General features: G+C 41.1%; 7 protein-coding genes across 16 annotated transcripts in view; 2 read left to right on the top strand and 5 right to left on the bottom strand.

Moving 5' to 3' along the window:
* trib1 (tribbles pseudokinase 1) overlaps positions 1-5,512 on the top strand; it is a 7,303-nt gene extending 1,791 nt beyond the window's left edge. Inside the window, exon 3 of the mRNA XM_065470904.1 lies at positions 2,933-5,512. Within this exon, the coding sequence (XP_065326976.1) occupies positions 2,933-3,407 (475 nt within the window). The 3' untranslated portion in view covers positions 3,408-5,512. The remainder of the gene's footprint in view (positions 1-2,932) is intronic.
* Positions 5,513-49,471: 43,959 nt separating this feature from the next.
* On the bottom strand, positions 49,472-51,571 carry lratd2a (LRAT domain containing 2a). The gene has a single exon (XM_065469459.1). The coding sequence runs from the start codon at positions 51,117-51,119 to the stop codon at positions 50,295-50,297; it is 825 nt and encodes a 274-aa protein (XP_065325531.1). The 5' UTR covers positions 51,120-51,571; the 3' UTR covers positions 49,472-50,294.
* A 2,371-nt stretch (positions 51,572-53,942) lies between these two features.
* fam91a1 (family with sequence similarity 91 member A1) lies at positions 53,943-81,327 on the bottom strand. 3 transcript variants are annotated; one of them, XM_065470903.1, is made up of 24 exons: positions 80,828-81,327; positions 79,633-79,717; positions 78,648-78,799; positions 77,209-77,266; positions 74,752-74,819; positions 74,000-74,113; positions 73,234-73,324; positions 72,715-72,777; positions 71,294-71,400; positions 71,115-71,153; positions 68,686-68,798; positions 68,281-68,390; positions 67,691-67,803; positions 67,206-67,292; positions 66,880-67,009; positions 64,059-64,207; positions 63,274-63,408; positions 60,850-60,963; positions 60,558-60,630; positions 58,914-59,060; positions 58,313-58,411; positions 57,981-58,104; positions 57,801-57,870; positions 53,943-56,340 (listed from the first exon to the last, which is right to left on the bottom strand). In XM_065470903.1, the coding sequence occupies exons 1-24, from the start codon at positions 80,897-80,899 to the stop codon at positions 56,155-56,157; spliced, it is 2,499 nt and encodes an 832-aa protein (XP_065326975.1). In that variant the 5' UTR covers positions 80,900-81,327; the 3' UTR covers positions 53,943-56,154. The 3 variants fall into 3 exon arrangements, with proteins under 3 accessions (XP_065326975.1, XP_065326974.1, XP_065326973.1); XM_065470902.1 differs by having other exon boundaries at positions 58,313-58,414; positions 67,691-67,800; positions 80,828-81,326; XM_065470901.1 differs by having other exon boundaries at positions 58,313-58,414; positions 80,828-81,325.
* A 3,952-nt stretch (positions 81,328-85,279) lies between these two features.
* Positions 85,280-91,072, top strand: klhl38a (kelch-like family member 38a). Its single transcript, XM_065469447.1, has 4 exons — positions 85,280-85,400; positions 87,843-89,199; positions 89,301-89,406; positions 89,587-91,072. The coding sequence occupies exons 2-4, from the start codon at positions 87,844-87,846 to the stop codon at positions 89,874-89,876; spliced, it is 1,752 nt and encodes a 583-aa protein (XP_065325519.1). The 5' UTR covers positions 85,280-85,400; position 87,843; the 3' UTR covers positions 89,877-91,072.
* A 2,568-nt stretch (positions 91,073-93,640) lies between these two features.
* Positions 93,641-127,375, bottom strand: spire1a (spire-type actin nucleation factor 1a). 4 transcript variants are annotated; one of them, XM_065470894.1, is made up of 20 exons: positions 126,862-127,375; positions 122,598-122,629; positions 109,469-109,735; positions 107,605-107,730; positions 104,831-104,905; positions 104,496-104,660; positions 104,280-104,366; positions 102,938-103,067; positions 102,094-102,135; positions 100,710-100,757; positions 100,242-100,396; positions 99,650-99,731; positions 99,416-99,558; positions 98,218-98,241; positions 97,428-97,457; positions 96,650-96,787; positions 96,468-96,538; positions 95,911-95,938; positions 95,649-95,800; positions 93,641-95,557 (listed from the first exon to the last, which is right to left on the bottom strand). In XM_065470894.1, the coding sequence occupies exons 1-20, from the start codon at positions 127,205-127,207 to the stop codon at positions 95,296-95,298; spliced, it is 2,403 nt and encodes an 800-aa protein (XP_065326966.1). In that variant the 5' UTR covers positions 127,208-127,375; the 3' UTR covers positions 93,641-95,295. The 4 variants fall into 4 exon arrangements, with proteins under 4 accessions (XP_065326966.1, XP_065326969.1, XP_065326971.1 ...); XM_065470897.1 differs by lacking the exon at positions 97,428-97,457; XM_065470899.1 differs by lacking the exon at positions 102,094-102,135.
* A 1,616-nt stretch (positions 127,376-128,991) lies between these two features.
* On the bottom strand, positions 128,992-132,299 carry si:ch211-215i13.3 (brain and acute leukemia cytoplasmic protein). Of its 5 annotated transcripts, none has more exons than XR_010573287.1 (4): positions 132,005-132,299; positions 131,624-131,768; positions 130,159-130,312; positions 128,992-130,067 (listed from the first exon to the last, which is right to left on the bottom strand). XR_010573287.1 is itself a non-coding variant. In XM_065469438.1 (4 exons), exons 1-3 carry the CDS (start codon positions 132,141-132,143, stop codon positions 130,187-130,189), a joined length of 390 nt encoding a protein of 129 aa, XP_065325510.1. In that variant the 5' UTR covers positions 132,144-132,299; the 3' UTR covers positions 128,992-130,067; positions 130,159-130,186. The 5 variants fall into 5 exon arrangements, 4 of the variants coding, with proteins under 4 accessions (XP_065325510.1, XP_065325514.1, XP_065325517.1 ...); XM_065469438.1 differs by having other exon boundaries at positions 131,644-131,768; XM_065469442.1 differs by having other exon boundaries at positions 130,163-130,312; positions 131,644-131,768.
* A 1,046-nt stretch (positions 132,300-133,345) lies between these two features.
* Positions 133,346-143,279, bottom strand: atp6v1c1b (ATPase H+ transporting V1 subunit C1b). The gene is made up of 13 exons (XM_065472131.1): positions 143,116-143,279; positions 141,009-141,189; positions 140,819-140,886; positions 140,551-140,636; positions 140,331-140,425; positions 140,033-140,124; positions 139,268-139,366; positions 137,556-137,624; positions 136,408-136,500; positions 135,996-136,089; positions 135,659-135,756; positions 135,438-135,561; positions 133,346-134,238 (listed from the first exon to the last, which is right to left on the bottom strand). The coding sequence occupies exons 2-13, from the start codon at positions 141,138-141,140 to the stop codon at positions 134,140-134,142; spliced, it is 1,149 nt and encodes a 382-aa protein (XP_065328203.1). The 5' UTR covers positions 141,141-141,189; positions 143,116-143,279; the 3' UTR covers positions 133,346-134,139.
* Positions 143,280-144,179: the final 900 nt, after the last annotated feature.

The following is a 144,179-nucleotide window of genomic DNA, read 5'->3' as shown; positions in this document are numbered from 1 at the left end:
CGTCAGATTCACCTGTCACGATTCTCGAATTGCTCTCAGTCCTTAACACTGATCTCAGCTATACAGATTTATTTGAATGCTCTCAAACGTCTAGTGTAGTGGTACATGCCAGTGAAAACACAGAGCGAAGACAGCAGCAGCTGATACACACACAGGCCATGTGTGCAGATATCAATGTGGGCACAGATAGAGTAGGAGGTTCTGTACTTGTGGAGGAAGACTGCTTAGCTTCCCAGATTTTCGCCCTCTCTGTCTGTCTCCCTATTTCACTCTCGATGTGTCTCTTTGTATGCAGTGTTGTGTGTTTGTTTTGCATGCTTGTGTGTGTGTGTGTGTGTGCGTGTGCGTGTGTGTGTGTTCGCGTGCACAGGCAAGCATGTGTGAATGTGGTGGGTGGCAGTTTGGCAGAGCTGCGAGACAAGGCTGCTGAATGAGAAAATCATACCTTCTGTGGTCTATATCTTAGAATGCATTTATTACTCATCATTTATTAATAAATTACATCATAGCAATGCTGCAGGATAACTGGCGTGTCCAGCAAGATTTCATTCACTTACATCCATGAAGTAGTATGCTTTGAACCTGCTCCCACACACACACACCTACACACACACACACACACACACATCTAAATGCCTGCATCTCCCAGTGCCAGATATAGTTCAGGAAGATACACAAAATCCATGCTTGCAAAACTGTTTGTCGCCTCTTTGCCCTTGCGTCACTCTCTTTTCTGTAAGCGTCCACTGATCCCCTCCACCCCCCCAATCCGGCTCTCCAAAGGGTCTTTTTCATGGAGACTTTTGAACAGTAACATTCTTCAGTCATGACCTCTGGGTTAGCTGGGTTACAGTCGATGAATGAGAGCAGGCAGCCAGTGAGAGAAGTTGAAGTTAGTCGCGTCCCTCTGATAGCTATATGGCTGCAGAGCGATGAGTCACTGTGTATATGGGCAGAGGGGAAGAGGGGAGGGAGGGGAGTGTTGCACAGCTTTTTTCTTTTTTTCTTCGTGCGTGTGCATGTGTCCGTACATGCATGTTCGCGCATTCAGAGCTGTAATGCTGCGGTCCATTGCGAGTTCAAGTGGCTTGTTGCCGGCAATTCAGTATTTCATCAACGGAGCGACGGCACTGCAACATTAATGTTGGTAGGTTGACCCGCTCGACCCATGAAGATGTGTGGTGATGCCATCTTTTTTTATCTCATGCAGACTTCTCTGTGCACTTTTTGTGGTAACATTTCAAAGAGCCACTACAAAAACAAAAAAACCTAAAAAGCATCCTGTCGTGACTTTGAAAAACTAACATGCAGGCTTTACTGATAACGTTAAACGGCTCTGTGACATAATGGAATTTGGCGGTATTCGTTTCCAGAAAATCAGCTTTGTTCACCCTGAGATCACCTCTTTTGCTCTTTTGTCCAAACACAGACAGACAACAACTTAAGGCTCACTGAGCTCTTACGATTCTGCATGACCTCATTTATTCCGTCATCCATTCCTCCAAAATTCACAATCAGGCATCTTTCAAACCCCAGCGCACAAGCCGTGATGCAATGTCCTGGCCAACAATGCAGCGGCCGAGCCAGCGACAGAGAAAGTCACAACATTTTGACAAATGCTAGCTGCATTCGCACACACTCTCGCACACACACACACAGACATACACAGTGCAGTTGGGAGAGCCAGTTTAGGAAAGGTGACTAGCACTCTGAAGCATGCAGAGCTTCACAGTCAGGCCAGCCTTCCCGTGCGTCACTGATGTGGCAACAGCCATTTGAGGGTAATTATGGGATGGCTGGCGCCGCAAGTGTGGGACCCAGGTGCAGATAGCCTCGGCTCTAGAAAGAGAGAGAGAGACAGAGAGAGCGAGAGGGGAGGAGGAGGAGGAGAGGAGATATGTACTCTCAACAGTAGGATGAGTCATTCTCTCCACCCCTCTAACTCTCTCTGTTCTGTTTCCTTTTCTGTCTCCATCTCCTTTCTCCTCTCCTGACATATCTCCTCCACTATCTCGCTGTTTAAATATCATTTGCTTTTCCGTCTTGGTCCTTCTGGCTGTCACTCTTTTCATCCTGTCTCCGTGGCTTTTTCTTTGTCTGCAGTCAGTCCATCTGACATCTCAAGTGTCTCACTGGGGCAAATCGCCGAGACTGAGATACAACAGAGCTCTTTATGTGCGTTTCACTTGATGAAATCCCCCCCAGTCATTATATACAAATTAAATTAGAACTAGAAACAGTCTGTATCTGCTGCTGTAAAAAGAAAAAAAAAGTAGAAAAATGCATGACATATTTTTTTGCCCATGGAAATGGCAAAAGTTTCCCATCAAATGTTCTATCTTTGCGCAAGAGCGTTTCAGTGGTGAGTACCTCATCCTGAAAAAAAATATGCTCTCACAGTCTTAGTTGCTCTGCTGCAGGACTAAATGTACGTCCTGTCATTAACTTGGCTAAATATAGCATTGTGTGTGTGAGAGTAAGGAAGGAGGGGGGGGGGGGGGGGGGGGGGGGGGGTGTTGGTGTAGTGTATTTATATGTGTGTTTACATGACCATGTGAGTGCCAGGAAGTCATTGGAAATTTGCTTAGGCAGCTCTGCTTCTTAAACAGGAATCACAGCGGCGCATTTGGGTTGTAGTAAGTTCACTTCTGTGTGTGTGTGTGTGTGTGTGTGTGTGTGTGCGTGTGTGTGTGTGTGTGCGTGTGTGTGTGTGTGTGTGTGTGTAAAACTGTCTGTCCATCTGTCTGTTGCACAGATTAAAGCTAGAGGAAAGAAACAGACTGTACTTATCCTGCTTTACAGTAAAATTAAAGCCCTCACTTGTGGTTATTTTTGTGGGATAGCGGTTTGGCTCAAACATACATATATTGACATTTTGCACTACTGAAGTCCATTTCAGATATGTTGACCTTTTTTTTGACTTCCTTTGCAGGACGCAGGTGAGACTAGAAAGCCTTGAGGACTGCCGCGTCCTGGAAGACCCCAAGGATGACTCTATGTCAGACACCCACGGCTGCCCTGCCTATGTCAGCCCAGAGATCCTCAGCGGTTCCACGCCTTACTCCGGCAAGATGGCCGACATGTGGAGCCTCGGGGTCATGCTGTACACCATGCTGGTCGGCCGCTACCCCTTCCATGACCCAGACCCGGCCACACTTTTTTCCAAAATTCGCAGAGGCCAGTGCTGTTTGCCTGAAGGTTTGTCTCCCAAGGCTAAGTGTCTCCTCCAGAGCCTGCTGAGGAAAGAACCCTCTGAGAGACTCACAGCAACTGAGCTGCTCGCCCACCCGTGGTTCCACATGCCGCCGTCGTCCCGGGAAGCGGCGCTGGGTGACCAGGAAGTAAGCTCGGCCGAACAAACGGTGCCATCCTTTGATGCGGAAGAGGACGACGACCTCTTCTGCTGACGGATTCGATTTGAGTCTGACTGAGGGACCAAAACAAACTATGAGGGATTCATTGTTGTTTTGTTGTTTTGTTTTGTTTTTTACATTGGCACTTTTTAGAAACCCATTTGTGTACTGTTGTGTGTACATACACCCTCAAGCTTTCTACAAAATCTTACTGTACTGTATTTTGTTGTCGTATACATGTTACTCGCTAAGGGCATTGTTCACAATGATCACTCATTGTGTTTCTGTATGTGTGATTTGGAAATTATTTGGTGCTAGAAGAATTAACCATGACAGAAATAAGCCAGATCGTGTTTTTAAAAAAAAAATCTCCACAGGCTTCTCCGAGTGTGTCACAGGAATTTAATACCCAGTCGGAGAGCAGTCATCGATGTTTGCTCTCAGCGTGAACTCATGAGGCTTCATAAAGCATTAGCTGAATCTCGAGCGGGAGGCGAGGAGACCAGGATGTTGTTCCTCTCACTCTCTGACCAGACTGCAGGCTTCACCAGCTGACTCACCGATCAGCTCGAGGACGGCCAAGCACGAGCTTGACGTCTTGAAACAGACAGTGACATAAAGTGAGAAAGATGGATAGCAGAGGACTGATGTGTCATCCTCAGCGGGACACTACAAAGGTGTCTCACTGCCAATCTGGCACTGTCTCTGCGAATGGAGCGCATTTACAAATTTCACACCACGCACAGAAGGTTGAGACAGACAGGGTGTTACTGGTGTAAGACTGGCAGAAAAATGGTAAGAGCTCGTCACACACACACGATGCTGACACAAGTCCTTGTTAATGGCTAACAGAGAAAAGTACATCTCTGTCATTTTATCATTTAGAACTGTTAAGACTGTTTAACATTTATGGCACAAGCTCAAAGCTGAATATCTTGCCTAAAGGTTGAATCCGAACACAAATATGAGCATCAGTCCATCCAGCATGTCTGAAATCCTGCATATGTGCAATTGCCATCAGCTAAAACCCAACACTAATGCTTCTGGTTTAACTACCTAAATGCTGGGAGCAACTCTGGTTTTAAACACTTGGCCACATGAATCAGCAGCATCAGAGATTACTGAATAATTCCTGAACCTGATGGCATCAGTGGGATTTCAATCAAAGAAAAAAAAAGGGAAAACAAGCACCGATGCAATCAAAAAAAAATCTGCATTTGTTCATGAAATGTGCCAAATATGCACTTAAATTAGAAACCGACGCATTGCAGAAAAATGAAGACTTTCCCAGCTGAGCAGTTGAGCCTGTTTTGTTCATTTCTGTCGGAACATTATGTGAACCTGTTTTGCTTTAACAAAAGCCGAGCTGTGTGCTGAGTGTTGTGCCCGTATCACTGTGTTTCATAAACTGAATGACTCTGAATCAGTCGCAGTCAGGCGATATTTGATGTTGGTTGTCTGTTGATGACTCAACACTTGAGCGTGTCTGCAGAGAATGGTGATGACCTTGGCTGGAAGAATCTGTTCAGACTGTTTCACCTCTTTAGTGGTACTTTTTTTTTTTTTTTTTAAATCTCCCCCCTTTCCTTTTTAAAAAAAATTTCTCCTTGTTTTGAAAGCTACGGATCCATGGAGACTAGTCCTCACAGTTGGTGACATTTTGTACCACGCTCTAAGATACACTATGTTCGTTTGTGAAAAGCAAATAGAGAGTTTCAGCCACATTCAAGCTATTATAGCCAGCTGTTTTGCTCTGGTACAATTTATTGACAATGGTACTAATCTGGCACATCAGAGAAGCGTTGTGCATTAATTTTTCTTTCTTTTTAGTCACGCAGTAGGCTAATAGAGCATCTCGCGGTTCTTTCTTTCTTTCATCTGCTCGAGAAGACCAGATGGAAGGAGACTCGTGACAATCGCAATTGTCCTTCACAGCGAAATTAATTTAAGAGGTTAACGATGTTGTTTCTGTTTCATACATGTAGAGTGAGTCACGCCTTCATGTGACATGTAAACTGACACGGGTGCACAATCTTCATAATGCACTGTGAATTATGTATTTGTGACACAACCTAGAGGCTATTTTTAGTCCGGATAGGTTACACACAAGAGTTATATTCATTGTATAAAATATGTAAATATGTATATTTGAAATATGTGTGGAGTTGTTGAATAAAGATCACATTTTTCATATTCTCACAGCATGTTATTATTTATCACTGCCACTTGTCTTTCACACACACAGCCATGCTAACGCCTGCCCGGCTCTGATGCGTGCCTCAGAGGTTTTCCTGGAAGAATTCTTTCAGCGCCGCTCTTCATCACCGTGAGGGAGAACAATGCGATTTCCCTCAGCGCTTTCAATTTCATTTTTGCAAGAGAAAAGAACCAAGGAAAAAAAAACTGCCTCTCCCGCTTTCTCCATCTCTGCCTCTAGCCGTTTACTCTTCTCTGACCTTTGTGTAATGTAACATTTAACTCCTCAAACACACAAATGTCAATAGTGGGTCAGTGTTTCTTTCCTGGAACACACAAGGGGGAGCATAAGCGCTGCTCTCATTCTCTTTTTCTCCAGCTTCAGCAGTAACCAGGGGAACTCGAGGTCATCTCATCAAACAGTGAACAACAGCACTATTTGAAGTCAAATACTTACATGCTTTCATATCCAATCCTTGTTTGCCTGTGAATCATTTGACCTATAAGAGCTTGGCATATCTCCACCCTCTGTGTGTTATGACTACCTTAGGCATGGCTGGCCGGGGCTTGCGTAAGCGTTGTTCGTGTGTGCGTGTTCATGTGCATACCTGCCTGCATGTGTGTGTGTGTGTGAGTGTGAGTGAGAGAGAGCGAGAGAGAGAGCAAAAGAGTCAGATTAAGTATCAACAGGGTAACTGGAGTGTCTCAGCTGCTGGGAAGCTGCCAAACGATTGCTTAACACATCAGAGCCGGGCTCCTCCAGGAATGACAACAGGGCCCCTGAAAAGCAGACTAGTAGAAGGTCAAGTAATGAATATCTGGAGACGTGTGTTGGGGGACTGTGTGTTCGAGAGGGAATTTGATTATGTGTAGCAAGCGACAACCTCTGGGGCTTAAAAATGAAGCCAACGCGGAAGTGCCGAGTGCACTTCCTGCAAAGGCCACCTCAGGTTAGCTCCAAAAGAGAGTACATCCCTGTAGACTGCCATGCTACAACATCCCTTTTACAGCATTAAAAGGGATGTTTACAGTCTGGTGCAAACATAGACGGTATAAAAGATGGACGTAGCTACCATGATGTCATCTTCTGCTGTCTAAAATTCCATTTTGAAGCCTTGACGTAAGCGTTTCTTTTGCGTAGCCATTTGCAAAAAACAGATGTGACTGACAAGTAAACTAAACAATGAGTGTTTAGTTTACAGGTAATCCTTCAAGTATGACCAAGATGTACTAAATAGACTTAATTTTTTGATTCAGTGTGACCTAAAATGAGTGTCTGAGCCCATAAACCCATCAGCAAAGTGTTTACAGAGGTTAAAACTGAAAGCTGTTTTCCCTTAGACTTCTATGAAAGTGGAAGTCTTTTTGGAGCCACGGCTTTTGTTATCTGTTGGCCTTAAGATAGAATGCAGGTTTGAGGGAGTTCTAACTTAATTGTAATGACCCGTAAGATTCATTCTTGTTTTCTTCTGTCTATGAGTACAAAGGATTGCATACCAGTAAGGCTTAGAGCAATGCTGATTGACAGCTAGGGTTGAATGGCAGGATGTGCCAACACAGGGAGCTGTAGCCAGTGGCTACAATGTCAATGTCAAGCATTGTCAAGAACATGTCAAAGTAACAAGTGACGATATAACCCCGATTATATAAAATGTTGCTTAATCAGAAGCTCACATAGTCTGACGTCTAAAAGGAAAATAAAGGCATATGCCTGATAATGCATAACAAAAATCTTTGTTTTCTGTATGCACTTCTAAACAAAGACAATGAATTCCTGAAAATCTCCACCCTGGAAAGAGTTTTAGAAAAGGTCAATTTTCAGTGACCTAACAAGCCGTTTGCATGTTGCCAAAACACTAAAATGCATAGAAAAAGCTACGTTTACCAAAATACCCATACAGGTGTGGACAGAGCTTGGATTTTCCTAAGGTTAAAAGTTAGGGTCATGGCTACTTTGACAGGTGTAGCAACTGTCTGCAGGTCATCAACGCCATTGATTCAAACTCCAGAACTGCATTGGTAACTCCAGTTCGGTTGTCAGTGTCTTTTGGAGCACTTTAATGGATTTCTCTGTTTAATATAGCTTCAATTATGGTGGGTCGAATTTTTATATTTTATTAGCATATTGTCTAATTAACAGCATCTGTGGCTGAACAACAGAGATTTCTCATGTCATGTTACGTGACCATCACGTGAGAGTTGTCCACTATATTGAAAGTGATACAACTAACAGTTGCCAGGGAAAAATTAGTTTTTCCTGACTGGTTACTAGAAGAAACTAGTGTCAATGAGAGTGTTCCACCAAAAACGACTTCTTTGGTTGTTAGCAGACCGAAGCCGTTACTGGTAGTTTGTATGGAAGACACATCTTGTCTTCAAATGCTCGCTACTAGCTCCGAGCCGCGCGGTTCTAAATGTACAATGTTCACCTTCAAAATGAAAGTTGTGCCTCAACGCAGCAGCCACCACATTTCAAAACATGTAACTTTGTGTTATACTTTTCACAAACTATACATAGTTTGTTCTGGTTGCTAGCTCTGATTACTAGCGAGCTGCTAGCAAACTGCGTTAAAGCCAAGAATGTCATAACCACCCATACCAGTCTCTGCAAAAAGCTCAGACTGTAAATTATTGGTGTATGTTAACTGTTCAGTTGGGACCCTGCTTATGTTACCCTAGCACCTTCATGTCAGACAATCATTAGTTTCACTTTTAACATTGATTGTCTGATCTAACACATGGCAAGAAGGCTATTTAGTGCATTTATTGAAATGAAAGTCACGGTTAACAAAAGTTTTTGTGGTAAATATTAACTTAAGGTGAGGTGTTTTGAAATGGACTAAGGCACACTGTGTGGCTGTGTGAGATCATCCTGCCACAAGTGTAAACTTTATCCTTCCTTTTATCCGGGATCATTAAAGTTTCCCAACCACCTAAATGTAAACAGCAGACTTCACAAACTTCCCCAGAGCATTATAGCTGTCTTTGTTGGATATTGCACTCACCAGGGCATTATCAGATACTTCCTTGATTATCTATCGTGCCATTTCATAAAATAAAAATGACAACAGGGTAATTTATAGTATTTCAGTGGATTTTTAGAAATGATTTTAAGGTTTGTGAAATACATAAATGACAGAATGGCCTTTTCCAACATTATCTTTCATTTAAAAACTATATGCTTTGTTTTTCCATGTAGCTCATACGGGAAAAGGGTGTAATTTAGGAGTCATTCTGATCTCCTTATTACAAAAATGCCACATGAGGAAGTGAAACGGCATATCTGAAATATAACAGTAAAGCACCTGCTCTGATGATAAAAGTGTTATGCCTCTTCCTGGAACTTGTTGGCTCGGTTGACCACTCCGGTGATGCAATGGAAAATAGCCTCCTCTGTTTAAATGACTCGTCGACCTGATTTATTTCATAATACGAATCCCCAGAGGAATGCGGGGTATTGTGTTGACGTCGTTCTGGAAGGAGAAGGAATGCTTTTAATAAGGCTGGTATTTTCGCCTTTTCATCTTAGATCACAAAGGCATACCTGGAATTTATGTGACAAGACAAAGCTGTGATCTCTGCTGCGATCTTGTGGAGAAACTGTAAACTGCAGCTTTGCGTCAGTAGCCAGCTGAGTATTTCCTGCATTTTATGACACTGTTGGGTACATACCTCTTTCAGAAAGAAACAAAGAAAAATACTTACACAATAAGACATATTAGACTGACAATTTATTAGCATCACTATTCCAAATTTGATAAATAATATAAACAATTTCAAAAACAATTGTATGCTAATTGTATGTGTTCATGATTCATGTTGTTACTTAGCAGACATACACATCTAATGTTAATATTAATAATATTAATAATAATTAACATAATAAATAATAATGAATAATATTACTAAAAGATTAGTATTGATCATTTATTTATTTAAGGACACCTCAGATTATGTAAAATGTATGACTTCACTTAAATCTTGCCTTTTAAATACAGAACTGACAAAAATGAATAAGAACTCTGTTCATAATAAGTATATTTTAAAGCATTAAACCCAATCATTCTCATTCGTTGTCTGCTTTCCTCTTGTTTATATTATAAGCGCATCGAAGCTGAAGGACCAAAAGTCTCAAGCCACAACAAGGCATCCATTTGTCCACAATTCACAACAATCACTGCTCCCTCTACAGTGTTGAGGGAGCAGTTAATAAATAAATAAATACATGAATAAATACAATTTACACCCAAAATGTTAACTTTAAGTAGTTAACTTCATATGTATTTTATGTATTTTATCAGAGCAAAAGAACTGTTTTTGTGTAAAATTTAATTCAAATTCATTAAACACAGTGATCACCTAATGGGTCTTCTCTGTAAAATAATGTAAAGGTCAAGGGCACATTTAACATTGTCCTGAGCTAGGTTAGGGCCAGCTGAGATCTAGGGTCAAACCTTTGTTAGATTAAGATTCTTCATGTTGATTCCAGCCTGTCTCCATATTTATCATGCACAGTATGATAAGGAAAGAATTTTACCAAGTGATGTGATGGTTTAAAATGTCACTTTGCTGCACAACTTGCACATGTTAGCTGCGTTGGTGGAGGGAGTGGTCATATTAGCTGGTTCCCACATTAGGAGTGCCTGTTTGGGGCCTTCCCGTCACCATTGCGCTAACATTACAGTCACTGCTATGGCATGCTGATGTGTTTCATGCTTTTTATGGACTTTGTTTACAACTGACCATGTACTCATAAAACTCCTGAACTCAAACACTTGTATTTGGTGTTGAAGGAGATTAATTTGTCCTTGATATGATTGTGGTTTTCTGACAAGAAAACTTTCTTTCTGTGCCTTACACATTACAGCAACCTGTGTACTGTGATGGATCATGAGCTGAATGGGCTACTAAATCATTGATGGTGTGGTTTTATTGCTTTGTTTGAGCAAAACGAGAAACTGTAAATCATCAAAACTGAAACTTGGGACTGTTTTCTGATGTTTCACAGACCAGACCATAAATTTTTAGATCCAATTTATGTTTATTGTTCATGTTTCTAGCATTGTTTTTCCCATCCTATGCATCTTATGCACTCTTCCTTGTACATATAAGCATGTTTACTTGACATGAATCTTATTTATTACCGTTATTGGGGCATTGCTGTCTCATCCTTGCATGCTACCATCATGAATGGTAAGAAATCAGCTGCAGAAATGTGGTTGTCACACACAAAATGGCAACCACCTCTTAAAAACACTGCTCCATAGCTGCTGGTGGTCAAAAGTACAGCGGGGTAATCACAAGAATAATCAGCAAATTAATCAACAGCGACAAAACTCGTTATCCTTGGAAGTAAATTCATTTTTACAAGAAAACATGGAAAAGTGTAATTATCTTTTTCTGACAGCATGAACCTCCACTGGAGGTAAATGGAAGTGTTTGGGTGTTGTCTGGGTCAAAACCTATTAAAAACATGGAGGAGCAGGATCAGGGAACATCTTTCTGATGAGGTTATGCCCCCTGGGAGTGTGTGTTATGATCATGATTGTTTTCTATTCAGAATGAAAAACACAAAAACATTATTAGGACATTAAAATATGCTGATGACATGGCAGTAGGAGGTCCGGTTTACACGATTGTTTTTATTGTGGCTGATCTACAAAAATAAATCAGTTCAAGTATCATGAATCTATCTCTCCTACTGATCAACAAGCTTGTTGTGAACTGTGTGAACCTGTTCTACTTTTCCTCATTATCTGTCATTTATGCACTCCAGTGGCACATGCTCCTATTGAACATGGCCAAAGTTCAAAAAATGAAATCAGTGTATGTGCAAATAATAATAAAAGTTCAGGCTTCAGACAGCCAATCAGAAGAAAGTTGGCTTAAAGGGAGTGTGAGTTACTGTGTGCTGTTTGCACCAGTTTCCAATATAAGACTTATATGCACCAAAATGATGAGTTTGATGTTAGTATGAAGTCATACATCTCTACAATACTCCCAACAAAAATGGCTCTGAATCAGTGACGGGCAAGGTTAGGTGTTCCTGAGCTGCCTGGAAAAAAACATGATACATGCACTCATCAGACTCATTAGGTACACTTGTTCAACTTCTTCCAGCTGCTCTCCTCCTGAGATTATTGCCTCCTCCTGGCAGCAAATTAGGAAATTTTAAGTGTTAAGCAAATATATATATATATTGCTTTTACCATATGAACCCTCGCGGACCCTGAGGTCCTCTGGTACTGGCCTTTTGATTGTCCCTAAAGTCAGGACACATACTCACGGAGAGGCAGCTTTTCAGTGGTATGGGCCTCGTCTGTGGAACAGCCTGCCGGAGGAGCTCAGGGCCGCAGAGAACGTACATGTTTTTAAGAACAGGCTCAAGACCCACCTTTTTAATTTAGCTTTTACTTAACGTTTATTTATTTTATGCTTATTTATTCTATCCTGTTATTCTATTTATATTATTAATTTAGGTTTTACCTAATATTTATTGATTTTATTCTTATTCATTTTTTATCTTCTTACTCTATTTATATTTATATTGTATCCCATTCTTATTTATTTTATTTTTTATTCTGTATATACTCTTATTAGGTCATATCTCCAGTGTTTCCTCGGAGGGGGCTCTCTGCACCGGCTGTGATCGACCGTGGCTGCTGGGGCTCTGTGGGTCTTCTCAGCCTGGCTGGGGGGCTTCTTTGCCTCCCTCCTGCTGTGTGCCCAGCCTGGAGGCTCCCTGTGCAGACGGCTCCCTGTGATAGTGTTTCCTCACCTGGCTCATGTGTGCCCAGCCCAATTTTACTCTTTAAGTGTGTGTGTGTGTGTGTGTGTGTGTGTGTGTGGGGGGGGGGGGGGGGGGGGGGGTATGTATCCATGATCGTTTATGTTAATGACAGTGTGGGGAGTGAGTTGGAGGGCGGGGTGGGGTGGGCCGCTTTTAACCATGTAAAGCACTTTGTGCTACATCTTTGTATGAAAAGTGCTTTATAAATAAAGATTGATTGATTGATTGATTGATTGATTGATTGATTGATTGATTGATTGATTGATTGGTTGGTTGGTTGATAAACTGCAACACTATGGAGCCACTAACTGTTCAACTCCTCATTATGACAAATATATAATCAGCCAATCACATGGCAGCAACTCAGCGCATTTAGGCATGTAGACCTGGTCAAGACAATCTAGTGAAGCTTAAACTGGACATCAAAATGAAGAAGAAAGGTGATTTAAGTGACTTTGAACATGGCGCATTTGTTGATGCCAGACAGGTTGGTCGGAGTATTTCAGAAACTGTTGCTCAGCTTGGATTTTCCTACACAAACATCTCTAGAATTCATAGAGATTGGTCAGAAAAAGAGAAAATATCCAGTGAGCTGCAGTACTCTGGACAAAAATACCTTCCCTGATAGATTAACTTTGGCATGTGGTGGAAAATCATAGATGTCCTGCCGACAAATCTGCAGCAACTGTGTGGTGCTCAGTACCTCAAAGATATCAATATTTGAGATATTTATATATAAAACATTATTGAATCTGAATAATTCAGGCAGTTTTGAAGGGAAAAGGTGTCCAACCCAATACTAATGAAATATAACTAATGAAGTAACTAATGAGTACTACATATCAGAATGTAATGAGCTCAGATGTAGTCAGATGTAAAGACAGATAAGAACAGTATAAACTTGTTTTCATTGTTGTAATCTTTTATTTCTATACAATGTTACAAATTATCTGCAGGTTAAGTGAGTATGGACTTTGGCTTAACTGATATTGGGGTTATGTTGTTACTCGGAATGAAGCACTACGCACTATGCAGTGCAAACAGACGTCAAGAATTTACAACGCAGATAACAGATTCGCAAATTGAGGTTGATGAAAACAGATCGTTCCACTGGGAACAATAGTTAATTACATTTTTCTTTATCTCCCTGTAGTTTGCATTCTACAAAACCACAGTTTAGATAAACTGTTGATTGTTGTAGCACTAAGACCCTATATATGGGGAGTTGTTATTTAGCAGCAGAAAGTTTTAAAGAGATTATTAAGCTGTAGGTCTTGAGGCAGGAATATGTGTTTAAAAAAAAGAAAGAACGAAAGAACGAAAAAAGAAAAGAAAAGAAAAAGGAGGGAGAGAGACATTTATTAACCAAAAATAATGAGAGCAATGAAAATTGCACTAGGAAGCAAAACTAAATACAAGGAAACTTAAACAAAACTTCAGGGAAGCGCAGTCTCACTGCTCTCTCAGTGTCTATATGCATGCCCTAGATGTAAGAATATATATATGCACTGTGCATCCATATGTTTGAAGAATGACACATGGTTATGTGCACTTGCTCACTGCTCTGAACCAAATCATGGGGTTTTCCCATGATGCACTGAGTGTTTATTCCTTTTTCATTCACCTCTTTTCACTCTCTGTGTTTCTGTCTCTGTGTGGTTTAGTTATTATTAACCTCTGGCTCTCTTCCAGTGTTTCTTTTGTCTCCCCCCCTCCGCTTTGTGGCAGATGGCTGCCCTTTTAACAAGAGGTTTCTTCTTGTTAAAAGGGAGTTTTTCCTTCCCACTGTTGCCAAGTGTTTGCTCATAGAGGGTAATTTGATTGCTGGAGGGGGGGGGGGTCAGCATTTTTGTAGGCTCTTTACCTTACACTATAAAACACCTTGTGGTGACTGTTTACCTTGATGCTTTAGAAATAACATTTAATTGAAATTATTTGAATTAATTAACAGCTGATATTCAGAATCACAGGTGATCCACAAATAAGGAACAAAAGTTAAAATATTGAGCTCAGTCTAATTAACAGATAAGCTCATACATCAGAATAACTACAAAAAGTCATTAAGTGCTCAGCGATCACTCACTCCACTGATAATATTTGGAAACAACATGTTGTGAGAAGAGGACAGAGTCAAAATCCTTTTATAATCTTAAAAACCAAATTTGAAACATTATTCACTTTAATGCTGTGTCATTACAGTGAAAAGGCAAACATAATGTTAATGTTACATTAAGCATAGTTTACTAGGGATTAGAACCCGTTGGAACATTTCATATGTCAATTACAATCAAATTCCAGAAGAGGGTGGTGTTTTCATGTATCTGCCACATTGTCCCCTTTGGCTGGAGGAGTGTTAGGTTAGGATTAAGGTAAACAGCAATGTTAATGTTATAAAGAAAACCATTTCATTATGAATGAACATGTAAGTCTGCTGAAATCTACCAAACAGATGCATTTCTAATTTCCCACCACGATCATGAAACATCATGAAACATCATGAAACAAGATCCGATCTGTGTTTTAGGGGGTCTTAACCCTTTATTGACCAGCCCTTCAAATTTACCTGTAAAATGGGCCTGCCGGTGGGCCCATGGTCAATAAAGGGTTAATGCACAGCAGACCAGAACTGTTTGGTTGCTAAAGTGATCAAGTCTGAATCAGTAACGTTCAATGTGTCGTCACATTAGTCATAAGGCTGAAAAAACTCTTAAATTATTTACAGTGGCACCTTAAAGGCTTCTTCTCCTGCGCACGCCGTGGTTATTATCTTGAGAGCATCTGCATGTTATTTCACAGTTTCATTAGCATTTGTTCCTCTTAGCCATAAAGAAGATTACTAAGTGTCACATGAACCTAATTTATGTTTCAAATACTGGCAGTGTATGATGAGTTCTTTCCAATAATCTTCTTTGAGTTCACGCCGGAGAAGCGTGCTTGAATTAAAATGGTGGGCAGAGGGTTCAACTTCTAACAGCTGTGGAACAGGTATAAAAATATATTAAAGTCATCTTCTCATCAAGTATTTAGTTGAAATGTACTTTAATTTATTTGCACTTTGTTTGTCAGTCCTAACATATTAGTTTCCATGTTTCATATAAAAGCGCAGCATTCTTTAGGTTCATACAGGCATATATGCTCTCATCCAAGAGGCTCCTCCAGTACGCTTGGAGGTGGTCCTGAGGTCCTGACTCACATTTATCATGTGAGTCATCATAAGCCAGGCCACGACAAGGTGTTAAATAGGCATGCCATAGCTGGGGCCAATGAGAGCTATTGAGGTCACCTGAGGCAAGGTATCAGTAGGGACTGCAACACCTGGGAAGGCCAGACTGCATTATATAGCTGGTGTCATAAGCCACCGCCTCTCTTCAGCTGTGGTCATTCACAGTGGATGTTGTTGCCTCATTTACTCCTCTCTCAAACCATCAGTCTTCTTGGCTGTTTACATAGGAGAAACCAAACAGTGGCCCCAGTGACAGTAATCACCCACACCTCATGTAAAGACTGATTAATAATGGTACGAAGACCTTAAGGACCACCTCCAAGGCTCCCACTGTGGGTTTAAATACCTGGAACTCTCTAAGATTTGTTTTAGAACTACAGAAGAAACTTCTTCACAAACCCAAACAAGTCCAACTGCCTTCTTTCTAAGAACTCAAAAATAGCTGGCGTTGCTTGCCTTAATTAAAGCAACATTCTTCATCTACTGCTATTTTCCCCCAGTTGTGCTGCTCTTTGTCTTTCTTACATCGTGAGACACTGGTGAACCTGCCTTTTCCATTAGACCACATGTGTCTCTTGCAGTGCAAAAAACAGAAAGAAAGAAAGGTTTAATTCAAGCTGCCAAGCATACAGTGCATGTTCTACATCCCACAAACACTCATCATTGCATCCATTTATCTCTAAAAGCTGCAGCACAATAGGAAATAGGCTCTATGTCATTTCAGGCATGGAATCCACTGTATGTTTCCCATGCAGTTTCCTAGAAATGTATTATTCCACCGCCAGCTCTGTGCACTCAGGCTGTGGTGTTGACACTGACATCACTGACTCATGCCTGCTGCTAATGGAGACAACGAGGTGCACCTGAGCATTCGTGTCATTCATGAAACCCTGCTGACACAAAGCTCTGAATAATTCTTTATTTTTAATGCTGACATGCTGCACTTACATTTCCAATCCTGATTATTTCTGGTCAAAGTTATGATGGCCTCGGGTTCCCCACAGCATGTACTGAGTTGAAGACTATTGTTATTTTATGCGCTCTAAAAGATGTTGGAGAAACACAGGTGCAAAACAAAAATCAAAGTGTGGAAAGCAAATTGTCCCTTTATTCTCTGACTCCCTTCGAGATGCATCGCGTTTTTCAAGAGTGACAGGAACTTCAACAAGAGGCCTCGAAACCTCTACAAATAACAGACAGAAAAGAACAAAACAACAAAGTGAAACAAGATGTTCAGCTACCTCTTTACTCCTCGAGTACAGTGGTGTCTTTGTCTTGTTGGAGATACTGAAATGAAGGGGTGCGCTGCTGTCATCCTGCAGAGTGTTTTTACTCAGAATCGCCCTCTCATGCATGTCACTCATGCTTCAAAGGGCACGTGGTATCTTGTGCTTTCAGGGCTCCCTTGTTCAGAAGCCACAGTGTCGACCACCCAAAACCTGACTTTTTATTTTCCCCCTGCAGACCCAAGAGCTTGAACACAATCACCGCCAGTCTCTCCGCCATAGACCCGCATCTGTGAGGAGAATAGAAATTAAGCAACTTTGTGTTTTTCATCATTCGTGGCATAAAATGTAATCTGGCCTGGTTAGGAGTTGATTATTTCTTATTGAAAGGTACAAAACAGCTTCCAAAATGTGAAAGAATATAAATGAGAAATTAAACACTGAACAGTAAGAAACTTCTCGAGGATTAAAATATGTCCATTAAAATACGTAAGCAGTTCTCCTTGAAGCCCTGATATGGTTTTTTTTGTGTGTTGCATGAAGTTGTGTGTTGGACAAGCTGCTTCATTCCCACCCCCATGTAAAAAGAAAAATCGATAAATCAGCAGTTTCCCAACTAATGTGAGAGGAAAAAACATTGCACTGACCAAAGGAATTAGCTCAAAATGAAACAAAGAGCACAGTGTAGGGGGATTGGCCCGGGCCACACGGCCCCGTGTTAGCTAAATGAGTATACTGTGGCTGTAGCTGCAGCCTTTCATGTCACTGGGCTTTGTAATAACTCTTGTTCTCTAAAAATGCCCATTAGCCAACTTGCTGCTCATTTCATTTCCAGGATTAGAAGTGGAGCACATAGGTCCCATTGTACTTTGGAGGAAATACACAGATCAGCTGTACACAGCAGTGGCATTAACCCCTCCCCTGCTCCTGTACTTACACCCTAAACTGCACGCTTGAGAGGACAGTAGTGAAATAAGAGGCAGGAAATACATTTAGAGGAACTGGAGTATCTATCAATTTTATACTATTACACTAATAAGCAGCTACATTTCAGAGGATTGCACTGCTGTAATTCCAAAAATATAGAGTTAAATTACCTCTGTGTCTCCATATGGCTAATTTGAATCCAATTTAAATGTAAATGTAAATGTTAATGGAATGATGATCATCAGTTAAAAGAAAAATCCAGTAATAAAATAAATATATTTGCAATTTTTTTAAAAGAGAAAGGGATTCCAAGCATACTACTTTTCTATAGAAAGTATAAATTACTTTTGCACACAATGACAGAATTATTTCAGAAAAAAATAAAAAACTAGCAAGTTTCAATATTATTAGCCCCATTTTATTGAGCCATAGCACAACCACTGCTGAGCAATGATGCATTTTAACTTTGTGATGCTCTAGCCTTGTAAAACAAGTTAAAACTGAGGGTTATCTACCAGTTTACACACAGTATAAAACTTCAGCGAGGGTTTGAGCTGTCACTCAAGAAAGTATCGTGCCGAAAACAAAAGAAGTCTGTTTAGACTTAAGAAAAAGAATTATTGATGCTCACAAAGCAGGAGATGGATATACAAAGTTATCACTGCATTCCCAAGTGTCAACTGGAGTGAGGAGTATCATCAGAGAATACCACACAATAAACTGGTTAGAGATGTGGCCAAAGACCCCAGAACCACTGCCAAGAATCTACTGGATAACTTGACATCACTGGAACACTGAACAGGACTGGACTGCGAGGTTGCAGACTGAGGAAAACTGCTTCAATCTAGAAGGATGTATGGTAATGACAACCTGGAGAAAGATTATGTATACTGTAACTGTTTCTGTTGCCTTTTGCTGTAATCTGCTTTGATACCTTGTGTGAAGCACTTTGATGGACACTGTCCTGATACTGATTCATAAAGATTATGTGTTATTATTCCTGTGGGGATACTTCAGTGTGTCTGGAACTGGAAATCTCGTCAAGACAGAAAGAATCGTGAAGAAAGAAGGAAATACGAAGACTTTCAAAGAAAACTTCAACCAGCCAGTTGAAAAACTGGGTCTGAGTCATCTCTTTGTCTTCCAGCACGACAGCGATCCAAAACATACGTCACTCCTGGTGAAAAACTACTTCCAGAAAACCAAAGTGAACATGAGTTCACATGACATGAGTGGGCTGCATAAGGCCCTGACATGAATCCCAATTAAAATCTGTGGGATGAATGACGACAAAGCTAAATGTCAGACGACCATCAAATCTGGAGAAGCTTGAGAGATCATCAAAGAAGAATAGACAGGGATCGCTCAGGAGACGTGTGTAAACGACTAGCATCAATAAAACTACCATGCTTAGAAAAGCTGAGCTAAAAATTCATTTGTCATATCCTTTTTGCGTTATTATGGCAAACAATTGCTTTTTCAATCAGCAGACACATAGCATTTATCATTTACTTGAATATCAATCAAATATTTACTCTCTTTTAGCTTTGTGCTTACCAAACCATGCAGAACAATGCAGAAAATCTCTCTTCAGATGCTTCGCAAGCTTGTGGCCAGCTGTCTGCCTGTCATTTGGTGCCAAACAGGTAAGGCAATGCAGGTTTTTAACACTTTTTTTGACATTTTCACTGAAAACACGTTTCTTGCTGCATCTAAAAGCCGCAAGAGTCATGAAGGAAGTTGAACTGAGACTTGAGAAACTAAGTAAGAATGAAACTTGCACACTTGAATTTACTGTGCAGAAATGTGGGGCATAAAATCGGCCCTTAAAAACAATAATAATAAAAAAACAGTCAGCTATACAAGGATTGTGAAATTAAAGAAGGAGTGAATAGATATTTTGTTACACCGTGAGTAGCTTTAGGGTTATTAAGCAGGAACTGAAAGCTTGTTGTATAGCAGTTGTAGGCTTTAGTGTTGTGTGAGTGGTGAAGATTAAGTTTTTGAGCATTATGTTATATGTGAAAAACTGTGGAAAGCTGCATGATAACAGAGTTGTATTAAAAAAGAAGACATGCACTTTTTACTTCTAATGTTATTATTAATTTAACAAAAATGCAAGTATGTAGCAATAATAGAATAGAATAGAATAATCCTTTAATTGTCCCACAAGGGGAAATTTGGTTGTATCAGCAGCAAAAACACACATATACAAACAGAACAGGACACAGAACAGAAGCACAATTTTTACATATTTACATCATGGACAATAGCTACCAGAGCAGAGTACTGTACAGTTATTTAAATTAGCGTACACATAGTGTGAAAACAGAGCAGGATACTGAAAGATGTTTAAATAGTTAAGAATATTTAGAATAATTAGAAAAGTGCAGATTGTTTATTGTACCTGTGCATTAAAAAGTAGACATGTAACTTCCAATAAGTTAGTGTATATATAAGCTGAGAAAAGTAATGTGCAAGTTATAACAGTAGAAGTTATTACAGCGCTGATGTAGACATCTGTGTTTGTTGGGAGCAGTTCTGATTGTACAGTCTGACAGCTGCAGGGAGGAAGGACCTGCGGAAACGCTCCTTCATGCTCCTTCAATAAGTGCACCTCGTGATTCAGCAGCTTGCAAAACCACCATTAGCAGCAATAACTTTAAGTAATCCTTTTCTGAATAACTTTATCAGTCTTTCAGAGCATTGTGAAGAAATTCCTTCAAGCTCAGCTTTCTTAAGGTCCCGCTACAGCATTTCAATCAGGTTGAGGTCTGGACTTTGGTTCATTGCAATATTTTGAATCTTTTGTTTTCCAGTCATTCTGTAGTACGTTTTCTGCTGCGCTTGGGATTGTTTTCTGTTTGGGCCAAGCTTTAGCTGTCAAAGAGATGGTATACAGAGGAGTTCTCTCAGTGATTCTAAGACTCTCAGGCCCTGCGATTACACAGCAAGCCCAAGTATGCTGTGTTTAATTTTCACTAAACGTGGTGCTGTACATTATTACCAGACATATCCACTTTGGTCTAATCTGGCCAAAGGACATTATTTCAAAAGTCATGTGGTTTGTTCTGATGCTGTTCTGCCATTTTCTTCTGAAGACGCTGTCTCTTGGCAACCCTTCAGTCCTTTTTGCAGTTTCTCTGATGCACAGTCTGACTTTAGGGTAAATTTCCCGGGGCATTCACTCCTGGAAAGAATGGAAACTATTTTCAGTGTTTTCCAATTGCGAATAATCTTTCTCACTGCAGAATAATGGACTTCTAATTGTTTGGAAAAGGCAATATAACCCTTCCCAAACTTGATAGGCAGCAGCAATTACTTCATTTTACTAAAATCACTGCTGATGTCTTTCCTCCTTGGCATTGTGTTAACACACATTTGAATGCTCCAAACCAGCAAACTGGCAAAACTTCAAGATCCAAGTCTTGCCACTTGGCAGCCATCATGGCAACACTAATGTTTTTATGGCTGAACCCGCCCCCCTTTTTTAACTTTTCTCAGCATCATTAAGTATATTGGTTTGCCAACAGCACAAACAGGCCCAACAATACTGTAGCATGGGCATGCACTGCAGTAATGATTTGGTATGCCTGCCAGCACACAGCTGAAAGTGTTATCAACCTCAAAGGTCCATGTGCTTCATGTTTCCAGGTTTCATTGTTGATGGGTAGAGGCGGGGCAGGTGCTATCAAAAGCATTTAGGAATTCTCCTTTATTTTTCTGTTTGGGATTCTTTGAGTGCCACGGCTCTCTCATATAATTTGCCTGATGGGAATTTATTGGAAGGTTAAAATACACACATTTCTTGACCTTTATTCAGGATTGTCCTTTAATCCACTAGTTGTTCCATAATCAGTGGGTGGATAGCTTGGAGAAAGTGAAAACATTTAATTGAGTAATAATATTGTTCACATTCTGTGATTAGTTCCATTGCCGGGGGAGACTGCAGGCCACATACGGTGCCTGAACTGTGCCAAAAGGGGGGCGGGGGGGGATGGAGAAGGGATTAAGTCACCAATCCACATACTTGCACAATGGCCTACATCTCTGTTTCTCCATTTATTCTGAGCTCCTCATCGGTGAGCCAGGGGGCTGTGAACGGGGGAGCAGTACGCAAGGTAATCTTTCACTCCTTTGCATAGCACAAAGGCTTAGCTGGAGATAAGCTGCACGCCGCAGCATGAAAATAATATGAAACACTGCGTACTTGGAAAAAAAAAGTTTGAGAGATCTTAGAAGATGTAGACGAGCTTATACACATTCAGGTATGCAGGATCGAACATAAAGAGAAAATATGTATGCATACATTACTTTTAAATGTAGCAGCATTATGACTTAGGCTGTAAAATAAAAGCTTCGGGTAAATTCAGCGCTGGAACATGTGGGTGGTACATGGTTGATGGGATCCTGTGGTTCATTTACTCACTTCTTTTTGCACATAACAGGTAGCTGCTACATTCATGAATCAGCAGGTGATGGATGGAGAGGGGGAAAGCACTCGAAGGCTGGAGGAATGATGGACACATGAAGAGAAAAGCGAGACAGGAGTCGAGAGGAAGACGGCAGAGCGTTAGGAGGGAGACAAAGGGAAGGACTGGAGCGGCGGGATGTGAGAGAAAATAAAGCAAGACTGAAGATGGAAAAGGAGAGGGAGAATAATAGAACAGCGAGAAGTCAAGAAGGGGTGTTGCAGCAAGCTGGGAGCGCAGTTTGCATTGCTCCACTCTATGGGGGACTTTAATTACTTTTCAGCGTCACTGCTTCTCCTGGTCATGAGCTACATGCTCCGATCACCAGCCTCTGATTATCAAGCCTTTGTGAGGGCCTCCACCCGCTGTCAGGCTGTAATTACGTTTGCGCTGGAGAGCGTCTCAGCATGTCAGAAAGCTTACAAAGCCATTATCCAAGTGCTCTCTTTTTCTGCAGGCGTGAACTCCTCTGTGCCGAGGAACTCAAAGGTGAAGGCCTTTACATACATCGAGTGTGTTAAATGTTATTTGCAGATTTTTCTTTTTTTTTAAGGGGAATTACTTCAGTTTCCATCTGTTAGCACAGGGTTGAGGTTAAAGAAAGTAAGTTTTCAAGGCTAACTTTGAAAGAGTAGAGTAAAAATGGGAACTGATTGCGAGAATAAGTGAGATGATTCATAATGAGACTGCATTGTTGTGAAACTCTTAACTATGCTCAGTCACTCTTCTAACAAAGGGAACTGCTGCCTCACGCAACCACCTTTCTTCACTGTCTAGTTTAAAAAATGCCTTAAATATAAGAATAAAGTCATTTCAAACACACCTGTTCCCGTGGTCACGATGTGTGGATACATTTGCAGAAGGCCTTGATCGGTCTCCAACACACTACACTGTGATTCACCAACTTTCCTCTCTTATCACCATTTACACATTTTTTAACTTTATTTTTATTTGCGCTCTTAGACTTTTCTCGTCTCTGTCCTCATTCAAGCATGCTGTTTTTCATCCTCCAGCTATACTCAATGAAGTGTAACACCTACTGCACTTAGTACTGTCTTTAGAGTTTGAAGTAGAAAAAAAAAGCTATTTTCATTTTGTTGCACCTCTGCAATGCATTTAAAAAAGTCAGCCTTCCTCTACTCCAGGATCATCTGAAACATAAAGTGAGATTTCAGGAAGGGTTTTATGTTTCAATCAGTGAGTTAATGGCATTGTTTTGTTATGTTGCATACCCCAAGTATCAGCAGCAGGTCCCATTTAATTTGCTGTGAAAAGGCGTCTAATGCACTGTGATATATTTTAGAACATACATCTGTAATCTACACTGAAAACGCACAACTATGTTTCTCCTTAAAACTGGGGGAGCACATAAACCTCTCTTTTATTCTCTTTCATGACCTCATTACTCAAATTGGGGTGTAACCACAGACTGTATATAAAAGATGGATGGGCTTCGGGCAACATCACCTCTTGCTTCGTGGACTCCTCATACTGAAGTCTCAACGGTAGCTTTAAGGCCACCTAGATGTTGACTTTTTGTAGCCAAATTTTGCCATATTTGAATGTGAAGGTGTTACGTTGCGGTACGGTACGGTGAAAAACAAAGCACACGCCTCTTCAGGTCTAAGGTTTTTATATATTGGGAGATAATAAAACAATGCATAGCAGGCCTGAAAATTGGGTAAATGCAACCTCAGATAAACAGCAGCATGACATATTACACCATGAAATCATTTTTTAAACAACAATTAAGGTAAAACGCAGGGGAAGTAACAGCCAGGTGCTGAAACTCAAACCCACTTGGTTAATACATCATCACCAAGTGTGAGCACTTCTATAAAAACAGAAGTTTTGATCATTTGTTGGCCTGGAACATTCGGGCGTGTTAACACAAAGCCAATGAGAAAAGTCATCCACAGTGATCTTAGAGAATCGACAAGCACTGCTCGTCAGTGTAGGAGGGGTTATAGTCCATCATTCTACAGTGAGAAAGATTATTCACAAGTCACCAATCTGCCAATGAGCTACTAAACTAACAGAATGTAAAACAACATTTGATTGGTCGTCTCTTACGTTTCAAGACCTGACGATATTGAATTTTGCTACCAGAAATAAAAAGACGAAGGGATCGTATAATTCTTTAAAGAAAAGCCAATATTATGACTTAAACAAAAGCAGATCTGTGATCACAGAAATGGGTCTTCTGCCATTCTTAATGATCATTCTTAAACAGTTCTACATGTTTGTAGTGCTTCCTGTTGCTTCCTATCCTGGGAAAAAGGTCAGTTTAAATTCACTGTGTATCCCTGTCATATAAACAAACACCATCCAGATGTATGAATATAAAAAACTAAATCCACCCACACACATCCATTTTCTTGACTGATTATCCAATGCAGAGTCATGGGGGTGGCACTGGAGCTGCTCCAGTGGTCACTGAGCTAGTGCTGTGGTACACCCTGGACATAATATACTCACTGTGCAGTTATTATGAAGGGGAAACTATCCTCAGAGGTCCTAACTTATTTTGTACCAAGCTGTACACGTGCCTTGAAATGCTATGAAGTTGGGCGAATTCACATGCGAGTCTACTGAGTCTGACTCACTTTCTGAACCCGCCTTAAGTAGCGATCTGCAGTTTTTGGATCATTTTTCAACCTAAGAGGTTGATACTTGACTGTAACCCATGAGCCTTCTTCTAATTTCCGACAAAGAGATAAACCTTGCTCGACACCTCACAAGTGTGCTGTTACCTGCACTTGTCTGAAGGGCACACCTCTCTCGGCCATGTCATAAATCTGCACAGGGTCTCTGAGCCCCGTCCTTACCTTACAGTCCAGGGTCTGCATGCAGAGGAAAATTAAAAGTGCCGGACACTGTGCTCCATCCCACCAAAGCCAAAACGTTTAAGCTTGTTGCTCTTCTCAAGATTAGACAGATATGCATTATTTAAAGTAAAGTTACATCATGTGACTCACTGAACTTACTGTGAAAGGAAAGCACAATGCCACAGTTCACTTTTAATACTTTTATGCCAATTGTATTCACTTCAGGTCAGATTAAACCAGTTCAGAAACTGATAGACAACTGATGACAACATCTACATTTAATTCTAAAGGCCGAAAGCCCTTTCTACGAGACAAAGTTGTGACGTACCTTTAATTAAACAAGTTATGACACTGACATGGTTTAGGACAGCGTGTCTTTTAAGGTCAGTCACTGGCACATTATAAATCCCAAATGCCAGTCTCTTTACAGGAGCTTTAAAGTGGAGAAATGAACTTAAGTCTCACAGCGGACCTTGAGGTAATTTTACCACTGAGCACACACCGCTGTGAGGATTAAAAGGTGCAGGTCTGAGAGCCATACAAGCTAGGCTGTATACGGAGAACAAAACCTGGCAACCCAGACAAAAACTATGTCTGTGTTCAAGATGAAACAAAACAATGCAGTAAAACAGCCCACGTCACAAAACTGCAAAACACATTATGACCCTAGAGAATTATTTTAAATAAAATATTTATTTGAAGCGTTAGAAACGTCACAGTTGTGGTTATGGCATCCTGCGATGGGGATTACAGCACAGGATGGGTTCAGATTGTTAAGCTGCACATTTTTTATGGATTACAGTCATGTGGAAAAAGAAATTAAAGAATTTCTGCAGCAGGTGCAGAGAGGAAATAAGCATCTTAAGGCTCTGTGTCAATACAGCAGGAAGAGGCGCTTTGTTTCCGCAATTGCATGTTTGAACAGCGATTCACTAAAACAGACCAGTCTGTAACACATTACATGATGATATTCATCTGAGATTATATCTACCTAATTTTAATACCTCCTAAGGGCTTGATGATTTTTATTAAGTCCTGACACCTTAGAACTGATAACACGTCGGATACTGACAGACCCTTACTCAGACGTTAGACATGGATCTATGCTCTCGCACAGCACACTGACATTAAACTTCTCACATTTGCTTCTTGCCTTATGGTTGGTGAGCTGTATTATCTGCACTTAACAGTTTTTAACCCAGTAACATGTGCGGTGCCTCCCCGACAAAGGTTAGTCTGCTTTGCTGACTCACTGTTTTGTTCAAAACGAGCATACAAAATAATGCAAATAAGGAAATGATGAAAACCTTCTCTTGTTACCTAGTGTTTCACCATCACTGTCATATTAGACCAAGACCATAATCTAAAAGTTCCTAAAATGCTTAGTAAAAATTAAATAAAGAGGTAGTAGGGGTTACAATTTTCTCTCATTTTGAACCAAGAGATAAAGTAACTGTCTTCGTTAATGCCAGTGTCCTCGCCAAGTTTCAGCTCACCACTTATCAAATCTCCTTTGGCCAGTAGTCCAACTTTCAGCTGAGTGTCACTGTCTTCTAATATATCCTGCTAATCGTGAAGGAAACAGACAAAAGGGGCAGGAACATAGCTTCCTTGGCACAGTTAACACAGGAGATTTAGAAGGAAGACGGTTAACTAGCTCCCTGATTTCCACTACTTGGCTCAGCTGTCTGTTCGTAAAGCCTGACTGGAACTACTGCTTATGTGAAGCTCTGTATCCTGGCAACCATAGAAATGGCCAGGAGATGTGATTGGGACTTATCTCTGGCCTGAAGCTAAAACATCTCCGGGGGTGATTTCTAAGGCACAAATATGTCACATTTCAAACCACCTCTTCGGTCAAACACGTCCATTGTTAAGAGCAGTAAAACTCCAGGCCTGGAGTTCCTTTAAATACGCTTCATTACACCCACAATTTACATAGCAAGTAATATCTTCTCTGGACACATGGGTGGCAGATATACTAAAGGCTCCTCGTATGAACTGTTTTCTGGTTTGTTTTTTCTTTTCCCATCAAGAGCGAAATGTGTCAGCCACCTTTGATTGCTCTCATGCGTGATAGTGGCCATGTGCCTCTTTGTCGCGTTCAGCTTGTGTGCTTGCGTCTCAGCAAAGGCAACCATCAGAGGAGGCTGCACACCCTGATCAAACCTCCCTGACACATGGCAAGATTTTTGTCAAGCTTCTCTTATAAGGCGGCAATGCTACCAATTACCTTCGTCCAGCCAGCCAGCCAGCCATCTCGACAGTCTGACAGATGACTTTGACCTCAGCAAACACAGAAGGCTTCTTGTGGTTGACACATGCGGCCGCTGCTGAAGGGAGAGGTTGATGGGTTGCAGCGCGGGTATGGAGGTTGTGAAACTTATTCTCACACCGAATCCAGTACAGTACAAGCCTCCAGGCAGGCAGGCAGGCAGGCAAGGACAGGTGACTTACCTTGATGCCGGTTCCGTTCGACCCCCTAGAACAAATGCACCCCCTATGTAGTCTTTTCACAAACACACACACATACACACACAGTGACATATTCCCTCTAATGATAGGGTTCATAACCTTCTTCCTGCTGGGGCTTGAGAGCTCACCCATACTGTTACAGAGCCGTGAGCCATGCAGTCTCCTGTGGGAAGAAGTGTTGAATGTGACGACTGCCTCGAGGTAGAAATGTCAATGTGAGGGCAATATTAACAAAGTTCATTCATAGAGCTACCCTTAGCAAAAACACACTGCAAACCACCTCACATAAAGCTGAAATAAAAACCAAATTGCAAAATGCTCAACGCCAACAAAGAAAACAATAGCAGGACGTTTCCTTCTGACGGACTGTTTAGCTCTGGAACCATGCAGGCTCCCTTGTGTTTTTTGATAAGTGCATACCCACTCATTGTGCTTCAATGACTGGCTAACAGTTAAGATTTTTAATCTCCATTCCACTAAAAAGCACCAGTATTCACTTGACTGTGTATCTTGTATGAATTGTGAGTTCTGGAAAGCATATGCCCCAAATCCTGACTCCAAACATTGTTATTAACACTTCCTCCGATGGCACACGCTGTTAAAACACCCTCGTGTTAATCAGAATAAGGCTCTCCAGCATTACGCTCCCCACGCAAAGACTTTATCCTTTGTTTTTTGTTGCTGCTGTTATTATCATAATCAACCCTCTTGCAGCAGTGGAATTTCCTCTCCTTTGGCTGACCCACCACCGGGCAGAGAGTGATGAAAATGCACCTCATGAGTGTGAGCTCATTATTCTGAGCTTTAACCACACTGTGAATACAAAAACAGAGTGAACTTACCTGGGTAGGAAACATCATGCCCAATAAATAACAAAAGAGAATTATTTATGAAGAGGAGGGGTGGTTTGGTTTTGTTCTAGCTCTTTCCAGTTAATGACTATGTGTTCACTGCCACACTTCTTAAAATCTGCATCAGACTGGATGCTTAAACATCTAAAATTAGCTAAATATTTTCCTTCAGCAATTAGCAGGATTACTGTGTGTTAAATATTTGGCTCTAATTTTCTTTTTTCTTGAGCTGCACAGATGAATAAAGAAAACAATGCAGTCATAGCTCACTAACATTTTACAATGATTGTCTTTAAATACTTCTAACTTGAAGTTGTAGCTCATAAAATATTTTCATAAAATATGTTATATCAGCAGGGACCTATGGATATCAATTAAAGCCTGATGCTCACTAGTGCTCTCCATCATGCCGGCCTTGGGTTAGTATTGTGTTTCAAGGTTAGAATTTGAAAGTGGCTCTTGCATTTGCCTGGCAACACCTGCAGCACAGGAGGTGGACCACATGGTGAGTACCTGACACACACCTTTTCACTAATATGCTTCAGGAGGCAGAGCAGGTCAGCCATAAATTGGAAGGTCAGCGGTTCAATTCTGCCTCCTCCAGTCAGCATCTCAACGTGTTTTGGGGCAAAATACTGGAGTCCGAAAAGGGATTAAAGTGGTCAAAGAGATACAAAAGCATGTTGTAAATGTTCATTTACAATCTCTTGACTCAGTTTAGATTAGGTTAGGGAAAGTATATATATATATTATATTTTGGTGTTTTCCCTGCTAGGTTCGTAAACCTAGATGGTAAACCTCATGTTTTTAGCTTTTGTGTGCACATTGCTCTCACAGAGCTAGCCGCCATATTTAACGTGATACAACCTCCTGGAAACTGTTGCCTCTGAAACTGGATTAAAAGAAAGTACTGCACCAAAAGCAAAAGCCTCCTTCTGTTTTGCCTATAATTTTTCATGTTTGTCTACAAATACTTGCTAATTACTGGCCAAGCGGTAGCACAACTTGCGACGCATACAGGAAATGAAGAGGGTTCACTTTCAAAGTTAAAGTTGTGTCTCAGAACTGCAGCCAACATGTTTCGGAAAGTGAAGCTTTTGTTTTGAAAGCAAATCCCACTTTAACCCTTTAGAGCCAAGCGTATCGTACATGATACATGTTTTTGTGAGTTTTTGAGACTTCTACATCATCAGCGTGACTTTTTTACCCTCAAAAAAATGATATAAATTGCATGACACATTTTTAATGACTAAATTGCAAAAATATGGCAAATGTAGAAAATGTGATACAAATTAAAACTCATATATGCAGATTAAAGTTTGATATATTTTTTTATATATTTTGTCTAAAGGTTCAACAAACACTCCATTGTCAAAAAATGGCAGTCATGTTAATGACATATGGTTTGTGGTCATGTGTCCGCAAAACGTCAGTAGTTTTTACTTGCATTTCTGTATGCAGCAATAAACAGTTTTCACTTGAGCTCATGCAATGATTTCCACAACAAATTGTCTTGTTTAATGCAGTGTAGCCTGAGGCCTGTGCTGTGAAGCAAATTCAACATACCCAGGATATTTTTGCTTTGCCTGCAATCCAGCTGAGCTGTTACACAAAGGCGGTTATTAGCTCAATAAGTGATACAAAGGTTTTCCAACATAACAATAAGTGTGTTCACATGAAAGGGGTCACATTGGTCCATATGGCTAATCACAAAGATGTACAGACCCACTGGCAACAGAAAAGCTGATTCTGTAATAATAAAACTGTTTTATTAGGAAAACATGAAGAGGGTTAAACATAAAACCCAGACTGAATGCAACACAGCTGCTGCAGACACATCAGTATAAATATGATCACCCTATAAAAAAACTGAATTATTTAAAAATTGCTTGCAGCCTGAAAAAAGTAGGAATAAAGTTGCTTATAATAATTTATATTTGGCACCAAATTATGCTGTTTAGTGGAAGACATAAACTTTAGACCCTCTAAAACTTTAGCTCATCCTAATTTCCATGTATTGAGGTCTAAGAGATCTTCCAGGAGTGCTGACACGCTGCTCAAGAGTATTGATTAGTTGGTGATTGGTTTCGTGCATGTTGAGCTCTAAACTTGAATATAGTCTGCTCTAATGAAAGGATTTTACCTTATAATATTGTGGCACACCCAAAATGTGTGACCACTTTTGTGTTAATCATCTAATTTAATTTGTTTATTTATTTTCTGTGACTATAAATATTCAAAATGATTTTGGAAACATGACCAATTTATGCAGTATATTATTTTGGACTGTACAGAAGGACAGGAAAATGGAGCAACACCTCAGGTGGAACTATTATTTCAAGGCCGGTGCACCCCAGTTGCGTTAGGGGGATGGACTTCCGCCCACTATTCAGATGCAATCTGAGAGGCAAACCGAGTGCACTGTGTCTTCATTGCTCCTGAACTTTACCTGTATTTGCAGGGATTTCTTCTTTGTTATTGTGGCACCATTCGTGGGGCCCGTAACAAATTGTGGGGGCTCGTCCGGGATCCACTTCCTGTTGAATCTTCTAAGGAAGAGGGTCCAGTGATACTAGAACCATAAAGTCAACGCGAGATGGCATCGCTGTAACCGAGACGACAACTGGTGGGTGTCCACAAAGAGAAGTCAAGATCTGTACGAGGGTCTTCACTCCACCAACGGAACTGCACCTCTGTGTCTCATTAGTCGAAGCTCATCATGGCAGCAGCGCGCAAGGAGCTGGTTTGGAGCATCAAAAAGAACCTGTATAAGCTTTCAGGTGCAGCAGCCTATCAGCTCGCAAGGGACCTGGTCACAGACAGCCAGAGTAGTGAATTAGAGTCCACTGATGAAGAAGGTTGTGTGGATTGCATTATCAACTATATGCAGTCAGATGCTTTGTTAAATTCTGAGGATGAGGGAATGAGTCAGTTGCTGGTGCTAAATGATCTTGCATGCAGTATGGTTGAAAATTGTGGCCTATTGAACACTGCTAATGAGGTGGCGCAGCCACTGGAGTCACCAGTTGTTAGTGCTGAGACAGTCGAGTGCACTACAGTAACACATGCAGCAACATCTCACCCCTCATCACATGTAACCACTGAGAGAATGGTTTCCTTAAAGGACCTCTCTTACCTTCAACGGAGGGAATTTAAGGTACATGGTGGCCAGATTGGGGACCACAATGCTGACATAACTTATAGCAGCATGTGTAAACAGATAGATGAAGGCATTAGAGAGGGTTTCACAGAGACTGAGGTTATCCGGGGTGTACTGAGAGTTGTAAAACCAGGTGTCTTCAAGGATATGCTCATCAACAAAGATGAAATCACTGTGAATGAACTCAAGGGCTTTCTCAGATCACACCTGGGTGAAAAGGCCAGCACTGAATTGTTCCAAGAGCTTATGTGTGCAAGACAGAGTGAACAAGAAACCCCACAACAGTTCTTGTACCGCATGATTGGACTCAAACAGAAGATTCTGTTCCAATCAAAACAGGTCAGTACAGACATTCGTTATGAACCCAAAACTATTCAGGAAGTCTTTCTTCACAGTATCTACCAAGGTCTGGGCACAAAACATACTGACATCAGACAGCAGCTAAGGCCACTCCTTTCAAACAGTGATGTCACTGATGAGGAGATTCTCAGCCAGGTTATGAAGATGATTAGCGATGAAAATGAACACCAGCGTAGGTTGGGTCATGCCCCCCGTCAAAAAACAACACATACACATAGTGTCCAGGTGGAAGGAGGAGATGTGAGTGCAAACAGTGGGGATAATGATGCGATCCAACAGCTTAGTGTACAAGTAGAGGCTTTGACTAACATGGTTGCGACTTTAATGGGCCAACAAGCGGCAGTTATTCAAACAACCCAATCAAAGACTGCACCTGTCCAAACGCCAGGCCAGGACCAATTCCATGGCACCCAACCTCTTGTTAACCAGGCACCCACTACTCCACCAAGTCAACCTTCAGCTGCAAGGAGAGGTAAAATACCCAGTTGCACCAAATGTATGCAGCAAGGCTCAGAAAACTGTAATCACTGCTTTGTGTGTGGGGATGCCGGGCATAGGGCAATTGGCTGTTTAAAACGAACCAACCAGCCGGGAAACGGGAGCCGGTCTCTGTTGAGGGGCAGACAGAGACCATCCCAACTCCCCAGTCCCACTCAGTAAAGCCCATTAGCAAACTAAGACATCTGAAGGAGAAGGAAAGAAAACGCTGCAAAAAGGAGAGCCAGCCCTCCCCACCGAAAAGCCAAGCAGTTACTGACAGTACAGCCCGAACAGTGCCATTGATTGGTAAAAAGAGCCTCCTAAATTGTTTTGTCAACGGCTATGCTGTGACAGTACTATTTGATACTGGCTCACAAGTGAGCATCATTGATAGATCCTGGAAAGAGACGTTCATTCCCCAATATGCAGTGAGGTCCTTAAAAGAACTTCTTGATCCTGGGGAAAGCCTTGACCTGTGTGCAGCAAATGGACAGCTGATCCCATATGATGGGTGGGTGGAGCTAACAGTTAATCTCCCGGGGAACACCAATCCCAACCTTACAATGGAAGTACCCTTTCTAATCAGCCAGCTCCCCCTCCCCCAGCCACTACTGGGAGCCAATGTCCTCCAAGGGATGATTAACAGTCATGAGTGTGATGCCGATGCACACACTATGATCCTCAGCCTTCTTCGCAAAGCCCTAGGAGTGGAGGAAGAACAGGCGAGGGCCATGGTCAACTTTATCAATCTGCAGAAAGAGTCAAACCACAGTATAACCACCATTAGGGTGGGGAAGGAAAATATTTATGTTCCACCTGGCAAAACGGTAAATGTCCGATGTAAAGTACCGTCTACCTTTGACATTTCGAACCCAGTTGTCCTGTATGAGCCACTAGAGGATAGCGCCACGCTAGAGCAGCTTAGTGTGGGAGAAGGCCTGCTAGAAGTCAGTAACAACAAGCAACCATTTGTTAGAGTGCCAATTTCCAACCACACTAACCAAGTCATCACTCTGCCAAAGAGGTCCCAACTTGGCTGCATTCAGCATGTTGCCAAAGTTCTTGACCTAGGTGAGCAGGACATTGGAGAAGGGAGTCCAACACAAGCTAGTGTAGTGAAGGCTAAAGTTAATGTGGCCTCTCCTGGTACTCCCTGTGCTGACTCGTGGCAGCCACCGGTTGACCTCAGTCACCTTAGTTCGGAACAACAGAGAATAGTCGAGAAAATGCTGAATGAAGAATCGGCTGCTTTTGCAAGGGACAGCAGTGACATTGGCTGTATTCCCTCTCTCCAAATGTCAATTAGACTCAAAGATGACACCCCGGTCCAAAAAGCTTATGCGTCAGTCCCAAAGCCATTGTACAGGGAGGTGAAAGAATATATACAGGAGCTGCTTGTGAAGGGGTGGATTGTAAAATCACACTCACCATATGCTGCCCCTATTGTTTGTGTGAGGAAAAAAGACGGATCATTGCGCCTGTGCATTGATTACCGGCTCCTCAACAAAAAGACTGTGCCAGATCGGCACCCCCTCCCCCGCATACAGGACCTGATTGACTCGCTCGGAGGCTACAGATGGTTTTCCATCTTAGATCAGGGTAAGGCTTACCACCAAGGCTTTATCGCGGAGGGGTGCAGGCACCTGACTGCATTCAACACCCCATGGGGCTTATATGAATGGGTCAGGATCCCGTTTGGCCTTTCTAATGCGCCAGCAGCATTCCAAAGAAGCATGGAGGAAATGCTGGACACACTCAGAGATGAGTGTTGCATCCCTTATCTGGATGATGTGCTGTGTTTCTCCAGGTCTTTTGAAGAACACGTTGAGGTCTTGCGGCATGTACTTCAAGCTCTGCAACGTCATGGAGTTAAGCTCCGACCAGTGTTGCCAACTTAGCGACTTTGTCGCTATATTTAGCGAGTTTTCAGACCCCCTAGCGACTTTTCTTCTAAAAAAAGTCCCTAAAAAAAGACGTGAAAGCGCATATCGCTTTTACTCTCAACAAGCAGCGGGTGCTGTAACGCAGTCAGTTCTTCTTTTACTCTTTTACTCTTATGCTGTTTTGTGGATCACAAGGTTTAAAACTACTTATAAACACACACACACAAAGTAACTCCACCAGAGTGCCTATTTCGGGTCACTTTTGCCGGTCCAAGCCCGGGTAAAGGAGCAGGGTTGGAATTGTGACATAGGTTACAATTATATTAGCATGACCAATTATGCAAATTAGGTGATGACATCATTTAGCGACTTCTAGCGACTTTCAGGACAACCAATAGCGATTTTCCTTACTGAGGAGTTGGCAACACTGGCTCCGACCTGAGAAATGTGAGATTCTCCGCAAAGAGGCACACTGACTCCAGCAGAACAGAATTACCACCTCCATAGTGGGAAACTGGAGTTTTTGGCCTTGAAATGGGCAGTATGTGACAAATTTGTCGATTACTTATACTATGCGCCCCATTTCACGGTCTTCACAGACAACAACCCCCTGACCTACATTATGAGCACAGCCAAGCTCAATGCTGTAGGTCATCGTTGGGTGGGGCAGCTCGCCGACTTCCATTTTGAAATCAGATATCGGCCAGGCAAACAGAACATTGATGCAGACACCCTTTCACGCTGTCCACTTGACATCAGTGCCTTTATGGATAAGTGCTCAGAAAGACTACCAGAAGAGGCAGTGTGTGCCACTTGGGAGGGAACTAGGACGGCCAAAAAAAGAGATGTAGCATGGGTGGCGGCCTCAACATAACATCACAACACCAGACACATGCAGACACTGAAGCATTTCCAGTCATCAGCCGCAAAGAGCTTTCAGATGAGCAGCAGAAAGATCCTGTTATCAGGAAGTTGTTAGAGTTAAAGGAGAATAACAGAGATCTAACTGATGAGGTTCGTAGAACATTTGACAAGCCCACAAGGAAATTGTCACGAGAATGGAGCAGGCTGCAGGTGGAAAATGGCCTACTCTATAGGAAGACTCCCAGCCAAAAGCAGTTAGTCCTGCCTGCCATTTACAAACAAACTGTCCTCTCCCACCTACATGACAACATGGGGCATGTTGGCGTGGAAAGAGTCCTTAGCCTAGTAAGAGATCGCTTTTATTGGCCCTTTATGAAGAGAGAGGTTGAGGAATATATCACCAGACGATGTCGTTGCATTAAGCAAAATAAGCCAGCCTTACCTGACAGAGCACCTATGGGGAGCCTTACATCGAGCTCACCCCTAGAGCTCGTATGCATTGACTTTCTGCACCTTGAGACCAGCCGGGGGGGGGTATGAATATATACTGGTTGTATTCGACCACTTCACCAGATTCGCACAGGCATATCCCACTAAAAACAAGGCTGGAAAGACGGCTGCAGATCGAATCTTCGGTGACTTCATCCTGCGGTTTGGGTATCCAGCTAAGCTTCACCATGATCAAGGTCGGGAGTTTGAGAATGAGTTGTTTAGGGCTCTCAGACAACTGTCCGGTGTAAACCATTCTAGAACTTCCCCATACCATCCACAGGGCAACCCTGCAGAGAGGTTCAATCGAACTTTGCTACAAATGCTCAGGACGTTGGGCGAGAAAGAGAGAGAGAACTGGAAAGATCACCTGTCTCACGTTGTTCATGCATACAATTGCACCAAACATGAGTCTACTGGGTTTTCTCCATATTTCTGCATATTATTACCTTTATGGTCGCCATCCACGTCTCCCCGTTGATCTCCTCTTTGGATTGGTAGCTGAGGACGAGGCCGACACTCCAAGTGGATATGTAAAACGATGGAAGGAGAAAATGATCGAAGCATACAAGATAGCCAGCACGAACAGCCAACATTCGCGTGCCAAAGGCAAGCACTATTATGACAAACGAAACAGGGGTGTAACCCTACAACCAGGTGACAGGGTTCTTGTTCGCAACCTTGCAGAAAGGGGAGGTCCATGCAAGCTAAAACCCTATTGGGAGAAAACCATCTACATTGTCAGAGAGCAGGTTGGTGACAACCCAGTTTATAAAGTCAGCCCTGAGAACAGAAGTCACCACACTCGCACCCTCCACAGAAATTTGTTGCTTCAAGTTAATGATCTACCAGTAGACATTCCAGATGTTTCCATGCCTGATAGGCCACCAAGGGCAAAAGGAAAGTCGAATCAGCCCTGTGAAACGGTTGAGCAAAGAGAGAATGGTGATGTGAGTGGATCTGAAACAGATGAGGAGGCACCTTGTTACTGGCTGCGGGTACCCAGAGAGCCATCAAGGACCAATCGGGACATTTCTAATCAGGTTCCAGTGAGTGGGCCACTGGTTAGTCCTGAAACACCTGGAGGCATGCCGGGTGGAGATGTTCCTATGGGATCAGAGTCTGACCGAGCGAGTGTAGGAGAGATGGAGCAAGAGAGAGATAATGACATTTCACCCTCTGTTGAGGAACCAGAGTTTTGCGAAGTGCAGCTGGCGCCCCAGACCAGTGATCCCAGTGAAAACATTCAGGGGTTCCAACCTGAACCTCAGCCTGCACTAAGGAGATCTACAAGGGAGAGAAGACCTGGCCAGATACTGACCTATTCTTCCCTTGGTCAGCCAACGTATCAGCCACGTCTTGCTGTTAGTTCTATAGATGTACAGCCAGTGTTTTATATGTACCAGTATCCACAATCGTACTGGCATTCAGTCCAACCCATCCATATGATGCCTGGTGTACACTCAGCAGCCACTTACCCTGTCTGCTGTTAAGTTTAAGACAGACATCGGACAGACCTTGTGCTTATATAGTGTTGGGTATGCAGAAAATGGACAAAATTGGAGCACACCCATATGTATTTGTAATATGTGTGTATATTGAGTGAAGAGTTGGAACTTGTTTTAGAGTTAATGCGAGTGTGGACTGTTGATTGCAAGTGTCGGGAGCCACTTTTGTTTGTAGGGGAGTGTGTGGCACACCCAAAATGTGTGACCACTTTTGTGTTAATCATCTAATTTAATTTGTTTATTTATTTTCTGTGACTATGAATATTCAAAATGATTTTGGAAACATGACCAATTTATGCAGTATATTATTTTGGACTGTACAGAAGGACAGGAAAATGGAGCAACACCTCAGGTGGAACTATTATTTCAAGGCCGGTGCACCCCAGTTGCGTTAGGGGGATGGACTTCCGCCCACTATTCAGATGCAATCTGAGAGGCAAACCGAGTGCACTGTGTCTTCATTGCTCCTGAACTTTACCTGTATTTGCAGGGATTTCTTCTTTGTTATTGTGGCACCATTCCTGGGGCCCGTAACAATATAAAGTGCCTTCAAGTGATTGTTGTTGTGGCACAATATAAATAAATTGAACTGAACTGAATTGTTAAATGTTTAACATAAGTTACAGTGATGATGTATCTCAGTTAGAATCCAACCACCTTCATAATACTGTAAAGTGTAGAAGTGAATTCATATGTCATTTGATAAATAGAGATGTGTTTATGATGTAATAATATGTGCATTTCCATTTATATTTACATCGGGGGTCTCCAACTCCAGGCCTCGAGGGCCGGTGTCCTGCAGGTTTTAGATGTGTCCTTGGTCCAACACAGCTGATTCAAATAGCTAAATTACCTCCTCAACATGTCCTGAAGTTCCCCAGAGGCCTGGTAATGAACTAATCATGTGACTCAGGTGTGTTGACCCACGGTTATATCTAAAACCTGCAGGACACCGTTCCTTGAGGCCTGGAGTTGGAGACCCCTGATTGACATGTTTACATGATGTGTTGTAGCTACCTTGTTGGTTCTCCTGCATTTACCTAAGTCTAGGACTTCCTGGCTTCTGATTGGTTAGGGAAGTCATGCGGGGAGTCAAAACAAGGAAGTTATGTTGTTGGGGTGTTCCAAGTAATCCCTCTCCTTCTTGCTGTTTATAATAATTATGAGAGATTTTGTACCATATATTGAACCCTCATAGTACCCCAGTAAGCAGCATGAAGACATTCACACCTGATCCAAAGTAAAAAATGGTTCTAGAGACCCAGAATGTAACAACGGACAATAACACAAACTGAACTGTGGTGATTCTTAAAGCCCTTTGATAGAGTTATTATCAACAATAATCTTGATTCAGAGAGCTGATGTAGCTCTGTGGTTTTCAAACAAGAACAACATCTAATTTTGAAGCAACTTTATAACAGCAGAGGTCAGCTGTGGGTTTGACAGCCTGTTGTTAAAAAAACATTCAACATTCAAAACATATTAGTAGGTTATGGCCTGGAAATGGAATACGTACAATTATTTTAGACTTACATGATTTGCCACCCGTCAGTTATCCAGATTGTTTTTGATGATGGAGATAAAAAAGGAAACACTGAAGCACCCTTCTTTAGTATTTAGAGAATCTGACGAGCTCTTATTATGGTCGCTTCACTCAGTTAGGAAGCTTTCTAAACAAATCTGACTACACTAACACAGCCTTACTCCAGTCGTGTTATTCACCTGTTTGCAGATTAAACTAATTAGTTGTGAGCTGTTCCAACAGGTGTTTTTTTTTTTTTTTTATTCATTTATTTGCCCTTGTTGTCCTTTTCTAAAATGTTTAGTTGGAGTTAAAATCCATATAAACATATTTCAGTTGTTGTCCTTTAATAATTCGTTTTTCTTTCCTTTTTTTTCATATCACTGTATCCTGTATTTATTTTCACTTTACATGCTGTCACAAGATTGTAATTTGAAGTATATATATAAAGTATTAAATATATCCACCTGAAGTAAAATAACTTTTCCAAAGTGACATTTCTGAAAAGAGTGACGCAGAATTAGAGCCATGATAAAGGTCAGAGTTCACCCTCACATGTTGGGGAGGTGACTCAGCCAGCTGTTATCCTTGCGTTTGACACTCTTGGCATCTGGAAGCCACAAATTTATGCAAATGAGCAGCAATTAGTTTGTGGATGCTCATTTGGCCTAATGTACTCCCCAGAGACGACTAGAGATCAAAGACGAGATAGCCGAGGGGTTTCCAGGATAGGCTAAAATTTCATGAATACTGATATGTCGTGTAACATCCTGGCTGACCTCCCTGCAGTCAGAATTCTGCAGAATTATGTACCATACCAGAGGAGTCAATTTTCTCTTTTGGCAAAGCTGTTAGTGACAGCACCTCAACCGCCTGTGGAATCATTAGCAGAGGAAGCTCACCATACTGACACTATCTGAACAAATAGCCTCTCAGAAGAGACAGGTAAGCCAAAGCCTCAGACCCTGTGGAGAGAAATGTGAGTGGCTACCTCCTGAATGCTGATTAAGTCACAGGGGAGGGCATCCAAGTCCCAGCTGAATATCAACGATAAAATTAAAATCTCCCTACTTTCTTCAGTTTTGTCCTCGGTTTCCCTGAACCCCTGACATCAGCTGCTGAAGTGAAAAATGAACAACAACTTAAGATCAGATTCTGAGAGTGATCGATTGCTATTCCGCTCCCATTTCACAATGAAAATGATAATGACACACACTTGGAGCAACACCTTGGTCCCCAGATCTCCAGACAGATGGCATGTGGCAGTTAGAGCATGCCCTCAGCTGCGTGCAGCTGCCCAGCAGAGAGAGACTGTCGCTCAACCATCTACTCGTCCCCTACACTCCGTCGGCCATCAAAATTATATGACCAATATGCTCCCTTTCAGCGGAGGCTCAGGAGAACATGCCATTATGGCCCGTTTACATGATGTGCTCCATCCAATATAACAGAAAGTGTGAATGTTTTGAGTTTATTTAGGCCATAAACCTTGAAAAACACCAGATCGAAGTGGAACAGACTCATTAAGAGCGTGTATTTTCCTTCATATTCATAATTTAATCCTTTCATGCAAACTTGCATCTCTGAAAAGGGCCAAAAATCAGCTGATGGAACCGAAAAGATTGAGCAAAGTCGGAAAATTACTTTTTTTTTTTCTTTTTGCTCGAAAATAAGTGCAAGCAGATGACAGTCAAGACGCGCATACATTCATAATTAATGTGAAAATTGGCATTTTGGTGCAGTGCAATTTTCTGTGCTTTCAAGAGCATCGCACTTTGAACAAGTAATTACTCAGGCAGCTTCGTGAAAGTTGCTGTTAATTTGTTTGTTGAGAGAAAGCTGCAGACACACAAGGAGGAGAGACAGAATTCAAACCAATTTTGGAGTACCGCTTTACTGCCTGCTACTCCTTTTTCTTGTCAGCCTTCTTGTGCTTTAAACAGCCTCTCAAGACTTTAAAACAGACTAATTATTTTAGACAGTGGCACTCCTGTGGCCTGGAGGGATCCAGCCCGATGCAGTCTGCATGGAGACTGTCACATAATGAGGGCGCAAATGTCGGGATGCAGGCAGGGGAGCACAGTTCAGACCTGTTAGACACATGCACACCGATGGCAACACAATCTTTTCAGTGTTTGCAGAGCATTTCATGATAACACCTAATCTTTGATTCTATGTAACGTGCTCATCTTTGTTTAGCATTTTTTGAAAATGCATTAGACCCTTACATTACTTTATCTAATGTTGTGTTTCTCTTGTTTTGCTGGTGCTGGGGGGACGTCTGTCAACTGCTGAAGTTTCACCATTTCATGGTGTGATGGCAGGAAATATTTACTCTGAATTAAATGTGTTGTTATTTCAGTTTGATTCATTTGATTTAAGTTATTTTGGATGGTGTGACAGTTCAGACAGGCTCCATCCCTCCAACAACCCTGAGCTGGGTGGTTGGATGATGTTAAGTTCAAGCAAGTGTTAAATAAAATGCTTTGTTTCTGCATAGTTAGTTATTTTGTCTGTTTGCTGGTCCCGTGTTACAGTTCCTCTTTGTGCTCTGTTTGTTTGTTCCATTTTCTGGCACTTTAATTTGGTCTTGTTTAAAGATTTAATTTGCTGTGTTGCGTTTGTGCGTTACTTTATCATCCAGCCTGATGCAGCTTCTGTTTATTTCACGTGTTATGATCTGGCATTTTTGTACAGTTCCTGTCTTCCTCGTGCGTGACCAGCACACATTCCATGTTCGTATTAGATCTACACTTTGATAAATATAGTCCACTCTCTGGGCTGTTTAAAGCAATGTGGAGTTTGAATCTTCTCTTCATGCTTCCTCCAGTTTCTTTCCACATGCATGCATGTTAACTGTTTGGTTATCTGCCTTGTTAGACCTGTGATGGATCAATGATCTGCCCCGTGTCCACTGGGATAGGCTCCAGTACCCACTACTCCCACAACCCCATTTGGATAGTTGGAAAAAGCAAGACGGAAAATGAATACATGTTTAACTATGAAAAAAAACTGCTTTAGAATTGCCAGCTAATGGCAGAATTATTTTTGATGACTTGATTTTTCTAGTTAATGGATATTGAATGGTGACAACGGCAACTGCAAAGCAGTTAAACCTTAAATATGAAACTAGTGCCAGATTAAATAAAGTTAGCATCCAGATGTTTAGATATGCCTCTCTAATTAAATTTTGTCATCATTCGTAGATGAAATAAAAGCATAAAGTATTCATTTGTGTAATTTGTTGAGGTATGTTTGTTCCTTCCTTTGAAAGCTGCCTGTATATGCAGCTGTTTAAACAGATAAAGGAGCAATAAAGAAGAAATGTTAGGCTACCACATCCTTTGACTCACAGAGCCTGCCCTTGTGTCCTCCAATTTAGCGGCTTAATGGTGCGTTAACACCACAGAGAAAGGACTGTTTGGTTACAGTGTGCAAATTTGCGTTTGATTTCCAAACCTCACATCTCACAGTAAAGTGACTTTGAGAACAAAGTATTGTTCTGCAAGGTGAGCTAGTCTTCTGGTGTACAGTAAACTGTAGTGAGACACGACATGCGACACGTCAGGCCGTTAAACGCCGCGGATCGTTTTACTCAAAGGAGTCAAGCTTTAACAAACCTGTTTGCCGAAAGCTTTCTGTGAACAAGAGTTTAATAATTGTGTTTACTTAGCTGATGCAAATTGTCCTGGCTCCAGTTGGGGGACATTAAAAACAACTCAATTAATTTGACTTCAGTACCCCCAGTAAACACAATGCCCTCTCCTCCCAAAATGACCAAAGCGTTGCCATGGGAAAGACCAGTATAACGGCGGATATAAACAAAGCACACACAGACAATGAAGCCACCTGTCTCTTCTGCATCTTAGCCCGCTCGGCTGAGCCTCTCATGTGTGGATCTCAAGCAAAAGACTTCCGCTTCAGGCAACGCTTTGGGAGAAATGCTCTGGCAGCCTTCCCGGTAAAGGGATACATGCAAACTTAGTGAGATAAGCACAAAGTGAGTCCAACAAAGTGTATTCTGTCATGTCATGATTGCAAGGCTTTAAATTTTAAAAGAACTATTCTTGGAATGAAATCATGATCCATGAAAAATACAGAACACCCACTCAGTGTAGTTTTGCTGCTTCTTCGTGACTTTCTTGGTCTCATCTGACCATAAACTGTCTAGATAAGAGACGCTGTCATTGTGATGTCATGTGCTGATTAGTGGACTTAGTTTGCTTAGCCCTCTAGAAGTCTCACGACTCAGCAGTAATCTTGAAAGGCCAGTAGGAAATTATTGTGGCTGGGTGGTTAAGGCTAGAAAAGTTAGCTGACTTTAGCAGTTACACTTGCTGTTGTGAAAATTTCACATAAATTCCACTTTAGGGTGATGTGAGGGCCAGCCTCTGTTTAATGCCCCCTGTCAGTCATTGCAGACAGGCAGATGTCTGCTAATTAGTCTGGCCATGTCCTAAATAATGTATAATTTGCAATTAAGTTCTGGAAAAATGGACCAAAATGGTTTCTTATACCATTCTTTAAGCATATTTCTTTCTTCTTTGCTGTGAAAATTGGTATTTTAACAACTGGAAGGAGCCCCGCCCCGTGGCAGACTGAGTCTACCCTACCTCTCGCCACGCGACAGAAACAGTCCAACGGATCTTTTGGGAAAACAAGAAAAACCACATGATAGTGGTTTTTCCACTACGAGTTCAAAGACAGCCTAGCAATGGGCAGGCACAAAACAGGACACTTCCAATCTGATTGGCTAACGGGAACAGGTATGACAGTTTAAACACAGGTGATACTAATAAGTGCAGGCCAGACGTTTAAAAGCAGACAGGTGGACAGGAATAAGGAACAAATTAAAACAGGAAAGTAAACAAGAAGTATCTTAAAACTCTTTCAAAATAAAATACATCAAATATCGCTGATAAATATGAACGCATCAGGCTAGACAACACAGCAAGTCGAACCACTGATGCTCACCCTGCTTTCTTCTACATTTATGCTACTGTCACTCTCTATGTTAGCTTTTCCTATTATCCACTAATTGCTGCTCCATATTGGCTGCTCTTCAGCAAAGGTCACACAGTCTTGCTTTCAAATGAACGTTGGATCCATCTCAGAATGACCGCCTCATAAAATCCTCATTATTCAACGCACCAGTAATCAGTCATTGTGATTTGCTGCATTGCGTTCTAGTTGATTTTAGCCTGATTAGTCATTTCTCATTTCGGCCGTCTTTCAACTATGACATCACGCTGTAATCCTTGTCCTGGAGGCACTGGGAAATTTTCCTGGAATGACTCAAAAGACACTGAGAGTGGTGGCTGCGTTGCACCCGTGGCTGTGTTATTCACTATCAAAAAAGGCAGGCGCGATCAACAAAAGCCTTTCCCAGCATCCCCTCCCGTTTGTCTAGACAGGTCACGCCACAAAAACAACAGGGCTCGAATATTAAAACGTTCACATTCCTTTAGTGCTCACAAACTTTTTAATCAACTTTTTGGAGGGGAATGAAACCGCGGCGGCCCTCAGTGTGGGGGCAGTTTGTTGATCTTTTTAGTTTATTTTCTCATTTCTAGTAAAAGCTGTGTGTTCGTGCGCCCTTGTAAATCTGTATGTTGCTGTCCTGTTGTGGATTAAACAAGGTTGTTTATTTGAGGGCACTGATCTGCAGATATTTTCACTGCTGTAAAAAGATACATTTTAATGGAATCAAGTGGACTTGTTACTTTTTTGTTGCTTGATAAAAACAAAAAAACGCAGGAATTCAAAAAGCTATTATGTGCTGTAGATGATAATTTTGTTATTGTACTCTAGTGTTATCATCATAGAAGTAGTTGAGCGTTTTAGGGAAAGTCACTTTCTTATAAAGACTCGGATGAAAAGATTCTTACTTATGCTACATTAAGCTACATTTAAAAAAGACACGGGGGGGGGGTGGATGGGGGGGTTAGGTTGGCTCTTCCCAGTCCCCAGATGTCAGCCTACTCCTTTAAATGAGATGTTTTGCCTGAAAACAGTGAGCGTAATGAATATTTGCCCTCGGGCCTTTGGTTATAGACTTTAAAGGAGTACATTGCAGTGCCTCATAATCCAAAACCAAGGACAATGATCTTTCCAGCCATAACATTAAACAAGTGCTGCGAGTGTCTAACATCGCCATAAAAGTAACGAGCAGCAGTTGCATTGCAAAATGAGATATTTTTGTGGGAAATGTGAAATATTTTACAATGAGCATTTTACTGATAGATGCTTTTTCAGTATCCAGGTGGTAATTCATGCTTTCCGAAGCATATATGTTGTTGCACAGTGGTATAAATGGGCTGACAAAGATGTTCCACTAAAAGAAAGAAACACAGACTTAAACAGTCTCATCCTTGACTTGAAATCTTTCTTGGTCCATTTATGAGGAAAATAATCTTGTTAGTAACTCTTTAAGTGTCTTTAAATGAAAATTAATCATCCCCCTTTTTTAATCTGTGTTCTCACAAAAGGAGTAAAGAAGCCTCCATGTGAGCCTCACAAAGAAGGACTTAAAGGGGAACTGATTTTCTGATGTATGCTGATGTTAGACATGGCAAAGTGTCACAGTATGTGGAAGAAATGTCCATGAGCTAAAAGCTTCAGACTACTCTAAACAGTAGTATCAGACAGTTTTTTCTACTCTTGATTCTGTGTGATGTCAGTGAGCTTGGATATCCAGCTCTGGCTGTCAGCAGAGCAGCCCCACCTGACCTGGTTTAAAAACCTTTTGTTTGTGTGGGGTAGCCAATCAGGGAGGGAGGCCTTTTTTTGTCCCCCAGATAGAGAAACTGAGGCACACTAAGGTCCAATATGAGCTGTGACTCATGCAAAGCAACTCTAAAAGAGTTCAAGAATAAAATATGGAGCTGGGAATAAGTATAAGATTTGTCTTTTGGGCTGTTAACGTGTTTATGTGAGTTCAACTAATCTCAACAACTCATCAGCATCCTGTTGAAACAAAGCCTACACAGCAGTGGAAGCAGGAGAGCTGCTAGCACTGACAGTTCTAACTGGGTTGCCTTGGCGATATCCGAGCTTTCACATCCCATCAGGTGAAAGGACCGAGGAGACGGTTAACTCTGGATGACTTCTGCTTCCCTGTAAGAGCAGTCGGACTGTCCTTTCATCTACCATAAGAAGAAGAAGCCAGATGAAAATAACACACACTTGGTGATAAGAGTAAAGGTTCCACATTGGCTACCAGGAACATCACAGGAACACCGGAGTAACTAGTTTACAATATACTGGCTCACATGTTGCTTAAGAACATAATTTTTTGAAAGTGGAATCTTTATATAACTTTTTGGCCATTTTTTTTAAATTAATAAAATATTTATTTGCATATCTGAGTTTGTGTTCTGCAATTTATTTAGGTTTTTCAGGATTTTTCGTGTCCACAGTGAGGCCACAATCTAGGAATTTTCTCCTTTTCAGGGGTCACAAGCTAAAAACCTCAGCCGACTCTAAATGAACCATCTTCAAACCTCAGTGAGGAAACAAACTAAAAGTACACATAGATAAAACAGGGTCTCAACTGTCTCTCAGTCATTTTTGAGTTCATGTCCTGTAATATTGACCTAATCTGTCTGCAGTGCCACTCACATGGAGGCTGTTCCATCATTTTCACATGAGAGGATATTAGTTCTTTGCAGCCACGGCAGTAACATCTGCGCAGACGCACTCCTGTCTTTTTAAACGACTCCTGGCTCACTACAAAAGTGTCTAATATACTCTGGAAAGACTGAGCTCAACAAGACTCCAAGGATGGTTTACCGTGTCCTAATTTGATTAGAGTGCTGCAAAGAATGTGAAAGCAACCTCTGGGAAAATGAAACACAAAGTAGCTTTAAGAGCCCAGATATCTCTCACAGTGGTGAACCACGTGAACCAAGCTATTTTAGCATGTTAGTTCCTCTGATAGGTTTGACAGGATGTCACATTTAAGTACAAGTTAAAAACATCAGAAAGCCGTGGTTTCAGTTTTACCGTATACTTCACATGTCAATGCAACCAGCAGTCATTTTGCATTTCAGTTGAAGTAAATGAAATGTGAAGGACATGAGGTGTAGGTATTTGTTAGAAGTCCCCCAGTATTCTTAATTTTTGTGGGTGAAGTAAAAATCTATTTATGCGACGCCTTTCTTTTTAGTGTTCAGATTGCAACCTATATATAAGACACTGTGATGAATATTTGCCTTGCAGCAACATCTGAGTTCTTTCAGGAATAATAAACTGCACAAATAAATTAATATGTTCAAAACAGTTTGGAGTAATTGTTTGTTATGCACAGGCTTCAAGAGAAAAGTGCACAGTGCAGACTACTAAAATTCTAACTACTTACGCTTATCACTGCCATCAGTGAGGAACAATGTGCAGTCTTTCTGCCGATGTAAAGCTGTATCATCCCACTGGGGCTTTTAAAAACTCAATAACCATGTTCCATCGTGTTCTTAAGAGCTTCAGTGGAAACGGTTTACTGTCTGGAACACTGCAAAACTGAAAAGTGGGTTTATATGCAAAAACCAATGTAGCTTTTTGTATGATGGTCCTTTTGCCACCTGCTATTTGTTTGGAGTGCTAGTTAAATAGCAAAGTGGACAGATGGTCTTAAAAACACTGTAAACACTCGTTGTAGTTTGAGGAGGAGGGATTCTTCATTCTGTGAGAAGTTTTTCATCCAAACTTTCCTCCAGTTTGTTCACTGGGCCAAATCTTCACCTTATGACCTGTTGCTTCTGGCTGCATACAGTGCATATCTCACTTCTGCAAGCAGGAACACAGGCAGGACGTTAGGGTCCCCTGAACAAATATTGCTTAAGGCGCTTTTTGTTAATTATTAATTCTGATCTACTTCCTGCTCCCTCTCTCTGGCTCCTGGAATCATCTGAATCGGCTCTGTGTTTTTTCAGAGTTGATTAATGCAGGCATTTTACTTTCTGATAGTCTAAGCCAGGAGAGAGCAGATTATCCAAGCAGCTTAGGTTACTATGGTGACACCTCTAATAAAGGTGAGCCCAGATGAAATGCAAAGCTACCTCATAATAACCGGTAAATCATGCACATTTTCACTAAAGAGCACAGATTTCAGCTTGTGCCTTTAAAACCGTGTGGTCAAATCAAAGTTGGAACTTCATGTTGTACTGAATGCCACTTTAAACCAGCAATTTGACCTATAAACCCATCAGGGAGCTGTTTCCCAAAATCACAAATCAAGTAGGCAGTACATTTGTTTTCCCCTTAGACTTCTATATAGCTGGGTTCCTTTTTACAGTCAGACCATAGACCATCAGTGTAAAAGATGAACATAGCGTCCAGGTCTGAAAAATGAAGCGAATGCAAAAGTGCCAAAAACCTTCATCAATTTTAGTCAACCGGGATGTTTCATCTGTTTTTTGGTTGTTGTTTTTTAAACTTCTGGGAAAACTGTCTAGCTGAGCCCTCCTGCAATTGAGTCACTCATTTTGAGTCATACAAAATAGAACTTTGAGTCCATTAATGGGTTGCAAGATATGTATTTTTACTGGCCAAAACACAACCTGGTCACTGGTGGTGTGACAGTGATATTGGACAAAAAGGCCTGGCTTGCAGTCTCTGGTCTAATTCATCCCAAAGGTGTTCTATGGGGTTGAGGTCAGGACTCTGTGCAGGCCAGTCAAGTTCTTCCATATCAAATTCACTCATCCATGTCTTTATGGACATTGCTTTGTGCACTGTGGTACAGCTATGCTGGAACAGGAAGCCCCACACCAACAGGATCCCCCCTCCACCAAACTTTACACTTGGCAGAATGCCATCAGACAAATACCGTTCTCATGGCAACCGTCAAACTCAGACTGGTCCATCAGATTGCCAGAAGGAGAAGCATGATTCATCACTCCAGAGAACACGTCTCCACCGCTCTAGAGTCCAGTAGCAATGTGCTTTACACCACTGCATCTGAGGCTTTGCGTCACGCTCAGTGACGTAAGGCTTGCATGCAGCGGCTCAGCCATGGAAACACATTCCATGAAGCTCTCTACACACTGCTGTTGAGCTAATCTGAAAGCCACATGGATTTTGGAGGCCTGTAGTAAATGATTCTGCAGAAAGTTGGTGACCTCTGCCCACTATGCCCCTCAGCATCCACTGACCCCAGTCTGTAATTTTACATTAACTACCACTTGTGGCTGAGTTGCTGTCATTTCCAATTGCTTCGCCTTTGTTGTAATACCACTTACTGTAGTAGCAAGTGTGTAGTAGCGAGGAAATTTTAAAACTGCACTTGTTGCACAGGTGGTATCCTGTTATATTTTTATCATGCAACACTGATAAAATTAATCAACTTAATTTTAAACATATATTTCCACTCTGTGTGCTAGATCGCTAGATTGATGTGGCTTTAGTTTCCTGTACTTTTTGCAGCAGTGTTGCATTCCCCTTTTTATGTGATCACAGCTTCACAGCCTGAAACTGAAAGCCTAACTTAAGAGAGAAAGTTAAGAACCACAGATTTTGTCAAACCAGCTAAGGTAAAGAAAGCCTGGCTGTGTACAACTTCCTTTATCTTATACCTCTGGTGATTCTGAGAATAAGAAGAGAGGATTAGCCAGAATATGCTCATTGCATAATCACTTGTAATTGACAAGTGATTAGCCAATAAGTCTGCAATTTCACAGTCAGACCTGTCCCTCGCTCTTAACATTAACCTTCAGAACACAAAAGGTGTTGATGACAAAACTCTTCTCCAGCAGGACCTCATTAACCAGTGGGAGTCATCGGGTATGTGATTCCATGTTTGTTTTTTTTAATACTGTCTATGATCCAGAGTAATCACCCCCTGCTGGCCATTAAAAAAAAAATACAAGTTTCAGGTACTTCTACATTGACTTTACTTTTGAGACCCAGTATCTACATCCATCTTTTATGGACAGTCAACCAACAATTAAGAAAATGTATCATATGCAATGATGCACTGAATCCATATTGTGTTTCTCTTACTCTAATAATCAAACATTAGAGCACAGACAACAAGACTCATTTCAAAAAGAGACAAAGATTCATGGTTTACTTAAACTTTGGGTACAGATAACAAAGACAAGCTCCACAACATTTTCTTCAGATGTGCTGGAGTGAGGATTACCCTTAAGGGCAGAACGAACACTGCTTGTATTCAGCGAGCAGCTCTGACACTGCTGTCTGGGTGAAATGAGATGAAGTTGAACCACACAAGGATCAAGTAACAAGACACACTATAAATAGAGAAAAAAAAATCTGCTCTACTTACAGAGTCATGACAGTTTAAGTCAGATGCATAAAGCTTTTTATAAAACTATACATTCTGTGATTGGAGAGGCTTTTGGGAGGGGATGCAAATCAGGCTATTCAATTTATCTCAGATAGCTGAATTCATATTTGCTAAGGCCATATGGCAACAGAGGATGTTGAAGATTGTGGCGTTAAGGCAGTAGCGTCGATGTAACTAATAAAAAAATGATGGACCAAAAATCCACAGCTGGACTGACAATATTCAGGTAGGAATTATGACATCTGTGCTTTAACAGAAAACAAAGATATGGATGTTTGCTACAGGCTGAAGGAGGACAGTGTAACAGATTGTGTTCGGTAAAGGCTACTCTACACTTAAGTTCCAAAGCAATTAGCCTATTTTGAAGAGCACGAAAAAGCGGACATCATTCAGCTCCCGGCTCGCTTTTGATCTCCTCCATCCTGCTGTAATGAGCGGCCAGCTCCCGAAGCACGGCTGTCCTGCCCAGGTGATCGTTCCTCCTCTTCTCCATGATCATGTCCTCCAAACTCTGAAACTCCAGCACGTGCGGCTGTTTGCCCGTCATGAATATTTTCAACCTGTAGGGCTGCTTGCCTATGCGTATCTCCCCACCCATTTTGAACTCCCTCTTGCCGAACCTGCACCAGGCTGCAAAACACTCAGAGTTTCTCCAGCTCAGCTCCCGGTCCTTTAATCCCACCTGCTCCATCGCGTTCTGCACCACCATGTCCGGACCCAGAGCTTTGAATTTGTACAGCTCGTTAACAATCCGACACCTCCTCCCTTGACTCGCATCGGTCAGAAAGCTGTTCTTTACCTCGGCTCTGTGCAGGTGCACCACCTGGAAGTCTCCCACATACACCGCCCAGTGCGGGTACTGACCCGTAGCCACAAACTCCACCAGATCACCTGGTTTGCATTTGTTTAGCAGATTCTCTGGGGAGTAAACTTCCAGGTTCACCGACTTTGCGCTCTTCTCATAAATACATTCGTCTCTGTTGTAGACGGCGCATTCCACCTCGTCGCGCTGGTCGTACTGTTTCTCTTCCTGATTCGGGTCTTTATCGGAGCCGTCTACCGCGCAGCCGTCCTCCAGCTCGTCGTCGTCGTTGGAAAATATGTAAGAGACGCCGATCCGCGGACCATCCTCGGCGTCCACGCCGTTGGGGTCCACTGTGGGAACTTCTGCGTAACTTAAATGCGACAGCCTGTCCATCTGGTTCCCCATGCCGCTGCTCACCTGGTAGCAGCTTGTGTAATGTGATCTGATGCCGAAGGCTGTTACCGGTCGCCAAACATCCCAACCATCTGCCACAAAAAGGCTAAAAAAACTTCCTTCGCCCTGCCCTCAGACAGGGTTTTGTCCAAATTACGCATAAGAGTAACTCCGTTTACCGAATGCGCCGATAACCACTCGGTGCCCCATCAACAAGTGGAGTTGGGAGGAAAAGACAAACTGCTTACAGATTCGGCGAGGACAAATATCCCTCAGGTGTAGCCTCACCTCCTGTTTCCCTGCGTAAAGTTACGTCCGCCCTCTGTCGCAAAAGAAACGATGAAAGCAAAATCCTCCACAGACACAACGACAGAGCGACGCGTTTGCCTACACACGTAGATATAAGCAGCTCAGGAACTGAGCAGCGTGCCACACCGGGTGACTCGGCATCAGCAGGGACTCTCTCCAGCTACACGCAGCGCCGCTTTTAAAGCGGAAGTGCGCGTAATTTTCACCACCGCATCTTTAATATCCGCTCCTGCTCTCTAATGAGCCGTTTCGTTCACTCGGATTCTCAGTTCATGCTCAGACTGACTCATTAAACTGTAAAACAAAACACACAAACATTTTATTCAGTTAGTTGTTTGCAGTCAGATGGATCTACTTTGAGTCTGTTGGTTATTTTAATTGTAAATATAGTTTTGGAACTGAGAATATATGTATATTTGTGAGAACAAACAGACTAATTTTATGATTACTTTTTAGTGCTCTGGTAATTACTGCAGGCATACTGTCATGGTCTTAACATGTATGTAAGTGTTTGTGATGTTCTTTGATTTGTGGTGTGTATTGGAATGAAAGCAAATCAGTTAGTCAATCAAACTAGATCCTGGAATGATGAATCTATAGATAAGTGACTGATGCCTTGGTACAAATTACCACTGTCCTATAAGGGGACAGTGGAGTGGGGTGTGGGGGCGGGGTTCTAACATCTGGAGATATTTTTACAGTTTTGACCACCTCTCTGTCCTTGAATGAGCTGAAGCTGCCAAGTACTTTGCCTGCTATCTCCTGGAGGGACCATAATATTTCCATTATGTTTGTACTGGCTCGTAGAATGCCTGGAAGTGCTCGGTTATGGACTATTTTCTCACCACTGTATCCCTCCGTCGAAAGGAATATGCTCCCCGAAATGGCACACACTGCTACTGCTGCTGCAGCAACCTCTGTGTGACAACACCTGTATGTGAAAAGGCTTGAGGAACAGGACAGGTGCTGAGGGCTGCAAGCAAACTTGCAGTTTAAAGGAAACACATGTTACATTATGAAGAGAGAGAGACAAACTTTGCAGGGTGAATGACCCTGAGTGTGACCTCAGTATAGTTTCAGTGTCATTCTGTCCTTGGTGACTACAAATGCAGAGTCACCTATTACAGATTTCTGCAGTTTAAGCAGGTAGAAAGGCCTCATTTAAGGACTCAACAGATTAGCAAGGAGACCTTTGGGCAGCACTCCTCCAGACTATCAGGTTAATTAAGAGACTGAGCTTTCATAGAGCTGCAGAGGATCACATTAAGTTATTTCCCCGTAACCCCCGAGTAATCCAGGACGAATGTTTTTCCAGGTTAGTAAGACTGTGGCAGGGTCACAAAGTGCATCTGTAATGCAGATTTTCAGGTCACAACAGTGCCACTGACCGTTAGCACTCCAGATATGGATACAGCACTGTATGTAACTGTAATTCCACTTTTAGAGTTACATCAGCACATTTTTTTCTAGTTGAACGAATATAATTAATCTAATCAGGCACAAGAGTTTGTAGACTTGTGACATTTGTGAGCCCCAGATGCTCTACTGGAGTATGAGGGTGTGCATTTGTGTCATTGTTTGACCCGATACTGATGCAGCTTGATTCAAAGATCATCTACTTCTGATTTCTCTTGAAATGACGTAAAAATGACAAAGCAGCAGACTGCTGCGTATAAGAGGCTGGTGTAATTTCACCATTCACAAGCGTCTCATCCAAGTTTGTGCTCATTGTGTGAATATGCACAATTTTTTTTCAGGGCTTTGTGTGTGGCTGTGTGTGCGCGTGTTTTACTTTCCTATAATTTCACTCTGACGCCCTGCAGCAGTCTCAGTCTGACACTGCATATGATAGGAGTCAAAAATAACATGCAGAATGAATTCAGCAGATGTATTACACCTTTACAGAAGATGAGGTTTTATATCAACGCAGGCTGAAGGTGTTGGGAAAGAAATAGACTGTTAGACTGGTGACATGCAGCCTATTTGACCGCTTCTTGGTGCTTCTTATCCTCCGGTGGCATGACCCAGTTTACGCCCCCGGTGCCCCCTGGTAACACTCTGTAATTTGTGGTGCTGGGAAATTACTGGAGCAGGGAGGCCTGGGAGACACACTCAATTAGACAGGGCTCCACCTGTCCGATGGGGACACAGCCAGCCTCAGACTGACACCTTAATCTCCCCCCAACCCCCATCCCAAAATTGCGGGCTTTTCATAGCTTTTTGAAAGGCTGCACAAGCAGGTATTCAACAATTCGTTTTTCAGCTCAGTGTCCGTTAAAACCTATGAGAATAGTTGAATATGTGTATACTTGAGGCAGATGGACAGAGCATCCGGACCGCTGCGTCTTGCACACCATCTGTTCCACCTGGCTTGGAAAACATCTAATGGCCTACTATGGTGTAATGTGATTGGCCACAAGTCAGAGGCTGTGGGCGGTGGAATCAGTGATTCAAAACCTTCAAAAGTGTAGGAGAAATAAAATACACCACTGCAGGATATTTTAATGGAGAGGGGGGGAGGAGAGATTTTGATCTTATTACATATTTATTTATATTTTCATATACTTTTTACATATTTATCTGTAATAGTATGTAACCGGAGACGAGGCAAGATGGAGAAAAGGAGGAAGGAAGGGCATGGTGAGGGAATGTCACTTTCTTCTTCTTTTTTTGTAACCAATGTAATTACAAGATCATGTTTAAATCTGTCAAATATCTACAGTCCCATTAAACAAGCTACAACAAAGAGTTCCTAAAATACCTGCTGACATATAAAACTAGCATTTTAAACACTGCGGTGGATGTATATCTAGGGGAGGAAGGGGGCAGGGGGGTGTATCTGGGACGACTGAGTAACTGCAAGTAGATAACAAACAGGCAGGACTGGGAGGAGACTCTTACTGTGAAAGGTAGGCGTGTATTAAAAACACACCCGTGACGTGTACAATACTCACGCAACATACTCACAATGGTTTCTACACAGTCATCATGCTTCAAAAGGTCCTTGTGACAGTTGTTTTTTCCCCTATTTTAGCATCACGTTATCAGAAACTACCACAAGTGGGTCAAAAACAGAATGTAGATTCCTTAAAAAAAATGGAGGGAGAGAGAGCTCAACAAACTGGGTTTCCATTTTAAATGCAATAAAAAAAAGTACTCTATATTCTCAGAGCAACACTGAAAAAATTCACGATAGGCTTCAGACACTTTTTGGGCCATCACATCTCTGAGATGCTGGGCAAAGCATTAGCATTTCCATCCCCTGGGTCTGCAACAGCCTTCACAACAAAGTTGCCTTCTCTCTAGACTACAAACCCCCTTTTTTTTTCAAAACATGGTGTAAACAGAATCCCCTGGAGAGTGAGCAAGGCTGGCCAAGAGTGCACTGCACAAAAGCTGATCCACAGAGAGACAGAGAGAGATAGCTGGCAAGCGACAGTGGCAACAGCCCTGGGTCAAACATGCAGAGCTAACTGTTCCCATTCTTTTCAGTTTGGTTCAGTTTGATTAATTTTGTCAAATTCTTGATAATGGCTGGCAGGTTTTTTTGATCCGACATTGGTAATTTTTATTAGTTAGACACACTACATCAAATGCATATTAACAATTAAAAAAAAAAAAAGAAACTTGTGAGTTTAAAAAAAACAACCCCCCAAAAAAGGAAATTAAAAAAATCAGGAGATATGATCCCAGACCTGGTAGTTTTTGATTGGCTGAAAATAATAAGGCAACACCAAAATAAAAGAACAGAGAAAGGAGTAAAAAGAAAATAAATCATTATAAAGAAATAAGGTCTTTGGTGTTCTCTAATGGATTAAAAAAAAAAAAAAACGCAGTTTCTCAGATGCCTTGTATGACACTTTCCTTTTGGTGAGCTCTAAAATCACGTGCACACTACAAATGAGCCAACATTAAAAAAAAAAAAAATTACATGATGTTACTTCGTCCACAGGTTTGAAGAAATCCTGCACAGTGCAAATAATAAATGCCCCAAATATTGATTACAAGTAAAGAGGAAAGATTTTTTTTTGTGCAATAGTATCATGCATTAGATCACTTAACATGAGACAATACAGGGAGGCAGCGGGGTCTTATCAACCTGGTTAAAGTCCAAAGAATTGGTCCTAGAATATGCATATTGTCAAATGATTCCTGAAGAAGTCTGTTCAACACGTTAATGTTTATTTTATAGGTCTTTTTTTTTTTTTTTTTTTTTTTTTTTTGAACATCTATGCAATATTAACCATTTTACACTCTGCTCTCAAGGGTCACAAAACATCCATCGACTGAAGGGGTGGGGTGGAGTCAGTGGGAAAACAGCGCATTTGTTTCCAGTTAGATGGTCTTCCAGGTTAAATGATGTTTACCTGCATCGCTGTGATATAGTGTGATAATAGCACCACTCCAACAGATAACACTGCCTTGCTACGAATACGAGGAATCACAGAGGGGAGGGAAGGAGGACAGCAAAGAGGGTTGGTACTAGTGTCGATGATTCCTCATACAGTAGGTGAATGACAAAGTGCTGACGGGGCCAATTATCCCACGACTGGATACTGATGGACAAGAAGGCGGGGCTTACGAATAAGGGAGTTTCCTTGTGACTGGATTTAAAGATGCAGGGCTGGAACCACGAACAGGAATTTCCACAGTGAGACGTGACGCTGCGAAAAGACATTAGCCCCCATCGTTGGGACGCCGTTTCCTCATTCCTAAATCTGGAAGTTTTGCTGATGCTTTATGTCAGTTGGTCTTTCTGCAGGGCTGAGATGTCTAGAGGAGGAGGGGCGCGCCCGCTCCATTCCTTCAGCTGCCCGTCCTTGAAGAGGAGGTTGAGGGCGGGCAGGGGGACACCGGACTCTGGCGGGGGCTGGCTGAGAGGGTTGGACACACCACTGTCCAGGTCAGAGGGCTGGCTGCCATCCTGCCAACACGGGGTCAAAGGTGACAGATCAGAACACCAGGCACGGATATGAAGGGCAGGGATATATTTTTATAGGAGGAAAAAAACCAGCAGAAGGGTTCACCATTTCAACCAGTAAATACTGCTGCCACGTCCTTTCGCTTAATCATGTTACCTTCGTGCTGCAACACCCTGATTCAGCTCTGATTACTTCACTTATTTTTTCCTTTGTCTCCAATATCTGTCTTTTCTTTCTTTCTTGCACTAAATGTTCACCCAGCTCCACTTCCTGTTTTGCATTGTAATGTTCATGTCTTTAATTGATCACTAAAATTAAATAAACACCAACTTAAAGTGGACCCATTATGCAGCTCCTTATTTTCTGTCACATATGTACTGTTACGATGTTGGATGCTCCTATTACACTTGGCAAACGCTTCAACTAATGAGGTCAGCGCATGTGTAAGTAATTGCAGAGGGCTGAAAGCAGAGCTTACAGACTGCTTAAAACACAGATACCATTAATATAGTTATCTAAGGGCAACCAATCAGAAGAAAGCTGCCTTAATGAGACTAAGGGGCCATATCAAGGCCAAATAGAAATAAATAGAGATTGTTATTAAAATGTGAATGAAAATCAGCACAACAGGTCTGTTTGAAGGTTTTTCCTTAAACTAGCTGTGGGTCTGCTGGGCAAGTGAACAACAGTGTTCATGAAGAGTGTGAACGTGTGTTTAAAGTGGTGAATAAGAATCACTTTAAAGCACTGAGGTTAAAAGTAATAACAGTTGTTAATTATGCATAAAACTGAACCCTTCCTTAGTTGCACTGCAATCAGTCTGCATTCAGTTTCTTCTTCACTCACCTTTTTTCACCCCCTATGCATTTGTATGCCATTTTTATATGTCATTGACTTATATCTCCTCTTTTATCGTGTTTGTTTTGTCCTCGTCTCTAAGCTCTGCTCTTTCTCTTTTCTTTCCCCTCTGACCCTCCAACCAATCACAGAAGATGATTGCCACTCCCTGAGCTTGGTTATGCTGGAGGTCTCTTCCTGTTAAAGAGAGTTCTTCCTTTCTACTGCTGCCAAGTGCTGCCCACAGGGAATCACCTGATTGTTTGGAGTTTAATGTTGTAGGGTCTTACCACACAATTTAAAGCAACTTGAGGAGACTGTTCTGAATTGACGATATATAAATAAATTGAAAATGAATTTAAAAATATTTTCTCAAACAATGCTTAAATATTAACATTAATTATGCTAAAACGACATATTTATATTTTTACCACATTGTACTTTACTGTTATTACTATAATATTTCTTTCTGTCTCATAAGGACCACGTGGTTTGTGTCTTGACTGGACATTTGAATGGAATATCAGTCTGGGACCTGACATTTGCTCTTTTCACTGGCCAAGACTTTTACTTTTGAGCAGGATTTCTTAAGCGGACACCTGAAGAAACTGCAAAGTGATTTTACCTGGAATGACTGAACGAAGCTCAACACCTTGAGTGACAGTTTTCGGCTCGAGTGGAGTAGCTCTTGAAGGCTGAAACAACAACAAATCTTTAGTCGAGCATCAACACACGTCAAAGCTCCTGTCACAGTTTTTATGTAAAAGTTAAGCTTTAGAGGATGCTGCCTGATTTTGGCTTTTACCTCTCGTTGCTGCAGAGCTTGTGCGAAGCAATCTTTCGACACACTTTGCGGTTGAGCTCAGAGCTGAAGAGGGGCATGCCAAAGCACAGTTCAAGAGGGACCCACTCGTCTTCAGATGAAAGGGCTGAGGGGGGAAAAAGAGATTGGCAAGGGAGAGATGGACACAAATTACAACATAAGACACTGACAAGAGCATTTTGGTTTTGAATTTAGCATGGAGCCTCTGTCACACTTTAGCTTTAGCTCTTAGAATATTCCCAAACACTTTCAACTAACAAACATCTGATTAAATACTACTGGAGATACTCTAATTAAAAATAACACACACTTACTGTCTGTCTTTCCTTTGCCTTCACCGTTGTTCTCCTCTGTCACAAGCTCAAAGGACTCAGTGCTGCCATTAGTGTCCAAGCCTCCACCTAGATGGGTGTCTCCTTGAAGAGAAGTGATAAAATCTAAGTCACAGTTAAGGCTTTTGAGTGTTGTTTGTGGGTAAATGGTAAGAGCTAGAATAAAGCCTATAGTACCTTCAACTGAGAAGCTTTTTTAAAATCATTTCTTGCCATTTGCTGGATTTACATTGGAAATTCATCTGTTAAAAATCAGACCTGCAGTGTTGTATCTTTAACTTGGCACGTTAAATGAGATTTGTGATCATTTACATCAAGATTCAATCAGCTGATCTGAAGGTAAAGGCTAAAAGTGTTCGATCCGTATGCATTAGCAAAGGCAATCACAATAAAAGAAACAATTCTGCAGACAAACAGCATAATTAAACTGGACTGTGAGCGATATTTATCCAATCTGCACCATTAGTGCTATTATGGCCATCGCAGGTAAGGGCACCACTGCTGGTTCAACCCGGCATGTTTTCCATCCAGCACCCTCACATGCACAGCCTTAAAAAAAAGTGCACGTGCGAGCTCTTGTTACCTCTGCACTCAGTGCTGTCGCTGGGCCTGCGGCGGTGCCTGTTGTTGGAGTTGAGCATGGTGATGTAGCCACACTGGTGCTCCAGATCCACATGCTCCTTCAGCTTCTGCAGTGCCTTGTGCACACACATGTTGGAGTAGGAGAACTCTGCACAGAAGGCACACAACACACAGAGTGGGATCATGTTAAACACCAAACGGGCCAAAGCTCACACTCAAAAATGACACGATGCAAAGATACGGCCACAATTTATCTGCTGCATGAGGCTGTTATGGACTGTGTTTATTCATTTGGCCTGTTACATTTGTTCAGTAAGCACATTAGGAGGATGAGACTTAAATGGTACTTTTAAGCAAATGCACAAAGAGAGGGATTTTACAGGATTCAAAATCTAACAGTGTTTGATGAGTTAAAACCCTCAAAGCTGAAAACAGTGAATGTTTGAGTCAGCAGAGAAAAGATCACAGTTTGAAGGTATGCTTGTCATTATGCACACCCTGCCAGTGAAAGTATACCAATGCTGATATATCATTAGTGTATAATACAGTATAACAGTATTATCAGTTAGCAATTGAAGGCTGTAAACCAAGGACACATTGCTACACTTTACCTAATCTCTCTGTAATGTTAGGAAATACGAACATGCAAATAGAAAGACGTGAATACGTTTTATTTTTATATAATAATTTAATGTTCATTGACAGCCCTTTTAAGCTACATTCAGAGTCACCTTTAAAGAGGACATCAGTAGTAGAGAAACCATCCTTTACATTTAAAAGTAGCCTTTCAAGGCTGTTCTGATATCTGATTCAGATTCCCTCTATGCATCTTACACCACAAGTTTTCTGGCAATGAGTCACCGAGTCCACCAAAAGCAAACTGAAGACTTTGTACATTTCCTCTTCCTTTGGAACACATGAACCCAAGGCCAGATTAGGAGCACAAAAAATGAGCAGATGGAAAAAGCCATATTTCACAACATCAATAAAAACTTAAAATGGCCTCATATCTGAGGTTTTTATTGTGTTAAAATATATTTTTGAAATGTTTATATCTTATTGAAATATGCTGAATTGTAGGACGGGGTTCTATTCTGCACCATGAATAGCCATAGGAAATCAAATACAGAGTCTGGGAGGCCTCCTAATCTCCAATCTGTGGGTTTGAGTTTTCCGTTTCTGGAGAGAACAGTACGGTGTCAAGAATACTATTGTGAAGCAAATTCATGGTTTCATATTTTCTTATGAGAAAAACCCCTTTCTCCTGTTATTTCACTATCACCTCTCATTCTTTGACAGCCACAGCTTTCTCTGCATAGGTACACTTATGGTACACAATGTTTAGCAGTGTTTTTTAAAACAGTTAGATTTATTCAAACACAGACATCTTTAAATCAAAAAGAAAAAAGAAAATGCTTTGATTTCTGTAAAATAAGACAACACAGATTCAGCATGTGAGACAGTCGCGCCTCTGTGCAAAGTCAGTCTCCAAAGGTCCATTTTGAGCCAAGAAAATGTCCCTTTTTTAACATTTTGTCTGACTCAGTAAAACAGGACTCTTCATTATGGTTTGCAGATAAATGCAGGTTGGCTATTTGAAAGCTGCTATATCAAAACAATAGTTTATGCACAGACAGGTTCTTACCTCCCTTCAGATCCTCCTCATCAAAAGGGAATGGGATATGCACCATTTCTCCATGCCCATGCATACCATGACCCTGTGGATTACATGCACATGTAGTTTAAATTACAAACAGTGCACATTTATACACAAACACAGCAAGAGTTGGTACAAAATGTACAAAAATGTCATCAGACAGCATTAAATTAATATTAAGTTAAATAATCTGGTATTAAAGGTAATATTTTATCCTCTCAACTTAAATGAGGTTTAAGACAACGACATAGAAAAATCAGCCTCATCTGTGTGAGTTTACCTGGATGAGAACAGCAGAGTGTGTGAGGGCATCGTTAAGCATTGTCAGCACGTTGGACGTAGGGACCACTCCAGGGTCGTGACCCCAGGAAGTTATCAATAACCTGTCATAGACCTGAAGAGAGAGAAATGGTTCAAGGGATTCAGCAATGAATTACTTCACTCATCATTAGATCTTTCCAAAGCAGCTTTCAACAAACTGGACACTGAAAAAAATATTAAGAAAAACACATTTTATTTAACATAAAGCTTTATAAATCATAATAAATTCTAATAAATGATAGTGATGTGTAAAAGTGGAGATAGGTTTGCAATTTTACACTTCTTTTTGCCCCAAAATAGCTTTATTGTTTATGTAAATACAGGTTTCTACATGTAGGACAGCATCTCAGTTGAACCATTTCTACCAGTTTTTGTTTAATTTAGAAGATTGAAAAACAAAAAAGAATAAGAGGAAACACGATTTTCTTCTAGCTCAACTGTCATGCCATCTTGTCAACCTCCCACTAGGTCAATATTAGCCGGTTAAATTAATTAAGGTTCCACCCTGCTGCTGATTTTACATGCCAAGGATTTTGTTTGGCTCTCTCAAACTGAGAGAGAGCTTTTAGATGAAATTAAGGTGTTATTCTCATGTCTCTGGTTAATTATATTCACTCCATAAGTGACTTATGGACTGAAATTGTTTAAATGTGTAAGTTCCTGCACTGCCATGAGAAGGCAGAGCGAACAAACAACCAACTCCACAGTGAAGAGCACAGTTCCTCCACCCTTCACTCTTCAGTGACAATCTCAAGCTGGCCCAGTCTCTCCTTTGATCAACAGACTCACACACAGGGCTCAACACCAGCACTTCAGACTTTGCAGTCTGTGTCACTTCATCAGCTTCTCTTTTCATTACTGGAATTCTGCCCGACTCTTCTTTACAACGTTGTTTCAGTTCATTGAGATTTATGGATATTTATTTATGCACAGCTCTCTTAAGGTCCTATATTTCAATCAGCTTGAGGTCTGGACTTTGACTGGGTCATTGCAGCACATTGATTATTTTCTTTTTCAGTCATTTTGTTGTAGATTTCCTGCTGCGCTTGGGAACATTGTCCTGTTACATGACCCAATTTCAGCCAAGCTTTAGCTGTCAGACAGATAGTCTCGCATCTGACTCTGGAATAGTTTGCTACAGAGGAGTTTATGGTTGATTCAGTGACTGCAGGGTGCCCACGTCCTGTAGCTGCAAAACAAGCCCCGATCATAACTTCTCCACCACTGTGCTTGACAGCTGGTATGACGTGTTTGGTGCTGCCATGTCCTCTCTCTCTCTAGTCATTTTCTTACTGTACCATCATAAACATTTAACATGTTAACTGTGGCCTGCAGAGTCTGAGATGTAGCTCTTGGGTTTTTTTAAATTCTCTGAGCTTTGCACGCTGTGCCCTGCGAGCAAATTTGCTGGGAAATACTGTACTCTCCCCGAAGGGCTGTGGGACTGGAGGATTCAGGTTAACACACCCCAGAATGCTTCAGACCAGCAAGCTGCCAAAACTTCAGCTTTTATGAATACACTCACACTTGCTGATGATCAGTTAATCAAGTGCATTTGATTAGCAGCACCTGGCTACAACTTACACTCTTATCACCTGTGAAAGCAGTAAGAGTGTATTCAGTTTTTCACAGGACTGTGAGATTGTTTTAAGGCAAAAATCCCTTTAAAAGTTTTCTTATTTACCCCCACAAACCTCTACTCCATATGTTATTCCAGCTTGAGATAACCTGGTTCTCCTATGGAAACTCTCTGTCCTTCCACAGTCAATTTGAAATTCCCAAAAATTCAAAAATTGCTTTCACATGATTCTCAGTACATGTTAAGTGTTAGCCCTGCAACAGACTGTCAACCTGCTGGCTGGCTGGATGGATGGATGGACCTGCGACATTTCTACTTTCTTACCTTTCCTAGTAAGCACCTACTGAAACACCAACAAATTAAGTGACATGTAGATAAAAGGTGCAAAAATACATGCATGCAAGCTATGGTCTAATAGATCCATTTGCATGACATTACACATCTTCCCCTGAGAATTTACTGTATCAAGTCATCATTAGGTCCTTGTCTCACAATCCCAGTGCTATTAAAACAAATCCCACAACCAGCGGGAAGCCTTTGAAGAGGAAAATGCAGGTTTACAGTGAGATATGACCAAGGTCCACGAGAGTCTTTGTTTAGAAAAGATCTAGCCAGCGCTCTGATTACCCATCCTTCCAACTCACTGAAGGTCAAAGATTTGAGAGGGCAGGTTGTAAAAGATAAGTGAAAATGTGATCCACCCAACTGCTGGTCCAACACAGTACTGCTGTTTTTTTAATCTGACTAGACCGTGTCTCTACGCCTCTGACTTACACACCTGATTAATCATTAGTTTGGACAAACCTGGAAAATGTCCGGCAGCTTGCGGAGCCTGGAGCCTTTGGAGAGCAGCAAAGACGGCGGGCCTTGGCCAGTCACATGATACAGGTACAGCTTGAACCAGATGGAGCTCACCTCAGGGATGGCTGGGCCAATGTGCTACAAGGAGAAACAAATACACACACGCATTCATACATAAGTTTACAGGAGCAGAACTAACGCATGCACACTGGGCAGTTTTCCCATCTCATTCCTCGCATAAACTCACACTTCACATCAACCAAAAAAATAACACAGGCGCATGAGAATAATTGCGTCCGTGTTGTTCTTCTGTCTGAGGGGAAACTGAAGCTGCTATTAGAGACGTGAGAAGAAAACAAAGACAAGAATTTGGTAAATTCCACTTCACTGAGTCGCAGCAGTGTTAGAATAAGCAGCAGCGTGAATGGCACAACAAGAGTTTAACTTCTTTCCCTCTGTCTCTCTGAGCTCAGCTAGAAAGCTGGAGTGTGGCCAGGCAGAGGAATTACTGGTGAGCCTCGCCTCCTTTCCTTCCCTTTTCTCTTTGTGTAGCCTTGTTGTTGGGGCAACTGCAGGCTGAGCACTTGGAGCACACACACAATCACAAATCAATCCCGAGCGCATGAGTGTGTACACTACAAGAGAAGGCAAACACAACCAAACGGACAAACTCATTAACTGTCAGCTAGAACACAAACACACACACATAAACGCACTCAACATGTACCCAAACATCCCAGCATGCCAAATAGCAGCCCTTCTGCTCTCCTTCCTTCCAGGCATCATACCTGAGGGGTGCAGCTGCTGATGGGTCTGATCTCGTTGCTGAGCGGTGCCATCGAGACCAGCAGCTTGTAGTTCTTGTTGAGGACGCGGCTGCAGGTGGCCTGGTCTAGACCCAGCAGGCTCTCACAGCGCAACATGTCCAAGGGGAAACCTAGTGAGAGGAAAAACATGAGAAAATCCTGACTTACTTCCTAAACAGGCTAATGCAAATGTTTATGCGCATTAAATTTGTAGTGTTGCCTCAAAGGATAGAGTATTTCTTAACACCACAGCAAAAAATTTGCACTGCACCGGACTGTTATGATGAACTGGGAGCTATGTTCCAACCATGCCCTGTCATCATGCGCTGTGGGTAGTGACTAAAATAATGGGATTGCAGATATAAATGAGCAAAATAAGAGTTGGCCTTGTAGGGTAGCTGGGCTCAGCTGTATAGATAGGGTGATGAGCTTGGAAAGCATGGAGCAGAGGCCATCTGATTAGGATGCCTCCTGACTGTTCTTCTTTGGAGATTTTCCAGGTGCATCCAGCTGGGCTGAGACCTGGAGTTTTTCAGAACTTGCTCGAGGGATTATATCTCTCATCTGGCCCAGGAATACCTTAGAAACCATAGGCTGAAGGATCCTTTTAGCTAATCTGCAGTGAAAAAACTGGTAATCATGTGTCCTAAAATGTTAACTATTCCTTTGAAAAAAAAAGGGCTTGAATAATTATCTCTAAGTGTGGATGCTTTAGACAATAATGTGGTTGATGATTGAACAGAACAAAGATTTTTTTTCTTGTTTAAGTTTTCACAGGATATTTTTGGCATCCTTGGATTTAAAATCCTTGTATCTTGCAGTGGAACCTATTGAATCTAAGAGATGTCTATGATATTAAAGGGTGAAAGACAGGAGGGCTGGTTTAGCTGACTAGATGAGCAGACAATCCATGTGCCATAAGACCAATGCACAGGCCCAGGTTTGCATCCGTCCAAACACCAAGCTTTACTGCATTCTCTCTACTGTCCGATCAAACAAAAAAAAAGGCTAGAAATCCCTCAAAATAGATTTTAAAAAGGGGTGAAAGATAAATAATTTCAAAGATGCATAAAGTGACATATTTAATTAACAAAACAGGGATTAATAATCTACAAGATTTGCAAATGTTCATTGTGACAGTATCAATTGTTTCTGAGCGTTTTGTTGTAAAAAGTGATTTAGCTCCATAATAACCTGTAACATGGAAAATGGCACGCACACTTCAACTTTCTATTCTATTCATTCTAATACAGTTATGAATGGCTCGTCCAATAATTTAAAAAAAAAAAGTCTCCTCTGACTTTACCAAACTTTTTTTTTTCTTTGCTTGACAAATTTCCTTCACTTCCCAAATTAACAATCATCATTAGACTCTTTGGGGGATTAGTTTAGCTTCAGCCAGCAGGCTCTTACTGCTCTCACTCCTCAGCTGAGCAGCAGCAGCATGAGGAGCACACAAAGATAAGACAATCAGAAAGGAGGCACACGGCCAAACCAAACAAACAGCATCTGGTGGCGCAATGGAAGCTACAAAGAAACTCAGAGACTTGCTTTGTCGATGCTGGAGGACATACTCTCTTCTGCTCCCTCTAGAGACACAAGCTGAACAATACAGGTTTACTCTGTGTACATAGTATGCCCTTGTCTTCAGTATTTTCTGTGAGCATATTTAAGAGACAGCAGTGAAGGCCAAAAGAGACAATAGTGAGAGATGCCAGCCAAAAGCAGCACAACCAGCAACAACTTCTTTGTTGAAAAAAAATAAGTAATCATGTATTGATTTTCTGAGATCACAGAACAAGTTGCTGAATGGAAGACATTTACCATTTTCTATAACTGCAGTCACAGCAGCTCAGAGTACTTTCTTAGGTAACAGAGTCAGGATAAAAACATGAGCTGCTGATCAGCTGAAAACAGACCACCAGAACCACTGATGCACTTCATAGCTAAAAGTTACACTGTGTCACATTAAAAGGGAGCTTATTATAATTACTTCAAGCTCAGTGCTTTTGTTTTTAGACCCTATTATGACAGCGTAACTTTAATATTTCACATTAAAAATAATCATTGTTTATTTTATAACCGACTTCGGTGCAGCTCAGCTCACTTTATCTGAAAAAAGCTGCTTAGCTCTTCTTCCTGTAAACCATCTTTGTGGCTGACACTTGTAAACAGAAGGTTTGAGAGGATTAGCCAATCACAGCCAGAGCTGTGTGCCTGAGACCTGATCCCTGAGATGACCACATTAGGGTCATCTCGCCCTTCTATCCCATTATTATGATTTAAGAGTAAAGAAAAAAACAAAAACAAAAGCTGTGTGAAACCAAATATTTAAAGCAGGCTGAATCCTGGGATTCTGGCTCACAATGATAATGAGCATCCACCACTATAATTATAACAGTATATGGATGTAACTGTAGCTGTAGATAAGGTCATCTAATAATCAGAGTTTTGGCGTTTCAGTTCATGCATGCCAAAAGCAAAGCTACTGAACAAGTTTCTCTCCATGATACTGAAACAACAAAATCAATATATTATAGATAGTAACTCATTTAGCTCACGATCGAAAACAGTTCATAGGTAATTGTCCTTAAAATAACAAAAGTGACCTTGCCTTTGAGCACACTTCTGGATGAAGACCCATTGGATGATCACTGTATACAATTTTTACTAAAATCTGACCAACACTGTAAGAAGGGTAGCCAGTCTTGTAAACTGGGGATGGACGGGTGACTGGTAACAGACCCCGTGTCCTCGTCAAAGTGCTCATTTGAAAATAAAGGCGGTGTAACTGCATAATTACCTATGTTTGGAATATCAGGTCCCTGGTCCTGAGTGAGTTCTTTGTTGTAGCGCAAGAAGAGAATGGTGTTTTTCAGGGTCAGAGCGTGGTCAAAGTAACGCTGAGCCTCGCCCTCTGCTGTGCTCTCCACCTGAGAGAAACAGAAACGAGTGGAGAAGTTCCAACTCAGAGTTTGTGTGACTGTATTCAGATGTCTGCATGTAGTGTTTGATGTCTGTACATACACGTGTATTTGTTGCACCTAGTTAGCATCCTCTCAATTTAAGCTAAGGTTTTGATGACAGATTTTCTGAAAACGAGAAAGAAATTCTGATTTCTGGTCTCACCTTCTCCAGCTCAGCCAGGAAGCTGTCGAGAGTCTCATCCGACAGTTTGCCCACTTCAAACATGGTCACAGCATGACTCTTCAGGTTCTGATAGCACGACAACAGAAAACGATTAGATCAACAGTAAACATCCAATTTTTTACAAGATAAGTTTTGTTTTTGTGTTTTTATATGATTAACAGCAGTGATAATAATACAAACATAGTTTGAGGTACCTAATTGCTCCAGATTTTGCTACTTTGTGTGAGATTCAGAAATTGAGACACAAAGATTTTATTTTTCCAAATAAAAAAAAAAGTACGCTCATATTATAGTCCAGACTGAGGCAAATATCCCTCTGCACCATTCAGCGAGCAGCAGAACTCACATGCATGAGCAACACTGCATTGATGAATTCCTTCCCTCTGAGAGATCACAGCACAGCCACTATCTTTATCTTATGCTTGTTACCCCACCCTACCCCACTTCCACACTCTTTCACTTACCGGCGATAAGTTGCCCATCATCAGGAAGGCTGTAAGGGTCGAGTCAAAAAGGAAGGCGATCCTCTTGGTGGGTGCAGCTGGGATGCTCAGGCTGCTAACGCTACCTGTGTCTGCTACAGAGACATAAAAATATGCTGTACCACTCATGCATACTGCAGCAGGTCTAACAGCACAGCTACATGCGAGTTATTCTTTTAAAACTCAGGAAATAAACAAGTGTTTTTATGATTAACTGCATTTAGAAGATGAAAACGAAAGCCTCTCTCTATCAAAGAGGCCTGATTTACATGGAGATGTGATTGATCAACAGTCACTTATATGACAATATCCACTTAAGCAAATTTAACAGTGCCACCTTAACATGTAAAACAAAGTTAAAATCAGTTTAAATATGAGAATGTTTTAGAGAAACACCTATTAATGTGAGAATGAGTTTCAGAAACATGACTGAGCTTTCTTAGGGATTAATTAACACTGCTGCTTCAAACTTCTGAAGTAGCAATCATAAAGTGCTCCGTGTGCGCACATCAGCATTTGCATACACTGCAGAATATGCCTGTGTGTGTGTGCATGTGTGTGTGTATACAGACCTTGGTCTTCCAGGCTAGTGGTGTCTGTATCTGTGGCTGAGGAGCCTCCCTCCATTACAGGACTGCCCTGCTCCCAGGACAGCAGCATCTTCTGGGGGTCCATAGTGCTTCTACAACAGTACATAACAGTACACAGTACATAAAGGACACTGTCACCACACCCTAGTAGTTCATCATGTCCTAAAGCTGGGGAAATTAAAACTCATTAAACATTGATGGCATTGAATTTTTATAAGAATAACGTTGGTGTGTGGCGGTTTCTGGAGTCTCAAATGCTCGAAGCTTCAATTAAAATGTTGGTTTTTCGTGTGTTCAACTGTGTAAATGTAAAAATGTATTTCCACAAATTGCACTACACTGAGGTTTCAGATGGTGTTTCGCTGACTGACCGATGACAACACATACTTGAGCCTGTTAACAGATGGGGCGTTCTTCCAGGTGGGGTGGAGCTGGTCTGAGCTGAACACCTGACCTTTCTTCACGGCGAAGCCGAGGCGACAGTACATGGACACTGCGTTCTGATAAAACACAGGAGAAGCACACGCAAATGATGTTTGATCCCACAAATAACATATCTGAAACCATATGTACACTTATCAGCCACTTTATTAGGTACACCTGTTTAACTTCTCCCAGTCACATGGCAGACACGTAACGCATGTATGGAAAAACGTTTCCTGGTTTAATGAGCCTCGATTTCTGCTGTAACATTCAGATGGTAGGGTGAGAATTTGGTGTAAACAACATGAAAGCATGCATCCATCCTGCTTTGTAAGGGTTCAGGCTGGTGGCAATGATGTAATTGTGTAGGGGAGACTTTCTGGCTCACTTTGGATGCTTTAGACCCACTAAGCATTATTTAAACACCACACATCTGATTATTGCTACTAACCATGCAAAACCCTTTACTGCCATTAAGGCTGTTCTGAAAGCAAAAGAAGTCCAACCAAGTGCTGGGAAAGTGTATCTAAAGAAGTGGTTGTTGAGTATGATAGTGATACAACAGAGAGAGAGTTGCAATAATAAGGTAAGGAAAGAAGAAAAGTGGGTTACAGATTTTGCTCTAAAATGTCTTGAGACCGCCACCAGAAAATTTGGTATTTTTATCTCTCTCTTCTGGGAAACATTTCTTCCTGCATGTGCGATGGTGCAATCTCTGATGACAACATCGCCCTTAGCTTTACCGCTAACATTTTTCTGACTAAATTTTCTTTTCTAGTACAGAAATCCACCCTGCAGTAGTAAGTGTAACTCAAAACTATGCTGTCTAGGTTCAGGCAGTTATATCCATACAAATTACAAACTTTTAAAGAGTTTATTAGCAAGATATTTTAATTTAGACCTCATTTCACATTTTAATCTAAATATCAAAAGTAAATTAAAAATCCTGAAAAAAACAACTGTATTGTCAAAAAAAGGTCAACCGTTTCAGTGCAAAGATGGACAAATGTCATAAAAACATGTAGCCCAAGAAAACCAACCCCCTCAGTTTGAATGGCTTTAAGAGGATTTGAAATTACATTGTCAAATTATACTGTAAGCAGAGATGCCTTGTGAGAGTCTCAAAGTGACTAAAAGCAATCTGAATAGTCTTTTGGATGATGCTCTTTTAATGCCCAGTAGGATCTATTTAAAAAAAGGGGAGAAAAAAAAAGCAATTACTGGCTGCTGACTCAACTGGTCTCAAAAACTGAAGAAAAAAGAAAGGTAGTACAGCTGTACTGTACAGCTGTCTGGCCTTTTCATTATTTCCTCCACTTCTACAGTGATCAACTCGCCATGCTGTTAACTCTTTTACTCAGACATGAGCATAGTGAGCTTGATTGCTTTTCACACCTTTACACCCGAGAGGTGCAAGCTGAGGTCAACTAGTCATCCTCTTATCATATCAAAAGAGGCCCTTGGAGGAAGTTTCTTTCAAATGACTTAGGCCATGAAGTGGTTATTGCACAGGAGGAAAGTTCAAACTCAAGTCAGGATGGGAAAGGTTTCTGCACAATGGAGACCTCTCAGACATCTCAATCATCTCAGAAGCTACAGGCCTTCTGCTGGAGACTCGCTTTAAATCGCTGCCTTCAACCACTTCTCCTAAGTGCTGCTTTTCAGTTGCACCAATGAGATGGGACCGAGTGATGATGGAGTGCAGCTCTCCACACAGAAGGTCATAACACTGTGGCAGAGTTTAGGTCCGTGCCTGATAGAAAGTGAATAGGAAACTGGGTGGGGGGGGGTGGGGGGGGGGGGGGGGGGGGGGTCAAACTGGAGCAGCAATTCAACAGGAATGATGCCGCTCAGCCCCTCTGGTGGAGTCATGGGTCATGATGGATCTAATCGTGGCACTCAGATACACGTCTGCGTGAGTGTGTATCCAAACCGAAACGGCCAAATTGTGCTGAAATGTCTCCTCACTTGGCTACATATTATCAAAGCTTTTTCCCCCCTCAGAGTTAGTCTCTGAAATGCCAAGAAAACAAGAATCCGATGTGATAGCTGCTTATCAGACAAAATGCCATCACCCAAATTTCACAACGTCACGTCCTTGAAAAGCAAATTCCTATTTTTTGAAACATAATGCAACAAAACATATTTTTCAAAACAAGCTGCTCCCGTTCTTTCATTCAGTCTAAACGCTGCTCTGCCATGTGTCTTTACAAACAAAGAGAAGCGAGAAGTACGTTTAACAAATCTCTTCTAAAGCAACAGTGGAACTGCAGAAAATCACTTCTGCATTTTTCTGTGAAAATTTTGAAAGATATATTTCTCAGATCTACCGTTTCCCCATTTCTCTTCTGAAAAACTGCACTTCAGTTACAGTAGGATGAGCAGATGCCTACCTTCACTAAGTCCAAGTCGATCTCCAACACATTTGCCAGCTGGGAAGCGCAGAGGGAGGCAGGATCAAGAGACACAAAAAAAGTGTTTGGTTGAAATGTTGATCAATAAACAAACACACACACTCTCTTACTATGATCGCAGCAGCCAGAGGATAATGAAACACATTTCTAAAGCCTACCTCTGCTACGTTTGTTTGCTCATCGATGGACACAAAGATTTTGTACAGAAGCGTTTCAAAGTAATCACCCTGGACCCGGTTCATGACAAACCCTTCCAGTGGGGGCACTGAAAGACACAAACAGTAACCAACAACTGTTCAGCAACTCTTCAAACACAGAACTGTTTCCGTTCCCTTCTTTTTAAATACACTACAGTACTGTGCAAACGCGTGGACTGACCTCCTCATTTCCCACATTGATCCCACACTGCTTCAACAATGTTGAGATCCGAGCTCTGGGGAGGCCAATCCATGCCTGATTGTGTTTCCCAATGTGTGTTTTTCTATGCAGCTATGAATTTACTTGACTGACAGTGTGTTTGGGGTCACTGTCATACTGAAAAATGAAGCTTTTGTCAATCAGATGTTTTCTGGATGGAATTGCGTGGTGGATCAAAATCTGATTTATAATTCCATCAATTTACCACGATAGAGCCTCCACCGTGTTTTAAGCCCTCGCTGATTTAAGCATCACAGACCTGTTGTCACTGATTTTCAGTCCAGTTCTTGTGTAATTTGGCAAACCTCAGCCTTTCCTCCTATTTGACAGCTATCCTTCCACTGAGACCATTTCTGATGAGGCTTCAGTGAGCAGTAGATTTATCAACTGAAATGCCATCTGTCAGGTCCTGTGTCAGGTCTTTGCTGGATTTTTCCTATTTCTTAAAGACATGATTTGAAGATATTGTTCATCTCATGCTGGGATATGCCAGGTTTTCAACTAATAGTTGTTTGGGAATCATCTTGTTGGTGCAAAAACACTATTTTATGTCTGTCAAACTGTGTCATGTTTGACATTTTTCGACTATAGAAATGGGAACGAAAGAAGTGTTTTTGAGACAGGCTGACAGTAACAAAATAATAAAAGATACAATTTAAAATTAGCTCTTCACTCAGCAGCCTGGTATGTGTAGACACATATTTGAGTTAGATGCTTTTTTTGTGCTTGAATGATTCACAGATCAGGTGTTAAGCGGCTTAACAAACAAATGCATTCTGCTGAAAATGGTCAGTTACAAGGACTGGAGTAAAAATAAGTTTAAAAAAAGCTGCCAATGTCCAAAAGAAAAACTTTGAAAGATTGCCAGAGAGCCTTGAGAATATTTTCTTAAAAATCACTTGAAAAATTATAAGAAAATCTGGTTTCTTTAGGCAAAACATAAAGAAACTCAGGTTAGCTTGAAACTTTTGCACAGTACTGTGTCTGTAATACCCTTATAGCATGTGATTTCAGATCAGTGCAAATTCATTCCCATAATACTTTTTTAGCTTTCAGCATTTCATTTATGTTCAATATTTAGACAGAAAACTTTCTTAGCCAAATAAAATAGAATAGGGATGTTTAAACACACATACACACACACACACACACACACGTGTACCTGAGATGCAGCTGTCATCAGATATGGGAACATCTAAGTAGATGAATCCCCGGTTGTACAAGCCTACAGCAGAGAAAAAACAGTATAAAATACTCTCTTTGTATATTTGCTGTTGCTATTTCCATGTGGAGAAAACTAATATTTTGACAGAACTTGTGCAGTTACTGCTTCATCAGAGTAGAATAATAGTATGCTGGAAAAACTTCAACCCAATAAAAATCTCATCAGAATATCTACACGTATTCAGATTGCAAAGCGTCTCAGTGCATTTTATTCTATTTGTTGCCACTCAGTTACCAGCACTCCTGTGCAGAGGTTCATCACACTCAAACTGATCTCTAATTAACATCTAAGTTGCAAGAACACAACCTTCATCCCTGTGCTTCACCTCCGAAAATCAGTCCAACACACTGAGGTAAAACTGAATCTGTTCTTACTATAAACAACTAACAAGATTTAAACATTTGCCACCTAATTTATGGTTGAGCACGAGCAAATAGAACTGAGTATGATGCTCACTTAAGACCACGTTGTACTCCATGGATCCGGCCAGCTGAGGACCAGAATCTATCATCTTATCAATGGCTTTCTTCTCAGCGGGAGAACAGATCTGCAAGTTGATCCAGTAAACAGATGACATTAGCACACACCTGTACCACAGAAATATGCTTCAAAAAAGGGTTTAAAAAAATATAAAGCAACCACAGTGAATAACCGTATCTCCTCGAGGAAAATAAATCAATCTACATATTATGTGTCGATTTCTAACTATTTCTGCATTTTTCTCGCAGACAAAAGAAATGTTAGAAGAATTGTTGGGGGGGGGTGTGTGTTTCTATATTTTGGTGAAACTATATACGCAGGGCAGGGGCATGCATTTCATTAAAAGCTGGGGGTAGAAAATTCACCAGAATTATTCTCTTGTTTATTTTTTAGGTTGAAAACAAAAACATTACACTGGTAATTCTTCATCGTCTTCACTACAACATTTCATGTTGTTCCTTCTTCTCTACATGCGTATGCTACCCTTCCTATGACAAATAAACATCTAAACAGACAGAATTACGCTAAACTTCCAACATGAGGATCCAAGCTTTCTCATCCTCCCTACCTATGTTCACCCAGGTTTCTTTGGACTGTCTGTACCTTAAACCACATCGCTTTATGTATTGAGGCAAATATGTGATTTTTGACACTGAGCTTTCTATAAAAAAATGACAGGGTCTTATTGTACATTATTTAATTGAAACAAATCAAGAAGAAAAGAGTCAAATTTCTGTCGCACCCTTATGTCGTCCTCGGTGATGTAGCCTGTCTGTGCCACCCACCACGGCTCCACGGAGATCTCGACTGGTTTGGCCGGCAGTAGGTCCCGTGCTGTTTTCCTGCGGAAGAATTTCTAAAGGTGGAGACAAAGATTATTAAAGAGGGCTCAGCAATTAGCAGGTGAAGTGAGAAAAGTTAAAGATATTAATATTCTAACTACAAAGATGGACAAACTAAAGACATGTCCACTTGCACCCATATGTGCAAATTGTTAAGATCATCTGTGAAGATGATTTTATACTTTAAATTGCAGATTGGAAGACGATAGTATTAAAAATATGAATTTTAAATGCACTTGAACATCACCCATTAAATACATTCTGTACCACTCTTATGACTCATTTTCAGGCCGTTTTTACACCCGTAGTTTGATTTTGTTTAACTTGTAGCTTTTTCCTGTGGTCTGGCTTTATTTGATTTCATTTCACAGAGAAAAAAACTTCACGTGAGCCAGTATGTGTCACTACAAACCATGTGTGACTGTTTAGTCTGCTTATTGATTAGACGTGTCTGGAGCAATCAAAGTAAATAAAGCAAAAAGGAGAATTTACTTTAATTCGAGTTGCTAGTCCGTACTGACTTTACTAACCATCTATGGTACACTGTCGGGCCTCAGATTGCAAAGTATACCTGGCTTCGTTCAGCTTAAACAGACTAAAAAAAGCACAGGTGTAATAAAACACATTAAAATACATATTAATGACATCTTACTTTGGAGGACCTGCACTGGTTCATCAGGTCGATGTACTGGTTTCTCCCAATGCCAAGTAGCCTTAGACCTGTGGGATGGTTGGAAACATGAGCCAGTCAACTTATCACAGGTGTATAAAATCAAGTCTGCCTTTACCAAAAATTGTGAAGGAATGAGTTTCCCAAAAAAACTCACTAAATTTAAATGTGGTACTTTTATTATTGGATTTGCAACAAATCACTTTCTGAAATTTATTCCCCCCTAAATATTCAACAGTCAGTTATAAGTGGTATTATTGCAACGTGGAGGGTTTTAGGAACACGAGTGCAGAGGCACATGGTGCATAAAAGTCACCAACGCTCTCCTGAATCAGTAACTGCAGTTTCAAACATCCTCTGACATTAAAATCAGCACAATAACTGTGCACCAGGAGCTTCCTGGCATGGATCTCCATGGCTGAGCAGCTCCTGTCGGTGTAATGTGTAGGAGGCTCAGTACTTTTGTCCAGTCTAACCTGGCTGCAATGATCCTGCAATATTCAGTCTGGCTTCTTGTAATTACAGACTGACCTAAGAAGTTATTCAAGAAGGAAAGTTTGAGACTCAGTTCCTTTTTAGTGTTTTTCCAACTTCTTTCAATAAAAGTTATTTCAGTAAAAAAACCCTCATGAGGTTTGTTCAAAGTTTGTGCAAGTCCAAACAAATCCCAAACAAGTCCCACACACCTTCTCCAATACAACTGCCTAACACACACACACACACACACACACACACACACACACACACACACACACACACACACACACACAATCCATCCCCCAACCAGCAGACAGAGATAACAAGAGTAAGCGTTTGCATGCATATTTATTTCTAATCAAACGAACACATATTTTCTAATTCTGAGGAAATTCTGGGCCATGTAGCAAAAAGTTTCATGTTACACTAAAATATTCAAATTTGTCTAAAACTCCCACCTCGTCCCCTCCCCTCCCTTGTGCTGCGCTGGGTTGCAGGGGGCAGAGTAAAAAGTGCTGGGACAGGTGCCAACGCAAACAGGAACGAGTAAGATCGCAGAATCCTACACTTGCACCCTGCTGCTACACCGAGACACAGACACAACACACAAACATCCACCCACGTAAAACTCTCTCTCACACACTCTCACTGCCTCTCCATCCTCCCACTTCAGCATGACACACTTCCAGACTTCCTCCAGAGAGATTAGTGGAGTGAGGCCCCTCCGAGTACGGCTACGATCGCCTGCTGGCGGCCTTCTGCTTCCATGGCATGAAGGTCCTGCACTGCCAGGACTCAGCCACTCACTAGTCAACACCAAAGCCCATTTCAGCTGACAACTAAAAGTCAAAGATCACAACCAGTACCCGTGACTTTTAACTAATTTTAATCAGGCTCCACAGTCGTTTCTCAGAAACGCGGGTCCTCAGAAATGAGGCCATTTTTTAGGGGGAAAAGCAATTTTCATTATAATTAAATGGCATTTACACCAGCCAATTAAAACCCCATGGCAAAGCTCTGGTTTGGTTATGGAAACACAAAGCAATTATTTAGGTTTGTTATTGAATTTAATAAGCGGGTTACAAAAGCATTCCTGTAATAAAACAACAAAACCACAGCAGGGTTTGGGCTTTGAGAGAATTAACAGCAGTTTTACTAAGAAGCCTTAAACCTCCAATATTCAAGAACCAAAACACACTAAAAACACTTCGAAAAATGAGTCGAGAAAACTGTACAGAGACAAACAACATGTGCTACTCATGCCTAAAAGCCAGGGTGCCAATCTTCATCTTTATCATCAGCTTTTAAAAAGCCAGATTTTCTGAGAAACATTTTTGACACGTTGCTTTAATTTATCTTTCAAATGTGATGTGTTACACAAGCTGTCTCCCTTAAATAGAAAAAAAGAAGCAGAAATTAAGTAAAATAAACTGCCAATTATTTCTCTTGATTAACTGCTTGGTGTGAAAAATGACAGAAAATAAAAATATATTCAGTTTTTAATTAATAAAAATGGGGGGGGGGGGGGGGGGGGGGGGGATCAGGACATGCTGAAAAGCCGAAACAAATGAATGTTTGCCAGAAGAAATTACTTACACGACTAACTTCATATCAAAAGAGCTGCTGAATAACTTTCCGTCAATCATCTTAGAAATTAATGAGAGATCAGTTTCGATACAGGTAACACTCACAAGTACAAAAGAACTGATAAGCACCAAGAATAACACAGAAAAGCCACGCAACCGAAAAAGATCTGTAAAGAGGTTTGAAGGGCCTCTCCAGTGAGCTCCTGACTCTTGTTCTCACCCCTAATCTTCCTAAACTCTGGATCCTTTAATAACCATTCAATAACAAAAATAAACAATCAATAAGAAAAAAAAATTAAACAAGAACTGGGAAAGTTGGGGAGCCAGAGACAGTCGAGCCATTAAAAAAGCGTAGAAGAGAAGAAAAAAAACTCACAGTCAGCTGCAGTGAAGTTGGGCAAGGAGTCGTAACTCTTCTCACTGTTCATAATATCCTGGAGGTGGAAAGAAAAAAAGAGGAGAAAGGAGAAAAAGAAGAATTAAACTAATTTTGTTCTCCCCTTTCTATGTCCCCTGTCTCTGATTAATAACAGGATTAGCAGATCTGAGCAGCCGTGCTAATTTCGACTCCAAGTTTTCATTAAGTGCTTAAGACGGATTATCAGGATATGACATAGCCTTTGGCAATTTAGTGGTCACAATTAAAGCTCAGTCAAGTTTGGTTTAGCGTGCAGCAGAAAGTGGGTGAAACCCCTCTCAGTGAGCTGAAAAATAAATGCTGTTTCTTTATGTGTATTTATAGGTTAGGTAAAAGAACATTAGCCACATATGTCCTATGAAATGGGAAGTACACTAAATGTGGAACAATCGAATGTGACAGTTGGTATCTGCACACAGAGTTGTGGTAATGGAAATACATCTGAGAGCAGGCTGTATAAAGGAATTAAACCAACTATGTAGTCAGCCACAAAATTGAAGTAATTAAATTAAAAATGCATTATTTTCCATCTCCAGTCCCGTGAACACAAGGGCTCAGTCTTTGCAATCTAAATGAAAATGCCAAAAGTCAAGGAGAACCCTTCTCCCTGACAGACCGGTTCTCTCTGCTTTATCAGTGAGTGTGAGCTGTCGTGCAGGCAAAGCTCAGACTGACTGCAGAGCAAACAGCAAAGATTTTTCCCGGGTGTGTTTGCCCTGGGATCAATCCTGTGTGTCGCCCTGAGCTGGTAGACGAGGCTTTACTAGACGCTGACTGACACCTAGTGCCTGACTGATGCCAGATCTGGGGAACATAGGAAACATAGCATATTCTTCTCTAAAGCTACACAATGTCTTATGACGTCCTCAATCTTACCTTTTAGGTTAAAAATGAACCAACACACAATCATTCTAGCCAATGACAATACACCCATTTATCCTTTATGCAGGCTGACCATAATAATCCAGCACATCTACTCAGGTGTACCAAACAATGCCGTATACTCGCACTATTCATGCAACAAAAGCACATTGAACTAAACAGCTGGGAGCTGTGAAAAGCTCAGATCCCTCTACTTGTATTGGTCTTTTGGATTCCTTGTTTTGTCCCTGCAGTTCCTGCACTCATTCCCAGGGATGCCAAAAACTGAAGATATTGTTCATTTTAAATGAACAGAGACTGCATGTTTCCAGTCAATTAGAAAACCTTTGCTGTTGAACAATAAGTATGTCTGCTCTGTTCCTCTGGGTTTACCTGCCCCATTGTTCTAAAACCAACGGGAACTGACAGAACGACAGATGTTCAGGTATACGAGAGGCTGTTCACAGAGATTATGATAATGGGAGCAAAGTTAATGCTCTGGTATTGCACTCTTCAACACAGCATGAGTTGCTTACCTCCATGATTCCTATGTAATACGAGAACGGGGTGACTCGTAGCCCTTTGACCATGATGTCAGACAGGTGGTAGGGGTACAGCATCAGGTGGTCCCGGCTGTACTTCAGAAGCTCCTCATAATATTTGCGCTCATCCTTCCTCACATGGCGCACTGCTCAGAAAACAAACAGCAGTCAGAGTGTACATACAGAAACAATCTCTCTACATCAACATCACAACTAAAGTGATTCGATGTAATACATAATGCACTTTATTATACAGATACATACACATGTTTAGCCACTGTATGATTATTAACAGTACAAGTATTTTCAGTTGTATATTACCTTTTCAGGACAAATATGAAGGATAATCCTATGATCAACACCAAAAGCAGAACAAAACATGGACAGAGCTAATAACACATCACCCACAGGTGAGTGAAGTTCCATTTTAACCCGTGTGCTTACTGGTTTTGCTGTAACTTTTTTTGAAACCTGACATAATGAGTGAAAGTTAGTTCTAAATGGGAACCAGAGGACACTGCATGCTCACTCGCTAACTGACAAGCAGGATCCAATAGCCGTGCCCTGGTTTATCCTCCTAATTATCACCATAATTTACAAACTAAACTTTGTGTTTTGCTGAATTTGCTTTGAAAGCAGAGAGTGGGATTACAGTTCCATCAGAGAAGTGTTTACTGAGGTCACAGAGCCATGAAGCTTAGTGCTGTTTTCCCATAGACTTTTATAAAATCAGAAGTCTTACTGCAATGATAAAATAGCACTGGGGTATGTTTCTCTGCAAGGTGATATGGTGAGAAAGTTTTTGCCCATCATCAAGCACTCTCTGGTGGGGTTATATTTATCCTGCCACAAACCGCTGTCTGTCTTTTAATCTAACACTCAAACATCATGTAGCTCACCCTGTATGTTTACCACTGCTGTGTGTGTGTGTGTGTGTGTGTGGGGGGGGGGGGGGGGGGGGGGGGATAATATTGCTCACCTAGGTTATTGCGGAATCGCAGCTGGTTGCGGATGCTGTACAGGAGCACTTGCTTCTCATACTCGCGCTGAGAGTTCCCCAAACTCTGCAGAGAAAGGAAAATGCCCAGGTGAGACCACATTAATGTGTCAGGGGGTAAAACCAAACAGGGCCTCTTTTAAACCTCCTGTTCTCCAGCTGTCTGTGAAATATTTTTTCATACTGGAATATTTCCTGCTATTAGATGTGATGTCATATGTGTTGAGAGACGTGTGAAACCATATTAACTGCAAAGATGCAATGAGGGATTTGAATTTGACACAGGCTAGGAGGTAGGTAATAAAGCAAGAAGCATCATCTTGTGCTTGATTTTGTGCTTTGGTAGTGCATACCTACAGCATACTTGTAGTTACTTACAAGGCCAATACACTGGTTGGTATTGGACAAATAATGACCTTAAGCAGATCAGATATCAGCAATGACCTGTCTGATCCTCAATGGACAGTTTATGTGTCATGATGTAATCCACAGGTTTTAGAGCCACAGTAGCCCCTGGATTCATGATAACTCACACAAAAAATGAGAAGAGATATTTTAAATTAAAGGAAAATTAACAATGGAATTGGGGCATAAGCTTAATATTGTATCTGAAGCTGTTTTGAGAGAGAGAAAACTTGTTATATTGTGCACATCAGGCCAGATGTGTACACCAGGGGCCTCTGGAGTCTCACTGTTTCTGATGAGTAATCCAACTTTTCAGTGGGTGCATGAGGATGCAGCAGCTCAAACAGCTCATCCACCCACCTCCTCTTCACCGAGACATGTTGGCGTAGTGGCACAAGAAGAGAGGGGGGGGGGGGTCATGCATTTTACTGACTAACTGTAACAGCACATTTCAATAGCACTAAATGCACCAGGCACAACTACGTAAAAGCCGTATCTGCAGGTGACATACACGCTCTAAAATCATGTGGTGCCCCCCACCCCCACCCAATCAAACAAACTGTCATGTGATGCCAGTGTGGCTTCAGTAGCTGGAGTGTAATGATGGTCAGTTATGGCTCCGGCTGGATGGTGAAGCCCTGCAGAGGACGGGGAGCGAGCAGTGCGACACTGACAGCTGCCAGTATGACAGAGAGCCCCGGTGACATTGACAGGTTCCCCTTGCGGTGTCCCCACTCTCTCCGTGCCCACAGGAAACGTTAAAAGTCGGTACCTGTTTGACGTTAGCTGGGAGCTTGTTCCACGGGTAATTCTGCCTGATGTGAAATTCCACGTCCGTGTTCATCGCTAGCTAGCTAGCTGGCTACAAGCAGAATTCCTCGAGACGATCGGAAACGGGCTCTCGGGAAAGTCCACGGTGACCTCGCCCCCCCCGGACACCCAACAACCGAGCGAAGGGACCCCCGGTTTGAGGAGATTTTTTTTCTCCAGCGGTTATTTTCCTTCACAATAAACCGTAACTTCCTTGTTGTATTTTCGAAAGAGCCGTTCGTCACGCTCGTGGCTACTTTCGTCACTTCCTGTTGAGGAGTGACCGTGGACCTGAATGGAGCTGGAGAGAGCGGAGTTTCAAACGAGAGATGATGTTAGCGCCGTCCAAATCAATGGTTTATCTTAAAGTGCGATTATTACTGCATTATTTTTAGTATTTTTAGCACATGTGGAGCATTTTCCACCCCCACAGCAGCCTGTTTTATTTCTAATGAAGACGTGAAGCCAGAAAGTCAGGGCCGGTCTGACTGACTGGATGGGCCACTTTGACTGGGGGGGGCTGCATAACATAACTTGTTTTAATAGGTCTCATTTGAGATCATGCTTTAAAGATAGCCTCACAAGCTGATGAGGACCTTCTTAGTTCCACAGAGACAATAATAACCAAATAATAATAATAACCAAATAATTAACATGGGCTTTGTTGTTACTTTGTTGTTACTTCAATAACATGTTAAAATTTTCATGACTAAACCATATGACTTTAGTGTCAGAAAAAATCAGCTGAGGGGCACGGTGACATTTTTGGATGGGCCTCCATCCCCCAGAGCCTGTCCGTATCACTGATGATGCAGAAAAGATATCCTTTTGTTTGAGGGAAAAGTCTAAGGAATAGTCTAAACCTGCAGGGCTCTGCAAGTTTTTGGAATCCTGCTCAAACTGGAGTAAATATTATATATGTCTGTAGGCTATGAGCATATTTTTCACACTCACACTGTGAGTATTTGCATTTAGTGTGGGGCAAAATATTGATACAGCAGTATCTTATTATTGCTTCCACTTTGTTAGCTGGGGGGTGGTCAAAAGAGGTTATTATTTAACTGAGACATTACTGAAATATAAAAATTATGATAATACACACAAACACAGATATTTTGATGTAGCATATAATGATGCTATTGGTGTTGATAAATGGTCTGGTACATGTACGTTTATATTATTTCTAACCAATTTCAGTACTCATAACACTTTTTTCTACAAGTCTCCCCTGTGTATCTAACATTCAGATTCACAAACTGTGGGCAAAATGTTGTCATAGTATCATTGTCCCACTTATGACCAACTCTAGCTTCACAGAAAGACAATACAATAAAACACAGTGCAATACTTGCAGATAAATTTGGTTAAAAACATAAATTATCGCCTCTAATCTCTTGTTCTACATGATTGTCAGGTTTGCATCTGCACAACTCTGGATTGATGTGGGTTTAACTACACAGTCATCTTTAGCACAGGGCATTATAATTAGCTTAAGTAGCTGGAAATGCTGCCATCGTTTCCCTGTCAGACATAAAAGTGCAAAGCCAAAATGATCTGTTAAAACACTTCTATCACCTGAGCGAATTTTTGGAAAAAGAAATTCATTCATTTTTTAGGTCCCCCAATCTGTCTTTCTCTCATTTTCACACCATAAAAAAGCCTTTAGTGTGATAATATACCTTCTGTCCCAGTAGGTCTGTTATCATATCTTTATTCTGGTCAGAAAATATATACAGTATATTTCAATACTTCAGTGAGTGGTTAATGTGATCATTATTCAGCAGTGGAAACAAAAGCAAATTTCAGGTTTGAAGCTGGTATGATTAGCTAAAAATAGAAAATATAAAAAAATCTGTCCCTGCACCTTGACCTGGAGTTTTTACGAGTTGTTTTTTGTTTGATTTGCAGTTTTGTTCTTACAGGAATCCGACGTGTAAGCATGAAACTATCATTTAGTGACTGGTGACTCAGTGTAAGATTTCATTGCAACACCAAAGTGGCTTCTGCTCTTGGGTCATGATATCTGGCTTGCTGACAGCTCACTTTCTTGCAGCTATGTCATTCAATCTGCCTGCATGTAACTTCAGTTCCCTGTCATATGCCGCTAAGCAAACATGACAGTAATTCATCTGCCTGGCAGACAACCGGCATAACTCCATGGAGTGCAGAAAGGGGCTGCAGATTGAGAATCCTCATGACATTATAGCTCACAGATAATATAAGGAAAAGAAGGTTTAAATGTCTCTTTAAAGTCACACAAGACTGATTTGAAAAAATATCACAACTGATCTCTGAAGGAAAGGAAATCTTTGCACCCTATTTCTGTAACAGTGTTCCCCAGCCTTCTTTGGCGTGTGATCTCTTAAAATAAAACGTTGTCTACTTGTGAAACACCTCAACTAAGGCTACAGTGTGATATAAAAGCTGTGAAAACAAACATTGTCTCTAAACTAGAAGCATAGAGGTGGAAGAATAGTGTTTCTTTTTTTGAATTAAATATACATTTTTAAAAATATACTGTTAAAGTTCTCCATAGTCTCAAGGCTTTAATGTGCAGGGGTTAAAGTGGGATTTAACAGCAAGGGGAAGCCTAAGTATGATCTGCTGTAGCCATGCAACAGCAAACAATGACTCACCTTAAAATAAATACCAAACCTGATTACTACTGTGAGCTGCAGAGGACATTTTTACTCTGTGAACAGCAATCAGACCTTCTGTAACCCTGAGCTTTTCTCCTCTGCGTGTGTTTAATGTAAATAATAAAAAGGAAAGGAAACAAACTGTCAACTTAATTTACATTTCAAACCATCTGACATGATGTCTTCTCACAGCAGCAGCAGCTTGTTTTATTAATAAAATAATGTCTAATAATCAATTTTTTTAATTTCTTACAACAGCTATTCTTTATATACTGATCATGTAATTCCTCTAGAGACAGTACTTATTATTGTAAGACTCATTCACACTCTGAGTACACACAGGGGAGTCACAAAAAGTAATTAACTAATAAACTGCTTGTAATTTTATGAGCCTCACAGTTAACTCTCCTCCTGCTAATGCACTGGGGTCCAGGCCTCAACTTTGAGAGTCACCGATCGCTATCAACAAAACATTTCTCTGTAATGTATTCTGTCCTTTTAAATTTGCATGTATTTTTGAAACTAGTACATGCTCATGCTAGTAGGTTTTGGTCTGTTTGTGTTGTTTTTAAAGTGATATACTTAATCACAAAGAGAGAAGTTTTTTAAAAAAAAAAAACAGGCTGGCAGATGTTTATGTACTAAAAATGAGTGACTGTAGCCCGTTGCTAGGTGATTGCCAGGCATGTAGTTTAGCTTTTGTGGATGTAAGTGATGTACTGTCATGAAAGAAAAAAGAATGGTTTCATAAGGTGCTACAGGTGCACAAATGCTACAAAACAGGTAGCCTGCATTTTTTATGCATCATTTTATACATAATTAAACTTTTGCGAATAGAAATTAGATGTTACTGATGCGAAATAAAAATTATATGACACTTTTATAAGCTCTTAGAGATGCATAACTGCTAATAATAGGTCATTTTGGCCAGTTGCTATGTGGTTGTCAGGCAACATAATGACATCATTACACATAATTCAACTTTTTTGGATAGAAATTAGATGTTACTGATGCAAAATAAAAATTATATGACACTTTTATAAGGTGTTACAGGTGCATAAATGCCAGTAATGGGTCATTTTAGCCATCATGTTGCCAAGCTAAGTGGTTGCTTGGCAACATGATGACATCATGATATCTGATATAAATGTGGACCTCCATGGGCCTAAAATGTACCTGTGTGCCACGTTTGGTTGCTCAACTCTTAAAGGTATGGCAAATACTTCTTGATGATTTGACACACACAGTGCAACGAGTTAACTGTCAAACGGGTGATTAATAGCAACAGTGGTCACGTCCAGTTGTGCACGTTCATGGACACAAACAGAAACACCACCACACCTTGAAAACTGAGCCCAGTTCTTACAGCTGTTTCTCCTGATCAAAGTGGCCCATCAGCACCGTTCTATATTTGACTACATCCTGGGTTACACACATGAGGAAGGGGGAAGAGGAGGAGGAGGAGGGATGAACTTGGACGGCACTAGAAGATGGACAAGGGTTAGCAGCTCGGGGACACTTTGATGAAAGACCAGCCTGGGTGGGAACAATGGCTGAGTCAGGACCCTGTGATGGTTCCCCTCCCTGCGGCTATTGTAAACACTCCCTCCACTGGACCCTGGCTGAGTTGTTAAGCTGGCAGCTGGGTACCAAACATCGCTGTGTCACATGAGAGGCCCGGCTGGAGTCACAGTGGCCCAGGATACTATTCTTAGCTGTAGGAATGTACACAGTGGCCTCATGGCAATCTCCACAGCGCCTAACTGGAAACCCTTCCCTGAGTCACTACCCATTTTCTCTCTGGGTCATGCTTAAACTGTCTTTCATTTGGAATTAATCCCTTTTTTCTGTCAAGACTGACGACTTTGGATAATATTGGTCCTCCGAGGACAGGAGGTAAGGGCTGAGCTAATCACAGATACTGCTGATGAACTGGAATCATCTCGTTCACACAGATGTTTGTCTCAAACTCCTCAGTTTAACTCCAGTTTTATTATTAAATCTTCAAATGTGAAATTTCTTTTGTATTAGCATAACTCTTAGTTAAGAATCTATATTTTCTGGTTAAAATGTTTCCTCTTGTTTATTGGGCGTTTAAAGGAGTGAGTCATTGCATTTTATTAAATTTCTTTATTTAGACTGGAAATGTTTCTCAAAAATATAATGCCATGGTATAAACTGTCTGTTAAAAGTGTAATAATTTAAGCTGCGTACATGATTAATTCATCACCATCACCACTGTTGACTAAGTGATTAAGGTGCAGATGGATTATTTTTAAATTCAGATGCAGTTTATCATGAGAGGTTCTGCAGCTCCACCAGCAGCTCTTGTTTGAAGTCTGAGTTAAAACTCCCAGTTGTGAAATGCCACTTACAGCTATTGGCATTTAATAATATACAATAATGATTAGTGGTCTAAATATATCAGACAGGCTGGACCATGTAAGTGGGAGTAAATCGGTAGCTGGCACGGAGATGATTTGAAGACTTAATGTTGCTAATAGCCCAATGAAATTCATGCTCTTTAAACAATAGGATCACCGCAAACCCTCCAGCCAGAGAGAGACGCACTGGGACTAAGAGAGAAAACATGACATATAGAAAAAATAACAAGAGAGACTGTGAGGCCAGTCCAGAGAGAGATGGGTTGCAGAGACAAACACAGATGGTCCGCTGATACAATTCTGTTTATGTTAGTGATGATGGGCAGCTTGATTACTGAAATAAGCCCTAATGGCACACGAATCCTGTGAGATCATTTAGACAGGATTTGGAACAGAAATCTGTGAGTCAGTCATTCACATTAAAGACAGCTGCTACGTGGGAGGTTTAAGAGTTTGAGAGGAGATGAATAAGTGAAAGGCTTTGTTATGAACCAGATCACACGGTTTTCCAAGCATGCATGATTAAGTTGTTGCAAATACAAATTTATTAAAATCACACTTGTGAATCTAATTGGTGCACTTTGTGGAGCTCATGAATAAAGAAAATTAGAGAGGAGGATGGATGGAGAACGGTTAGTAAATCAGGAAGGACAGAGGATTAGAAAGGAGGAAATGAGGGCAGCTATCACAGTGCTGGAGAGTGAGAGGATGACTGAGCAATGGAGAAGAAGTGTACTGGTACTGATTTTCAAGAACAAGGGTTACAGTGGGATGAAGTTGATGAGACGGACTATGAAGATAGAGGAAAGACTTGTTGGAGTTAGGATAAGAAGAGAGGTGAGGATCAGTGAGCAGCAGTATGGCTTCATGCTGAGAAAGAGCTCTACAGATGTGAAGCAGGGTTTGAGAGTGTTGATGGAGAGGTGTAGAGGTCGGAAGGAGTTGCACTGCGTCTTTGTGGATCTAGAGAAAGCATATGAAAGGAGCAGCAGAGAAGTATGTGAGGGTGGTGCAGGACATGTATGAGGTCACCGGTGGCGTGTATGGTAGGAGTGAATGATGGTTTCAAGGTGGGGGTGGGATCAGGGATTGGTTTTGTGTCCCTTCTTGCTTGCAGTGGTGTTGGACAGGTTGACAGATGAGGTCAGTTCATGAGCTATGATGTTTACAGATGACATTGTGATGTGTAGTGAGAGGAGGGAGCAGGTGGAAGAGAGCCTGGAGAAGTGGAGGTATGCACTGGAGAGAAGAGGAATGAAAGTCAAGAGGAGCAAAACACAACACGTGTGAATGAGAGGGAGACGGATGTAACAGTGAAGCTGTGTAAAAGGTCATGAATGTGGATGAGTTTAAAAACCCGGGGTCAGCCATCCAAAGCAACAGACAGTGCTCAAGAGAGGTGAAGAAGAGAGTGAAGGCAGGGTGGAGTGGGTGGAGACGAGCGTCAGGTGTGATTTGTGACAGAAGAGTGAAGTGAAGGTTTACAAGATGGTAGTGAGACCTGCTGTGATGTTTAGTGTGGAAATGGCGGCACAAACAAAAAGACAGGAGGCTGGGCTCAATATTTTCACTGGGACTGACCAGAAATCAGAGGGACAGCTCAGGTAGAGCAGTTTAGAGACAAAGCTAGAGGTGCAAGGCTGAGATGGTTTGGACATGTGCAGAGGAGGGACATTGGATATATTAGGAATACATGAGGAAAAGAGGAAAAACAAAAATGTTTGATGGATGTAGGACATCCATGGCTAGAAGGACATGGCTAGTGTGACAGAGGAGGATGGTACACAGACAGTAAGATGCAAGCAAATAAAAAAAAATGTGGTCGTCACTAATATTTATTTAGATCATCACATCACACATCATCAGCATAGTCGGTCATCCACTTTCTCCCACTGGAAAACAAAAATACGACATCAGTCACAAAATGATTTCTGCTTTGTCATCCCTTGTGCAGAATGGCCACCAGACCACAAGATGTTTTCTCTTTCAAAGATGCCGAACTTCCCTCTCACCTGCTCGCAAAGCTCAACGTCCTCCGGCAGGAGCGCATCCTGACAGACGTCCTGCTCTGCACTGAACATCAGGAGATCCCCTGCCACAGGAACGTCCTGGTGTCCAGCAGCCCGTACTTCCGCGCCATGTTCTGCAGTAACTTTCTGGAGAGCAGCCAGGCCCGCGTGAATTTGAAGGGAATCTCTTCAAATGTGCTCATTGGCATTGTGGACTATGTTTATACGGGCTGCATCACCATCACCATGGACATTGTGCTCCCACTCATGCAGGCAGCTTCCATGCTTCATTATGGAAGCCTCTTTGAAGCCTGCTCTGTGTTCCTCCAGGAGCAGTTGAGCCCGGAAAACTGCCTGAGCATGATCCGACTGTCTGAGATACTTCACTGTGAGAGTTTGAAGGAGAGGGCCAAGGAGATGGCTGTGAGGTCCTTCTCTGACGTGGCCGCTACAGAAGATTTCTGTGAGTTGTCTCTCCCGGAGCTCATGTGTTACCTAGAAGACGACCGACTTTGTGCTGAGGAGGAACAAGTGTTTGAGACCCTGCTGGCGTGGATCCACCATGACCCGTTCTCACGGAGGGGCGCAATCCACGATCTCTTCAAGAAAGTCCGTCTGCGCTACATCCACCCAACTTACCTCTTCCAGTTCATTGCCAATGATCCACTGGTGCAGAGCTCCAGCCTTTGCACTGAGATAATCGAGTCAGTCCGTCGCCTTATGCTTACAGTCAGCGCCAAGTGCAGCCGTGAGCTGAAGCCTCTGTGGACCACACCGAGACGTTATACCTGCAGAGAAACGCTGGTGGTAGTTGGAGGACGCAAAAACAACGAACAGACTTCAAGGGAAGCGTTACTCTATGACGAAAGGACTCAGCGTTGGCAGTGGTTGGCCAAGCTCCCCTTGCGCCTCTACAAAGCTGCGTATGTGTGCATTCACAGTATCCTCTATGTCCTCGGTGGGCTCAGCCTCTGCATGGCATCAGGCGACAGCTCGGTCAGCGCTACAGTTTACACACTCTCCCTCAAAACCAACCAGTGGAGGACTGCCGAGCCCATGCTGGAGCCACGATATGCCCACCAAAGCGTCTCATACCTGCACTTTATTTTTGTGTTAGGAGGCATCGGTGTAGATAAGCGCATCTCTCAGTCAGTAGAGAGGTATAACAGTATGTTTAACCAGTGGGAGGCCATGGCACCCATGCCCACAGCCGTGCTTCATCCAGCTGTTGCAGCCAGTGATCAGAAGATCTATGTTTTTGGAGGGGAGGACGCCATGCAGAACCCAGTCAGGCTGATTCAGGTAAGGAAGGCTGCAGTCAAAGTTAGCATTCAGTGAAGAACAGCCTGTGATGCTCAGGAAATCCAAAAAGGCTGATTGATGCTGTTTGTGCTGTGACACAGGTGTATCACATCGCTCGCAATCTGTGGTCCAAATTAGAGACAAGGACTGTGAAAAATGTTTGTGCTCCTGCTGCCGTCATAGACGACAAGATCTATATCATAGGAGGTAAGGACCCATTTTTACTTTTAAAAAACTGAGAAAAAAACGTTGTTCTCAGCAGCTGTTTTACGCTAAAATATGGCCTATATATAAAATATGGCCTATAATATAGTTTGACTCAGATTTCGACCTGATTGGTCGACTTTGGGATTTGTTGACTATATGTATTTTACATCTAATCTCCAGGGTACACCACGCGAATGATTGCCTACGACACCAAAGCCAACAAATTCTTCAAATGTGAGAACCTGAAGGAGCGACGAATGCATCACAGTGCTACAGTGATCAACGGCAAGATCTACGTCACCGGTGGACGCATCCTGAATGGCCACGACGTCATCGAGGACTCGGACTGCTTCGAGTGCTACGACCCAAAAACAGACGTTTGGACCTCTAAAGGTTCTCTGCCGTACAAGCTGTTCGACCACGGCTCTCTCCCGCTAGTCTGCGTTTCCAACAGACCCAACCCACCATGACCCACCATCTAATCACCGCTGGCTCCTTTTTATTGTAATCTCCACCTGCCCTTTGCCATTATTTATTGGCTTCTAACAGAAATGGGAAACCATGTCAGAGTGACACCATTCTTCCACGCAGCTCAGTAAAGTGGCATTTAAGGCCGGGCTGACTTTCATCTGCATCAGAGAAGAAGAGCTCAGCTGGCATGCAGAGGTGTCATTTCTAAGCATCTGGGGTGGAAGTGAACCGAGAACCCCAGAAATGATGAGAGGCAGCTACTCGGACACGTATGTAATCCAAACAGCTCTTTAAAAGCTGTTTCCGCAGATGGATACACTTATATAAAGCAAACTAAATGTGTTAATACTGTATTTTCCAAGATATTTGAACACAGCCTGTCACTCTGCAGGGCAGCTGCACTTAACTCTTGACAAAACTGAAACTGGTTAATAATTTGCACTTTATAGGTAAAAAAATAATACATTCCTTCTTGACCCAGATGTGTATCAGAGGACACTGATTAATGAGAATAAGGGCTACTGCAAAGTTGTACTTGCTCTGATGTTTGGTGACGTTTTGCAAAGAAGAACTTTTTTTTTCTCACCTGTGACAACTTTATTCCAGTCTTGGGGGCTTGATTTTCAGTTAAAACCCAACAAAGCGTGTTCTGTTTTAAAGATGTCTGCTTAAAACATGGCAGAACCAGTATACAAAGATGTGACGTTTTGGATCAGTCCAAGATCTGTGAGCAAATATTTCAATGGTGGTTTACATTCATATTTCACCGTGCATGCAAATGTCGTTAGATAAAGACAGCACTGTGGCCTGCTGTGAGCGGCCATGAGTAAAAAATGTTGTTAGATATACTTTTTGTGTGTTTACAGGCTACATCAGACTACAGGGGCAACCTAAAGATGATCTGGCATAATCACACCAACTGATCTGGAATTAATTTTTTATTCATTTGGGAAATCATAGTCATACAGAAAGAAATCCTTACCTGTCAAGACTTTGATTGCTATTACATCCCTCTGTGTCCTGCAGCCCTCTTGTCCCTCATGGAGCATGCATTCAGTGTTTTGCTCCAGCCCTTGGTAACTCCATTATTGGATAATTTGTGGTATGCATCTTAATGTTTGAGACTTTCTCACGAATCAACTGAACAATGCATTGCTGCTACTTGCACATTAAGAGACTTCCTCTTTATTTTTGTATGCGGTATTACTTGTACGATATGCATAAATGTTGTGTTTATGTACTAAAGAGAGAGTCAAACTACTAATTTGTTGCATTGATTCTTTCTGCACATGAAAACAGATCAGCTGTGGCAAAATCGCATCTTTGTTCAGCTTATCGGTCTTCATTTTGAGCAGGTTCGTAATTTGCCTGCAGACTAGCTGAGTCACGACCCCCTCGTGCATGAGGGAACACCATTAATGCAGAAACATGTTCTGGTTGTCAGGTGACACATTTTCTCTCCGTGCATCATTAAATGGTAAAATGGCCTGTATTTGTATAGCGCTTTACTAGTCCCTAAGGACCCCAAAACGCTTTACACATCCAGTCATCCAACCATTCACGCACACATTCACACACTGGTGATGGCAAGCTACGTTGTAGCCACAGCCACCCTGGGGCGCACTGACAGAGCGCCCCAGGGTGGCACCAGTAAACACCAGTGCAAAACCCATTAAAATATTGGGATGTTCCTGGAATGTAGTGAATGCATTTCTTTATGTGAGTGTCAACCTCTTGACCCTTCAGGGCGCATTCTCCTCATGCAGAGTGTCTGGTATGAGAAGCTCCACATGAAGGCTTCATATCCGGTTACCACTGTCCCCCTGAGAGGCTCACTGTTTGCAAGGTATATGGCCTACTTAAAACTAGCCCTCCAGCAAAGCCGACCTTAGGGGAAGAGATTTGGGATCAGATTTCACTCTTACGCTTTAATGCTTGTCCATTAGTGTCAGTGGAAATGCTGAAACTTGCCTACAAGCACTAACCAAATGGGAATTTCATCACTGTCTCTGAGTTAAATGGCTCCTTGTTAGCCTGGTCCCTCTAAATGCCTCTCTGTAACCCTGTGTGAATGTATTCAACAACTCGTGCTTGCAAAATGAGCTTAATGTCTAAACTCAAAATGCTGAATCCACCAACGCAGTGACTTTTCTGATTATGTCACCGGCAGTCACGTGCTCGGCTCAGTCAAGCAGAGCAGAATGTAAGAAAGCCCAGTGAAACCTTCCACTGAGCTGCTGCTAAATACACAGCCTTCTCAGATTGTTTACAGACTCTGTGTTTGCTCAATACCTTTCCATAGAAACCAGTGTGTGAGGGTCACCCTTAAGGGAGGCTGTGGCCTGGGCAGGTTATTTTCAGTATCTGTTACTAACCCATTAAGGGGTAGCATATCATTGCCTATTCTGTTTGTCTCCATAAACACACACAGTGACTGCAGCAAGAAGAATTATATACATTTATATATATGACTGACATGCTTCATGTAAAATCCATCATTGAAGTCACTGAAGTGCAGACTTTCAGCTTTAGTTAAATGGGTTTAACAAATGTATTGTAGTAACAGTTCCCCATTTTCAGAGTCTCAGAATTAATAGATTAAACTAACATAATTTTAATTATAAGGATTCTTTTAAATATTTTTTACTCCCTGAAGTCTGCAGTCCGTGAACTCCACCAGATGTGCTGCATTTCTTGCCTTGACATCTTCTGCCTCTTTACTTTAGCCACTGTCTATCTGCATTCAGTCGCTAAAAAGCTGCTTTCCTGAGAGGAGCTCCGGTGAGTGATTTGACCATTGAAGAACATGTTGTGGTTTGCCATTTACTTTGGGTTGCTATTAATTTGTGAAGCTTTGTCCAGTTAGTTTTGCGGCATTCGTCTAAATCTGAGCAGAGAGTATAGCTCTGTACACTTCATAATTCGTCCAGCTGTTTCAATCAGCAGTCATATTATGTATACACAGTGGCGGTCGCAGCGGTAGCCCATGCCATAAAATTACCTTGACCAGGTGTAGTATGCATGATCGGTTTCTCTCCTTCTCCATACGTTTCTCTTCCCATTGTCCAACTTCATCTTGGTTTCACTGGTCCAAAGAATTTGTTTCTAGGACTGTGCAGGATGTTTTCTAGCACATCCGGACTTCCTGTTCTTGAGTGTAATCAGTGGTTTGCTCCTCAAGAGTGTTCTTGACTCGGTCAGATGTTATTTGCGTTTCTTAACCATGAAAATAATTCTGTCATCATCTACTTCAGTGTTCTTACATGGTCTTTTAATATTGAATGCATTCCTTTTTGATTTGGCCAATTCTGAAGTTTTGCCATCACTTTGATGCGCCCCAGCATTTCATTGGACTTCATTTTTCAGTTAAATATATTAAAAGTGAGTTCAACATTTGTTATCGGTCAATTGTTCAATTAATTTTAAGCTTCTGAAAATGAATGATGATACAAATGGTATAGAAATGGTTATAATTTCTAAACCTGAAAGTCCTCTACAGTGATGTCCACAGGCAAGATGTAAAAGAAAAAAAAACAAAAAAACCAAAACATAACATGAGGACATCCAAAAACTTATGGATCCGTCTGCAATACAGATCCTTTACCACCTGATGTCCTCGTACCTGCAGGCTGATGGAGAGGAAACACATTTCATTTTTATTTTGCCTCTATCGCCCTCTGCTGCCTAACACAGGTTTGCACAGTGCTCTGTAAGCCTGCAGGCATATAAGGCTGAATTCTGTAACAGGGCAACCGAGTCAGACTTAAGAATCATGATGATTTTATTAGAATTTCCTTGATAAACAAAAAGAAAAAGAAAAGAAAAGAAAAAAAAAAAAAGCACAGTACAGCATGCACACGTTCCTTTACAGATCTCTAAAATAAAACTTATCAGATAGACCATTTCATTGGAACATGGCATCATCGTTGAACAGCCTGGTTAGGATTTGTGTTCATTTTGTAACAACTTTTTTACCCCCAAACACACACACTTTGAACACATGTGTGAGACTGTGTGATTTGAAAAGGCTAAAATATTGGTAAAGGATGACAGTCCTATACTTAAAGTGCCTACATTCAATTCAGTGGTGTGTTTCTAGTGGATTCAGTAATTAGTCCTTCCTGTGAAGCAGCCAGAAGTCGCTCAAACACATTCTCATTCATGAGGAACTCTGGGAAAAATGGCACTATGAACCCCCAAGAGGTGAAAAAAAACAAAACATTATAAATCATAATCATTTAAGACATAAATGAACAAAAATAAACAATAAATTGATCCAGTAAAAGTGCTATTTGTGATTTAGAAGGGTATAACACTGAGAAGTTTATAAACTATACAAGAACAGAAATAAAACTTTATTATATTGACAGAAACATAATAACATTAATAATAATAGTAATAATAATAAACAACTTTTTCCAATAAAGAAACTCTTGAGGCAGAAATCCTAAAATGTGGTAAAATTATACTTTGTTACAGATTTATATTAAATCAAATTTTGGAACAGTTAAGATATACAACATGTACACACTCACGAACCCAACACGTCTGTGCTTCTATTGCCAGCCTGAATGGTGAGAAACCAAACCTTATGCACAGTAGGTCCGTAACTACAAAAGGCATTCAGAGAAAGAAATTACATTTTGGCACCAGGCACAGAATTGATTATACATTTAATTAAATACTAAAACCCACCCAGAAAAATAACCAGGCTATTTTTAACCCCTCAACGTGCTGTATCAGCCACATGAGATCATAGCAAATATACATTTAAACTGGCTTTTAAAAAAAAAGAAGAGATGTAACTTTTGGCATAAGTGTTGCTGGAAGAATCAGAGGGGCAGGGGACTGGCAGACATCTACCCCAGCAGACCTGACGGGGGGGATCTACAGTGCATTTCTGTCAAAAGACAATCGTTTGTTCTTCCTGAGTGCTAGACGTAAACAGGAACTGGAAAACTTACTATGATTGGGCCTTTGAACTATTTACACGATACCACTGCATCTTTCAGCTTTCTGTGTCATTCGCTCCCACTCACCCTTACCCCGGTTCACGATGGTGACATCAGCAGCTCTTTTTATCTTCGATAACATCAGCCACACGCAGAAACTCAGCTGCCCTCTGTGACCGACATTGCATCCCTCCTCTCAGCCAATCTGAGAGGAGGATGAAGTATCAGAAACTTTACTAGCTTTAGCTTGGAATGGACTGGCCACATGGTCACTTCTTACTTCTTTGCAAAACTCCACTTTATGTATACACATCACTGTGGGAGGGTTTTTGTTTGTTTGTTTTGGAGTTTTTTGTTGGGTTTTTTGTTGTTTTCTTTTGTTGTTGTTGTTGTTTTTTTGTTTTGTTTTGTTTTTTTTAATTGAATGACAAAGCTTAACTTAAAGTGCACCGACCAGTCCGATGTTCTACAACTCATTGATGGTTCGCTCCGAAGGCCTGAAGTTGACAGAGCTGGACGACGACATGTAGAACGACTGGGTTCTGCGATTGAGGCGGGCCCGCTTGGTGGCCACGCACAGGCTGCGCCTGCTGGAGGTGATGATCTCCGTGATGAACTTCTTGCAGTCCACACAGACCTCCATGGTGACCCAGTCCTCAGTGAGCTCCTTGGGCAGCTCTAGCTCATCCTGCGACCGCCCGTCTTTGCTGATGCTGTGCTTGGACAACCTGAACAGAGACAACTGTGAGTGAATATCTGTGCACACACAGGAAAGCAGTCGCAGCCACAACATGATGATGCCGCCAATTATTAAGTCACCTTCTGCGCAGACTGTGCCGGGTGTGCGCAGACCCAAACGGCTTTTCTGGCTCAGCTGGGGCAGAAGATGTGCCTGTGTCTTCTTTAACCACAGCACTGGGACCCAGAGAGTAGATAGGCAGGGTGGAATAGGGCTTAGACGGCAGCCGCATCTGAGGCAAAGAGATACAAAACAACTGAACTAAAAAGGCTCATGTAGGTCTTAATGAATGAGTGTCAAATACTAAACTGAGGTTTCAAGTAGGAGTCGACAGTCTCGTACCTTTTTCGAGCACTGGGAACACACGGGTCTGGAGATAAAAGAAAAGAAAAAAAAACTGATAAGCTGGAAATTCCTGAAAACCACTTCACTGATTTTGTACTGCACTCCTGTCAAACTGTCAGCTAAAGCTTAAAACAGAAACTAATGCAGCAGAGCCAGAGAGACGAGCTCCTACAGTAGATAGTTTGGTTTCTTTAGCCTCGACTTGTGTGATCTAAACTTCTTTTCACTCACTTCTGATTCCTCCTCTCCCCCCAATTGAAAATCTCAACTATACTGCAGACAGCACTTTAAATAACGTACGCCTTTGAAGAAAAACAATGAAAAATGTAAAACTACTCATCATATGCATCCAGTAGATTTATCAACTAATGAAATACCAGCCAGGATGGGCTGGGCATGTGGCTGTGTGATATGAGGGAAATTGGGTACGTTTGGTACGTAAACAGGAAGACTATAAATTTGGGGTGGAAATCAGTGTCAAATACAGACTTTGTTTAAATGTTGGAGTCTCCCTCTTTAAGTCGAGCTGTCCTTTTAACAGCGATTCAAATTACCTTTTGCAGAACTGGCAGGTGTAGGACCAGGTGAAGATGGAGAACCTTTTAATCCTGCAAGAAAAGCAAAGCTGGACAGGGGAGGACAAAAATTGAGGTGAGGAAGGTGCACTACTGTTTCAAATCAATGTGACAAATTATCGGTTTGAGAGAAAACCATAAGTTTACAAGTGGTTTTGTACCTTTCCTTTCTTGAGAGCGTTGTAGACTTCTTTGTATTGCTGAAACTTCTCCAGCTCGGCCTTGACGAGGACCTGCCTGATGTGCATCACCTCCTCCACCGTCAGAGCCAAACACTCCACCGGATAACAGAACTCCTCCTGCGGGGGAACGTGCGTCACATCATCAAACCACGCTCACAAACACACAGACGGTGATGTGTTTGACAAACCCAAACAAAAATGCCCCACTTCACACCACATCACCTAAACATGCAACGAGATGTAAGAATGGAAGTTTCACACCGCCGCTGTGAAAATAAATGCAGAACCTCCATGTGATGCAACACAACACCTCCCATGCTGGAACCACAACTCTTGGATTTCTTTACTTTAATCCAGATTTGCTTTATTCTCTGTCAAAAACATGTTTTGAGCTCCTGTTATTCACCAGATGTTTCCAAGGAAACAATCTGTAAGAGGATCCCCCATCATGGTGCCAGCTGAGATCTCATTTGGAGTTTTACAAAAGAAGTCCACAGGGGTGAAAATGTCTCAGGGAGCACATCTACTGATCATCATTTGCTGGTATTGAGTGCTTATATAAGATCTCGCCTCATATATAATCTTCCCTGAGTTATTTTCAGTACACCACAGATGTTGCATTCACTCAAGCAGTTACAACACAAGGTCCCATTCATCTAAAAAACAAGCCGATTGAATTAGACGCCATTCAGGATGGTTTCCCCACACAGTGCTTGGAGGTGATACAATTTGATATTTTGCAGTAGTGGCGACATACCGAGCCCTGAGCGCCACTGCCGGCATCCACCTGACCAGGAACAGGGAACAGGACATTTACACAGAAGCAGGACCTTATATTCCAACGAGCTAATCACACACAGTACGCTCAGTAAAATTTAATACAAGAACTGTATGAACCCATTAGGTGGTATTTTAAGAGTCTGTCAGTTACATCATCAGCTTACAGCCAACGTTGTTACCAAGCATAAAATCTAATAAAAAGATATACAAAAAAAACAACAACAAAAAAAATAAAAACAAAAAAAACCCCACACTTCTGGATTACATCATCACATTCAAACGTGCATGAGCACATAGGATTAATTAATTTTTAACAAATACATCTGGCTTGACATTTCATTTTTGATCTCAATGTACCCCTCAAAAGGAAGGCTGTTCGCTGACATTGCAGCCTTCCTTTCACTCCATTAAAATCCTTTCACACATCCGCTGCCCACCTGAACTTCACCCAATCAGGTGTCCTCACATAGACCTCGGTCTCTGCCAAATCCTAGTATAAAGCTTGTGTGCTGCCTCTTGCGCACACTATACGGCCAGCTCCCTCAACTAAACCACACAGAGTACATCTAGCAATAAAAAACGGCTTTGAAGAAGCCGGATATAGTGATAGGCTTTAGGCTGCATCTTACAACCTTGATGGCATTCCTTTAAATCACTTTCTCCCTTGCGTGCATGCATGCATTCCTTAGTACTAATTGTTAGGATTAATGGACACTGCAAAAATAAATAAATAAATAAATCGATAAACAGGAAATTGACCTAGTTACCTTTCCACTGGGATCCGTCATTAGCTGCAGCATTTGAAAATAGGAAATAATTTAAAGTGAGTCTTTGGAAGAAGATGGCTAATCAGAGTAAACATGTAAATGAGATATAACAGGAGTACGAGAAAGGGAGGGGATGCAACAAAGACCTGACTGTTCTACATTAACTAAAGAGCTTCAGCTTCTTATGTGAATGAAGCATGTTTGAGAGGGTGTTTTAAACCAGGGAAAAGCTGCACAGTTAGAAATCCCTCTCGCCAACTTCTGATGCACACTCAAGCAGTTTTTTGTCTTATTCAGACCTGTTTCCAGAACAAAATGACTAACTCAGAAAGAGAAACGAGGGTTACCCCTAGCAGGCATCTGAGGGAGAAAGAGTTAACATGCTAGTATTAATGAACAGTAACTTTTTATTCCAACTTTTAAAAGTGACTCATCAAAGATGTCTTAGATTAATCTCGTCACCGTTTGTTGTTTCTACTGTCAACTGGACAGATCTTAATGGAAACAACAGAATCAGCAACATTTGTCACTAATTATGAAAGATTCTGGAAAGGATTAGGGATTGAAGATTTAAAATATGAAGTTCTCTCTGTGAAAGCCTTCTAATTCTTGACATGCAGCACTACAGACTTTTTAAGAGTCGAGTCTGGCTTAATTAGAACCTCTGGGTTTGGCAGTGTTGAGGGGGAAAAAAAAAAAAAAAAAAGGAAATGCATAAATAGTGAGAATAAACCAACTGGACCTAAATCCTCTTCATACATCGCTGTCCTGTGCTTTCAATTAGATCTATCAACTTCACTAGAATCATAGGACCAAGCTCAGAGTCAGAGAAAACCAGTGACCTCACTGCAAACCAATGGCCGGTCACAGGACAGGAGTAAATTCAACAGACGTATTGTACGTCTGGTGCTGTTAGTCGATGTAACCACAATAATGGGTTTCCATTCGTTTTGATTAGCGAGGCTGATATTTCATCCAACTGACTGCATATTTCCAACTGGTGGGTCATGAACTGCATTCAGAAATGCTTCCGAGTATCTGCTTTTACTGTAATATTTCTATTTACATTAAAAATACATTTAGGCGTGCTTGCAGCTCTTGCAGGTGCTTTTTTTTTTTTAAATTAAAATCACTTGGATGATAAAGATCTGTCATAAACAGAGAGTCCAATAGAAATAGCCTCCACAAGGTAACGTACCAAAGACTTTGAGCTCTGTCTGGATGGTGGTAAGAAAGGCCTGACACTGGTAGGGGACTCCTTCTCAATAGAGTGCCGCCTCTGTGAAGATTGTCGCTTGTCTGGCTGTGGGGTGGCGGAGACAGGCAGGAACTTTGGAGGAGCTGGAGACATGGGACACAAATATGCATGAAAAAAGTCTGCCAGAGAGGGAACATTTAATTTGTGTAATACACCATGTTCAAAAGTTAATACCCTTCGTGGCTGTGACGGAGTCAGGAGACGTGTCTTCTATCAAAGACGTGGACATGCTGGAGCTGCTCCGTGTGGTTTCCTCCTGTCATCCAGAAAACGACATATTAGCTTATGTGAAAAGCTTTAAATTATTTTAAATACTGAATTGCACGTTGGTCTTCTTTGAGATAGTTTTAAGGAGCTTGTTGAAGTCAATTCATCAAAAATTCATAATTACCACAATCAAGTTTGTGTGCCTGTTATTAATGTGTCATTAATAATTGTGAGAGCTTAGCTGCTAAATCAGAACGTCACTTTAACCATATTATAGCAATATTGTGGAATAAGATTCTTTTAGACATAATGATGCTCTGAGCACAAGAAGCCATCACATACATATCTATTTTTTTAAATATTTGTTTTATACTGTTTATTAGAAATTCTCCTTTTTAATTTTGTGCATGAAAAAGTTAAGATGGTTCGTTTTCTTTCTTTGCACAAAATGGGACTGCGTATAATTTTGTTGCTCTTTTGGCATAATAACCAAGATTCTGATTAAGTCACATGACACACATGATCAGTCACAATCAATCATAAGAGTCAGACATCTTACATCGGAATCTGAGCCGTCCAGTTCCGCCAGCGTGGGCGCTTTGAGCACCCTCTTTCTCTGGCTAAGCGCCTGCCCGCCACCCTGATTTGGTCCTGCTATGCTGCTGGACAGCGAATGGGTGCTGCAGGTCAACTTCCTCCGAGCATCAGGAGTGTCTGTGGGTCAAACACAGTCGATTAAAGCGGGAAGATACAGCGTCCAACATACTAAATAGAGACACCGTTACAAATGTCACATGTACACATGAACCACACATCACGAGTCAGCTCCTTCAGTAGCTGGTTATAAAGACTTCTTTACAGTGTTATGACAGGACACCACAGAGGCAGAATTGAGGAAGATAAACCTCAGCCACATGCCAATGGTTCAGATTTTCTCCTCAATTTCCCCTCACTCATTTTCACGACACTCCTGCTTGTCACACAGACTCCAAAGTTGCCACGACACAGCAGCCAGTGTGTGCTTTACCTGAGCTGCGGAACAAGTCCTGAGGAGTGCTGATGCTTTTCCCTGCACCTGCAGATGAATTAAGGGAATATAACCTTCAGTCGGAGCTCACACAGACATTAACAAACACCAGACTAGAACCACGGGGAGGACTCGACAGCGACAAGCATCTGTCAGAGCAGAAGGCCTGTACAATGAAGCAGCATTTGCGGGTTTAGCAAGGTAACTCTAGGGGGGGGGGGGGTTCCGAGAAGATCTGGAAGGCTGCCCTGTAGTTTTAATAAATATGTGTTCTTTACTTGAGCCTTTAACACCACCTGGGTTGCAGCTGGAAGAATAAACTTAAGACAGCCTTACCCAAGAGTAAATCTCAGGGACACATTAATCCAGTGGGTCTCAGAGTGTGGGCCATGAAGAATGAGGTTCACAATTTATATTTTTGTATATTTTTATATATCTATATCGATATCCATCTATCCTTGCGAGAAGTATGCAGCTCTATGTAAATTAAACCACCTCTAGCTGGAATCAGAAAACCTGGGCTGACTTGGAGACGTGAAAACCTGTGACTGACAGCGCTTTGCGTGATCACAGTTGTAGCCCGCTTCATAGTACAGACCCCGGGTGTGAATTAACAGGACGCTGTGCGATAGTGGTCTATATTAAAGCTTAAACACATTGTGCATAAACTAGAAAGCACAGAGGGAGAGGCGTACGAAGGGAAGTGCGGGGGAGGAAGCAGGGAAAGACAATGAGTGCAGCCACAGTGCTAAAAGTTATTCTCGTACATAATTTGGATTGTGGTCACCTCGTGAACTGTAACACTACATTCAAACCTTCATCTCCCATTCTCAACCATTTATCTAAGGGGTTAGACTGCTGACAGCAGCGTTACATAATTCTTTCACTTTTCACATTGAGAGGGAGGATTAGGATGACCAGCAGGGGAGGCAAGCCGTAGAGAGAGTGATGATTTGTAATCTCACTTTACTGGCTCTGGCCCAATTGCCATCTCATAACAGCTATACCACAGACAGCCTCTGTGACTAGCATCTCCCCTAAAATATATGCCCTCCCTCTCTGGAGTTTGTACGTTTAATGTGTCCACAGGCTGCCCGTAAAAATCACCCCAGCAACAGAACATTACCAACACAGTTTCACGCATCCTAAGATTAAGGTGCACTGTGCTGACCCATCTTTCCTCTCACCTTCAGAAAGTGTCTTTATAATAAACAGCCAGTAAGTGACAGTAGTGTGTCATAAATGCACTTGTACAACACAAGCATGAAGTATGTGGGGTGTGTTTAAATCAGGGAGAAGCAAGAATCTAAGTCCTAAAAAATAGCCTGGAATAAAACACGGGCACAACAATAGGATAGAACATAACAGGTGACATGAACTTTACCTGATGAGTCAAAGCTGTGAGACATGCTAAGGGGTCGCATGACTGACAGATATGCCCATATTTGGGAGGAAAAAAAAGAAAAGAAAGGAAGCAAAATAGAAAACAAAGAAAATGTTATAATGGACGATGATGTCAGAATCATCCCAGTTTAACACTTCCATGCATCCACAACGGCTCCATAATCTCAGATTTTCATAAACAGTTTAACAGAATTGCCCCATATGTACGATTATGCAACAACTCAACATTAGTTTACTGAAGCCACTTACAAAGGGAGTGGTCTATGAACTGCACAGAACACTGGATGGTAAAGACTGCTGTTTTTTTTAGCTTTAATTGAAACCATGTTCAGCTGTCCATGTATAACCATTATATACTAAAAGAGGATTACGACCTATGTACTGCTCACTTCAAAAGGCACTGGCATTACATAATGAGTAATGTCACTTAAGGTCACAAGCAGAGACCTGGGCATCTTTGGGCAACTGCAGTAACAGCTATACTAAACACATGAAGGCTCACAGCTGCAGTCAGCATGATCCTTGTTTAAACACTGACACCTTTAATAAAGCGAGGAGATCGATGCAGGAAGCAGGCTGTTAGAGTACTCATGATAGCTGCAGTTAAGAATGATTAATTCATGGATAATGTTTTATGTCCTGAGTGGATGGGTTAGGCTCACTGAAAGCTGTCATGCAGAAAGTTAACAATGCTCCCCCAGAGAGATTTCTTCTAAAGATCAATACATTTGTGTGTGAGTCAGAGCAGTGTGAGTTCGTGCTTATATGTCAGGCCGTAAGTAGAATCATTTCTGAGCGTGGGTTTGTGTCGGTCGTCATCTTACCCAGGCGGTTTCTGCGGATCATGTCGGGTGAAACCGGCCTCAGCTTCCTTTCCGCTTTTATGTCCTCCAGCAGTCGCTCGTGAAGGCTCCGGGGACGCGGAGGGTGTGGTTTGAGTTTGCGAGCAGAGACCTGTCGTGACAATCAGAGGAGTGCGTACTTGATTACCAAGATTTTCCTCTCACACCTCTGCTCTGAAAGAGTGCATGATGACGTCATTCAGCGATTCTCTCAGTCAAAATTAATCATTTAGCTAAAAGCATCTTTATGCAATGATAGACTTGCATGTGTCACCATTCACACTCAGCCATCTGGCATCTGCAGCATCATGTATGGCAGAGTACTGGTATCATAAGTGACAACCAAATATTGATGTCACAGACTTGAGCGTTTTCACAGCTGTGCTGAATATAGACGACAATTATCACATCACTGTCCAAGTTCAATTTTACTGTACTGAAAGTGGAGTACATGAGGTATACTTAAATACTATACCAATTACATACATGACAAATGCTACGAAGGACCGAGCCTTTTTTTTTTGTAAGAAATAAATGAAGGATTCAATAATTAAACTGATGTCATTAAAACAGTCAAATCTAGTATATAACAACAGAAGATTTGTTTGTTTTAATGCAACATTAATATGTCCGCTTTATTTTGCTTCTATATCTGTCATTTTATTTATTTACTTTTTTATTTTCCTCAAAAGTTTTTTTTCCTAAACAAAGTTATATATGCACTAAAAAAATAATTACTTTATCATGGATGCAGCTTAAACAAGCTATAATTTAAAGTGTGTTTTGAGCATACTACAATTGGTACTATTGTACTATTGGTTGACTGGCTAATGGCTAAAGCCCATTAAGGGATCACTAGAGAACTAAGATCAAATCCAACTTAAGAGACAGGCAGTGGGCGCCCTGGGAACCAGGACCACTAAAATGGGAAAACTGCAGAAAAATGAGCTTTATGGCTTTGCAACCAATTTTCCCTAGCGACCGTGAACAACCACTCACCAACTGCTTTCCTGTTGACCAGTGGTTGCCTGGTTACTGACTGCTTTCAAGTTTTGTGTGACCGAGAGCTAATCAAGCAACAAATAAACAGGACATATTTTGACACGACACAACATGACAGACACGACACGACACGACACGACAGACACACACACACACACACACACACACACATCATTTGTTTTTTTTTGTAACACGCACACACAATACTGCTATTTATCAAATACAATATTATTGTGTGTAATTGCAAATTAATGAATTCATGCATTTTTATTGATTTTGAGCCTCCATACTAATTACTGGCACCGTGTTCTGTACGACTCACAGGGTTGAGAGGAGGTCGTGACCTGATGAATTCCAGAATGACCTCATGTGCGCTCTTCTTTAACCGTGGAGGAATGTCCCCATTCACCTGGGAGAAGACATTAAAAATAACATGAAGACGTGATAAAAAATGGAACGTCACACTACAGAACAAAAACATCGCTTGTCTTTGAACTACACAGAGGACGAAAACAAAAAAAACTCCAAACACCCTCACCATGACTTTTCGCAGCTTGTAACGTTTTGAACGGATGTCGTCCATCAACATCTCGTAGGGTGTGAGCTGGTACTCTATGGGTAGTGGGTTGTACTGGCGCTCCTGGACCTTCTTCAACTTTACACCATGTCTTAGATCTCTCATCACCTGTACCCAGAACCGTGCCTGATTGGAATACAAGCGGCACGGTTAGTGATGCACTTATGCATTTGCAATGCCTTTCACTGGTCCGGCCCACTCGAGATCAAAGTAGGCTCCATGTGGCTCATGATGTACAATGAGTTTGACATTCCTGCCTTAAAGTGATACTTGATGCACAAAGTAGATCTTCTTACCCAGTCTGCATTTTGCAGCTCATTGAGGTCTTTAACAGGTTCTTCCTGAGTCTCCCCTTCCATCTTCCGAAGGTTCTAGGCAAGATAGCAGAATGGGATAACATGGAATGTTAGCGAGGGGGAAAAAATGAGACAGAAAATGAGCAAAGTGATGATATTCAACTTGTGCCCAACTCTCTCCCAGAAAAATATTAGGTTAAGGTCCTAGGCATATTACCCATAATCTCATGGCAGCCTGCTTAATTAATCAATAAATGTGGATTCACATGACCAGGCGGATCCTTCTCATCTTGAAATCGAAATTATGCCAGATGGCGGGGGGGGGGGGGGGGGGGGACAACCCGACCCAAAAAGGTCAATGAACAACTAATGACTGCCATTAATATGTGACTGCTGAATCTGTTAAGCAGAACTGTTCTGGGTGACCTACTTCAGTTGTGATACTGCTCAAGATAAACCTCATTCCTGACATGTCCGATACAGTCTATCTTTTTTCTGTGCTGGTTAATCTCAATTTAAAAATGACAAATTACCATAACACCAGAGTTTTAGATCAAAGAAAGAAGTCCTTAAGGGGAAAAAAATATTGTTATGTAATATTTTAACCTCCGACTCCCACTGCTCCGACCTCTGTCTTTCAGTGAAAGTGATATGAAAGTTGCATATGCATCTCCCACCTTCACTTCCCTGGGGTCATTCCTGTTTTGAACGATGATAACATTTAGTGAGTCAGTGACACTGTTTTCAATACATTTACATTTGTTTCTAGTCTGGCTGGCTCCCAAGAGAAGAATGCGGTTCACAATCTTGTTAAAGAAAAGTCTGAAACGGTGAGAGAAACTAAAAGAAAAACTGATTATTCCCTAATTTGTAAGCATTTGTGATGTGTGTGGTACAGTGTATGGTTGCTTATTAGCAATCATCCAGAGGCCTTTAAGGCTACAGCCAGTCCCCTATACACCAGTGGTCTGATGCAATCCCGTAAGCTCTTTAAATTGCTGTAATAAAGTTAAACTTGATTCTATAACCACACCGTCTTACATAAGACTGTTTGCATGAATCATGCCTGATACAGAAGCTAGTGTTTACAGTACATATTGTACAGCAAAGCTACCATTTCTGGCTTTGCTACATGGTCTCCTTAAACTTATTTCTCTCTTAAGATCCCACCACAGCCTTTCAATCTGGTCTGTGCCACTGCAGCATCTTGACTCTTTTTCAGCCATTTTTTTTTTTTTAGATTTGCAGATTTTCTTGGGATCACTGTCCAGTTTCAGCAAAGCTTTAGCTGCCAGGCAGGTGGCCTCACATTTGACTCCAGAATACTTTGTACACAGAGGAGTTCATGGTCAACTCAATGACTGCAAAGTGCCCAGGTGGCTGCAAAACAAGCCCAAACCGTCACCCTTCCACAGTGCTTTATCGTTGGTATTAGTCGTTTGCACTCATATGCTGTGTTATATTTATAAAGCTGCATCTAAACAAAACACAAGACTTTTTGAACAACATACTTTCGAACAGATGAGACAAAGTGGAGATGTTTGTCTACATTTGGAGAAAAGCTGTGCAGACATGATCTTTTTAGAGCGCAGAGGCTTTCTGTGACAACCCTTCCAAACAGACCATACTTGTTCAGTCTTTTTCTAATTGCACTACACTAAGGTTTAAGGTTGAACATACCACCTGAGGCCTGTAAACTCTGAGACATAGCTCTTGGGTCTTTTGCATTTTCTCTGAGCAATGCACTCTGAACTTGGAGTGAATTTGTTGAGACATCCACTCCTGGGAAGATCATGCCATTGTATTAACACACATACCAGAAACTGGCAAAACCTCTTTTTCCTTTTCTTTTTTTAATATATTAGGGCTGCTAAGACTTGCTGATGATCAGTTAATCAAAAGCATTTGATTAGCAGCACCTGCCTCCTACTACTTAACCTCTTAATATGGAAGCAGTAAGGGCATATTTAGTTATTCAACTGAGAATAGTTTTTCCCCCTCATGACTGTAAAAAGAATTTATATTACTCTAAATAAAATCACAAGAAATTTGGCTTTAAGTGAGATAGAAGCTAAAACAGCTTAAAGGCTGCTCATTGACCTTGACTGAGTTTAATTATAAAAGTGCAAATTCACATAGCAGTTATCTAAAAAGAAAACGGAAAAGGAAAAACAGCACAAGTGGGTATTCCACCCTAATAATTCTCAGCTACTCCAGTAAAAACATCCTGCTTACACAACTGTTCCTGTTAGGTTGAGCACAGCTACTTGAGAGAGGATGCCAGAACACGTCCATTCAGAATTAAGTTATGCCAAGCACTCGAGCTCTCGGCTGGCCTAACAAGAGGGTCATCCAGGGACACCCACCGTCTCAGTCAATCTGTACTATAATCACTTCGTGGACTGTTGTTGTTTCTGCTTCTGGGCACCACTCTGGGATTTTCTTTCCCCAGCAATAAGTCTGTTGGCCGAATAGATCCCTATTCCAGCAGTTTAAGCAAACATATGTACCAAACCAGAGTGGTAAAACGGTTAGAAGAGAGTTTGGTCCTTTCTCACAGTCTGTTCTGTCCATCAGTTTTTCTTAGCGCTCATGTTTGTAATATGAGAAATTTGTGACGTGCCCTCTTAGTTCTTGAGTGACTTACATAAAAGTTCACCCAACTTTGCAAATGTAGCGATAACATTTAAAATAAGTAAGTGCAGAAGACGGTCGCACTCATCTGCACTTAAATTAGCAATAACGTCATAATGTCACACATCAAAAGTTCATACCTCCTTGGCACTCCTGATCTTCTCCAAGAAAGTGCGCAGTTCTCTGCTCTCAGCGTACAGAGCCCGGCACACAGCCTGGTAATGGTTGGGGGCATCTGATGGACTGGGTAGGTGGGAAGAACATAGCTGTAGAGGCAAAGAATGCAATGTATTACATATAATGGTGCTTATGGAATAAACAATCAATAAAGCTGCTTTATATCTGTGTGTGGATTGAAGCACACATTTGTCAGTACTCCAAATTACACACAAACCTTTATGTACATTTGTAAATCGTCTTTATGCTTGTGGATCATACACTTTGTACACTTTTGTAACCCTATTGAGACTAATTTAACTCCAATCTGGACCAAAGTGGGCATTTTAATTCTCAAAGTCATGCCTCATGCGTGGCTAAAGACATCGTGTGATGTTGGGGAACTTGACAAAAATAACACTAAACCTGCTTGACCAGCTGGAACAACATCGCCTGACAATCACTGGTTGCGCACCATTTAAAGCTCTGACCTGCGTGGTATCTGAGTCCAATTGTTGTGACAATAAGAGTTACCTGGTGGAGTTATGCATGCGCTGTCAAATAATCTCCAAAAAAACAATAGGGAACCAGATGGATGGCATATTTTCATTTTCAGGTAAAGGGCTTGGCAAGCTGAAAAAATGTCTGACTCCGCAAACAGCCGCCTTCTTGTCATGATGGGAAAATAAAAGGTGATATGACACCTGAGAAGTGAGAGTTAAAACATTCTTAAAATATAACCGCAGCTGTTGTTTCCATTGTTTCTACTGATAACAATTCTCTGTGGAAACATGCAAAAAATGTTTATATGGAAGAACCAAGTGAAACTGCAAAATAACAACACGACTTCTGGAAATCACAAAGTGTGCAAACGTAAGAATATGGAGTTAAATTTGATGTTAAACTCAGGGCTTCATTTGATGAGCCATAATTGGCATAAATGTGGCTGGATCCAAACCCCTAACTGACAATTTCAGTAGAACAATACCAGCTCATGTAGCCTCCGCTCACTCCATTCTACAAGAGCAATGAGCAAACCCATTCGGCACTTTAACATTTAAATATTCCTGTCTAAGTAGGATGCCAGCTAGCAGGTCCTGTCATCTTGTGCCAGCTTCACGTTTCGCTGGAACTTCAAAGTGAAATACCTCTGTTTGTCAGAAGAGAATAAGACTGGATGTAGATGTACCAGATCTGTCCGCAGCCATGCCATAATGACTTTACACTGAACAGAATGATTGCTGGAGGAGTAAGAGCTTAGGGAAGATGCACACAGGCAGCAAACAGACCTGGTATTTGTGTTCCACATCAGTTTTATAAGGCTTTATAACACAGGCTGTGAAATTTTCTAACCCCATTCCCCTAATACCAGTGTGTTTACAGGGCTATAATTACCCATCTTATTCAGAAGCTACTTGGGGAATTTACAGTGTGACAGCTTCTATCATGGGAATACGTTTGTGCTGGGGTGATTACATGCGGCTGCACTGCTTTCTTAACAACCCAGCTGTAAAAATGTGGCAAGCACAAATACTATACGGCAGTTTATTCCACACAAAACAGAAAGCCACACATTTCATATGCCTGTGATAGCTTTGCTTTATTTCAATTTGCTCTGCCATTTCAATCCGTTATGGACCAAGTGATCAGACTGAGGAAGCTCTACAGCAAGAACACTGCAGTTAATTATTAGAAGCAGTATGTGTTGAGAACAGATTTATGTACTCAAGGAATCTGGCAGACAAACTAACCTCTCATTGCAAACCAGATACAGAGAATTGACTCACACCACCAGTTTGTACGGCAGTGTCACATTTACATGTATATCTTAATAAAATAAAACCCTACCATGATGATGTCTCGATAGCTCCGGATGCTACTGATTGTACTGCTGGAGCCATCAGACACGAGGTCCCCTTCCTCCTCTTCTTCACATTCATCCTCTTCTTCTGTGGCCTCGTAGCCCTCGTCGGGACAGGGGTCACTCTCAGTTTCCTCCGTGTTGGTCATCATGTCGATGAGGCGCTCCAGCGGCGGGCTGAGCTCGCGCTCTTCGTTTTCTTTGAGGCCATAGTCTAGAGCTTTGTAGATCATGACACCCAGTGAGTCAATAACCTAAAAGGAAGAGGTTGTGGGTTATTATTTTGTACAGGCCACCAAGTTGATTTTACATTTTGTAGCTTTAGGCACTCAGGGGCTTGAACAACAGATAAATTCTGAAACAAACAGTTGCACTTGTAAGTGTGGACTTTAATTATTGTGAGGATCACTTCTAAAGGTGCACACACTGACAACTTTCATCATCTCCTAAACTGGAACACCAAGAATAGAAGTCTTTAGCACATAGGTTTGCTTACTTTTTCTAGCACGCAATGTGAGGGATTACTCATTGTGTTAAAGGCATGAACAGTACAACTTTTATGCATTCGATAAGTCAAATTGTGTGAACAATAGAAAATGTTCTGCAGAGCATCAAGGAGGCAACAACCATGACTTCTGCTCACTGTGTGAATTCTCTGGATAAACTCCTCCTTTAATCTCACATGGCTCAATCGGATGTTACTCTGACGTGAGTGACATAGCAACTCATGTGTCTCACAATCATCACAATTCACATGTAATGTGTGAAGTGCAGAAAGAAAAGGATACGTTTTCTTGTCACTAGTTGGCGGTATTGTGCACACTAATAATTAAAATCCACTGAGACCAACAACAATGACCTTGACCGTGACTATGATCACAATTTCGGCGATCATAGCATGCAAGTTTGTTAAAATTCTGACCAATACTGCAGAAGCAGGAGCGAATTGAGGACAGACGACTTCAGCTTGATGAAATCAGACCACGTTTAATGAGTAATCACGTCGGTCACTCCAAAAACTTCCTTTATACTGTATTCAGTGTCATATGTCCTCCGTGTCATCTTTGCAGAAAGCAAATGCAGTAATACTCTGGTGCAAGTCTTCACTGTATTGGTTCAAATCGGTGGCTCTTCTTAGCTCGAGGGGTAAAAACATTTCTTTCCCGTCTGCTGAAATCTGTTTACTCCAAGTTAACTATGCCAACATTATGTTCTTTCCAGCTGACAGACGACATTCAGCTTTTTGTTTCCTTCTGCTCATGCTCCGCTATAATTAAAAGCACACCAGCACATCCTCATGGAACAAGCCTCATTTCATAGTAGCCTTGCCTTACTCAGATAAACAACCGTATCTACAACAAACCTCAGTTCACCTGAACGGAGGACAGTTCACATCTTCAAAGTGAATGAGAAAAAAGGCCACAGTGTATCCAACTGAAACATAATAATTACCATAATCCGGGAGATGATTTCATTTCATCACTGCCTTCTCTCATTAATTAGTAGGACATGACCTTCGTTTTTTTTTTTTTTTTGTTGTTGTTTGTTTTTTTTCCCTTTCCTGATGTTTCAAACAACTATCAGATCACACAAAACTGCTAGTTTTACATCAGCACACTTAGTTCACCGATCTAACCCTCGGTCTGAGGTCAACAAGTGTCGGAAGTATTGGACAGTCGACCTGAAACAACCTTGGAAACGTCAGATATCGTCATGATCGGGCCAAATGATTTCAGGGCGCAGTGGGAGTGAAGACATTTAGCAAAGTACCCACAAAAATTAAAATACTATTCTGCATGTGGACAGCCTTTGATACTCAAAGGCTAAGGATACAGAGCACTTCACCTGAAGTTTCAGCAGCAAGCACAATAATTGACTTCAGTAAATTTTGCCATTTGCTGTAACTTCTACTGTGTTTATTTTGTTTGCCACTTGTCACCAGAGCCATTAAATAAATGCTCTGTCATTACTGCACTGCATATTCTATTTCCAGATGTGTATTGTTGAATGAGGGAGGTGTCCCAAACAAACCAGACCGTTGCTGTGAGTGAAGCTAGTTCTGATGGGCATGGCTGGATATGCGCTGGTTTGGTGCCAAAAACAGCACTGCACACGTCTTTGGAGTCTGGGAGTGTACTACATGGAAGAGAAGGGTGTGGAGTGCACACGTTTAGGTATGTTAAGGTCAACAAGGCGAAAAGAAACTAATTTAATCAGACTGACTCCTAAAATAACTGACACTTACTGAGAAAACCACGCAGTTCTAGAGTGTGGGATTTTACTTGGATACTGTACGATCCATTTTCACAGTTGTGGTGCAGCACATCGTAGCTTAAATGGGGTTTTTTTTTTTTCTTTGTTTTTTGTTTACAGACACCGCTTTGCAGTATTTGTATAGTCCAAAAGCCAAAACGGGTCTGGTAACATATCTGAGGAATCACAGGGTCAGACAAAAAATTCTGAACCCATGATCATGGTGAAAGATCGAGTTCTGAACGGGCATCAGTTTCAGTTAATTCAACGCATTGGGATTTTAGAAACTGTATATAATTAATTTCCAATTTTATTAAACAAAAACTAACCTCTGCCCAACAATGCCCGGCCCAGCCATCTTATCTTCACAGCCAGCTATGCGTGCCATTGCAGCACCCAGAGGAGCAGCAGCATGGCTCTGACCTGCTTTTATTAGCGACAGCCAGGTAACGACCGTGTTTGCACTAGCTTCGTCCACGTTTGTCAGCATTATGAAGTTAAGATACGATTACAGCATGTCGGTACAGCTGGACGAACATAAGCAGTAACAGTCCACTTATAAAAAGCAAGCTATTCTGCTTTAAAATCACCTGAGCTCTGTTGTGTGACAACAGAAAGAACCGTGTGATCATAATGTCATGAACATATGTGCGTGGAGTCACAATACATCACTGTAAATTTTATCAATTTTTCATCATTTTCATTACTTAAGTGTATGATATTTTGGAATATTATGAAATTGAATAAGATCACAGACTCTTTATGAAAATATTTTCATAGATATAAATAAATCGGTAAGTATGCAAGCAAGGAAAGCGTCTGCTATTGTGTGCAACTCAATATTTTCTTATTATTTTATAATGGCTTTTTCTGACGTGAGCACCTGCTCTTCAAAGTCTCTGTGCACAGATATGCAAATTGGATTATAACCAATAATACAATTTGTTTGCCTATTAAACATCAAAAAATTTAAAAACGCCCCCAGAAAGAAAAGATTTAAACAAACAAACAAAAAAATAAGAGAGAGAATAGAATAGATTCACTCAATTTCCAAAAATCAACCCACTTATTCTCACTGGGAAAAGATTGCTTTCATAGTGTTGCATCGTTATCATTCCTCAATCATCTCTGTGTGCAGTTGATAATCCTGTTCCCAGGCTAAAACAAATATCCTATTCCTTAGTGTCTTATTATGTAACCTTTTAATCCATCTGTAGTACAACATGCACTGTAGTGGGCAGGGAAACTAGGAAATTCTGGAGTGACAGTCTGCACATGGAGATCTCATTCACGGGCAAAAAGGATCATCAGCTTTATACTGCACCACGTATACATAAGAAACCTCATGTATTCGTGTCCAGGCTAAGCAGTCTCACTGTGCTACATGTCCAGTTAAGGAACATTTTCTGTAGTCGTGGGTCAAGAGTACGTTTAGCCAACAGTTACTGTTTGAATCAAATTTTCTAATCAAACACAAAATTAGTTTCAGTGATTGTCCAGTGGTTCAACAGCAACTAGCACAGTAAGGATCACTGTTTAATACAATAATTAAGCACCAAGTACAATAATCATGATAATTTGGATGAATTTTGCCACATATGGTCCATACATAAATATAAATGGCTATAAATCACACTTATGTCTCTAACAACCTGCAGCTTACATGCTTGATGCTTTCAACTGTATCAAAGTTTGCTTCTTAATTTTATCATATTAGATATTTATGTGAATTTTGTCGTACTTAAGTATGACATTTTGAGTTATAGCCTTAAACATGTCTTAAGACATCACATTGACCTTAGCACTGATCACCAAAAACTAAACAGTTCGACTTCAAGTCCAAGTGAAGTGAAGGTCTGTGCCAAATCTGAAGAAATTCTCTAAACGTCTTCAACAGATACTGAACTCACAAGAATCACATCAACCCAAAAATATCGGCAGCCACGGCTGTTGGCTGTGCAGATGTGTATAAATCTGTAGGGGCTGCATAAAGAACAGTTCAAAGAGTTCGGTTAACTGTACTCTAAACTGTCAGCAGGTGTGAATGTAAGCATGAATGGTTTTGATTAGCCCTGTAATAGATTGACAGTGTGAACAGGGCGTATCTCGCCTCTCACCCTATGACAGCTCACAGACTCCGGCCCAACTGGTAACCTCAACTTGAAGGGAGCGGAAGCCAAAGACGACGGATGGAAGAATCAGTGTTCAGTGGGAACGGGCCACAGGTCCACCAACACGGCAGCTAAATAATTCTGTTCAGCGACATATGGAGAAAGTTCCTTTGAGTTCAAGCCAGAAGGAACGGGGAAGAGGCATCTTAAGTATCAAAAGCCAGACTTATTGGAAAGAAATACAGATTGTGGTGAGTGTAATTGAAAACAGTCACATCTGAAGACTTGTGATTCAGAGGATTGAGGCAGTGAGGTGGAGGAAGAGGAAGCATGTGGGTAAACAGCTGTGAAAGGCAGCCAGGAAAACCACTGCTGGGGTTTAAGCTACGGGATAAGTGTGGTAGCAAACTACTAGGTGAATAAGGCTCCAAGTAAATTCCCAAGCAGCTACAGCAGGTAACACGGGATATGACCGGTGTTTAAAAATGCCTAGTAGGAAATGCAGCAGGATGAGTCATCTGAGTGCCGAAGAAAAAGAAAATCGTAACACAGAGAATGAATTCAGCTTGAGCTCTGTGACGGGCTTTCTCAGAAAGTTTACAAGCATCCTCAAGATTGTGAATCACCAATCCACTCAAAATAGAGTGCAGTTTCCCTCAACCTACACAAAGAAAGATAGTAACCATCTGCATTACATCACTGCATGGGGAAAGTTTATTAACAATGAGGGTTTTTACATAGAGAATCTTCTTCCCTGTACCAGAGACATTATCTTTAGAATCTGTGACGAAATACAAAAAGAATTCCTCACTCATGAATAACCTTTGTCCACCTCACAGATTTCATGTTCACTCTTGAACCAAAAAGGCAGATCCAATTCACAATAATTGGAACATAATTTTTTTTTTTTTAATAGTTTTGTACAGTAAAAATGTAAGTTTGATTTAGATGGAGTTTTTCCTTTTCCCTTCCAAAGAGGCAGATCAGCAAATTTTGTCAGTATTTTCACAGTTAATTAGTTAAAACAAGTCTGTACTAGCTGCACACTCACTGTCTGACAATAAAATAAAGAACTCATAATTAAGCACATTTTTTGGTTTCAACAGCTAGGGAGGAGTGTGTGTGCGCGCATGTATTTGCTTGGAAAAGTCATTAATCTTTCATACAACTAACCTTGGTTGTCTGATGGTTAAATAAGCCACAGAGCCCCCCCCAAATTTCCTGTATGAGGTTATATATGTTCCCCAGTTCAGATTCCCCTAGGCTCTGTGCTATGTTACTACCTGAAACATTTACATAATAATACACCCTTAAACAAAGAACACTTTGCCATATTCCTTCATTTCCTTGTTAGACCTACTTCCTTAACGCCAGTATGTTCCAACTACAAGCAAAGCACGCTAAATGTTCTGTTGGTTGCAAAAGCAAACACAAATTCTTCAAGCACTCATGGCATTTGAGGACAGAAAAGCTAAATCATTAGCATGTTCTTATACATCTAATGTGGCTTATGCTACCACTGGATCTGCTACCAGCTTGGATGATGAATTTTAATCCTAAGGGATAACTGGAACGCTATTTGAAACCAATAAAAAGGCTTGGGTGTCAGCGACTTTGTTTTTATGTTGCTTTTTAAAAATTTGCTGATGGCGCACATGTTAACATGTAAAAATGGTCTGGATGCAAGCTAGTTTGGCACATTTTAATGCAGTGCAGTTTCCAGAATCTCATCTCATCTCAGTGTGATTCTGGTTCAGACATTCACAGTTCAAAGTGTTGGCTTGCATCAAACCTTGATGCAAGCCAACACAAAAAAAAAAAAAAAAAAAAAAAAAAAAAAAAATCGGTGTTTCTTTTCCCAAATATAAGCATTTTTGGTGAGGTTTTGTCATTTTTACTTACTCAAATTCACCAAAATTAGCCTGGAAAATACACAGCCTATTGTTAGGCAAGCAAATACAGACTTTTTGTTTAACTTTATGTGGACCAATAGAGTTTATGCATATAGTGAGCCTCCAAAGGACTATTTTAAGCCAGGAAACACCATGACTATGTAACCAGCTTTGCCATATTTTCATTGAACCAGCTAAGCAGACTAGGTTTTTCCAGGTGTAGGATGTTAAAGAGGGAGTTTTAAACAATGTGAAAATGTGCTCCAGCAGTCTACAGCATGAGGAAAAACAGTGTTTTACCAAAATTAAAGCACAGAAACCTATTCTGCAAAGTGTAATTCAATGTGGGTTTTTGAGCAAAACAGAACTCTTCCTACTGCTGTATGTTTTATGTGTAGCCAATTCAAATCTTCACTACTTTAAATAGAGCGCAAAAAACTCAACTGTTTACATTCTCTTGTATAGTTATAGTTCTTGTAGTTGTATAAACTGAAAAGCAGTACAAGAGGAGCAACCAAGATGGAGGGAAAAGCATCGGTGAGTCAGCGCTTACGCAGATGTGCAAAGAATGAGTCGTTTGTGCTGAAGAGCAGCACATACTCACACGAGCAAAGCAGAAAGAAGTCAGGCTCATGTGCTGCTGAGACCTCTACCCAATTTATACAGAATTTACAACTAGTCTGATCATTAAACATAGTACTAGTCAAATAATCCTCAAGGTAAGGTTCAAGGTACAGGTGAGTAAACCCAAAGTTTCACTAGTGATTCTACACATGCAGCTTGTATGTCCCACCGGCCAATGAAATAACTGGTGGGCCTTGCTTTAACTCAAAGTGGCGGGTCAAATCCCGTCGCCTAGCCTATCACTTTGGGTTCTTAATAAGATCTGGTTGTATCTTTCATTGGCACTCACCTCGTGCATATACCAAACTGCACAAACTTAAAGGCACAATTTCAGGAAGCTGAAGTCTTCTTTATATTCTTTGACAACAGACTGTCAGCATTTTAAAAACGACCTAGCAGCTGTCATGAACGGGACCACAGCTTAAGAAACTTGCTGAGCTTAAAAACATTTCAACTATAGCAAAAGCTCAAGTCTAATATTGTCGTCATCATTTCCACATCACACAAGGGGAAATGTCCAAGTCACAAAGGCCAATTTGAGGTTTTTGGGTCATCTTTAAACTGAAAATGTAGTTTGCAATTTGTAGATTTTATCATGGCTAATTTCAGCACCAGGCTCTATGATGCACGTGAACTACATGATCTTTTTTGACAAAGCCATAACTTGCTATGTTCGGATCTATGAAACATGTTAGGTGATACTTGTAGAAGCATGTGCAAGAACAGCTTTCTGTGGACAGAACTGCCTGTACGAAGCCTCTATGTGACCTCCAACAATTCTTTTCATAAGATCTCCATTTCTTTTTTCAATCAAATTAAAGCATATCAATAAACTGCATGTCTGGCCCTTGATGTGGCCATAAATGAAATGAAATTTGCTTATTGAGGTTTTGCAGACACATAACCACATGATGTTAACTTGTCCCCCATCTTGGACAAATGACAATCATGGTGACAATGTAGGATCGGGCAAATAAAGTCCCATCTGGCAGCCACTGGGCATGAGGGGAGAAATGAGGATTTCCTGACCAGTTGCAAGTAGTTGCATGATTTCTAAATAACCAGTCACGCAGGCCTATGAAGGTCAGTTCATGACCATCTGTCAGCCACCTGTTGTGAGGAAAGAATGTACATTACTGATTTGGAGAAGAAAAAAAAACAAAAAAACAAATTCCCTCCTTGTGATTGCTTTGGTCCTACTATAGTCAGTAATGCAGTCGTAATTTGCATAGAAGTGATGGACATGTCTACAAACACTATCCAGCTACTCTCCAAGCTGTAGTTTCCCTTTTGCAGACTACACCAACTATCCGAACAGATTCCTGGAGCAGAGGTAACACGATCGTACAGCCCTGGGTATCATTGCGGCCTTCAGATTTCACAAAGCCGTCAGATAAGCCGCCTTCAGCATTTGCTGCCGCAGTAGAGCGAAGCCACCACAACACAGACAGTTACATAACCAAAGTTAAACCGAGAGGTCTTCCACTGCAGGAGCGGATGCTCAGCCTCCTCCGGTCTGAAGCATCACCTTCCCATTTCAGAGTGGGACAGAAGACGGAGCTGCTTTACGTCTTCAGGTCAAACTCAGCTGAGTTTGCATTCATCAGTGAAGTCAACTGGAAAATGCTGAGCCCTGAGAACAGTCAGCTCTGATGTTACATGTGATCATTTCCACTTCAATGGGAAACTGGCATAAAAGCAGACACTGTCGATCCAGGATAACATTTTTGAAAGAAAAAGGCACATACAGATAAAAACTACACATGAGCTCAGACTGAATACATCACACAAAGAATCGGCCTTTAATCAAACAGCTTCAAGCCAATGGCAGTGTGTGTGTAAAAAAGCATGCTCTCAAAAGCACAAACCTACAGAGTTTAGTGTATTTCACTGCAGCCTTTAATCACCAGCTGAAAAAGTCCTCCCACTGAGTTTGACCTAAATGCTGTCAGAATCCCTAAAGTAGCTCTAAACACCACACAAATCTGACAGACAGCTTCTATGGCACAGCAGAAAAACAGCTCCGCTTGCTCCAAAAACCACAAAGAGCTAAAGATCTGATAACTTTATAGACTTGACAGACCAAGAAGGAGAAAAATATTAATCTCTCAAGCCTGACTGGACCACATAAAAAAGAAACAATAAAAATAAATACTGAGCAAGAGCTGTCTTCAGTGTTAGATATAAATAGAAAACCTTGACCAGAATAGCACTAAATGCTAAACAGATCCCTGTGGTTTAGTTTCTGTGTGAATTTCCTTGTATAGGCAGAAATGTAACCTCAGGGACTGTAATGCCAGCCGCTTTAAAAGAGAAGCAGTCAGCATCCCCCCAAAAAAATCAATTGATCAATTTGAATAAAAGCAGGGTGCAACATAATGAGGTCACTGGTACATGTTGGGCATACAGGGATCCAACCGAGACTCACCCCGGGGGACTGCGACTGAATTCAAAAGCTGCGTCTACAAACAAGCATGCAGAAAACAGATCAGAACAATCCTCGGCCGTGGCTGAGATCTACATAAAGAAAACCCTGTTTCTTCCACAAATGTGCAATCTTTCGTCAAAGCTGACACAACTGAAAGGCAGTCTCTGCAGGGACAAGGCTCATCACCTCTAGTGACTCACATAAGGGTGTAGGGAGAAACATCCAGCCCCTGTTCTTACAGAACCCTCATAGCAGCACCTGCTTAACCCGCTACAGAGCGGAAGTCACTACTGCACGATGTTGAAATGCAGATATATGCAATTTCTACCCAATCTGAGAAGCTTAATCTACAAAACACAACATGATGGTCCCCACGTGGACTTTAAACTGATCTTTAAGGGCACAATGTTTTAAGCAACAGAAAAACAGACCAAAGACAGGTTGCATTAACTCTAATTTGCTGAGAATCCCTAAAGCTAAACCTCAGCCCACTACAATCTATATTAATTCCAGAGGTTTACTTCAAACATTATACTGGAAAACTAATCATTTTGGCCCCAAAGTCCAGATCTGGCAACCTGGGGACCTTGTAATAGGATACTACCAGTAATCTCACCTTAATCTTCAGATGAGGACAAACTAGGTTAAGCTTGTCCTGTAGGCTACAACAGAAGGTGCACAGTACAACTCAAACATTTTTTCCTAAAAGATGACGGAGCACTAGAAGAGAAAGCCAAATATGCCACCGTTTTTAATGCCAGAAAAAGCTGGTTTGTTTCTCTAGCATTACTGATGATTACCCATTACACCCATTTTTACTGGTTGTAAAGCAGGTGTTAATAAGCTAGTGATTGGCTCCAAAAACTAGAAGCAGAGGTAAGAGAGAGGGCGACAGAGGGGTAGTGGCTGACTCACTTCCACAAGCGACTGAGACACAACAAAAACATGTAAAGTCAAGGATTAGGAACACAGGAATCCCTTGCACCTTTTGTGTGCAAGGGATATAAATCAATTTTCCCAAATTATCCAAAGGCAGATTGGTCAGGGGAAAACAATGGGATGAATTTACAGTTCTAATTATTGTCAGAAGACTTTACATTATTAAATTAAGCTGAAACGCACAGTTACCAGCTCTTAGAGGCAGGCAGTTACAGCAGTGATCGGATCCCTAGTTGAGCATGCCAGCACGTCCAGACAGACAACGCTAACATGCTTATGCTCAGCAGGTTTAGTTTAAAGCATTTACCAGTTCAGCTGTGCGTCTTTGAATGCTAGCATTTGTTAAACACTTGGGTTGTGGCCAAATATTCAAATATGAACATATTAGTTTGTTGGGTAGGTATAGGTAGCACTGTTGCCTCAGTGACATTTAAATCCACCAATGAGCTGGGGCTTTTTTTTCACCTCCAAGTCCAGCTTCCTCCCAACCATGCTCCTTAACTGCTGATTCTAAAATGAATGTGAACGACTGTCTGTGTGTCTGCAACAGACTGGCGACCTGTCCAAGGCGTTTACCTACCTTTTGGTACATGTCAGCTGGGAATGTCTCCAGACAGGATTTAACAAGTTTTCAGATTTAAAAAAAAAAAAAAAAAAAAAAAAAAAAACCACACACAACACACACAGCCTAACTAAACAAGATGTGTATATATGAGCAGTACTGCTTGGCCAGCTACCCACTGAAATTAAATGTCTTTATAAAGTTTTCTAACAACATTATTATCATTCCCAGTTAAAGTGAAATTCAGTTTACTTTAACTCAATTTTACTTTGTGTTTTGACCCTTTTAGTGTCTGGCATTGGCTACTTCTGCAAGAGCTAGGTTCTCATGCAAATCGACAATTTAAAAAAATTAAAAAATACAATTTCTAAATCAGATTTGAAAATATTTAAACTTCAGAGCGCTTCTAAAGGAAAGGTCAGATGATCGGTCCATATAAAAGCAGTGATTATAATAAATAAATTCTAGCTCTAATAAAACACATCAACGCTGTCACCATCACGTGGGAAAACGGAGCTCTGCCCAGGTGACAGGTAATTCCTCCAAAGCACAAAACCCAGGGTGGAGACATGTTTTCAGTCTGTCAGCAAGATTACACAAAAACCAACAACTGGAGTTTCATGAAACCTGGTGATGAAGTGGAGCATATCCACAGACACAACAAACGAAACTTGGGCGTCAATTTCCTTGATGGGTTGGATCCAAGAATTAATTTCCACTTGCAAGATGCAGAAGAAAGTGCAAAACCAATTTGCATGATACCTGAGCAGAAATCTTTTTTTTCTTTTTTCCCCTAAAGAGATTTCTATCACTCTTTAAAAAAAAAAAAAAAAAGAAAAAAAAAAAAAAACCGAAAAGAAAAATCAGACAAGAGCCTTTGGGATTTGTAGAAGATTCTCTCCGAGTGCTCTTTTGGTCACATTTGTGCATAAGCTGATAAATACAGTTTTTAAAGCCTTAAACCACACTTCCCTCAGTGGAACTGTCATGCTTTGAAAAACTTGGTAACAATAACCATTATGCAAGATATTATTACCAAAAAAAAAAAAAAAAAAAAAAAAACCAAAGCAAACACGCCCTCTTCACAGCTTATTTGTAGAAACCAATCATGCAAGATGGCAGATGCATGAACTTGCAAAGAAAACCCACCCAGGATAAGCATTTTCACTTCTAACAGAGCTGCCACAGGTCGGCTTCAGCCCGGAGATAATCGGTGTTGACCATCAGCTGACGAAGAGAAATTCTATTTCAAACTTAGCCATGCAGGGACAGCTGCATACTGTGCATGCCTGAGATCACGTGAACAAAGACAAACATGAACTGCTCAGACCTGATGGACCAATTACACAAAGTATCCTCTCTGTACACATAATGAAGACTTCTCCTCCCAACATTATACAGCACATAGTGCTGGACAAACACACACTGGGCACATGTCCTTTTAACGTGGTTTTGGCGATGAGGTTTGACGCGATGAGAGCTAAAAATAAACTGATGAACAACAACATTCGGTGAACAACAACAGACCTGCTCTTTTTAAGTGCAGCACAAACAATAACTGCAGAACAAACTAAAGAGCGCTATTTGTATTGCGCTCTTACCCACTTGCTCAGGTTTAAGCGCATCACAGGTCTGGCTGGGATGTGCTCCCCACCTCATATTTCTCCGAGTCTGTAAAATGAAAATGGGCTAATGTTTAATACCTGCTTGCACTCACAAGACATGAGGGAATGTTTTTGTGCAGGGCCAGAGTGAACAACGCTGCACCACAGCTCCCATGCCAGCCCATTTGTAGTGTTCCTTCTAAGTAATGGGAGCACTGATGGTCAGACTAATGGCAACAGATCGTGATATTGTCTTGTCTGCGTTGAAGCAAATTAATAGTCTTCTCGTGAAATGAAAAGACTGTAAACATTTAATTCAAACGTTTAAGTAACGTCCTCATGTTCTGCTGGAATCACTGAAAGGAAAAAACTGTTCAAAACTGATTACTGGCTTTCGCTACCACAGTGTGTCTTTTGTCCCATCTTCCCCTCCTCACCCCACCAACCAGTCACAGCAGATGACTGACCCTCCCTGCCTCCCTGAGCCTGGCTCAGCTGGAGGTTTCGTCCTGCTAAAAGGGAGTTTTTCCTTCCCACTGTCGCCAAGTCCTTGCTTATTGGGGGTTGTGTGTTGTGGGGTTTCTCTCTTTTACCGTAGTGTCTTTACCTTTCAGTATAAAGCGCCTTGAAGTGATTGCTGTTATGAGTTGGTGCTTCTGCTTTACCTATAAATTGAATTAAATTGAATTGAATGTGAACTCACCTCTAATGACGTAGGGGCCGACTGGTATTTATCTGTAATGACAGCAGAAAGGAGAGTTATTCACTCATACAATAAGGATGTCACTTATGGTGCCTGTAACAATCACCAAGTCAAACACACCCTCTTAATCATTTATGGGAACGCACTGTACAAATCATCCAAAGGCGCCTCGAAGCAAACATGCAGACGAAAACTTCACACGGTGTTACAAACTAAAATGAAGGTTAGAAGAAGCGAGCAAGATTACTCAAGGCACTGAAGATGATTGTAAAAAGAGCGAGTTAATAAATTATTATGTTTTCCTCTCAAGTCACGGCACATTGCTCGCGCATCGCCTGAGGCAGACAGAGATGTCAAAACCAGCCACTGGGGGCTGCTTGTAGTAGTATTTTCATTCAAACATCGAAACGATGCTCTCATTCTCGCTATTGTTTCCATGGATACATTGCTTAAAATGGAAAGAAAGAATAAAAGAAATGAATACCTCAAGTTTCTGACCTTTCAATAAATACCTGCATAAAAGGTGAAATGTTACCAATTATTGTTTAAAAAAAAAAAAAAATGACTATACATTATCTTTCATGTTTTGGGGGGAAAAAAGAAAAAAGACTAAGCAAATCAGGGTCTCCACATCTCTTCAGGCAATTATTTTTCCACCCAGCACTGCCTCAAGATCTCCACAAAGCATCCTAAAAATCAATAGAAATAAGCAGTTCCTTTGTATCCAGAAGAAAAATATAACAATAAATCAGATTTTTAATGCCAACAGCATAAAAATTACTTTAAGTTTAGAAAAAGACTGCAGTTTGTGTTCAAACACGTCTGTTCATAATATCCATCTTACATGATGGAAAAAATAATGCTCAAAATATCCAGTGTATTAAAATATATCTCCAAAACATCCTGACCCAACATCTAAATTTTTCCTTTTCAATACAATTTCAGCATGTTGCGTTACCAAAATAAGTCAGTATATGAATTTCATATTCATATTCGCATAGATTTGCGATGTGGAAAATAACAGCCAATGTGGGAGAGTTCGGGATTAGGATGTGGTTTGGGTTACAGTTATGGGGTCAGAGTTTGGTGTGTGTGTGGGGATGGTGTTTCTACATCGCAAAACGATGACATCACGATAATGTGACATTAATTATGATGATCTGGGAACAACACCAACACAGGGATGTTGATACAGGGGTTATTTTCAGCCTGTGCAACAACTCTGTTGAGGGTACTACTGCTCCAAATGACTTCAAATCATTACAAAGTTTTTTCACTCATAAACAACATGAAAGAAAGAAAACAAGCAACTTTTAAAATTCCAGGTGCTGGGAGGACTAGGAATTTTTAACTATTGGTTAAAGTTAAAAGTATGAACTTCAGCCCTCATTAAGTTACCTGAGGCAGCGAGTTTAGCTACCTATAACCACCAGTAAGAATGAGGCAATAGTTTGAAGTACAGAATGAAAGAGCAACAGTCCAGACTGTAAAATTAGGTCATCGCATATAAATGAGAAACTTTGGCCAGAGATGCAATCATTCTGCGTACTAACACTGGTGCCATTTAGGCTTCAACTCATAAAGTATTCAAATAAAATTAGACTTCCTGCTCAAGGACACATCCATGAAAAACATTTGTTTCATAGTGTGCAACAATTCTGTTGCAGGCCACTAAATAACAGCCAACAATTACTCATGAATACTCATTCGGGAAACACTGGATCCTCTGTTTGTCCCAGCAGAGGAGCAGTGGCTCAGCCAGGACCCTTGCAGGGCAAGTAAATCTCAGCGGACATATTTAGAGGAGTGTAGTGTCAGCCTGACTATTCTGTTCATTCAAATAGCCTCTGTGCTGCTGAAAGGCCTTCGCGGCTTTCACAGAGAGACACGATAATTAATCTGCCAAGTCTTTACCCATCACTACCCGCAAGTCAAATAAATTTAGAAGGAAAAGAAGCTCCTGCTGGTATGAATCACTGAAATCAGGGTAAACAAGCGTCTCGTCTGATGCAGCATTCAGGAGAGGAGGCAAAGGTATTCTTTCCCATGCTCCATGTGAACTGATGTGACTGCAGCATGTTCATCACGCCTCGATTCACCGCAAAATAAGCCAAGACTTGGTGTTGCTTATTAGTCTGATTCTGTTTGCTGTGCGTCACGAAAATAAACACTTCTTCGCTTGCTGAGATTTCTTGATAACCACCCACAGCAGCTCCGGTCAAAATCTTAATATAGGCTAATATCACTAGAGGGGTTGAAGAGCTTATTGTTGGTGGTCTGGGAGCTGGCCAAATCATGCCACCTTGTCACTGACTCATGCAGGCCATATGCAGGTTGCATAAGCCCTGATTTTATGCCTGTGTGGTACACTAGCCGCTCAGCTGCTGGATGCTTAATAGGTCTCACATCTCTCTCATCACCAGGCCTAATAGGAATCAGGACAGGGCCAAGCTGTCCCAAAAATACTCCAGCCACCAGCGAGGAGGAGCAGCAGAGGACTCTCCCCATAATCTCGAACTGATGTGCACTCTGAAAGTCAGTGCATCTAATCAACACATTTGTTCTATTTTTGGTGCTGCAAAGATGCTAAGCAGCACCGAGTGAATCTGTTTATTCTGAGAGCCGGAGTCAAAGGAAGACAATATTACTGGTTAGTCTAGACAAGGCAGAGCTCGACAGAGGGGGTCAACTCAAAACAGGGGATCGGAAAAAATAAGAGGCTCAAATAGAGACACACCCAATCTCATCTCTGAAATATTAATGGAATGCAGTTAAAGACATTACACACACCTTTCTCCACACCTGAGCTGCTGTACAAGAGTAAGCCTTTCTCCTGTGTATAGAGATACACTACAGTTTCATCTGTAGTTTCAGTACACAGAGACCTGCTGGCTTCTAATATGTTTTTCTGGTGTGGGTCTTATAGAAGTTGACGGTTTTCATCTTAGACATCTACTTTCACTTTAGATCCATCTTATCTTAAAGACCTCATTGTACCGTATCAACCAAACAGATCGTGTCACTCCCAGACTGCTGGTTTACTTATTATTCCTAGGATATTTAAAAGTAAAATTTTGATGCTTTTGATAAAGCATATACTTAGGGCTGTATCAGAATCCTCCCTTAGTTACACCGCAATAGGCCTAGATTGCTGGGGGCTTCCCATGATGCACTGAGCGTTTCTTTTTTACCATGTTTATACACCTCTCTGCATTGCCTATTATTAACCTCTGGCTCTCTTACACAGTGTCTTCCTCCCTTCACCTTCCCTTCATCTGACTGGTGGGGTTTTCTCTGTATTATTTTCAGGTCTTCACCCTACAATGTAAAGCATCTTGAGGTGATTATTGTTGTGATTTGGTGCCATATAAATAAATCTGAATTGAATTAAATATAATTTGCTTTCCTATCTGTACAGCCAAAAAAGTCTATTTATTACCCAAAAAAATCTGTATAGAAAATGAGCCTGTATTAAAGAGTTCAAGGATCCTGTAAATCGTATGACGGAAACAAAAACAGAGTGGATATAGAGGATGTATACAGTCAACATGCATACACAAACTTCCATCCAGCTAGATTTAAATTGCGTGTAACCTCTCAGCCTACACCTGGCACCTTGCTGTTGAATGGATTCTGCCTCCTGGCCCAAATTTGCCCCCAATTCACCCCAAAATGTCACAACAAAGAGCAGCTATGACTCATCTGTCTCCGGCCTCGTGCTTGTAGGGAGTGTTTTTTTCACCGCAGTCTGGCACTGGACTTCACCCAAAAAGGTGCTCTGCAATTTGAACAGGTCACGTGATTTGTGTTTGCTGACTAACTGACCGCTGTACTCCAGGGGAGAGTGGCTGTGAGGCAGCCCTGCTCACAAACCAGTCTAAACCGAGCTTTAATATGAATCATGTTTGTGATGTAAATATCAGCCGCTGTTATGAGAACAAACCCGCAACGTAAATAATTCATCACACAAGCTTTCGTGGTCTTCCCCCCAGCAGCTATGCGGTGATCTATGATGTATTATTAACAGGCGCCTGTAAACAAAATCGCCACATGGCTAAAAGCAGGCAGCTACAACAACACGGCCTCTTCGTAGGGATGCTCCATTCGTTTGGCCTGTCAGGGATGTGGAGGAAAATGCTTTTTGTTGTTGTTGCTGACGGCTGCCTGATCAAAGCCAGTCTCCCTCGTTTAACCTGTGCAGTTACTCATAGCACACAAAGCTAAAGCGGACACCTGCCCGGTCTTGGTTGGTTGGTTTAGTTACCTGCGCTGTCTTCAAAGTGCAGTTTGACAGTCCCGTCTCTCCCGAGCCTCACATTCCCGGGTCCCTCAATCCTCTTCGGGTGCTCGGCTGATGAGACAACGGCAGACTTGGAGCTTCTCCTCCGGTGTTTCTGCGCTAAAGTCCGACAACACTGGTAACACACTGCCCATGCCTGCTCCTCGTTTATCGGCTGGCTGTACAAAGCCAGGATTTCTTCTAAAGAGAGCTCCTCGGCTCCGTCGCCGCAGTCCATGTTCACGTCTCCGATGCTCAAATCGGCGGCGAAATTCCGGAGAACGGTGGGCGAAGTCACCATCCCGTCCTCAGTCCCCGGTCGCTTGGCCATCCTCAAATCATTTTTGTCCGCATAACGTAAAGGGGAAAACGAACAGGTTTGTCAGGTAACGTCCCAGAGGTGCCCAGCTACATGATAAGATGTAGCCTCCTCCGTCAGCCAGGTGTTATCTGTACCGTCACCGTGGCCGTGGAGCACCAACGGTTCACACCGAGCCACAGCCAACCGAGAACGTGATCCGCGCGGTCCTAAAGCCTGAACGTTTAACTACCAATCAACATCAACAACATGCCGAAACTCCTGTCTTTTATAACTCACAGAACTTCCGGTGTGTAATCAAGGGTCATATTTTTTTAATCAAAAATGTCAATTAATAAATTATCATTTAAATTATATAAAAAACTATCAAATATATTTTATTTTTAAAAAAATACTTAGCATACAGTAAGAGTCGACACACCTGATTTGGGCTTTTGTTTTAAAAAGGTGTGTCACAAAGATCAACAAATCATGTGGTGGACTGCACTTACTCCTATAATTATTTTTCAAGGAAATGGGAATTGGGCGCAGATTTTCTTGAAACATTTGCAAACATACTTGGAAGTGCAGGATTTCAGTCAAAAACAGAGTTTGTGCAATTCTAATGAGCTTCAAAGTCAATATTCAGTATGGCTGCCTTTAGTCTTCAACACAGCTTGAACTTGACTGATGGTGTGCTATTGTGTGTTTTTCTATCCATGTGTTTGGGGTCATTGTCATGCAGAAAAATGAAGCCACTGTCAATTAGATTCTTTCTAGATGGTACTGCAAAGTAGATCAAAATCTGGTGGAAATGTCACTGTATTCTCAGTGTTTTACCACTGTCCTGACCTCCTCCATATATACTGACAATCTTAAACAAAATTTCAAATTTGGATTCATCACTCCACAAGACCTTTTGTCACTGATTTTGAGTTCAGTTCTTATGTAATTTGGCATGCCTCAGCCTTCCGTTCCTGTTTCCCTTCCTTATGAAGAACTTATTTCTTTACCATTACCAATGATGGACCAACTGACACAGGACCTGACGAGTGGCCTTAGTGGCCTAACAAACCACTTAACAGGCACAAAAAGGCCACCAAAAAAAAAAAACAACAACAACAACAACAAAAACACATTCCTCTGAAAATGGTCGAGTACAAGGACTGGATTAAAAATAATTGAATAAGCACCCAATGTCAAAAGAAAACATTTGAAAGACCTTCAGATCACCTAGAGAACTATTGCTCATGACCACTTTAAAAATAAAATTAAAATGAAGTCCCACTGCTTGGAAGCAAAGTACAAAGAAACTCATGACAGAAAACTGTTTTATAAAATGATTTGCTCACTCACCAGAGATTGTCAGAGTTGGCTACAAATATTGATTACATAATGCTTGGGCAAAACTAATGAATTACTCTCTTAAAGGTAAAGAGACCATTACACATAATTACAATTAAGCCAATTTTACATTGGGAAATGTAGTCATTAACGCTTTTGAAACTTTATCTTGTAATTGAAAACAGTTTATAGCTCAGTGCAAAACTGATGCTTTTCCAGTCTAATCACAATAGGAAACAGAAAAGGTTGATTTCTTTTAATTCGTGTAATGAGAAATAAATGCTCAGATCACTTGTTTTCCCCCTGGATTTCATACATTACAAAGCCAGCAAATATTTTAATGCAAAGAAGAAAAAAGTAATTTTGAAACATACACGTTGAGGTTTGTTTTGCCATCACAAATATGGCGCGGTCCGTACACATTTCATCACATCATCTAAGTAAAGTCATTAAAAACTCTTGACAAGCGACCATTATCACATGCACACCATTTTAATTCAGATTCTTAAATTTATTTATATGACCAACAGATTGTCCTTCATACAATCATGTGAAGCCGACAGCCTCCGGTAAGTCAGAGCTTTTCTTAATGTGGTTGTTAAAACTTTCAAACCTCTTTGTGTTTAGATGTTAAGACCTCAGCTGGTCAACTACGCCATCTGCTGGTCATATGATCTAATTTGCCAGATGCCCCATCCTGAAAATCCTCCTGAGTATGCTTGTATTTACATATGTTGGATAGGCTTTTTTTAAATAGATTTTTTTAATGGCTTGCTATTGATCAAGTTTGGGCAGAGACTTTGATTAAATTAACATAGCACCGATCTATACATGCAGACCGGTATTAAGCCAAAAAAATGTACACGTTACAATACTAAATATAAAGTGTGCATTTTACAACGTAACAGAGAGTAAAGTAGAAGTATTGAACACAACAGTATAAAGCAAACTTTAAAAATCAAACTCTGAAAGAGAACACAACAGCACTTTGAATCAGGATTAATTGTAGGCACATGCGGATGTGTTTGTATATCTTGCGAAAGGCTGGAAAAGGCAGTCTTTAGCCTTCGAGCTTCACGCCTCCAAGTCTCAGCTTCTAAACAGCACTTCTGGTTCTTTTAAATGAAAATTACTTACAGCATTGACTGAGGTTAAACAGCATCGGTATTAGTTCCCATACTACTGATAATCATTCACAACAAAAGGAGTATACTTGCACAAAGAACTGAAGCAAATTCTTAGGAAGGCCTCACACAGAACACACTGCTTGTAATTATCATGTGCATATGGGACAATCTGCTCTTTTTTTCTTTTCTTCTTTTTGTTTTTGTTTTTCTTCACACTGGCTGAACACAGTGACACATTCCCTGACTGGCACCATAAGCATGGGAGAGAAGCATGGTGTAAAGTGTGAACATTGCTCGTTACCCACTCTCTTCTTCACACATGCATTTGCAATGGCACAACGAAGATGCAGCATCCACAGGTCTTTGGATGGAGACATATGCAGGCGCTTGTGTTGTAAATCACTGCGAACAACAGCCAGGATCTTGCAAAAAATAGAAAATAAAAATAAATGAATAAAATCAGCCACGCACGTCTGCAAATCTCCATCTTGTCCTCTGGAGAGGCACTCGCACCTACAGCCGTCTTCCTCCTCGTGGAGGTTCATCTTTCGTCAGAGGCGTTTTCAGGTTCTGGATCGTCACTGCTGTTGGCGCTTACCGGCTGCCCATCCTTAGACAAAGCGCTGGCCTCTTTTGATGACCTCCTTTTGGAGTCACGAGTAGATTGCTGTGAAAAGATTTGGAATGCCACTTCATTTAAATGTCACCACACTAGACAGACAGCGAGTGGGCAAAGATGGCCAATTGAGAGGTGAGTCACTGAGGTTCTGCCATGTGTGGAAGGTTAAATTATTAATATATATTTTTTAACTGTCATTTAGAGATACTGAAATATAATTGGTAAGATAAAATAATTTTTCAGATCTTTTTTTAAAGTTTATTTCAGTTTTGAAAACAACAAAAATATTTTCAATTTAAACCTCACAAAAAAGAGAGTTTCTGTTATTACTTTTCCTTTTTAAAAAGATAAACTCACCAATCACTTTATTAGGTACACTTTGCTAGTACCCCGTTCAGAACTGTCGTAATTCTTCAAGGCACAGATTCAACAAGGTGCTGAAAACATTCCTCAGAGCATTTTGGTCGATACTGACACGACAGCATCACGCAGCTGCTGCAGATTTGTCTGCAGTTCCACCACACTGATACAAGGCAAGATGGATCCATACCTTCATGTTGACAACAATGACGCCACAATATCACCTTTCTTCTCCATTCTGGTGCTCAGTTTGAACTTCAGCAGGCCGCCTTGACTATGTCTACATGTCTGTCCATTACGTTATTGCCATGTGATTGGCTGATTTTTTGCATTAATGAGCAGCTGAACAGGTGTGCTTAATGAAGTGGCCAGTGAATGTACAAATGATAATGAAGGGATGTTAATTTTATACCTGACGAAGGTCAGATGAACTGACATTCTGTAATATAATGAATGAGCAGCAAGTGAGACAGTATGCGTGAACTATATTTAAGTGTCTTTACAACATTTCCCACAGCAAAAACAGCACGATGAGCTCAAAGAGTTTCTAGTATGTTCTATAAACAAATGCAAAAAATCTCACTAGAATAAGTTAAATCAGAAATATTATCTATTATCTTACATTTTTTTAAATAACTGTTATTAATAAATGTTGAATTTGACTGTGAAGAAACAATGAAATGGCATATCATACTGTTTAATTATTTGCTTATAGTTGTCTTGTAAACCATCTATGAACATTATTGTTATGTAAAATTGCAAACAATGCTTTTATGACATTTTAAATGCTGTGAGGCCCTGGCATAAATGTCATGTGGATGGTTCGAGCTGATTAAGCTTCTCTAGCTGCCCTCTATGTAAACATGTTAAAAGCTAATGATGAATATAGTTACACTTTAATGAAGATGACTTTTGCAGGTTTGGTATGTGGCATTACTGGTGGTGCTCAAATCCTGCTCATGTGTGCAAAGATGTTTTAGGACTCAAACATGCCAGTACCTGCTACCAGTGACACCTACATCACTAAAAGAGCGTCTGGGTCTCCTCTGGTGGTTGGAGCTGCTGGTGGTGAGGGCCTGCTTCCCACACTGGGTGCCCGTGTTCACCATCCTCTTCTCCCTTATGTTGGCTTCCAGAGGTTTACCTACAGGGCAGTGGTTAGTGTTTGAAATGTGGCACTCTTTCAAACATGAAAACAAGATAGTAGAGATGGCTGCGATGGCTGTGTCAGCTCGGTCAAGTTGTGGTGTGAGTGGTTTGTTTAGCTTGTGGCTGCACCCTGTCAGCATATATGGCACCTAAAGAGAATGCATTTGGATTTGCATCTTAATGGGAGATCTTTCTCTTTATTTTTTTTAGAGAGATGACGGAGGCTCTTACTGTTTGCTACTGGAAGAGGGGTCTCTACATCCGTGTTAGTAAGCCATGTCGATTCTGTTTCTCTTGTCCAGCTTTCATGGTACCTCGGCTCGATGATCGCGTCCGCCCGACTCCCTCCACAACCCATCGAGATAATCATCCACGGCAGGGGTAGCTGAGGCTGACGCGGGATTAAACACGGCTCGCTTTGTCTCACAGCATCCGCAGCATCTCCTCCCCTGCTCTCTACTAAAGCTCCATCCGTGTTTCCATCATCAGTCGGCGGCTCTGAAGCTGCTGCTCTCCTCAAACAGCAGTGCCAGCTGACCAGCACGAGCTACCTGCGTCACCCGGAGAGGGCGGAGCGTAAAGTGGCTGCTGATTGGCCACGAGGGAAATCAACAGCTGCTATTGTCAGCATCATCACTACGGCCAGCATCCTCATCATCAGCATGGAAACGTGTGTCCCAAACGAAACTGCTCTTTCTGTTTTTAATGTAATTTATCGAGTTAAATCCTTACAATTGACAACAAAACGTCGATGCCAGTTGTTATATTCAATAAGGCGCCAATAATTGACTTTATTGATAAGCTTTGGAGATCAATTAGAAGTCGCTAAAGTCGTAAAGTATACGATCTGGGTTGCTAAGGTGGGGCATTTTTATAGGAGACGTGCATTTGATAATAATGAAGCTTTAAATGGCTTAAAATACTTTATGATCAGAGTAAACATGCCCACACACACACAAAAAAAAAATGTGTGTGTGGATGGATAGCTGTGTTTGGTAACAGAAAATGAATAATGGGCTCCATCTTATTAAGAAACACTGAATATGTAGAGTAGGTTTTTTTTTTATAAAAGACACAAAAAGCTAAATAATGAGAAAAAACAAACATTTGAACCATTATGAACTTGATGTGCATCTTTGTGTAAAAACACGTGCATATACATGCACAAAGAGAAATATAAGATGCACTTTGGAATGAGCATGCAAGACAAAACCTTACACTCTCCTGATATCCCTCAGCATTGTCACTGGAATCAATTTGCATTCATTTATCTTTGTTTTGCATCTCTTTGAAGAGTCTGGTCATTTTGCACATGGTTGTTTTTGTCTCTAACTGATTAGTGTATGTTTTATCTTTAAGATACACTAACAAAAAGTATATCTTGTATCAACAGTAACCTTAAAATGATCCTTGTAGTACCTAAAACCACATCTTTATTTCAGAGAGATGCCATTTCCTCATAAATCATTACACCCCTTAACAACTTAGCCTTTATCTTCTTTCCCCCCCCATTATTGAGCAGGTTTACACAGCATAAAAAGCCAAAGTCAAGGATCTTTCATAGAGTATTTAATTTCACATTTATTTAAATATGTTTTAATTTATAGATATACTGACAATACAGTATTTGCACATATACACATTATTCATTGTTCTCAAACGGCTTGATATACAGAAATCACAGGAGCATAAGATCAGCGAACATATTGCTTCTTTGTACCATAAAATGACCAGTTTCAGTGTTTCACAGGTTTTAGCTTGAGAAGCAGAAACAACTGTCAACATCTACTTATAAACAGGCATTCCTTACATGGAGCTATAAACACGTCACTTTTTAAAAACTGAACAAACATATTCACTGATTTTGGAGGCTTGAAATAAATACTGTAGTTAACACACACACTGATTTATTTATTTATTTATTTTTATTCCCACTTACCCCACATATACCTTTCATGTTCATTTTAACAAGTAGGGTATGGAAGTAGTGACAGTAAAAACACTGTAGTTTACATAGCATTTGAAGCAATGAGGGAATACCAACTATTGAGATGGAGGAAGCTGTTTACTTAAGTAGTGTGGTACAAACAGAAAACGCCAAAAAAAGTTAGCCCTCATTTAAGTATGTTGGAACAGAAGTTGTGATTAGAGACCAGTTTACCTCTAAAACAGATCCTAAGTATAGTCGCTAATCAGCACTCTGATTCCTAACAACTTATAAGGGAGGAGACCCAGGAATGTACTAGGAACATAAAACACAGGAAAGGAAGGAAGAACACAAAAAAAAGTCTAGAGTAAAAATAATTTAAGGTTTGTGGATGTGAAAGTGTCACATCAGAACACTCCTGCACATGATGATAATGTATCTAGACCTTGAAATCCAGCAGGTTGCAGTCGATCTTGTAGTAAACATAGGGATAGTACTCTTGCTGGCTCAAGTTCAGCCCTGGGATGTCCATGGAGGCCTGAAGGCAGAGAACAGTAATTATACAAGAGAATATGACAATACATTATCGTTCCCTTTGGAAAAATATTTTTTCACAGATCTGTGCCTTAGTTTAATTATTACAATATGCTGTCTGTGTGTCTTGTGGCCCAGCAGGAATCTCTAGAACTGAAAAATGAAAGAAAACAAAAAACCACAAAAAAACCCTGCAGTTCCTCTAGTGACCACTTAAGGGTGCCCTTGAAAGTGAGTCAATCTCCATTCTATTTTAAAAAAAATAATAATAATTCCCATGTTACTTGGACAAAAAACATTTGTCTCCATTGCCCAATTTTCCCATTAATGAGTCATGATTCACTCACCCACCCAATGCCTCAGTCACACAGTCCTAAAGACCAATCAGCAACCCTTTGCCCCTTGGCAAGTTGTTGCCGGCATTTACTTTGAAACCAGTTAACTAGTACTAATGAATGCATCATGCAGGCCTAGAGACAGGTCAGTGATTAGTCAGTTATCCCTCCTCCACCACGCAACCGAAGGCCGCTGGGAAAAATGTGCATTCCCCAACCAGTTGGCAAGCGGTTGCTGCAGTCACCTGCGGCTAGCATGGAAGCATGGATGCTCTTTTCTACTCTACGCGAGCACTCAAAAGTGCTTTATACAACACATCTCATTTACCTACTCACACGCACATTCACACTGGGATGAATGAATTGGGTTTCAGTACCTTACCCAACGATATTTTGGCTTGTAGACTGGAGTAGCCCGGGATCAAACTACCAACCTTAAGATTAGTAGCTGACCTGCTCTACCTCCTTTAGCCACTCCAAAAACAACTGTGACACAAACTGGAAATGGAAACCAGTCACCCTTCAAAGGTTGCAGTGCTAAGGCACAACTTTTACTATGAAGATGAACAAATGGTTGCCAGGGGGTCATGAACTGGCCTCTAGGCCTGTCTGAGTGAGGTCAAAATTGTCTTAAGGTTAAAACTGCATTTTTAGGGGTCTACAAACAAACTGGTGACCTCATGGTGGCTGCATTTATCCTTTATCCAGTCTGTGTTTTTAGTATAAAGGTCATTTAGACTCGACGCCATAATCGGTGGTGGATTTGTACTTTACTGTATAACACAGTCCTCAGATTACTTCATTTAACACTGCCAAAAAAAAAACCAACAACAAGTAAGTAAAGAACAAATGTGCTGCTGAGACTCACATCAATGATTGCAGCACTGCTGTCCAGGTGCTTGTACAGGTCGTACAGCACCTCTCTGAGTTTCTTCATGTTCTTCTTGTTGGGCTGAAGCAGCATAGCCTGGAAGTTGACTGGCAGTCCATATCTATGAAATACAAGGTAACCATGAATTCGAGAGCCTGATGGTAAAGGACGCACATCTGTACATTAATAAAGTCATAATCTCCTGCATGACATCTCACCTGAGCACAGACTCCACAAACACGCGTAGAGCTTTTATGTGAATCCACGCGATGAAGGCCTCACTGAAATTCACCTTCAGCCATCGTACCAAAGGGCCCTAGATTGAATGCAACAACATATCATCAATTTTTACCATTCTTAAAAGGGTGATAAATACCACAGCAATATGAAAATGAAACAGCATGCTTACTTTCTGATTACTAGTTAACTAAAACTACAAACAGCAGTTGCAAAAGGATGTACAGATGTACTACAAAAGCAATTCTTTCTGTACAGAGCGAGCTCCACTAACTACACAGTCAGAAGCATTGTTAGTGAAGTAAGCAGCAGGCATACAAACTGTTTCTTCTTGTCGGTGGACAAGCGTGTCATCTCTTCTTTGTCTGCCTTCATCTCCTCCTCATTGTACTGGAAGTCTCGCACTGTAAACCTGAGCCAGGACACACAGCAGAGAGATGGCTATCAGCTTTCAGAGAGATGAGTATAATCAAGCACCTACTACACACACACACACGTCCTCAAAATATGTTTAGCACACACAGTCGTGCACAACCGCAGCCTACTTCAATCCTCATGAGCCACTTATCTATTTATGGAGCATTTATAACTAAAGGAAACATTTGTCACTCAGAAAAAACACAAAGCTGGATTGGCTGGAGTGTATCAAGTGCAACACCCGACATAAGCTTTAGACATTAACTCTGAAAAGCTCATATTCTTTTGAGTAAACAGAAGTGGAATAGTTTACTTGTTTTCTCTAGCCTTGTGTTTAAAGTCATCTACAGCTTTCCTGAAGAGGGTGACACTGAACAGACCGCTGTCGCCGTCTTCAAACAGCAGCCTGGAGATGAGGACAGAATGCACAAGAGGTGTGGGAAAATAAATATCAATACAGCAGAGAATTGTGACATTTTGTGGAGCAACAATGCAACCACACAGAGACGCAATACATTTATATTTGATCATAAAATAAACATTATGTAATCTAATAAAAATACATTTCAAATGCAAATCAAACTTTTTAGCATAAAAATAATATATTTCAATAAAACAAAAGTTTCTTTTATTTAACAGTAATTTACTTTCCAATTCTTCAGCTGGTGACTTTTGCAACTTTGCAAATTGGACTGTTTAAAATACCTGTAATAGTACAACAGTCCACACGTTTGCACTCAGTTAAGTTGGACTACACTTTAATAAAAACTGTTCATTTTGTCAGAAATAAAAATGACTGAAGTGAGAAAAATACAGAAATTCATGTTAAACCAGACACTGAGAAGGTTGGGAAAAAACTGATACACTTTGGCTTGTCTTACCACCAGTTTAGAGGAGTTTTAAAAAAAAGAAAGAACTGGTGATACCTGTTAAGTTGGATTTACTAGAACTATAATTATACTATAAAGTGAAACATCCCTCACTGGTATCCATAGAAATGAACACTGGAGAATATTTTCAGCTAAGAATAAACTCTGTTTAATCAAACTATGCAAACCATACAGAATGTGTCTGTTTTCCTGCTGAGACAGCTCCAGATTTGGATCATCAGGATGTTGAGGTCACATTTGCCCAGAAAGTCTAAACACAATGTCCTAAATCACCTGGCCATGTTGACACAGGGTCAATTGTCTTCTACAGGTCAACCACGTAACATCTTCTATTCTAATACGGATCAAATCGTTTTTCACAGTTCACACATGAAATGGTTCCAGTTTTAATCAGAGTCAAGCACAAAGCTAAACTCAGAAGAAGACACAGGAAGTGAAAATTCTGGTCTACCTCAACTGCTATCATAATAACATGGAGCAGCCATGTGCAATTCATGACATGCACAAATATATTAAAAAAGCAAACCTTTCTTGTACCTTTTGTATTTAGCAGCTTCTAGAGAGGACTTACTTGGTGGAGCGTGGTACGACCATTTCAGCCAGTGTTTCGTATGTCTTCTGCCAGTCAGCGTAGCTCGTCCTGATGAGGGTGGAAATGAGAAAATAACATCTCTGACTTTTATTTTATTTTGATAAAAAACATTCTCAGACCAAAATTAATAATTTAACCATTTCCACAGCCAAATTCTGTACAGTTATGAAATTACTTGCTCATAAATTAATGATCACAAAACTTCTTCACACTGTCTACAACCCAGATTCCAAAAACGTTGGAGCCCTGTGTAAAATATAAATAAAAACCTTATGCAATTATTATGCAAATCTCATAAACCCCACAATTTACAGTAGGTCATGCAAAACATATCAAATGTTTACAATGACAAAATGGACCATTTAATTAAAATATGAGCTAATTTTCAGGTTGATGGCATCAAAACATCTCAAAAAAAGGCAACAAACGGCTGGAAAATTAAATGTAAGTGGTGGTAAAAAAAAACCCTGTTTTCTCAACATACAATTGTGAAGACTTCCTTTAGACATATCAACTGCAATACATAATATCAACAATGACTGAAAGAAGAGAAATCTCTGTGCGCAAGCAAAAAGGTTGAAAATCAGTATTGGATGCACGTGATCTTCAGTGTCTCAGGCAGCACTGCATTAAAAACATGCGATTCTGTCATTAAAATCACTGCGTGGGCTCAGGGACACTTCCAGAAATCACCATCTGTGAAAACAGTTTATTGCGCCATCTACAAATGCAAAGACTCCACACGTGAACATGGTTAGTGTTGTTTCTCGGCACTGCTTTATATATAAGAGAGTGACCTCTCAACCTCTGAGGATCGTTGAGCCGCTCTTTGCAGGTCTCCTCCTGATTGGCTGAATCCATGGCTGGGCCAGGTGACATGCCAGCTGCTGATTGGTCCCTATCTGATATTTCAAAAAATAAAATAACATAAAAATCCTACTCCCAGCAGTACTTTCCTAGCAGAAATGACAGCAGCAGCGTTCTGGTCCTGTCCTCGGCCTCCAAACCTTTGATAGTTTTGTGCATGTTTTTTGTGGAGACACATTAGTTCTGCTAGACCCTGTGACTGTTAGCTGGTATTTATATTTTGTATATAGCTTAACTCACTCACTGTGTGTGTGTATTACTAAAGCAGAAGGGCTGAACTCCCTCTTCGTTTCTGGTTTGTTAGTGAGTTGAGTTTAGCACACCTTTTGTTTGGTTTTGCTTCACGTAGGGATTAGGTAGCAGTGTTCCTTAAAAGGTAACTGGTTTTATTTGTTGTTTTGGCCTCAGTTCACCTTGAACTTTTTTTTTGCTCTGAGTTATGGGTATATTGGCCTTGCACAACATGGACACAATATCCTTTGACATGCCTCCTTGTCAAGGTCATGCGACACAGTAGTTTGTTTTTTTTGTCTTTTTTTAGACATGGCCTTGTTTTTGACACTTGTTGGCATCAAATTTAAAATGACTTATTTTATATTAAAATGGTACATTTTCATAGTTTAAACATTTGATGTTTTCTGTGTTCTACTGTGAATAAAATGTGGGAATTCTGAGATTTACAAATCATTGCATTCTGTTTTTATTCACATTTGACACAGCGTCCCAACATTTTCGGAACTGGGATTGTACCATGAATACAAGCGCTCAAGAAATAAGTATTCACAAGACACACACACTGCATACAATGATGCTGGTGCACTTACTTTGGGACGACCACCAGCATGGTAATCAGGTACTCTGAGTCCAGCACAAAGTCCTCTTTCTTCACTATGTCAGCCAGACTTCTGGTCATCAAGCTCCCCCTAGAAGAAAGACACATGCATATACAGAGAGCACATGAAAACAGAGAAGATGTTGAATAAAGTTACATACAAACAGTATTGTTAACATTATTGAAGCTATGCTGAAAAGGAAGATGTTTTCACATTATGCTCAGGCAACAACCTAAAACATTGTTTTACTCTACAGTGATGAGAAAAAAATCCTATACATGTGACAAAAATGCACATAACATACAAATTTTCAGTGCAACTCTAAATCCAGCTTTTTTAAAAAAATAAATAAATATAGTGTCCATGTGTGAAAGCTCGTAATGCAGAGCACCCAATTCCACAATATCAATTTGCAAATATATGGAAACACAATGAATGAAAAAAAGCATGGTTTTTGTTGTTAACTTTCACTTAACCAAAAGTGACTCTTGTGAGATGAATAATCTCTTTTGCATGAGCGCGCTGGGCCAACATAGGCCCATATTTATGCAGGGGTGCGCTCTGGTCTGAGGGACACACATTTCATTACAAGGCTCAGTGCAGATGACTATGTGCCCTTAAATTCCTTGTAATCACACACAACTCTTCAACCATGCACAGATGGACTCCAAGCAGACTTGAAACAAGCACAACAACAACAGCTACTCGTCCACTGTGTCCACAGACGTCTGTGCTAATGAAGGCTGTTTTACTCACGCATTCTTCCTCTCCAGATTCTGCAGGTTTCCCTTTAGATTGTTGTAAGCTGAAGCTCTGGCCTTCAGGTCGTTGTCTATCTGAGTCACTTGCTAGAAAACCAAGCAGGTATGGGTGAATACATCATCGCTGATCAGTGCAGCTGGAAAAATCTGATATAGTCAGTGTACTCTCTGGGACAATGAATGTCTTAATACAATACATGAAATCTCAACTCATCAACCAAAACAACAAATTTATCATGGGGATATACAACACAAGGCATTAATAATTAATGTACTAAGAGAGCTGATTTTACCTTGGAAATGATCTCAGAGATGTTTTTCAGAGACTGTTTGATCGGATATTTCGCCATATCCCACTGAAATCTGGTGACATAGGTGACCAGGTCAACTGTATCAAGTAGAAACAAGATCAAAGACATCAGCATCAATCTCCATTTCCATATACTTTAATAGCTGTAAAGCAAATAGACTTGTTTTTCTTAGAAGCTGCCTGATTATGTAAGCAGAGGTTACCTCCATTGGCCAACAGGTTCTCCTGGACTTTGTCTCGGCTGTCTTCCAGAACATCGGCCATGTACTGAGCAACCTTCTTTACCACACTGCATCCGATTTCAGGATGCGAAGTGAATACAGACCAGCAGAGAGAGCAGAAAAACAAAACAGCAATTAGCATGATTCTATCTAAATGTTGCATTCACTCTTTATAAAACTGAGCTCACAACTCTTCCGCTGCCTGACAAACACATAACACAAAACTTTGTCATGTTTCAGTAAACTTTACCTTTCCACAAAAGTGTCTAGTTTAGCCAGCTCATCTGACAGGCCCACTAAGACATCCAGAGTCCCAACCTGTTAGAGGTAGACCAGAAAACATAAGCAAAAAGGCAAATAATGGCCATGCAGGTGTCCACCTATGCATTCCTCACTGAGGCCTTAGCCACAGAGGACTGCTGTGTTTTGGTTTTTTTCACCTTGAGGTCAGGGATGTTGAACTTGTTGTTAGTGGAGAGGTTGTTGGTGCGCGTAGTGGCCACCATCAGCTTGTCCCAGGTCTGCTGGCAGGTCTTCTCCCCAGGAGCCGAGATCAACCAGAATTCTGTCATGGCTGCTGACAGGAATTTTGTCCCCTGTGCCGCTGATGTAAGGAAGTTACTGAGGGTGAAATAACAAGATTTACTTTTTTCATGTTAAGTTTTCGATTTAGTGAATGGGCAGAACTACCTGAAATGCTCCAGTAAAATCATAATCTGATAATATAATAATACTTATCTAATACTTTGTAGGCAGGTTATTCATTTTGCATCTTTACTCAATTAACATATGAATGCATGGCTTTCACCTTTTACTTTTACCTTTAGACCAGACCTGGGCCCAATGTACAGCCATATCCAGGCCATTGGTTTTTCCTAATTGGCCCATTTTAGGTTGGTGGGAAATTGGAATTAAAATGTAAATAAGTATGCATCATGCAGTTTGTCCCGTTTTCAGTCTCAAAACACTCTTTGATAAATTCCTCACCATAAGCTGTAATGAGATAATAGCTTACAATTTTTTCTGATTTTGTGGGAATACGCAATACAAATTTGCTGTCTTTATTTTGAGGGCCAGTGCTATTTCTTTTTTAATGTACATAGGTATGCAAGCATCACTGTAAATGTTCCTTTGGAACCAACATTTATGAGAAATGTGAGTTTGCTAGTCCTGAAAGATGAGTGTAGAGTTTTTAATAAGACATGGACTGAAGTCAGAGGTAAAGCTGTGTGTTTAGTTTGTGGAGAGCAAATTGTTGTGTAAGGACTACAGTCTAAATCGCAATTATGAGACTAAACACACTGAAAAATACAAGAACTTGACTGATGCATAGCGGGGACGGACGTCTGACATTTAGCCAACAAAGCTGCAAAAGCAACAAGGACTTTTTTAACCAAGTTAGCAGCTATGTGCTCAATGAAAAGTAAATGTATTGGCTTTTATATAGTGCTTTCCTACTTTACTTGAGCGCTCTATACATGCCTCATTCACACAAGCCCTTTTTCCAACCTATCTGACATTCACACTCTGATGAATGCATCAGAGAGAAGCTTGGGGTTTAGTATCTTGCTAAGGCATGCAGACTGGAGCAGTCAGAGATCAAACATCCAGCTTTCTGATTATTAGAACACCTGGTCTACCTCCTGAGCTACAGCCACCTAGTGTTGTGCAGTCTTTGCTAAAAATGAACCATGTTGTTGATGTTGTAACTAAAATTGTTAAAATGCATGTTCAATCATCCAGGTAAGAAAATCCCAAAAAGTTGATTCTGTTTCTCTGGACGTACAGTTAGCTTCTTAATTCACTACAGGCAGAGCACTTTAAGTCAGTATCACTGCTGGATCTGGATTCTTCTCTCAAAGTTAAGGAGGCACGCTCAGAAGATGTTGCTTCTCTTTAGATCAACCTTCATATGTAAGCAAACATTATCGGTATGAAGTTTAAGAAATACAGATCAAATACAAAAGATCAAATTAATATCCAACAGAACTGAGTTCAGTTTAATGGTGTGGCTATCCACAACAGACCCTGCTTTAAACTGTGTTCTCACATCTTTTGATTAAGACAAATCTCAGTGCTTTTCGATCACTTTGCATTAGACAGACACACACGTCAAACTAACACTGAATGAGTCATGTACAAATCCTCTTTCTTCCCCTTTTGACTCTTATTTGGTTCTGAATCTTGAACTTCCTCATTATTTCCCACTGGTTTTAAAGAGTCACACAGAAGTGGCTCATTTCATCACAGCTACACAGCAGAGACAGACAAGTCTCCATGTCTGCTGACTGACTGTCATATGATCAACTTCTTGTTGATGCAGACCGCTAAATAGCGACCCTCCTCTTGATTAAACACACAGAACGCCACATGAATAGAAACCGCCGCTCTTTGATTTGTGACTCGGTATCAGGGAAAGGAAAGAAGAAAAAATCAGTGACAGCAGAATAAACCTGTTTCATGTTAGCTTGCTGCTGCCAGCAGCTTGTTTATCAGTGTAGCCTCACGGTGCCACGACGTCACTAACCGAAGCACTGCGGTACTCACCGACGCGTTTAACGGCTTCAGCGCGCAGTCCACTCGGTATATTTCAGCCAAACACACGCAGTTTCCTGCACATAGCGCAGATAACAGCGGGTTTTCGACACACGGGGCTCCTTCAACAGAGCATCTCACTCAAAGTCAGCTGATCAGAGGAGGAAATCTGCGCGTGCGCAAACGGCTGGCGTCACGTGATCAACTCCTCGTGAGATTCAGTGGCACGTGTCTTAAGCAGGTTGTCCCCGGAGCAAGGAGACTTAAGCATAAAGTATAATTCATTAAAAGTAAAATTTATCTTATATTTAAAAAAATACTTATCAAACTAATACTGAGCAAATAGTTGATGGTAATAAATAAATGGTAAAAGAGATCAACCTAATGGGGAAGTGGGAGAAAATTGCTAAAGTAACAGATACATTATACTAAGCTACTTAAAATAAGAGATGAGAGTGCGAGTCATAAATGTTTTTCGTGTGTGTGTGTGTGTGTGTGTGTGTGTGTGTGTGTGTGTGTGTGTGTGTGTGTGTGTGTGTAAAATATTAAAAACAAAAACGGAAAGAAAACAGCTCCATGGTGCTGAAGGTGAAAAGGGAGTAAAACTTATATTCATTTTTATTCACATATTGCACAGACTGTGTACTCACCTAGCAGCCGTGCGCCTGGGCTATTTTCAAGTATCATTACAGTTACAGTATGTAAAATCTCACCATTCTACTGACATCTGTCTCCAATCTACTGACATCTGTCAGTAGATTGGAGTCAGTTAAATTCACTTTTCTTGTCCCCCCTAATTCAAGTCCATGAACTGAGCTACAGTGGGTAAGTAGCTCTGCTAAATCAGGTAATTCCAAAATGCCGTTCAAAATATCTTCGTTTAATCTCTTTAATTGCTTTTTGGAAAAGTTTTACGTTGGTCAACAGAAAAAAAACAACCATTGTACACTGTTTGGGCTAACTTTTCATAATGTGGGACATCAGTACTGAATTCTGAAAACTGAATTTTATGCTTTTAGTTGTTTTTAGCAACCAAAAATATTCTGACAATATAATTATTATGATACTGAGAAGAC

This window comes from Pelmatolapia mariae, linkage group LG22, assembly GCF_036321145.2.
Source record: "Pelmatolapia mariae isolate MD_Pm_ZW linkage group LG22, Pm_UMD_F_2, whole genome shotgun sequence".
NCBI classification, from domain to species: Eukaryota; Metazoa; Chordata; class Actinopteri; order Cichliformes; family Cichlidae; genus Pelmatolapia; species Pelmatolapia mariae.
This window is presented reverse-complemented; position numbering and strand designations above follow the sequence as displayed.

Coding starts and splice junctions, on each gene's coding strand:
- atp6v1c1b (XM_065472131.1), bottom strand. CDS start 141,140: ATGACAGAATTCTGGTTGATCTCGGCTCCTGGGGAGAAGACCTGCCAG. Junction 140,426..140,550: donor GAACCTGTTGGCCAATGGAG/GTAACCTCTGCT, acceptor TACTTGATACAG/TTGACCTGGTCACCTATGTC. Junction 134,239..135,437: donor GCAGTGCTGCAATCATTGAT/GTGAGTCTCAGC, acceptor CTCTGCCTTCAG/GCCTCCATGGACATCCCAGG.
- spire1a (XM_065470894.1), bottom strand. CDS start 127,207: ATGGCCAAGCGACCGGGGACTGAGGACGGGATGGTGACTTCGCCCACC. Junction 104,906..107,604: donor AGATCAGGAGTGCCAAGGAG/GTATGAACTTTT, acceptor TATCTTGCCTAG/AACCTTCGGAAGATGGAAGG. Junction 100,397..100,709: donor GGACTTGTTCCGCAGCTCAG/GTAAAGCACACA, acceptor TTTGACCCACAG/ACACTCCTGATGCTCGGAGG.
- fam91a1 (XM_065470901.1), bottom strand. CDS start 80,899: ATGAACACGGACGTGGAATTTCACATCAGGCAGAATTACCCGTGGAAC. Junction 58,415..58,913: donor CGACAGCACTGAGTGCAGAG/GTAACAAGAGCT, acceptor CTTCTCTTCAAG/GAGACACCCATCTAGGTGGA. Junction 56,341..57,800: donor GCTTCGTTCAGTCATTCCAG/GTAAAATCACTT, acceptor CCGTGTTGGCAG/GATGGCAGCCAGCCCTCTGA.
- klhl38a (XM_065469447.1), top strand. CDS start 87,844: ATGGCCACCAGACCACAAGATGTTTTCTCTTTCAAAGATGCCGAACTT. Junction 89,200..89,300: donor ACCCAGTCAGGCTGATTCAG/GTAAGGAAGGCT, acceptor GCTGTGACACAG/GTGTATCACATCGCTCGCAA. Junction 89,407..89,586: donor CAAGATCTATATCATAGGAG/GTAAGGACCCAT, acceptor TCTAATCTCCAG/GGTACACCACGCGAATGATT.
- si:ch211-215i13.3 (XM_065469433.1), bottom strand. CDS start 132,143: ATGATTATCTCGATGGGTTGTGGAGGGAGTCGGGCGGACGCGATCATC. Junction 131,769..132,004: donor CCCTCTTCCAGTAGCAAACA/GTAAGAGCCTCC, acceptor ACTGCCCTGTAG/GTAAACCTCTGGAAGCCAAC. Junction 130,313..131,643: donor CCAGACGCTCTTTTAGTGAT/GTAGGTGTCACT, acceptor ATCTTTTCACAG/CAATCTACTCGTGACTCCAA.
- lratd2a (XM_065469459.1), bottom strand. CDS start 51,119: ATGGGGAACCAGATGGACAGGCTGTCGCATTTAAGTTACGCAGAAGTT.